Genomic DNA, 106,547 nt, shown 5'->3' with positions numbered 1-106,547 from the left:
CTGGCGCGCCAACGTGCATCTGCATTGCCAAGGGCTAAAATAGAAGTCAGTTCTATTTCTGTTACAGGCTGACTACACCACTCCATCGTGTGCGCAAGCGTTGCAAAATAAATTTAGAAATCTGTTATTCAATTATTGCACCCACACAGCTGGCTCGCACCAACGAGCGAATGCGTTGGGGCAAGTCAGAAGGACTAGAATAGAAGTCAGTTCTATTTGTGAAGCAGATCCCGCTGCAAGTCCTGCCTCTCCCAACTCATTGGTTTATAGAAGCATGTGCCATCATTGTTTATACCCACGTGGGTAACTGATAGACGATCAAGGTCAGTGGCACCTAATTTATGAAAGTTGCCAATCGCAATATAAAGTTAAGAGAAGAAAAAACCTGGAAATAGGAGAGATGACTAGAAACAATTCGGTTGACTGTTTTATGTGTGGATTCATTGGCGGAGTGTAGGACCTTGTGCATTTCAGGTAAAATAACAAATCAATGTTCGTATCCCAGGACAAATTAGCTAGCTAAAAATGACAAATTAGCTAGCAAGTGCAAGCTAGCTAACTTAATTGCCATACATGTTTAATGCTTTTCGACCTGTCCAAAAATGAATGTAATTGGTTCAGAGTTTGTTTTTTGATATTTTAACCTTCGTGTTGTGATCGCGTTTGGTGTGGGGGGACAAAATACATTTATGCACGATGGCGCACCCAGTTTGTGTTCCGTTAGAGAATAATGTCAAATTGATTCACCTGCTTACTGTTAAAAATGAGCGTTCCCCTTTGTGGTTGGAGTTTTAACTCGCATATGGGATCCATATCTCATGAGTCACTACACCTTTGATAAAACAGTATATGTGAGGAAAAAAAATGATTGCCCATTCCTAACAGTAGGTTACTTTCATTCAATGGGCTGTTGGATGCACTGGCCCATTCATACCAGCAGAGCACGCTTTGGTACTGTCACATTTTATTTTATTTAACGAGGCAAGTCAGTAGTTTACAATGACGGCCTAACCCGGTCAAATCCTCCCCTAACCCGGACGACGCTGGGCCAATTGTGCGCCGCTCTTTGGAACTCCCGATTACGGCCGGTTGTGATATAGCACGGCATCGAACCAGTGTTTGTAGCGACCCCTCTAGCACTGAGATTCAGTGCTTTTAGACCTCTGCGCCCCTCGGAGCCCTAAATACTAGAATAACGGCACCTGACGAGTGAAATTCAAATTATTGAACATTTTGGTCTTGTGTTTTCAGTATTTGTTTTACTCGGTCAGCTGTACCAGGACTAAGAAAGAAATGAATTTTAATATTGCAAATCCTAAATCCCCCATAATCTATTATTCAATCATTAGATATTTGTGGGGGCATTCTTGAAATGTCTGTCACAGATTTGGACAGTAACAGATGGTGGGTGACTCAAGAAACTGAGATGGTAAATTATTCATTAATATGAGCTCTTTATGGAGCTCAGTCTTGAAGATCACCAGACAATTATATTTGCCATTACAACTTAAATATATCATAGATATCAACCCCAGCACTTTAACGGGATATAGTAGCCTATAGGCTAAACCAAGAAACCACATTGGTTACAAATGAAACTGTAATTTGGAACAAATAACCTTTTTCCACAATGATTGAATTTCTTTAAAAAATAAATCCAGTGGCTGCCAAATTGAAACTGGTGCAGCAGCACTGCAACTGAGAACGGTGAGACTATGGACCACGAGAGGGCAAACTAGGGGTATCATCCATCATACTTGGCAGACAGACAGACAGGCGGATGGGAGAAGAATAGACCAACGCAGCGCTCACAAGCGATAGCACCACAACTGGGTGGAAACGAGGCAGGGGATGGATGGTATGGTTGAATATCGAATGCCAGCCTACTATATATTTAGCAGTTTAGAACACTGAAATATCTGGAGGAAAAGTTCCGCCGAAAACAACCGCCGTTGACTAGCTTATCCTTTGGAGATAAAGAAGAAACCATTCACAAGGTGTGTAGGCTACATATAATTTGTCTGGCTATCCGTTATTTTTAAACGCAAAACCGCAGATACTAGCTATTGGCTACTTCCAAAGTTACTTTGTTGCAGTACGTTTTTGCGAAACAACTGGCTACTTTTTTTAGTTTATTCGACCTCGAATTTCATAACGGATGAGAGTGCATTTAAACCTATGCTGCTGTTTATGGTGTAATTTAACTATTTCTATAAACGTGCGGAATTCTATTTGATATTTGGACTACAACGAACTCGTGGCATAGGATAGTGCTAATATTGTTTTGGTTGTCCATCCTTTGGTTTTCACGTGATAAGCCTATTGGCTTCATTTCTGTGCTTCACGATGCTTTCTTAGCATAGATCATTGTTATGAAAATGATTCCTAACAGGTAGCCTATAAATACTGTGATATTACATCTTCGTGGTTCGGGAATCTTTTATTTCACCTTTATTTAACCAGAAAGGCAAGTTGAGAACAAGTTATCATTTACAATTGCAACCCGGCCAAGATAAAGCCAAGCAGTGCTACACATACAACAACACAGAGTTACACATGGAGTAAAACAAACATACAGTCAATAATACAGTATAAAAATAAGTCTATATACATTGTGAGCAAATGAGCCTTTCTTGTCTCGTTGGGATCTTTTTATGAAACTGAATATGGATTCAACTCCATTGTTGCATTTCAAGAGTCTTAGAACTCCTTTGGCCTGAGGGACCCCCCCCCCCCCCACACACACACAGAACCCTAGGCAATCATGGTTTGGGTAATTAACTTAACAGGTTAGAATAATTACTTTAAGGTTAGGAAAATAGTTAGGTTAGCTACTCGTTAACAGTTGTGGCGACATCTGTTTCGAATAGAACCACACTGGGACAAAGGCATGTAGAATCTCACGGTATTTTAATGCTTGTGTGGCCAACAAAGCACAGATGATATAATAGTAATCCATCCTTCATCCCCGGACCATATGACAGGTCACCCAGTTTGTGTAATTAGTTATTTTTTATAATAATAATAATAAATATTGCTCTACATAGCAATCCATTTATTGTGTGTTTAGCTGTGGATGAAGAGTGCATCACAATAAGCAGATACTTTAGATCTTGTTGGTGCATAGTATATGGGTGAACTGAACATCAAGGTAAGCATGAAGAATTCCCTATTGTAGGCTGTATGAGAGAGGGCAATCAAAATAAATCACCAAATCAAATGTTATTAATCACATGCTTCATAAACAACAGGTGTGGACTAACAGTAAATGCTTACTTTTTGGTCCTTCCCAACAGTGCAGAGAGAAAGAAAATGGATAAATAATAGAAAAGTAAAACATGTAATGATGGGTAACTTGGTTATATACAAGGGGTACTAGTACAGAGTCGATGTGCAGGGGTATGAGGTCATTGAGGTAGAGTGGTACTGTAACTAGGAATAAAGTGACAGAGAGCAAACCGTAGCAGCAGTGTATGTGATGTGTCAATTCATATAGTCCAGGTAGCTCTTTGGTTAACTATTTAACTAACTATTTAGCAGTCATGGCTTGGGGGTAGAAGCTGTTCAGGGTCCTGTTGGTACCAGACTTGATGCATCGCTTGCCACGTGGTAGCAGAGAGAACAGTCTGTGACTTGGTTGGCTGAAGTCTTTGACCATTTTTAAGGACTTCATCTCACACCACCTGGTATATAGGTCCTGGATGGCAGGGATACCAAGCGGTGATGCTGCCAGTCAAGATGCTCTCATAAATCATAGCCATCACTCACAATTCTGTGGTATAGCCTAGTCTCTGTCACTCACACTCACTCTCAGATTTACTGTAACTACCATATATCTATTATTGATGGGAGTCTGTTGTTCACTATTCAGCAGTGGCTAAATCTGTGTGTTCATGAATCTGTAGATGAGAGGGACATCCTTCTTATAGATACAGGCATACAGTCATGCCTCGGAAAAGCACCTGCTTTCTCCTGCCTGTGTTTCAGGATGTCAGATTGCAGTCTGACAGGCTGTGTGTGTGGGTGGGGGTCAGGCTGTCCTCACCTGTGTTCCTGTGAGGTTGGATAATCGTGTTAACACTGGATTTCCTATCCAGTCATATACTGTTTCTGATCCTGTGGACTTAGTTGTTTTTGAAAATGAATTGTTCCTGGAAGATCCTCATTTACTGACATGTCTGGAAATAGCTTGTGACATCATGCTAGGGAAAGGGGGATACCTAGTCAGTTGTACAACTGAATGCATTCAACTGAAACGTGCCTTCCACATTTTACACAAACCCCTCTGAATCAGAGAGGTGCAGAGGGCTGCCTTAATCAATATTTTGGCGCCTGGGGAACAGTGGGTTAACTGCCTTGCTCAGGGGCAGAACGACAGATTTTTACCTTGGGGATTTGATCCTTAGGGATTTGATCCATCAACCTTTTGGTTACTGGTCCAACACTCCTACCCACCTGGCTACCTGCCAACCCTAGTATTGTCTGTTGAAAGAAACTTGTAATAAAGCAGAATTTAAAGGCAAGTGTTGGTGTGGTGAGTAGTAGTGTCTGTTTGTGTGTAATTGCCATTCAGACAGAGGGCTGTAAAGTACTGTCTTTTTGCAAGTTTCAGGTTTGTCTGAATGGGATGAAGGTAGAAATTAATGCCTTGGTCTGTGTTGAAAGAAGGTACCATCACGCTCAACCTTAAATAAAAATAACCTTTGGTGGTAGGCAAATATAACCAACAAATAATGCAGTCAAATGCTTAAAAACCTAACTGAAACCTTTCCCTATTCCCTCTCTTCCTGAAGTCTAGGGGAGCCCAGTGAGAGATGTCGATCCCCCCTAACCTTCTGATTCTGAACACCACCTAAAGGTCAGAGGTTGAAGGGTCAGCGGTCAGGGGTGGTCAACACCATCATGGCTGACAGTGAGGGGCTTGTCGGCGGTGGGGTTGATCTGCCCATCCTCGCACCGGGCCAGGTGTACGTGGAGGTGGAGTACGACTATGAGTACAAGGCCAAAGATAAGATGATCTCCATCAGGCAGGGGGAGTGCTACATGCTGGTCAGGAAGACCAACGAGGACTGGTGGCAGGTACGGAAGGAAGAGGGGATAAAAGCCTTCTATGTCCCAGCGCAGTACGTCAGGGAGGTGTGCCGGGCGCTCATGCCCCCACCAAAGACCCTCGTGTCGGACGGGATCGGTGGGACGGTCCGGGTAAAGCCTACAGTTCTGGATATCTGTAGCGCGTCCAACGAGAACCTCAACAACAGGCTACCTCAGGAGATGTCTAGTTTTGGGAGTCCGTCACCCACCTCCACGCCCTCGCCCTCTTGGGGGCACATCACACCACCTTCTCTGCCCAAGGATGCCAACCAGAACCCGGAAAGCCCACGGCACAGCAAGCCCCCTGGCGTAGCCGATCTGGTGCTCCTACACAACAACAAGAACCATCACCACAGCAACAGCTCCAAGTTACCGCATATGCGGGCGGACTCTCCGCCTCCCAGGGCCCCCAACAACCACCATATAAACCACAGCAAGAGCCATGACTCGGACCGGACTCTCTCCTCTCCTGGGGACTCACCGGGGGAGGGGTCAGAGAAGCTCCAGAACGACTCGGAGTCTGGAGATGACCTGAGCAGCAGCTCTACTGAACACATGCAGGTAAGAGACAGTATGATGCTGCTGTTCTTAAATGGGAAGTGATTATTACAACCCTTTCTCTATCATCATCCTTAAAAAATATATATATTTCCCTGGCTAGCAGGAAGACACTAGCGTGTGAGTGTCCTTTCCATCTCTCTCTCTCCCTCCTGTCAGAGTAGATGTTGAGTGATGGAACATCTCTCTTCCACGGTCCCCTGCAGAGCTGCCTTCATTCATCAGCCCCCGTGGAGAATGTGGCTTAATTCCACCCCATTGCGTTGAATACTTTTTGCCAGATTTGACAAGAGCAGCAACAGTTGCTGCAGGTGCTTATTATAAAATTTAAAAAACACCATTACCCTTGGATCTAGGGAATCGGTTTCTGTTCTGTTCAGCAAGCGTTGGTACAGATTTGTTTCTTGGGAGGGTGGATGTTTCTCCTCTGTATGTGTTGAGGGTGTTCATAGCACCGCTGGTAAAATGTAGGGTCTTCTAATTGAGTGTGATTTGTAGGACAGGGAGATATACTGGAGAGACATGTTGGTCCATCAGGCAGGTTTTGGATGTGGTTGCTGATAAGGTCAGTTTCGAGGGGCCAACTTCAACTGTGAAATAGAGCACGGATGACTTTGGAGCCTGAACCTTACTTTGAACTAACAGGTCGCTGTCAATGGCTCTTTGAGCCTCCAAGTCTAGAGCAGAGGACTACGTGAGTCAAGTGTCATCCTCAGCAACAGCATGTATGTTACTCAGTGGTGAAAAAAGTAAAAGATAGAAAATGACTCAAGTAAAAGTCACCCAGTAAAATACTACTTCAGTATGTCTAAAAGTATTTGGTTTTCAATATACTTAAGTATCAAAAGTGAATATAATTGCTAAAATATACTTAAGTATCAAAAGTACAAGTATAAATCATTTCAAATTCCTTATATTAAGCAAACCATATGGTAGAATGTTCTTTTTTTTTCTTCCAGATAGCCAGAGGCACACCCCAGCAGACATAATTTACAAACCAAGCATGTACACTACATTACCAAATGTATGTGGACACCTGCTCATCTAACATCTCATTCCAAAATCATGTGCATTAATATGGAGTTGGTCCCCCTTTTGCTGTTACAACAGCCTCCACTCTTCTGGGAAGGCTTTCCACTAGATGTTGGAACATTACTACAGGGACTTGCTTCCATTCAGCCACCAGAGCATTAGTGAGGTTGGTTCACTGATGTTGGGCAATTAGGCCTGGCTCGCAGTTGACATTCCAATTCATCCCAAAAGTGTTTTGATGGGGTTGAGGTCAGGGCTTTGTGAAGGCCAGTCAAGTTCTTCCACACCTATCTCGACAAACCAAACTCAGTTTCGTCCGTCGGACTGCCAGATGGTGAAGCGTGAATCATCACTCCAGAGAATGTGTTGCCACTGCTCCAGAGTCCAACACCACTCCAGCTGATGGTTGGGATTGCACATGGTGATCTTATGCTTGTCCGCAGCTGCTCAGCTATGGAAACTAATTTCATGAAGCTCCCAACAAACAGTTATTGTGCTGACATTGCTTCCAGTGGTAGTGAGTGTTGCAACCGAGGACAGGCAACACTCGGCGGTCCCGTTTTGTGAGCTGTGTGGCCTACCACTTTGCAGCTGAGTTGTTGTTGGTCCTAGACGTTACCACTTCACGATAACAGCACTTACAGTTGACCAGAGCAGAAATTTGATAACCCGTTGTTGGAAAGGTGGCATCCTATGACGATGCCATGTTGAAAGTCACTGAGCTCTTCAGTAAGGCCATTCTACTGCCAATGTTTGTTTATGGAGATTGCATGTCTGTGTGTTCGATTTTTATACACTTGTCAGTGGCTGAAATAGTCGAATCCACTAATTTGGCGGGGTGTCCACATACTTTTGTGTATTTATAGTGTATGTTTAGTGAGTCGGCCAGATCAGAGGCCGTAGGGATGACCTTAGATATTCTCTTTGTGTGTGAATTTTCCTGTCCTGCTAAGCATTCAAAATGTAACCAGTACTTTTGGGTGTCAGGGAAAATGTATGGAGTAAAAAGTACATTATTTTCTTTAGGAATGTAGTGAAGTGAAAGTTGTCAAAAATATAAAAGTAAAGTACAGATACCCAAAATAACTACTTAAGTAGTACTTTAAATAGTACTTTAAGTAGCATTTTTACTTACATATTTTACACCGCGTTGTAAAGACCTCACAGCACTGAAACCCTAATTTCCTTCCCCTCTTGAGATTTAATCATGTAGCACTCCTCCTCCTACCCTTATGACTCATCATCATCAGGAGTGGCCCATCCTCCCATCTGAGGTGAAAATTAATGGACCTGTGAGTAAAATGACAAGACGAGTCGCTCCTGTGAAGGAGGTAGTGTTCTACGCTCTACAGAAAGGAATGGCGATGCTCTGCCTTCTTAACAACACTATCAACAAGGCAGGTCCTACAGACCCTAGTTTTGTCGCACCTTGGTTACTGTTCAGGTGTGTGGTCAGGTGCCACAATAAAGGACTTAGGAAAATTGCAATTGGCTCAGAACAGGGCAGCACGGCTGGCCCTTGGATGTACACAAAGAGCTAGTATTAATAATATGCATGTCAATCTCTCCTGGTTGAAAGTGGAGGAGAGATTGACTTCACTTCGTCGAATGCACCGTGCTATCTGTCTAAACTACTGGCATACAGCTACGATGTTTCAACGCCGATACCGATTATTTTAGGACCAAAAAAGCCGAGACCAATTAATCTGCCGATTTAAAAAAATATATATATATTTTATTATTATTATATATTTTTTCAATATATATATAATACCTTAATACCTTTTATTTATTTGTAATAATGACAATTACAACAATACTGAATGAACACTTATTTTAACTTAATATAATACATCAATAAAATCAATATAGCCTCAAATAAATAATGAAACATGTTCAATTTGGTTTAAATAATGCAAAAACAAAGTGTTGGAGAAGAAAGTCAAAGTGCAATATGTGCCATGTAAGAAAGCTAACGTTTAAGTTCCTTGCTCTGGTCCTAGGGCTCAGGTCCAGAGAGAGAGAGAGAGAGAGAGAGAGAGAGAGAGAGAGAGAGAGAGAGAGAGAGAGAGAGAGAGAGAGAGAGAGAGAGAGAGAGAGAGAGAGAGAGAGAGAGAGAGAGAGAGAGAGAGAGAGAGAGAGAGAGAGAGAGAGAGAGAGAGAGAGAGAGAGAGAGAGAGAGAGAGAGAGAGAGAGAGAGAGAGAGAGAGAGAGAGAGAGAGAGAGAGAGAGAGAGAGAGAGAGAGAGAGAGAGAGAGAGAGAGAGAGAGAGAGAGAGAGAGAGAGAGAGAGAGAGAGAGAGAGAGAGAGAGAGAGAGAGAGAGAGAGAGAGAGAGAGAGAGAGAGAGAGAGAGAGAGAGAGAGAGAGAGAGAGAGAGAGAGAGAGAGAGAGAGAGAGAGAGAGAGAGAGAGAGAGAGAGAGAGAGAGAGAGAGAGAGAGAGAGAGAGAGAGAGAGAGAGAGAGAGAGAGAGAGAGAGAGAGAGAGAGAGAGAGAGAGAGAGAGAGAGAGAGAGAGAGAGAGAGAGAGAGAGAGAGAGAGAGAGAGAGAGAGAGAGAGAGAGAGAGAGAGAGAGAGAGAGAGAGAGAGAGAGAGAGAGAGAGAGAGAGAGAGAGAGAGAGAGAGAGAGAGAGAGAGAGAGAGAGAGAGAGAGAGAGAGAGAGAGAGAGAGAGAGAGAGAGAGAGAGAGAGAGAGAGAGAGAGAGAGAGAGAGAGAGAGAGAGAGAGAGAGAGAGAGAGAGAGAGAGAGAGAGAGAGAGAGAGAGAGAGAGAGAGAGAGAGAGAAAATGCTTAAATTCACACAGGACACTGGATAAGACAGGAGAAGTACTCCAGATATAACAAACTGACCCTAGCCCCCCGACACAAACTACTGCAGCATAAATACTGGAAGCTGCGACAGGAGGGGTCAGGAGACACTGTGGCCCCAATAACCATGTGTAGTTATAACTAGTGATTATGATTGATTGATTTTTATAAGATAAGTTTAATGCTAGCTAGCAATTTACCTTGGCTTCTTACTGCATTCACGTAACAGGCAGGCTCCTCGTGAGGCAGGTGGTTAGAGCGTTGGACTAGTTAACCGTAAGGTTGCAAGATTGAATCCCTGAGCTGACAAGGTAAAAATCTGTCGCTCTGCCCCTGAACAAGGCAGTTAACTCACCGTTCCTAGGCCGTCATTGAAAATAAGAATGTCTTCTTAACTGACTTACCTAGTTAAATAAAGGCCCCCAAAAATTCAGATTTCCGATTGTTATGAACCTTGAAATCGTCCCTAATTAATCGTCCATTCCGATTAATCGGTCGACCTCTAGTCTCTTCACAGTCCCCAAGTCCAGAACAGTCTATGGGAGGTACATAGTACTACATAGAGCCATGACTACATGGCATTCTATTCCACATCAAGTAACTGATGCAAGCAGTACAATTTAGATAAAAAAATATATATAAAAAGACACCTTATGGGACAGCGGGGACTGTGAAGCAACACAAACATTAGCACACACATACGCACTATACATACACATGGATGTAGTACTGTAGATATGTGGTATTGGTGGAGTAGGGCCTGAGGGCACACAGTGTGTTGTGAATGTATTGTAATGTTTTTAAAATGGTATAAACTCCCTTAATTTAGCTTAAATCGCTGCTACTTTAGCAGCAGCTAATCGGGATCCATAATAAATACAACTGGATATAGTTTTTTTTTTCTCAACTCAGGCATAGAGTAGATTGTGAAGGCTCTTTGTGGAGCAGGAGGCAGCTGAGGGACTGGGCTTGAATAGAAACTAGGTCATATCAGCTGAGGATCAGTCTGCTCTGCTCTGTCGCCCCACTGGCCGCGGGACCTGTGTTTGTGTGAGGACGAGTGTGAGAATGGTGTGTGTGAGAGAGAGTCATGTGTTTGGGCTGGAAAAGAGGGTGAATGGAACTTATGGTGGAACATGGTCGGTGACGTTGGACCATGGCGGCGCGGACCATGGTTAAAATTAGAATGTTATGATAATGCATCCTGTTGAACAAAAACATGCTAAATTATCTTCTGTGTGTCACTCACCAGAATTAACTTTATGCTTGTCAAATTGGCGACCATAATCGTACACATTCGCCCATGTCATTTTCATGTGCATCAAAGGGTTTTAGTTGAATGTTTCTGACAGACTGTAGCGCCAACGGAGCGTATGAATAGCCCACCGACGGTTGGCTCTTCCAGTGAACTGCAGAGATTGTTCACTGTCTGGTCAGATGAAACCTGCTCCTTTTCACTTTGTGGTCTTTAGTCTTTCCTATCTGGTCAGTTGCTATGCATGTGATTGGCCCTGCAGTGCAGCCAACCAACCAACACTTCGATTTCCTGTGTCATTGCAGGGTTACAGAAAAAAATCTGTGTATATGTGCTAAACAAAGCACTTTCAGTATGAGCCGAGACGAAGGCTCTCTTTCTCTGTTCTCCGCTTCTCCTTTTTCTACCAATCCCATCTAACCTCCCCTTGCCTGTATCCTTCTCGGTCCATAAGAGAGAGAATCAGGGTGTGTGTGTGTGTGTGTGTGTGTGTGTGTGGATTTGTCAGTGACAAGCCTGTAGTCTGGTGCCAGCTGGTCTCCCTAGCCTAGCTACATTGATTTGATCTGTACAGTGAATGATGGTAAACCTCTGTGTTACCATATTCTCCCTGCCTGTATAATTCCTTTCTCTGTAGGGCTCTGTCTGGCTAGTAGCTATAGGATGGAGTGGCCTACATTTCTCTGGCTGATACACAGCTTTGGTTCATTGGCAATGTGACCTCTGAATCCCACATAGACCCCCCCCCCCCTTCTAAAAGCACAGCCCCTATGCTCTTATTAAAAGATTGGCCAAATAAGCCCATTTCCTTACTTCTCAAGACCCTGGCCTGGCATCTGTATGGACTGGTATTTCAGTTTTTTGACACGATGTGGGCCACCCTCATGTTCTTGCTCGCTCGCCCTACTACGAGATATGAAGGAGATTTTGGAGCGGAGTGGCTTAAGACATTTACATTTTTCAATTCACATTATGGCCTTAACTTTCATTGTGGCTGGCAACACAACATTCTTGTTCCGCAGCTCAATTTGACCGCAAATATCACAGCAGTCACAGTAAGCACAAACATGTGAGTAACATGTGAGTTTTTTTATGTGAGTAAAGTGCATGTTGAATTAAACATGTCATGACAGGCCTGATGGAAACACATTTTTTTTCAGTAAATTTTCCAAATGTCAACACAAAATACACTAGAGAAGGTGAGAGATTTTTGTGTGGGTAAAATGAATTATGCGAATAATGTCGTTGGAAAGGCTTTAATGCGCAAATATTGATATAATGACCATCATATCGAAGTACACTAGGAATCACACAATGAAACGTTGTGTGGTCTTCCCACTACAACTCGTCGGGAAAGCATGCAGTTTGTTGACATATAAATGGTGATGAATTTCACAGGGTGGGTGAAAGTGCAAGGTGATGAGCTTTCCAATAAATATCTAGGGTCTTATTCTGGTGACATGATAATTGAAAAATATAAATAGTTTTGCTCTTTTGTTCATAAAATCTCATAAAGACATACTACGGTTTGCAACTGCACATGGGGACCAAGATCGTACTTTTTGGAGAATTGACCTCTGGTCTGATGAAACAAAAATAGAACTGTTTGGCCATAATGATGATGTTATGTTTGGAGGAAAAAGGGGGAGGCTTGCAAGCCGTTGAACACCATCCCAAACGTGAATCACGGGGGTGGCAGCATCATGCTGTGGGGGTGCTTTGCTGCAGGAGGGACTCGTGCACTTCATGAAGTATATGTCATCATGTGGAGTGAAAGTGATGTGGATATATTGAAGCAACATCTCAAGACATCAGTCAGAAAGTTAAAGCTTGGTCGCAAATGGGTCTTCCAAATGGTCGATGACACCAAGCATACTTCCAAAGTTGTGGCAAAATGGCCTATGGACAACAAAGTCAAGGCATTGGAGTGGCCATTACAAAGCCTTGTCCTCAATCCTATGGATTGAGACAGTTTTGCAGTTTGCGTGTGCTGTGTGAAGGCATCAACTCATGTACTGCTTGAGAAATTGTGGCTCATAGGAGCGTGGTGGTGCTTCAATGAATGGCCAATCATATGCTTAATATGATAGCGTGAATTTTCTGCATGTAGTCTTCTATGTTTTTCAATACTAGACTATGACCAGGAATCTAAATGTTGAACTGGATCGCAAGCATTTACTGAAGTTCCTGGGCTGGTTGGGCCAGTGACTGGAGAGATCTACTGGCCTGACAACTGATTTCCTGGCCCCGGACCAGCAGGCCATCGCACCTTGGCCAAAATTTAGTTTAATATTTTATTAGAAATATTCATAAAACTGAAATGTAAAAAAATGGTGTGTGTATATATAAAGTGGGAGGCCGCACAAGCTCACAGAATGGGACTGCTGCGTACTGTAGCGCGTCTGTCCTCACTTGCAACACTCACTAGCGAGTTCCAAACTTCCCCTGGAAGCAACCTCAGCACTATAACTGTTTGTTGGGAGCTTCATGATATGGATTTCCATGGCCGAGCAGCCGCACAAAAGCTTAAGATCACCATGCACAATGCCAAGCGTCGTCTGCAGTAGCGTAAAGCTCCCCGCCATTGGACTCTGGAGCAGTGGAAATACGTTCTCTGGAGTAATGAATCACGCTTCACCATCTGGCAGTCCGACAGACTAATCTGGGTTTTGCGAATGCCAGGAGAACACTACCTGCCAAATGCATAGTGCCAACTGTAAAGTTTGGTGGAGGAGGGATAATGGTCTGGGGCTGTTTTTCATGGTTAGGGCTAGTCCCCTAACGCTTAGCGCTACAGCATACAATGACATTCTAGATGATTCTGTGCATCCAACTTTGTGGCACCAGTTTGGGGAAGGCCCTTTCCTTTTTCAGCGTGACAGTGCACAAAGCGATGTCCATCCAGAAATGGTTTGTTGAGATCGGTGTGGAAGAACTTGACTGGTCTGCACAGAGCCCCGACCTCAACCCCAATCGAACACCTTTTAGGATCAATTGGAAAACCGAGCCAGGCCTAATCGCCCAACATCAGTGCCAGATCTCACTAATGCTCTTGTGGCTGAATGGAAGGACGTCCCAAGTCCTCTCACCAATGTTTCAACAGCTAGTGGAAAGCCTTCACAGAAGAGTGGAGGCTATTATAGCAGCAGAGGGGTGAAATATTAATGCCCATGATTTTTAAATGAGATGAGCAGGTGTCCACATACTTTTGGTCATGTAGTGTATATACACTGACGAAAAATATGAATGCAACATGCAAAGTGTTGGTCCCATGCTTCATGAGCTGAAATAAAAGATCCCAGAAATGTTCTATGTGCCCAAAAAGTGTATTTCTCTCATTGTGTGTGTAACAGATGTTAATCATACTCTCCTTGCGTTGTGTTTAGGTCAAATAAATCACCCCAGCCAGTGGTCCCAGTTGAGCGTTATTTATTATCTGTGATTAAATAGGAAACATCACGCTAGTTGTGCAGGGCTTAATGATGTTGATGGTAAAATCCCTTGCATCACATTTTCATACTGGGCATAAATAATATACAAAATATGTGTAAATACCTGTGATTAAATAGGAAACAGCACGTTAGTTGTGCAGGGCTTAATGATGTTGATGGCTGTCGACGGTGAAATCTGTATGCATGAAAACAATGTGTTAGCAGTGAGCTTATGTGACCATTTCATCGGTGCATGCTAGCTAAAACACTTATATACAGCAATCATATACCAAGCACATTCCAGAAAGCCCCTCATTCCCTAACAGGTACCATATACCCACACATGTATAAATCAGGTATGTTTAGCAAACTTGTACACATTGTAAAATATAAAAACAGAATACAGTATTCAGAACGTGACCTACCCCTTGCATTATATTTTCATACTGGGGAGACCTGACGTTCGCAATCTCTCCTTATCTGCAAGCGGGGCCAATAACACGCCTTATTGTCAACGGAATTGAACCAACCAATTAGAGTGCTTGAACATTTAAATACAAATTTCTTTAGAGGAAATTGGAAAGATAACCAACCCTGTTACATGTGCACAAATGTGTTTACATCCCTGTTAGTAAGCATTTCTCCTTTGCCAAGATAATCCATCCACCTGTCAGGTGTGGCTGATTTAAACAGCATGATCATTACACAAGTGCACCTTGTGCTGGGGACAATTAAAAGCCACTCTAAAATGTGCAGTTTTGTCACTCAACACAATGCCACAGATGTCTCAAGTTGTGATGTCCACCAGAGCTGTTGTCAGAGAATTTCTCTACCAAACGTCGTTTTAGAGAATTTGGCAGTACGTCCAACTGGCCTCTGCAGACCACTTATGGTATAGTGATGGAGGTGGGGATATGGTATGGGCAGGCATAAACTACGGGCAACAAACACAATTGTATGTTCTCTATTGCAATTTGAATACACAGAGATACCTTGAAGAGATCCTGAGGCCCATTGTCGTGCCATTCATCTGCCGCCATCACCTCATTGTTCAGTATGGCCCCATCTTGCAAGGATCTGTACACAATTCCTGAAAGCTGAAAATGTCCCTGTTCTTCCATAGCCTCCATAATCACCAGACACGTCACCCATTGAGCATGTTTGGGATGCGCTGCATTGACGTGTACGACAGCGTGTTCCAATATCCAGCAACTTCGCACAGCCATTGAAGAGGGGAGGGACAACATTCCACAGGCCACAATCAACAGACTGATTTCCTTATATGAACTGTAACTCAGTAAAATTGTTGAAATTGCTACATGTTGCATTATATCTTTGTTCTGGCCGCAGACCCCTGCAGTACCTCCGGACCCTGCCAGGTGCACCACCATGTTTATCTAATGTTGGGATAGTAAAGGGACCATATTTAGAAGCATGTATATCACCCCTGAAAATACCCCCATATTGCATGTCTTTATGACAGCATCTCCCAATAGAAAGAGGCAACACCACTTCTATCGTATAGCCTCGGCTTCACTCAGGACCACAAATAGTGTACATGACATAACTGGTATGAAACTGTATACAGGAGTAAATCCGTGGAAAAGGAACAGCTGGTCTGAGCTGACCCAAGGTCAGATCTATGAATTCTCATGTCTACCATTATGTATGCTCATGTTAATCTGGTAGCTGCGCTCTCATCTGATATCGAGCCCCAAATGGCACCCTATTCTCTTTTAAGTGCACTACTTTTGACCGGAGCCCTATGGGATGTAAGTGCTATGAAGAGTGAACTTTGGTTGCATCTCAAATGGCACCCTATTCTCTATATAGTGAACTTTTGACCAGGGTCTAGTGCTCTGGTCAAAAGTAGTGCACTGCATAGGGAATAGGGTGCCATTTTGTACATTGGGAATAGGCTGCCATTTGGGACGCATCCACAGAGGCCTAGGCATATGCAGTGAGAGGCTATGGTATAGATCTTTACCCTCCCAGTGGGATAAAAGGCTAGGGCGGCGTCCCAGATGGCACCCTATTCTGTATACTAGTGTACTACTTTTGACCTGAGCCTCATAGGGAATAGGGTACCATTTGGGATGCTACCCTAGTGAACCCAGGCAGAGACAGAAGGCCGGACGGATACAGACATGGTTGTTTTTTCCTGTTTTGGTGAATCTGATTAGTGGGTCTGTGAACTAGCTGTGAACCAATTACTTATTTACTGGCCATCTATGAATGACTGAAAAGAGAAACATTACAGCGACGTCATGTGAGGGCAAGGAAGACCGCTAGCTAGCGCTGTGCTGTCTGAGTCTTTCTCTTATCTCACTTTTGTGCGCAATGCCCTTTTGAGTTAGTTGGGCCTACACATTTACCTCAGTCAGTTAGGCATTTGTTTACAAGTTTGTGCAAGAAGAGAGCTGGAGCAAAGGTTGGGAATCTGTAACAGGGGCTGACAGACACAGCTCACGTTTGGGCTGGCTTTGCGTAAACACTAAGCAGACTGTGTTCGTGTTTCATATTCACAGTTGATCGTTTTCTACAGTCAGAAGAAGCAAAAAATATAGTAATTACTGTTGTGATGATCTGGCTGAAAGCAGGCTGCGTTTTCATGGTGTTTTATAGTGGAAGGCTCTTATACTTTGCTCTCTAGTCTGTTTGCTGAGTTGTGCTGAGAGTCTTAACTACTTCCCAGACGAAGTAGGCCATTGCTTGTTTTCCAGTGCATACTTGTCATTCCTGCCACAGTACACACACAAACGTACACATACAGTACAGGCCTGGTGATGGGTCGAGTGCATGGGTAATTCAATGAAGCCCTGCTCATCCCTCTGAAGTGAAGCAGCAGAGCTCACTCTAATCCAATATTTAACCTGAGCAAATAGTACATCAAAGTCTAGAGCTCTCTCTCTTGGCTTCTCTTTTTCTCTCTCTGCTTCTCTCTCCTTCTCTCCATCTCTACCCACCCCTCTCTTTCTCTCTCTGGTGAGGATGAGTGATATCGATAGAATGTTGTCAGAGTTACTCAATGCGAAGGACATGTTAATATTTTCAGAGTGGAGAACCATTTAACATCAAGTTGTAAAATAGTGAACTACTCCTTTAAGTATTTGATGGATCTTGGCCCAGGATAAATTTGAAAGGTAATTCAGATGCACAATATGTCACACACTCCGCCACTTATTTCTCTACCCTGAACATGGTGCCTCTATTTCAGGCAGATTAGTGTTGATCGCTCCTGTTCCTATGCAGTTGGTCAGTCCTGTTCTGTACCTATGCAGTGAGAGTGAGCTGGTGAACAGTTAAGAAGACCCTGTCTGCCACGTAGGAACCGTCAGTAATGCCATTAGAGTCCAACAGAAGGTTAATGCTATGATTCACCCATCACTCTCTCCCTCTCTCTCGCATTTTCTCTCTCTCTCGTGCTCACTTGCTCTCTCTCGCGCTGGCGCTGGGCTGACTAGTGTTGTTCAGATTCTCTGGGACATCATGTACCCAGAGGACAAGGCAAAAAAGAGTCATCCCTGCTTTTGTCTCTAATCGCTTTTCCTCTTCCCTCTTTCCCCCCTGCCTTCCTTCCCTTCCTCTACCTCCCACACACCTAATTAAACTAGCTGAGACTATTGTGTGTAAACTAGCTAGCGGTCAAAGTCAACCACTGCCTTGCCTTGGTATCGCTAGTGAAACCTTGCTTGCTGCTTCTGTTGTTGTGGCGTTAGGAAAGCATCCCGAAGTGAGACTAGAGTTTCACTTATCTGTGAAGATTTGACAGCCACCGTTCCATTTTTAGTGTGTGTTTTACTTTTTAGGGATGGTGTGAGAAACCGACCCGCTCTTTGGCAGTGGTCTGGAGCGGAGGGTAGTTGGTGTGTAACTGTGTATGAGTGGATGCTTCAGGCTCCCGTCTCTCAGGACCCAGTTGCATAACCTAGACTGTCTGGAACCATTTGAACAGCTGTTAGTATTTTTTCTCTTGGAGGCCCACTGTACTGGATCATTGGACATGCTACTGGTAGACTCGAGATGCTGCCTGGAGGAGGCTTTACGTTAAAGGGATATTGGTCCCAACAAATAGGCTACAAGTGGGTCGGGAATTAAAAAACAGACAGCAAAAATACACATTTCTGTTGCAATGGACAATCAAGTTGTTTATAAGTAAAAGCAATGTATCATTCTATTATATTGATGTCAGGATTTAGGAGAGTCATTCAGAGATTGGGTTCCTGTCCTGGCCGGCCGGGGATAAAATGTCTTGTCGGCTATTGTGTGGCAAGTGAGAGGTGCTGTGGTATTGTTGGCCATGTTTTCTGATTCCTCACATTACAGACACTTTTTCTTCCATGAGAATAAGCTCGCTCTCTGTCTCGCTCTGTCTGTCTGCGCATTTCTATCTAAAAGGACCAAGAAATGTAAGGCCATTGTTCAACCATTTTCCTGGTCAAACAGATTGAACATCTACCAGAAAATGTATTAAAAAATGTATTAGAAATGCATCAAAACATGTTAAGGTGAAGACCATTGCCAACTAATATCAACACTTATGTTGAGTTTTGGAGAAATGTTTTGCCTTCCATAAGTTTAAGAAACATTGCCTTGTGCCTTGTAATTCCCTTACCAAAAACGCACATATCTTTAAGATATTTCACGTAGTGTTTTTATTGATATCAAGTTTGTTTATGAATTATTAAGTGATTAAAACTCGTAATTCTGTTACCAAATCAGTAACGTAATTCCTGCAATTGAATTGGCTACAATGGGATATCATAGTAGTCATAAACCCCACAGTTGGGTCACCTGCTACTGTCCTCCCTTCCACTGGCATACTGTTATGTTCAGCTCATAGCTGTCCCCACCCCCCTTTCTGTAAAAACAGTCTGGACAATCTCTTTCTGTATTTCAAATCTGAACCTATCACAGACATCTTTGTTTCACAAGTTTGGACAGCACAGTATGGTAGAGTACAGGAGCTGAGTTCATTACAATAGAGCACACTAGAGTACAGTATAATGTATTGTACTGTACCCTAATGTACTGAACATATCTACTGAACTCTACTGTGCTGCGCTGTACTGCACAATACTGTGCTCTACTGTGCTGTCATGTCCAAACTTGTGAAACATAGACATGTATGATTGTTTCAGATTTGGTTTGGTCCGGACCAACCAAATCTGGTCTTGTTTGGGCCGTAGCTCATTACAATAATAGCCAGTGTGTAGAATAATACCCAAATATGCAAAATAAGGATATTAGATAGTTCTACATTTGTGTACCTATTCAGGATGCATCTCCAGGAAGAGACATGTATTCATATCCATAATTATGCATTTCTGTAAAGTACAGATCAGGGACCCATGAGGTAATTTCATTACCATAATTCCGTTACCGGGTGTAAATCCACTTCACATACTGTAATTAAATAACCAAATAGATTTTCTTTCTAACTCGAGGTGTCATGTCATAGCTGATACCCCATTCTTTCTGCAGGCATCTTTGAAGCTTAATATTTTTGGGAAGCGTGGTTGCATAAAAGAGGGAAATTTTACCGTAATTTACCAAACTTTGCATCACCCCAGGCCATGGATAATGTGAATTATATCTGGTGATTAACTAAGGATGTGTCCCAAATTGCACCCAATTCCCTATGGGCCCTAGTCAAAAGTATTGTACTACATAAAGACTAGTGTGCCATTTGTTACACAGATTATTAGTGTTGCACAATACACCGAAACTTTGCTACTTTTTCCGATACTAGATCATGAAAACGGTTCGGTATTAGAATGTTTTACTTTCGGTACTTCTGTCAAATGTCTCATAGTCAAATCAAATCAAATCAATTTTATTTATATAGCCCTTCGTACATCAGCTGATATCTCAATGTGCTGTACAGAAACCCAGCCTAAAACCCCAAACAGCAAGCAATGCAGGTGTAGAAGCACGGTGGCTAGGAAAAACTCCCTAGAAAGGCCAATACCTAGGAAGAAACCTAGAGAGGAACCAGGCTATGTGGGGTGGCCAGTCCTCTTCTGGCTGTGCCGGGTGGAGATTATAACAGAACATGGCCAAGATGTTCAAATGTTCATAAATGACCAGCATGGTCGAATAATAATAAGGCAGAACAGTTGAAACTGGAGCAGCAGCACAGTCAGGTGGAAGTTGAAACTGGAGCAGCAGCATGGCCAGGTGGACTGGGGACAGCAAGGAGTCATCATGTCAGGTAGTCCTGGGGCATGGTCCTAGGGCTCAGGTTAGTTGAAACTGGAACAGCAGCATGGCCAGGTGGACTGGGGACAGCAAGGAGTCATCATGTCAGGTAGTCCTGGGGCATGGTCCTAGGGCTCAGGTTCTCCGAGAGAGAGAAAGAAAGATAGAAGGAGAGAATTAGAGAACGCACACTTAGATTCACACAGGACACCGAATAGGACAGGAGAAGTACTCCAGATATAACAAACTGACCCCAGCCCCCCGACACATAAACTACTGCAGCATAAATACTGGAGGCTGAGACAGGAGGGGTCAGGAGACACTGTGGCCCCATCCGAGGACACCCCCGGACAGGGCCAAACAGGAAGGATATAACCCCACCCACTTTGCCAAAGCACAGCCCCCACACCACTAGAGGGATATCTTCAACCACCAACTTACCATCCTGAGACAAGGCTGAGTATAGCCCACAAAGATCTCCGCCACGGCACAACCCAAGGGGGGGGGCGCCAACCCAGACAGGATGACCACAACAGTGAATCAACCCACTCAGGTGACGCACCCCCTCCAGGGACGGCATGAGAGAGCACCTCATAGTCTGCTGATTGTCCCCTTATAGAACGAGTGCACCGTGCCTGCTTCTTGCCTGCCTCACTTACTCATTGCTAGCTATAGCCTGTCCTGAGGACTCACTGGGGGTCTGGGCTGTATCACCACTTATGCTGCACAGAGGTTAACACTTGAATAATGACACACGGCATGTAGAAATGTTGAAACTGTTAATTACTGTTCGCAAAACAATGTCCATTACTATAACACTTTACAATGCAAGAAGATACTGGTATCTTCCATCTTTTAGGCTAATTTTGCTTGCTAGTTTACAACTGAAGCTAACATAAATTCCCTACCCTAGTACCTTTTTTGTGATAATATGCTAAACATAACACAATATTGCTGATTTCATAGCTGATTGTTACCAAAAACTTTATTAATTCACTTGGTCTCCCCCATATCACTTCTCTCCCAGTAAAGATCATCTTTGCTCGAACCTCAAACTGAGTAACGTCACGAGTCTTAGAGACAGCAGGAAGTTTTATTAAAGAAAAGTGCTTCTTCTATGCAAATATTGTTGATCAGTACAATAAAATAAGTCCCAAATGGAAGTGAAACAGAAATCAGCCAAAACAATCTCAATAACTCAATGCATGCAAACATTCCTATTGAATATGCATGCAGCTGTATTGTGAATAAATCACATTTTATTTGTCACGTTTCATAAACTACAGGTGTAGACTAACAGTGAAATGCTTACTTCTTCCCAACAATGCAGAGAGAAAAATAAAATAATAGAAAGATAATATAAGGAATATATACACAATGAGTAACGATAACTTGGCTATATACACTGGGTACCAGTACTGAGTCAATGTGCAGGGGTACGAGATAATTGAGGTAGATATGTAAATAGGTAGGGGTAAAGCGACTAGGCAACAAGATGGATGATAAGCAGTAGCAGCAGTGTATGTGATGAGTCAAGCTCCTATTAGTTCCAGACTTGGTGAATCGGCACTACTTGCCGTGCAGTAGCAGAGAGAACAGTATATAGCTTGGGTGGCTGGAGTCTTTGACAATGTTTAAGGCCTTCTTCTGACACCTCCTGGTATAGAGGCACTGGATTGCAGGGAGCTTGGCCCCAGTGATGTACTGGGCAGTATGCACTACCCTCTGTAGCGCCTTGCGTTCGGATGTCAAGCAGTTGCCATACCAAGAGGTGATGCAGCCAGTCAAGATTCTCTCAATGGTGCAGCTGTGGAGCTTGTGGTCTGAGGGCCCATCCCAAATCTCTTCAACCTCTTTACAGGGACAGGCGTTGCTGTGCCTTCTTCACGAATATGTTGGTGTGTTCAGACCATGTTAATTCCTGAGTGATGTGGACACCCCTCTATAGGTCTACACTACAGAGTAGCCTATAAGCAGGCCTATATCTTGATTTACCCAGTTTATCAATAGAGATTTACCATTCAAATAAATCATTACCATTATGTTATGTAGTTAGATTAGTAAAAGCAAGTCAAATTGATTGTATGATTGTATAATTGATTCATTAATGAAAAAAAAAAAATAGATTGAAAGTAATGATGTTGAACTCAAAATATCTGGCTGGATCAAGTGCCATTCTACAATACACTGCTATGCAAAGGTGTGAAGGTACAAGGTGCGGGTGAACCATGGTCTCTGTTCGACCTATACTATTTGATTTTCTTTCATGTTTATGTTCTGTGGACCTGTCATGAAGCCTGTATGTGCTGTACCTGTCATGTGTTTAGACTGGGAGGTGTCTGTGGGTCTGCTGCTCAGCGGCTCTGTGGTCTCGTGACAGGCGATGGGCGCTCCGCTCTGCTGGTGATGTGAATTTCCAGAGACTCAGTCCTTTGTTCTTAGAACTTTCCACAACAAGCCACTGTACTGTTGCTGAAGAGAGAGATGTTGCATCGCATGAACAAAAGGCTCGTAGGGTCACAGTCAAATATTTCAGTACCTTCTTTTAGTTGCGCTGTGTACCAACAAGCTTTCAAACAGCACCGAGCTGGCTCAACAATCCAAATGTAGGCTAACAGAACAGTACCGCACCTAAATAACTGTTACCAAATGGGGCTGGTGCTCAGCATGGGAGGGGGGGGGGGACAAAAACTAACTTGTGCATGCTCACGCAGGCACTCAGATGCACGCACGCACACACACACACACACATTCCCTCACACACCTCTGTGCCCTTTGGGAATGCTCTGTCAATAAACCTTGGGGAACCTTGGAGGCTTCAGAGTAACAACTTGTCAATACAGGGGAAGAGGAAGGAGGGAGCTATGGTTTGTCTGTCCCTGAGTGCGTCCAAAATAGCACCCTATTCCCTATGTGGTGCACTTATTTTGACCATGAAATGCAAGGCCACAGGCTACCAGTGTCCTTGTCTTTGATTGGAGGAGAGTCACCCCCCTCCTGCCCTGGCTCCCTGCAAGTGGCCATTAATGAAATGGATATTCCCGTGGTAACGGATGTCAGACGGATTAAAGAGGTTTAATCATAACGGCCAGACTAACAGCTGTCTACTCATGCACTACTAGTAATGGTAGGTGGCTGCTTATGCACTACTAGTAATGGTAGGTGGCTGCTTATGCACTACTAGTAATGGTAGGTGGCTGCTTATGCACTACTAGTAATGGTAGGTGGCTGCTTATGCACTACTAGTAATGGTAGGAGCCTCATTATGCACTACTAGTAATGGTAGGTGGCTGCTTATGCACTACTAGCTTTGTATTGTATGTTGATGAAACATCCATAATGCTGTGTGATGTGTGTAGGTGGCTGCTTATGCACTACTAGTGATGGTAGGTGGCTGCTTATGCACTACTAGTGATGGTAGGTGGCTGCTTATGCACTACTAGTGATGGTAGGAGCCTCCTTTAGCACTACTAGTAATTGTAGGAGCCTCCTTGTGCACTACTAGTATTAGTAGGAGCCTTCATTATGCACTACTAGCTTTGTATTGTATGTTGATGAAACATCCATAATGCTGTGTGATGTGTGTTTGTACGCTACGCTGATGTTAGATGGGTTTAAGAATGTGCTATTGTTTGTGTGTGTGATGAAAGCTTCACAGAGTCTGTTATGAGTATTGAAATTGTAAACAATCCAAGGTCCTTCCTTTAGGCTGCTGTGTTGGTGCGATTCACACACTTACACACACACTCTCTCTTGCTGTGCATGGGCCTTGCACAAGGCCATTATTTAGCAGGTCAGTTTGGTCTGTGCTGAAGGACAGAGAAAACACACTCTGAGTGTCCTTCCTCTTTCTATTGGCTGACTGGCACTTTCATTATTACTTAGAGATTTAAGCCTGGGCTTGTCGAGAATTTAATTTAGTTTGTCAGTGATTTTCTACAGCACTAAAACGCTTATTAGAAAAGTCAACTTTATTTTCAACCATTGGATAAATAGGCTACTGTCCCTACTGTACAATCTAGACACTCAACCAACATTAGGGTTAGGATTTATGAAGAAAAGTGATTAGCTGCTGTGAATATGCTTGTGTCCCAAATTGCACCCAAATATTGTTCACCACTTTTGACTAGGGCCCATAGTTCACTATATAGGGAATAGGGTGCCATTTGGCGCCTATAATATGTGTGGTTTTCAAACCAACCCACCATAGTTAGTGCATGACTAATCACCAAACACTGCCACTATCGGTGGCTGTGCCACTATCACATACTTGATAGACTGGCCAGACGCAACCCAACAAGTGTGTGTGTGTATAGTTTGTCATATAACCAAATAAATAAATAAATATATATATATATTTATTCTGTTATTGTTACGGCTTTCTTCCGTTGAAGGAGAGTCGGACCAAAATGCAGCGTGGTTAGTTCGATACATGTTTAATGTAGAATAAAACACGATCAATACAAAACAACAACCGGAACGTGAAAACCTATGCAGCCTATCTGGTGAAATACAAAACACTGAGACAGGAACAATCACACAGTGAAACCTAGGCTACCTAAATATGGTTCCCAATCAGAGACAACGAGAATCACCTGACTGATTGAGAACTGCCTCAGGCAGCCATAGACTATGCTAGACACCCCTACTCAACCACAATCCCAATACCTACTAAAACCCCCAATACCACAACACAACACAAAATAACCCCATGTCACACCCTGGCCTGACCAAATAAATATATAAACACAAAATACTAAGACCAGGGCGTGACAGTTATGTTTTATTTATATATTTATTTATTTATTTGGTTATATTTTTTATTTATATATATATTTATTTGTGTGTGTGTGTGTGTGTGTGTGTGTGTGTGTGTGTGTGTGTGTGTGTATATGTATGTATGTATGTATATATATATATATATATATATATATACACACATAAATAAATATATTCCCTATATAGTGAACTATGGGCCCTGGTCAAAAGTGGTGAACAATATTTGGGTGCAATTTGGGACACAGGCATATTCACAGCAGCTAATACACTAAGTTGACTGTGCCTTTTAAACAGCTTGGACAATTCCAGAAAAGGATGTTCTGGCTTTAGAAGCTTCTGTTAGGCTAATTGACATCATTTGAGTCAATTGGAGGTGTAGCTGTGGATGTATTTCAAGGCCAACCTTCAAACTCAGTGCCTCTTCACCTGACATCATGGGAAAAATCAAAAGAAATCCGCCAAGACCTCAGAAAGACCTGGTTCATCCTTGGGAGCAATTTCCAAACGCCTGAAGGTACCACGTTCATCTGTACAAACAATAGTACGCAAGTATAAACACCATGGGGCCATGTAGCCGTGATACCGCTTAGGTAGGAGACGTGTTCTGTCTCCTAGAGATGAACGTACTTTGGTGCGAAAAGTGCAAATCAATCCCAGAACAACAGCAAAGGACCTTGTGAAGATGTTGGAGGAAACCGGTACAAAAGTGTCTATATCCACAATAAAACGAGTCCTATATTGACATAATCTGAAAGGCCGCTCAGCAAGGAAGAAGCCACTGCTCCAAAACCGACATGAAAAAGCCAGACTATGGTTTGAAACTGCACATGGGACAAAGATCGTACTTTTTGGAGAAATGTCCTCTGGTCTGATGAAACAAAAATAGAACTGTTTGGCCATAATGACCATTGTTATGTTTGGGGAAAAAGGGGGAGTTTTAATGACTCCAAACTAAGTGTATGTAAACTTCCGACTTAAACCGTTGTGTGTGTGTATGTATGTATGTATGTATATATATTTGTGTGTATTTATTTGTATGTGTATTTTTTTACGCACATTTTCTCGTCTCCTCCGCTAATGACTGCATGTGCTGCCGTAGAAATATAATTAATAGAACGGGCGTCCCCATTCAAGTCAATGATGTCGTAATCAGGGGACTTCCAGCCATTGCGAGGAGCAAAGCAGAAAGTAAAAGTTGGAAGTGTACCCATCAATATGTGCTGTGATTTGTTGATTCTACTGACATTAGCCACATCAGTTAATTATTAACCTAATTGTTAATTAATGGCATGATTAAAACATAATTGCCTCAGTCTCTCATTGTTCTTGTAGTGTAACGGCCGTTGTTGGTGGAAGAAGGTGAGGACCAAGGTGCAGCGTGGTATGTGTCCATATTTATTAAAATGAACTTGGAAATAACAAAAATAACAACGAGCAACGACCGAAAACAGTTCTGGCTGGTGCAGAGACACAACAGAAAACAATCACCCACGAAACACAATAGAAAACAGGCTCCCTAAATATGGTTCTCAATCAGGGACAACGATTGACAGCTGCCTCTGATTGAGAACCATACCAGGCCAAACACAGAAATAGCAAATCATTAAAAAAAGAACATAGACAACCCACCCAACTCACGCCCTGACCATACTAAAACAAAGACATAACAAAAGAACAAAGGTCAGAACGTGACACGTAGGCTGTTTCCGGTCTCTCTCTCTCTTTCGCTCTCGTTCTCACTCTTGTTCTCTTTCTCAGTCTCTCCATCTCTCCCTCTGCTCATCACAATAAATATTTGAAGGAATCTGTGGGTGTCTTGTCCTCATTATTGCAGTAGCCTAAATCTTTCAGAGATTACACTGTCCTCACTTATTTTCTCTGATTAGACTATTTGATTGATTCTTCATAAGAGCAGTTCTGTGTTTGTGTGTGTGTGTGTGTGTGTGTGTGTGTGTGTGTGACAGATTCCTCTGTGTGTATGTGTTACTGGTTGGGGACTCAGGTCTGGGGGCTTTGTTTGTGTGGATTAGGGCTGGTGAGACTAGGGAGGGAGTGTTGTAATCTACTAAAGAGTGTATTACTGGGTGGTGAGGTTCAGGCAACAGGGGCTTACACGTCTGCTGCACTGTGCTAGGACCTAGCCCAGACAGACACCCCAACCACCACACCCCTCCCTGTACCCTGGATCCAATATTCTTACATCTCTAACAGTGGGTACATAGATGCACCAGAGCTGGATTAATCGGTAGGGTTGTGTAGCTCCCTGCCTCCCCCAAGCCCCTCCTCTCTCCTCTCTTTTAGTCCCCTTCGGTAAATTCCCATGAGTTTATAGACACGTTTTAATATTCCTCATCTCATCAGACAATGCCTGTGTACCAAATGGCACCTTATCCCAAATGGAGCTAAATAGGGAAATGGTGCCTGACCCCCACCATCCACCTCTCTTTGTCTCCTCCAGTACATCTCCTTTGAGTTTTTGAATCATGTTTTAGTATTTCTCATCTCGACAATGTCTGTGATTTCAGATTTGTTTGCTCCATAATAATATAATATATAAATCTCTCCGCTGTTCTTTCTGTACGTTCACCTCTTCCCCCTCTTCTCCAAAGCCCCCAGTCTTTCGCATGCCAGCAACTTGCCCATCTGTAAATGTTTATTTTAGTCAGAGAGAAGGCATTAGAGGTCTCCTGGCTACATATCAGTCTTCCTGACTTCCATGTCGTCATTGAATTACTTCACTCACACGTACAGCACTATTTTATAAATGTTCTTCCTTCCTCTCCCTCTCTTGTCTCTTCACTCAAACCCCTGACTTTAATTGAAAGGCGGTTAATCACTCTTTTTCTTGGCTGGGGGGTGATGTGGAGGCCCTCCTGGTAGCCAATAGAGAAGCTCACTGGCCAGCCAGTGAATTCCTAGGGTATTAAGAGGGTATTGATGTGAATGCGTGGGAGCTGAAACCATGACTACATATTCAGATGAGACAGAGTGGGGACAGGAAATTGTTTGTTTGTGGCACGTTACAATATTTAGCATGTTCCTATAAAGGCATTTGACGCATTCCCTCAAAGAGTGTGAACCCTGAAATGGAACAACTGAAAAGAACGGGCTTGCTTCAGGTGGTTGACTTCAGGTGGTTATCATTCTGCCAAGCTACAAGTTGAGAACAGTGGAACTCCAATGGCTGGTGGCATTCCACCCAGCTAGCCCTTGTCCTTTGCCAACCCCTCCCTACAGTGGAGAAACAGTGGAACTATGCTGGCTGGCTGCTTCTCAGACCCTGGTCCTAGACAGGAAATATCTCAGATTTACTGTCACTACGTCTCTAAACTCATCTCTCTCTACACTTCCCTGGAGGTCTCTGGTCCAAGATGACAAGTAGGCAGGTGGCCTAGTACCTGCCCAAATGGTACCCTATTCCCTATACCAGGGATCATCAAATAGATTCAGCCATGGACTGAATTCCTTTCTTGAGCGGATGGTCACGGGGCCGGAACATAATTGCAAAGAATTTGTTGACTGCAAATTGACCGCAAGAAGCCCAAAAATATATAATATTTGACTAAAGCAATAATTTCAAACCTTGCTTACATTTGTGTACAGTCACATATACCTCTCTATTATGCGTCGGAAAACTTTGGAACCAAGTCAAAAATAAAATAATTTGAAGCTGATTTGCGGGTGTTTTTCGCTCAGCAAACTTGGGGTGCTAACTAAAATCAACCACAGGCAAAATTCGGCCCACGGACCGCCAGTTGGGGAACCCTGCCCTATATACTACTTTTGACCAGAGCCCTATGGGCCCTAAATAGGGGATATCTTGCCATTTGGAAAGCAGCCTGACTGACTGACTGGTTCCCAGTGTATTGTGGGATGGTACTTGGCCCAGAGATTTGGATCTGTCTGAACGTGCCGCGGTATTGGGCCGATTCGGACAAAAGGAGCCATTCTAGCTGATGTGGCAGGACATGCCCGCCTGGCCAGTGGACATTTAATTGGTCCATACAGAAAGGCTCTCTGTGTTAATCAGTTATCCACCCAGGACCACTCACACACAGGTCACTTAGAGGACGAGAGAGGGAGAGTGAGAGATGCTTGGAGGAGAAGTGTGAGGGAAAAGCGTCTTTGTGAGGTGGAAAATGTGTTTGTGTGGGTACGTGCTCACGTGTGTGTGTGTGTGTGTGTGTGTGTGTGTGTGTGTGTGCACTGTATGTCAGATAGTTGAAGAATGGTTGTGTGTTTGTCTATCAGTTTAGAAAGGTTACAGTAAATAAATAACCTCTTGTGTACCTTTTCTATAAACATCCTGGCTATGTCCATCTAGATCTAAATGTTTGAATGTCCAAAATATGATGAGTGTATTGATCTGTGCATGAGCTTTGTGTCACTGGATGTGTCCCAAATGGCACAAAACTTCCTTTATAGTGCGCACTATAACGGGAATGTGGTGCCATTGGAGATGCATCCACTAAGTACTTGAGAGGATTGAGGCTATGGATGGAGAGTACAGTGTGTGTGTGTGTGGTGTGTGCGCAGCACAGTACTATAGATAACAGGGCAACACTGCTCTGGCCTGGCCCGGGACTTCACACAGCAGAACAATGGCCTTACAGTGGTGGGCTTATACTGGAACTCTCTCCTCTCTCTCTCTCTCTCCTCTCGCTCTGCGTGGAGGGATGGATGGCTGGAAGGAGGGAGGAAACGATGGATAGAGGATTGGTGGCGGCTGGGCCGTGGGACAACTGTATGGCCCAGATGAGCAAGACAATGTGCCTCCCTCCATTACCACAATGCACATCCCTGTCTCACACACAGCCACCCTGAGTCATGTTAGGGACCGGTAACGTTGTAGCAGCCAGGGACAGACTGGAACAGATCAAAGACTGGCAATCAGGGACAGGGTAGGGAGTAGAGGTCGACCGATTATGATTTTTCAACGCCGATACCAATTATTGAAGGACCAAAAAAAGCCGATACCGATTAATTGGCAGATTTTTTTTACATTTCTTTATAATTTCTTTGTAATAATGACAATTACAACATTACTGAATGAACACTTATTTTAACTTAATATAATACATCAATAAAATCAATTTAGCCTCAAATAAATAATAAAACATGTTCAATTTGGTTTAAATAATGCAAAAACAAAGTGTTGGAGAAGAAAGTGAAAGTGCAATATGTGCCATGTAAGAAAGCTAACATTTAAAGTTCCTTGCTCAGAACATGAGAACATATGAAAGGTAGTGATTCCTTTTAACATGAGTCTTCAATATTCCCAGGTAAGAAGTTTTAGGTTGTAGTTATTATAGGAATTAAAGGACTATTTCTCTCTATACGATTTGTATTTCATATACCTTTTGATTATTGGATGTTCTTATAGGCACTTTAGTATTGCCAGTGCAACAGTATAGCTTCCATCCCTCTCCTCGCCCCTGCCTGGGCTCGAACCAGGAACACATCGACAACAGCCAACCTCGAAGCAGCGTTACCCATGCAGAGCAAGGGGAACAACTACTCCAAGTCTCAGAGCGAGTGACGTTTGAAACGCTATTAGCATGCACCCCGCTAACTAGCTAGCCATTTCACATCGGTTACACCAGCCTAATCTCGGGAGTTGATAGACTTGAAGTCATAAACAGCTCAATGCTTGAAGCACAGCGAAGAGCTGCTGGCAAAACGCACGAAAGTGCTGTTTGAATGAATGCTTACGAGCCTGCTTCTGCCTACCATCGCTCAGTCAGACTGCTCTATCAAATCATAGACTTAATTATAACATAATAACACACAGAAATACGAGCCTTTGGTCATTAAAATGGTTGACTCTGGAAACTATCATTTTGAAATCAAAACGTTTATTCTTTCAGTGAAATACGAAACTGTTCCGTATTTTATCTAACAGATGGCATCCCTAAGTCTAAATATTGCTGTTACATTGTACAACCTTCAATGTTACGTCATAATTATGTACAATTCTGGCAAATTAACTACGGCCTTTGTTAGGAATAAATGGACTTCACACAGTTCGCAATGAGCCAGGCGGCCTAAACTGCTGCATATACCCTGACCCCTTGCACGGAATGCAAGAGAAATTACACAATTTCCCTAGTTATAAGAAATTCATGTTAGCAGGCAATATTATAATATATACTAAATATGCAGGTTTAAAAATATATACTTGTGTATCGATTTTAGAGAAAGGCTTTGATGTTTATGATTAGGTACATTGGTGCAAGGACAGTGCTTTTTTTGCAAATGCGCTTGTTAAATCATCACCTGTTTGTCAAAGCAGGCTGTGATTCAATGAGAAATTAACACCACATTAGCACCACATCGATTATATGCAACGTAGGACACGCTAGATAACTACACATGGTTGATGATATTACTAGTTTAACTAGTGATTATGTTAAGATTGATTGTTTTTTACAAGATAAGTTTAATGCTAGCTAACAACTTACCTTGGCTTCTTGCTGCCCTCGCGTAACAGGTTGTCAGCCTGCCACGCAGGCTCCTCGTGGAGTGCAATGTAAGGCAGGTGGTTAGAGCGTTGGACTAGTAACCGGAAGGTTGCAAAAACGAATCCCCGAACTGACAAGGTAAAAATCTGTCGTTCTTCCCCTGAACAAGGCAGTTAACCCACCGTTCCTAGGCCGTCATTGAAAATAAGAATGTGTTCTTAACTGACTTGCCTAGTTAAATAAAGGTGTAAAAGAAAAATATATATATTTTTTTTTACAGCTTTATTTAACTATATATTTATATATTTATTTAGTTATTTATTTATATATGTTGTTTTTATCGGCAAATCGGTGTCCAAAAATACTGATTACTGATTGTTATGAAAACTTGAAATCGGCCCTAATTAATCGTCCATTCCGATTAATCGGTCGACCTCTAATAGGGAGTCCATTCTCCCTCAAGGCTTATTCCTATGCCTCTCACCATGACGTAGAATCCCTAGAACTATAGGCAAAGCTACAATGTTTCCTAAAGCATCATGTTTCAGTTGAGAAACCATTATCAAGGAACATCCATCAGTTTTCAGTTAGTACACCTCATGTACATCGTGTTGTGTCAGTAGACTATTTTCACATTCCCATTATATCAATTCCACCAAAGATGACAGGATGGAATTAGATTGGGTTCTGTTATCATACAGGGTTGTTTTTGTCCTTTTCGGTTTCCTGAAAATCTAATTTCTACAGCCTGAAGGGAGATATTACAAATGAGAGATCCTAAACCCTGCTGTGTCTTGGATTCACACTGGCACATCCTTCCATCACTCCCTATCCCTCTCACCCTCCATCCCTCCACCATGTTAATTCAATTATCAACTGCTCCAAAAGCAGATACTGGCTTTAGTTCTACTGTTACACTGTCTCTCTGTCGTCTCCCAATCCGCACTCTGTCTATCAATCCTCTCCCCTATCCTCATTCCCTTCTCGCTATGTCAGGCCTCCATCTCTCCATCCGAGCCGACAATGTAAAAATCTGTCGTTCTGCCCCTGAATAAGGCAGTTAACCCACTGTTCCAACCTTCATTGAAAATAAGAATTTGTTTCTTAACTGACTTGCCTAGTTAAATAAAGGTCAAATAAAAAATAGAAATCCTTCCCCATTCACAGACAAGTGATATCTAGTCTAAATGCCATTGCCCTGGCTTGTGAATGTTGTAAAATAACCTTTTCAAGGCCATTGTGTTATCCAATTTTCCTGCTCAGCTGTTTGATAGTTTGTTCATGTCAATGTTGAACTGGTAAAGTGGAAGGACAGTGCTTTTTTAACACCCTGTTGGTTGTGTAACATCACTTACAGTGGGGCAAAACAGTATTTAGTCAGCCACCAATTGTGCAAGTTCTCCCACTTAAAAAGATGAGCGAGGCCTGTCATCATAGGTACACTTCAACTAAAAAATCCAGAAAATCACATTGTAGGATTTTTTAATGAATTTATTTGCAAATTATGGTGGAAAATAAGTATTTGGTCAATAACAAAAGTTTATCACAATACTTTGTTATATACCCTTTGTTGGCAATGACAGAGGTCAAACGTTTTCTGTAAGTCTTCACAAGGTTTTCACACACTGTTGCTGGTATTTTGGCCCATTCCTCCATGCAGATCTCCTCTAGAGCAGTGATGTTTTGGGGCTGTTGCTGGGCAACACGGACTTTCAACTCCCTCCAAAGATTTTCAATGGGGTTGAGATCTGGAGCCTGGCTAGGCCACTCCAGGACCTTGAAATGCTTCTTACGAAGCCACTCCTTCGTTGCCCGGGCGGTGTGTTTGGGATCATTGTCATGCTGAAAGACCCAGCCACGTTTCATCTTCAATGCCCTTGCTGATGGAAGGAGGTTTTCACTCAAAATCTCACGATACATGGCCCCATTCATTCTTTCCTTTACACGGATCCGTCGTCCTGGTCCCTTTGCAGAAAAACAGCCCCAAAGCATGATGTTTCCACCCCCATGCTTCACAGTAGGTATGGTGTTCTTTGGATGCAACTCAGCATTCTTTGTCCTCCAAACACGACGAATTGAGTTTTTACCCAAAAGTTATATTTTGGTTTCATCTGACCATATGACATTCTCCCAATCTTCTTCTGGATCATCCAAATGCGCTCTAGAAAACTTCAGAGGGGCCTGGACATGTACTGGCTTAAGCAGGGTTTGACACTGCAGGATTTGAGTCCCTGGCGTCGTAGTGTGTTGCTGATGGTAGGCTTTGTTACTTTGGTCCCAGCTCTCTACAGGTCATTCACTAGGTCCCCCCCCCCCCGTGTGGTTCTGAGATTTTTGCTCACCGTTCTTGTGATCATTTTGACCCCACAAGGTGAGATCTTGCGTGGAGCCCCAGATCGAGGGAGATTATCAGTGGTCTTGTATGTCTTCCATTTCCTAATAATTGCTCCCACAGTTGATTTATTCAAACCAAGCTGCTTACCTATTGCAGATTCAGTCTTCCCAGCCTGGTGCAGGTCTACAATTTTGTTTCTGGTGTCCTTTGACAGCTCTTTGGTCTTGGCCATAGTGGAGTTTGGAGTGTGACTGTTTGAGGTTGTGGACAGGTGTCTTTTATACTGATAACAAGTTCAAACACGTGCCATTAATACACGTAACGAGTGGAGGACAGAGGAGCCTCTTAAAGAAGAAGTTACAGGTCTGTGAGAGCCAGAAATCTTGCTTGTTTGTAGGTGACCAAATACTTATTTTCCACCATAATTTGCAAATAAATTAATTTAAAATCCTACAATGTGATTTTCTGGATTTTTCCCCCTCATTTTGTCTGTCATAGTTGAAGCGTACCTATGATGAAAATTACAGGCCTCTCTCATCTTTTTAAGTGGGAGAACTTGCACAATTGGTGGCTGACTAAATACTTTTTTTACCCCACTGTATCAGAATAAGGTTCTCGCTGCCATTCCTCCTTTTTTGCTTTTTTAGAACTGCATATGCTAACTAACCCATGTTACAGAAAACAGCTTTAACCAGAGCGCCTCTACACAACTCTAGACATCACTTCTGTATCACTTCCTGAGTGTGTCTGGTTGAAAGAAGACTGTGCCCACACTGGCAGTTTGGGGTTTCGGATGTTGCTATGTCCCTTCGTGGCGTCTCTCTCATGTTAAAAATAACCCAGGCTTAGCCTAGTCCCAATACTGTCAACACAACAATGACAGGAGAGTTGCCTACAGCATATACAGTATGGAACCAGGCTAGCCCAGGTCTTACTGGGCGCCTATGTACCCTCCGTTGTCTCTCAAAGTATGAACCCCATAGGAAAGTCATTGGCTCAATCAATCATTGCATTTTTTCTTCAGATACTAAACCTCAGTGTGGCCAAGTCCCAACTCTAATGGGGATCCAGCCTGCACTGTGGGGATGTACTCGGAGAGGGTAACTACCAACCAGAGAGCTGTGAATTATTCAGTCAGTTTGGAGGAGCCGTTGCCATACATACCCTTCCTGAGGGATCCTATAGCACTATGAGGAGGGTGTGTGGGGGTGTTAGTAAATTTGCCACCTCAAACCTGAATGCATGTAGGTCTACTTACTTCTACTCCGACACTTTGCTTGATGTTGGCCAGTATTGACATATCCTCAGCCTAACACTGGGTCAACATAGAGGTGTGGCTGCTGGTATACTGACAGAGACGCACCCTGCCTGGCGGGTAAGGAGGAGGAGAGGAGTATAACCCTTTGTGAATTAAGCCTTGTCCTGCCCTGTTCAACAGAGGGTGTGGGGTGGGCATCGCCCTGGCCTGGTATTCAGACCAGGCCAGGGCGAGAGAAGATATGTGTTTTAATAGGACTTCCCCCCAACCTGAATCAGACATAATGACTATATTATTACCTTTTTAGCACTCTTATAATGGCTTTCGTTTTTGCTGTACAGTATTGATGTTTCAATAGCTTTGATGTGGGTGTCATGGAAGCCTGAAACACAATATGCTGTCTGTCAAACATGAACTCTAGCTGTCAAATCGCATGTTCTGGTTAAAAGGCTGACTGGTGGTTTGGTGTGTTCTTTTTTATAAATTAGGGGGTTTGAGTCCTGAATGCTGATTTGGCTGACAGCCGTGGTATGTCAGACTATACCACGGGTATGACAAAACATGTATTTTTACTGCTCTAATTACACTTTGAACCAGTTTATAATAGTAATAAGGCACCTTGGGGATTTGTGGTATATGGCCAATATATTACGGCTAAAGGCTGTATCCATTCACTCCGCGATGCGTAGTGCATAAGAACAGCCATTAGTCGTGGTATATTGGCTTAGGCTAGATGAAGTGTGTGTGTGTGTGTGTGTGTGTGTGTGTGTGTGTGTGTGTGTGTGTGTGTGTGTGTGTGTGTGTGTGTAAAGGCGGTCTCAATCTCTGCACCTCTCCGGAACGTGGAAATATCCGGTTTCCCACCTCTATGGAATGTGACCAACATTCCAGAGATGGACAGGGATAGGATTTGGGAATGGCAAGTGTTACAGTCGGGAAGTTGACTGACTGACTGTTGGTGTTTTTTCTGGACAGATAATCTATTTAAATGGGCGTCAAAGCTCAGCCACTTGCTTTTGTCTTCAAGGCTGGTGCACCAGCTGTCAGTGCACAGCTGTCAATTCCAATGCTGTTCGATAAGCTTCATCCACATAAAACCACTATGGATTTCCAGCCAAATTTGATAATTGCCGTTTCTGGATGTTATTTGTCAGAAAGGGATAGAAATGGAGTGCAATTAATAACTTATTTTTGTGATGGCTATTTTTTTTATGATTGTGGACATACCCAATGGTGCATTTTGAGAGAGCTGTAATGGTTTATCAAAGTTGTTCACCAAACGTTGAATTGACAAGATTATAAGAGACCAGCGTAACATTAGCAGCATGTACGACAACACCCTGAGATTAGGCCTTTTGGAGTTAGATTAGGAGGAGCATGTGGTTGTGTACAGGTGATAAAATGTCTGTCTGTGTAACTGGAGCGTGTGAACCAGTAACTTTGACCACTCAGGGGTCATAACCTCTGACCTTTTGTGGCCTCCTGGCTGACCGCACAGTATGGCCACCCGTTCAGTCTCTCGGTCTCTCTCTCTTTCTCTCTCTTTCTCAACTCCCTTCTCTGATTCTCTTTCTCTCTTTCTTACATAACACCCTGTGGTGACTGAGGTCATTCTGCTAATGAGAGCTCCTATTTAAAGAGAACACCGTGGCTCTAAATCGAAATCTTAAGATCCTTTAATCAGTGGCCGACAGAGGCCCCGTCATTCTCTGGAACAGTACAACACGCTGGTAGCATGCAGGACTGACCGGGACTGGACTACTGTTACTGGACTGTACGAAACAGAGCCGCTGCCTTGGACGTAGACCCGGTACAGGCCCGGTTACCTGTTCGGAACCATGTTCTCCTACCTGAGGACTCCACATTACATTGTGAGTACCTACTGTACGCATTCAGCTGTACCTCTGTATGCAATGTACACATTTCTCCTCCATTGGGGCTTAGTTGGTTGAGGTGAACAAGCGCTAATAACCTGATTGTTCTTGCCATGGTGGACTTTGGCCATGTTGAAGAATCTTTACCAGCCTATAGGGCTACAGGGCTAGCCATTGCACACCTATAGGGTTGTGTTGTTCAGTGACGGGTGATGGATTTTCTGACGATATGCTAGCTCTTTTTCTAGTGCGCTCACGAATAAGACTGAGTCATGCCATGGCTGTATTATTTAACAAGACCTAGGCTATCTGAGGTGGGACTGTGGGTGGGGTGGGGGGGTGGTGGGGGGGCTGTATAGTGGGATGTATTGTCGTGATCCTTCTCAACTTCTAAAGGAATCTGTGGATGATACAAAGAGAGTGGAAGAGAACAATGACCTTCACTTTACCTGGGGGTAAATGCACTTCCATTAGCTCACTGACATACATGTTGTTGCGTAATGTGAAATGACTATGGCTCGCGGTGGTACGTCTGTGCTCATTCATAAGACTCTTGTTTTGAATAGGTATTTATTCCCATTTTATCTATATTAATGGTGTAGTGTTTTTGAGTGTTTTTCCCTTTCCATTTCCTATCCTCCACACTGACACACCTGCTATGGGAATTCAATTAGATTAAATGATCTGTAGATGCGTCTCCATACAAAAGGCATGTTGGACCCCCTGGTCCTAGTAGCTGTCAATGAAAACTAGTAGATCACCTACTGTGGCTGAGTCATACTGACCTCACCCCTGCCCAGCCCCTCTATTTTCTCCAATTAGGAACAGAATGACTGAATGGATGTGTGACACTTTCTCCTGACACCTCTCCTGTAACAATACCCCTCCCCTCCCTCAGTATCTCCCCTCCATCTCTCTCCTCTCTCTTGTAATGGTCAGCTGTTCCTCTAGGCCTGGTGGTAAGGGCTGAATGGCCATAGTCTCCTCTGTACCTAGAGCCCTTGTTCTCCGGACCGTAGTTGATGTGCCACATGAATCAATAGACCTCTGCCCTATTGCCACACTGCCACCGTTCCCTCATCACTCCCTCAGTGTCTACTCTGACTGCACCCCTGGTGCCCTGCCATCCAGCTTCACAGTACCCCTTCTGATCAGGCCCAGCATTTTGGGAATAATACTCAGAGCAACTCTCATCAGATGTCTCCGTTGAATAAAGAATCGCCATTCTTTAGCAGCAACTAGTAGGGACAGTACTAGCAGAATCTCTGTGAAAGAATGGTCCATTTACCCAGCATTTACCACTTTGCCTCTTTTGAGTGTTTGTTTACATGGTAAGATATCTGGCTGGATGTAGACCTGTAATGAGTAGAGTGGAGGTTCGGTTGCCCTGGTTGGGTGATTGACCACGCTGGCGGTGGAAGCTGTTTTAGAAACCGGATCTGTGTTTTGTTTGGGAAACCACATCTGACACTGAAACAGTACAGGGAGAGTCATTGAGTTAGGCCTCAAGGGTATGCTACACATCCTCAGGGTACAGTTTGGCTACTGCCTCAACCAAGCCGACAACAATAAACATGGGGAGTCATGGGGGCAGTAATATCAGAACTCAATGTTGTGCTACACAGAGGCAAATCTCTTAATGCAGAGAGTTCACGGTATACAGCGTAATTGATACATACAACAAGAGACACCGGCACAACCAAATTCCTGCAATTTGTTGAGACATGCTTGATGTTTAACTGAAAATAATCTGAGCTTTATCTCATAGTACAATTTGTCCAAACAGATACACACAACGTAATGATCTTGGCTCGGGTGTAAAGGAAGTCATGATATCAGTGTGTGTTTACATTTAATCTCTTGGATCGCTGTTTGGCTCGGTCAAAGACAGGAATTCTGTTGTAGTGTAACAGATGTAAATCGTACTCTCCTTGCATTGTGTTTTGTCCAAATAAATCACATCAGCCAGTGGTCCCAGTTGAGCATCATTTATTTCTGTTGCTGTTGTTAAATAGGAAACAGCACGTTAGTTGTGCAGGGCTTAACGATATTGATGGCTGTCAATGACAAAATCTGTAGCATGAAGACAACTGTGTTAGCAGTGGGCTTATGTGACCATTACATCGGTGCATGCTAGCTAACACACTTATTTACAGCAATCATATGCTGAGCACATTCCAGAAAGCCCCTCTTCCCTAACAGGTACCATATACCCACACATGTATAAATCAGTAATGTACAGCAAACTTGTACACATTGTAAAATAGAAAACAGTATTCAGAACGTGACCTACCACTTGCATCACATTTTCATAATGGGAAGACCTGACGTTCGCGATCTCTCCCTATCTGCAAGTGGTGCCAATCACAACACGCCTTATTGTCATCAGAGTTGAACCAAGCAATAAGAATGCTTGAACATTAAATGCACCTTTCTTTAGAGGCAAGTGGAACCATAACCTACCCTGTTACAGTAGCATGTCATATGTTTGTATTTGTTTCATGGATAACACTTTAGTCAGAGGACTGAACGTTCAGACCATTCTGATGAGAAGCATTAGTTGCCATCTGAATCCCCCCCACTCATTCTTGGCCTTAAACCTGATGTATTATAGGGGCTAAGGGTTTCAGCATATTGGGAATCATCACACTTTTGACTGTCGTCAAGCATCTAAATGAAACATATTCACACTATGCATGGACGAGGTCGATGGATACCTTCACAGATAGACAATAATAAATTGATTGTGGCTCCTTGATGGCTGTGTTTTGTATATTACCGTGCACTGGGAATATGCGAGCACAAGTGTGTGGAAGATATGTGGACGCGCCTGGAGATATGTGGACGCGCCTGTATGTATGTGCTGAACTGACTAGGGCCACAGGACCGATTTTTAGGATGAACCGGATCGGTAGCACATTGTTACATTTAAAGACTTGTCTAACTGTGCCAGAAAATGGAAAGGATGCTTGAGTTAGGGGTCTGTGGTTAACGTCTGGATTAGCACCATGACCACCATCAAAACTGTTTGTCTTTTTTTTGGGGGGGGAGCTTGCTGGCCAGCTTAAGCAAATTCTATTGAAATATTTTTCAATTAACTTCAAAGATGGCAAGTTTTGTTCTATAATGAACCAGAATGTTTTATGTTCCATTAGCTGTTATTATGACTGAGAGAGATGCTGTCAGACATCATTAGGGTTTTGGTGGTGTGTTCTTGGGGAGGAGTTGGGGAAAATAGGCCTCTTCACCTGCCTCACTCTTCTCTCTCAAACCCCTTCGGAGTGTCTTTCCTCTCTGTGGGTCTCCATAAACAGGCTAGATTACCACAGAAGATTGTGTGTACTGTATGTGTGTGTCCATAAACAGGCTCGATTAAGAGAGAAGATGAGTGAGGATATTTATAACAGAGTAAACCGCGGTCAGATGCCAGCAGCAGATATTGTTAATAATAATACAGCCAGGCTGGAACTGTGGCTGTTCATATATTGTTCTGTCCTTTTACATGGGGAGGACGGCTCATAATAATGGCTGGAACGGAGTAAATGGAAACCATGTGTTTGATGTATTTGATACCGTTCCACTGATTCCGCTTCGGCCATTACCAAGAGCCCATCCTCCCCAATTAAGGTGCCACCAGCCTCCTGTGATGTGCATTGAATGTGTGTGGTGGATCCTTTCCTTTACCAAAGTGTTCTTTAGACTCCAGTCTACTAGGTCTGAAAAAATGTATTCACTCTGGGTGAAAGTTGGATGATGGCTAGCTGACCACCCCAACTTTTTGTCTCTTCAGGGCCGTGTACCATGGTTCAGCATGGGTGCCTAGGCCCTCAAAGCAACATTGAGGAGTGGGGTAGTAGAGAACACTGATTTAGCAGAAGTAGTAGTAGAAGAAGTAGGGGAAACTCTAGCCACCATGGAGAATTTTGATCAATGGGGGATCTGATACCTTTACATAAACCTGAACAAGCCATGTCACTCCAAACCCACCAGATTGGCCTGACTCAAACCGTGTCATTATCCTGAACCAATCACAGCAAAGGCATTAAGTCTAGATTACCCATTAGCTAGTGGCTTAGCTGTCAGCTGTCTGCCTGCCCTGACTGGGAGGAATGCTGGTAATTCCAGCTGAAGGCTTTCCTCCTCCATGTTGTTAAATAAAAAATAAAGAGCGACGGGAGAAATTTCAAGGCTTAAAGAATTCGGTGGCACTAGCTATATCTGGACTGAGTGGGTAGGATTACTGTGTTCTGTTGGCACACATAGGCTGTTCCCTACATAGTGCACTACTTTTGACCAGAGCTCTATGGGCCCTGGTCAAAATTAGTGCACTATATAGGGAATAGGCTGCCATTTGGGACAATGACCTAATAAAGTATTGTATGGGCCATCCAGAGTTCAGATACTCATTCTGAATGTTTACATGTGGCCTAGGTGTGAATTCCTCAGCGTTAGCTGAGGAAGTGTAATGTGCCGATTGAACCGCAGACCTACTCTGTACCAAGCTACTTGAGGTGCAGGGAAAGCGATCTTAAGAGGAGGAAAGCTTTGGCTACTAACTAACTCCATTAAAGAAATTGTATTATTTGTCCCTGTACCGTCAGTTCCCATTGTTCTCTCCTCTTATCAGAAACAAAGAAGCCAGTGTCACCGCTGCTGGAATTGCAAAATCAAAACAAATTGATCCTGTTATGGTTTTGGCAGGTCATCCAACTCTTTGAGCCAGCAGCTATTTATTAGCCTGTCCCTTCTTTCCCTTTCAGGAATTTAACCTTAATCTATCACATATTCCTGATAGCTTAGTTGGTGTCCGTGCCTGAGTAACAGATACTGGTGCGTGTATCTCTGTACTGTATGTACCTATCTGACCTTAGAGATCCTTTTTATGTCTCTATTTTGGTTTGGTCAGGGTGCGAGTTGGGGTGGGCATTCTATGTTTTGTGTTTCTATGATTTTCTATTTCTATGTTTTGGCCAGGTATGGTTCTCAATCAGGGACAGCTGTCTATCATTGTCTCTGATTGGGAACCATACTTAGGTACCCTTTTTCCCACCTGTGTTTGTGGGAGGTTAACTTTGTTTGATGGCACATAGCCTGAAGCTTTACGGTTTGTTTTGTATTGTTTATTGTTTTGTCGGCATCATTTCAAATAAAAGAGAAAATGTACGCTTACCACGCTGCACCGTGGTCCAGTTATTTTAATGGCCGTGACAGTTGGTCTGTCTGACGGGCCTTATTGAGGGTCTGTCTTCGATGATGCAGGGTAGATCACCATTTCCTAGGTCGTTTTCATTAGACACAAACAAATGAAAACAAACTGAACAGGAAGGGAGTATCTGAACTTGTCCATAAAAAATTAGTTTTCTGTTGCAAAAAGTTTTGCTACGTTGTTCCCAAATGAATTACAACCCTGGTTCAGAGAGTATTGAAGGAGGGGTGGGAGAGCAGATCCTGGAGAGAGTACAGGGTCCTGGGGGTCAGGGGTCAGGGTAGTAGTATGGCCCCAGCTGGGGATGGATACATACCCTTTGACACACTGATATCCCACTCTCACTTGGCTCCCCAATCTAACCAGACAGCTGCTCCTTCAGTCCTCCAGGCCTCCAAGGCCTTGTCCACTAACCTAGGAGACACTGAGACGCACCCAGACCCTCAAATGGCACCCTATTCCATTCTGTAGCGCAATGCTTTTGACCAGCACCCTTACGGAAAAACAACCACATGTTTTCACATGTGGAAAATCACATGATTTTGGAACAAAAATAAGTCGTTATAATAAACCGTGCTTTTAACATACTGTTTTTAATGTACATGACTAAATTGTTTTTATACAGTAATTATTATTCACCTGGGATTTGAACTCACAACCTCTTGGTTCATGGAATTCCGATCTTTCTGCTATGTCACCACGCCTGTGTTTAATAACCGATTTCACCTGTATTCTTACACTTTGGACTTCAAAGGGAATCTCAGCTTTGTGAAAAATAAACTCAAGAAAAACAATTCTGTATCAAAGTGATTCAGGAGTCACATTGAAACAGAATAATATTCACAACCAACATTAGACAACTATACAGAAAACCCTAAAATGGGGAAATAAGTAAATTAAATCAGTGGTGAAATAATTGTCAGAATAACTAAAATAGAAGTGCAGATGGCACTCTTTTTTTGCTAAGTGCAGAGATGCGTTATAGGTAATGAATGTGTATGGGAATGCCACAATGTGAAATGTCCCAAAAACATGTTTTCACAAGTGAAATGTCACATGTGAAGTGTTCCTTTTAAAACACGTGAAGAAATTAGATTTTTCACATGTGAAAACATGTTAAGTGAAGTCTTCCAAACCACATGTTTTCACATGTGAAGTGTTCCAAAAGAAAGTTTTCAAATCATGTGGTTTTTCCATAAGGGGGATGACAGCATCTGAATTTCCTGCGATGCCACCAGGTCTGTGGCCATGACCGAGATCGGCCACAGATTTATTGGCAAGAATACATTTCTGCACTGCTTAAAGTTACCCATGTCAATAATTATGCGATTTTTCTGACAACACCTTGCAGTGCTCAGGGACACTTGACATTAATACTCTCTGGATTTGAACTTGCAACCTTTTGGTCTGGAGTGCATTCATGTCTCAGCAGTGCCACCAGATACTTATTTGTTACCAACAACACACACTGAGTGTACAAAACATTAGGAACACCTGCTCTTTCCATGACCTAGATTGACCAGGTGAATCCAGGTGAAAGCTATGATCCCTTGTTGATGTCACCTGTTATAACCACTTCAATCAGTGTAGATGAAGGGGAGGAGATGGGTTAACGAACGTTTTTTAAGCCTTGAGACAATTGAGACATGGATTGTGTATGAGTGCCGTTCAAAGGGTGAATGGGCAAGACAAAAGATTTAAGTGCCTTTGAGGGGGGTATGGTAGTAGGTGCCAGTTGCATCGGTTTGAGTGTGTCAATTAAAGTCCCGAGTGTGGTCCCAGTACAAAATAGTACAAGATTTGTTTCAGATGAACTGAATACAGAATACAGCAGCACACAGTCATTTTATAACACCAAGTTGTTCTGTATACTTTAGGCAAAGTGCAAAAATGTATTCTTGGCAATATACAGAATGTATAGCCTCCATTAGGGCCACAGCCCTGGTGGTGCAGCAGGAACTTTACATACCTAGCAAACAAGATTTTGTGAATTTCAAATCTCAAGAGAGGTTTAGTCCCAAGTAATTCAGGGGACCATGACACAATGCTCAAAAGCATTCCTGGGGATGTTCCTGGAACAAACCAGGAACTAGATCAAACCTGCAGGATACCTGACTGTTTAAGTTGAAGTAATGTCAATTATGCTTTTTAAGGTCAAATATTCTCAATGACATTTGACACTTGGGTTTTCACATGTGCTCAAAGGTTGTCACGTGCAGTTTTATGGTATCACATGTTGAAATGTTGCATCCCATGTTACAGTTATTTCACATGAGATCATGTGAAATTCATGTGTTTTTTTCCTGTAGGGCAGACTCTGGCCTACAGTGAGTTGGGTCCCATACGTGTGTGTGTGTGTGTGTGTGTGTGTGTGTGTGTGTGTGTGTGTGTGTGTGTGTGTGTGTGTGTGTGTGTGTGTGTGAGAGAGAGAGACTCTCACACTTTGAGAGAGAGAGATTTTTATTTGTCAATTCTGTTCTCTCTGCTCATCCATCAAGTGTTTGCTTTCACAACTCATGCCAAATATAAACCGATCCATTTTGTGTGTATAAACTAGCATGGGCGGGTTGTCCCAGATACGAGTCTGACCAGTCTGATCCCCTGCTCTAGGTAAGTAAAAATTTCACTGTAAGGCCTGTTGTATTCGGCGCATGTGACAAATACAATTTTGATTTGAGTTAATCCTCTCGCTAGCAGCCCAATGTTCCCAATGAACATGAGCACAGATCAGCAAGGACAGAATGGGGGGGATACCACTCCAGGCGTTCCTCCAGCCTTCTTCCTCTCCTCCTTCCTCACCACATGTTGGTTCCCTTCATTCCTCCCTCCATCCTTCATTAATGTTGTACTGCATGATTTTTGAGAAGTGAAGTGAAACAATAATGATACAAATAAAAAAAACAATTGAAAGATAAACACAATGATCAGACAGACAGAGTGCGGTTTAGACCCCATGGTTAAATGGATCAGTAGGCTACAATCCCAAATCACAGCCTAATCCCTACACAGTGCACTACTTTTGATCAGGGGCATGCCCTGATGAATTGAAACTGTTCTGAGGGCAAAAGGGGGTGCAACTCAATATTAGGAAGGTGTTCCTAATGTTTTTTACACCAGTTATAGTCACACAGTCTCAAAAATAAGAGTGGTTACGGTACAGTGTTGTATTCTCGTTTACAAAAAGGTCAGAAGGTACACATAACGTACCTTCAGAGGTACACATAGGAGTTCACTGTTGCTATGGAAAAAGGGGGAAGTGTGTGTGTGTGTGTGTGTGTGTGTGTGTGTGTGTGTGTGTGTGGGAGATTCAAAGAGAGAGCGGGAGATTGAGGAGGAGGCGTTGGGGGTGTCATGCGAAATATCACAGATGTGATGATGGGGTTGATGAGTGAATGTCAAATCAAATCAAATCAAATTTTATTTGTCACATACACATGGTTAGCAGATGTTAATGCGAGTGTAGCGAAATGCTTGTGCTTCTAGTTCCGACAATGCAGTAATAACAAGTAATCTAACTAACAATTCCCAAAAAACTACTGTCTTATACACAGTGTAAGGGGATAAAGAATATGTACATAAGGATATATGAATGAGTGATGGTACAGAGCAGCATAGGCAAGATACAGTAGATGATATCGAGTACAGAATGTGGTCTGACTGATACCCAGTGAGGTGGAAATGTAGGTTAATCTGGTCATATGGCACCATACCGCCCTTCAGGCCTCCCTTTAGTCGTGTGTGTGTGTGTGTGTGTGTGTGTGTGTGTGTGTGTGTGTGTGTGTGTGTGTGTGTCCAGCAGCATGGGAAAAGGTGCAGAACAGAGGGGCGTTGGCTGATCCTTTTATGGATGGATGGAATGGGGGAAAAAAGAGCTGATGGAGGAGAAGGAAGCAACGAGAGAGGGAGTGGATGGATGTGCAATTAGCAGAGAGAAGATTGGATCAATGTGTAGAGAGGACGAGGTGCAGAAGGAGAGAGAGGGGTCGCACCCTCCTTCTCTGCATCATCCATCAAACCATGCTCTAATACTCTACTCATCCATGTGATTTACTACTAGTTGTGTGTGCGCATGCGTCTGACGTGTGTGTGTGTGTGTGTGTGCGTCGTCATGGCCACAAAGCAAGGAGCAAGTCAGCAGCCCCCTTCTCTCAACCCTCCATCCCTCAACCTCAGTGACTCAGGGATAGTTCACCTTACCCTGTAAGCAATCTGTAGACAAGGTATGACAGCAGTCCATGCTTTGGTTTAGTTTCCCTGGCACTGTTTCAAAATGTATTTATGGCACAAATCCCATTTAGCTTCTTGTGGCACAAATCCCATTAATGTCATGGGATCGATATTAGCATTTTTTGCACATCTTGCACAAATCATCTTTAAGTGACATCGTTGAGCGTCACAATACGTTTTAGATACTTTCGAAATACGTGCACAAAACTAAAGCATGTATTGCTGTCATACCTTGTCCATAGACTGCTTACAGGGTAAAAAAAAACAATGGGTCATTTTGTGGTTTGAGCGAACTATTCCTTTAACCCTACTACACTCTAATTGAATTAACCAGTGTTCCTCTTGTGTAACCTGGTCACAGTAAGACAACATGCTGAGCTGGCCCTGCATTACATTAGCTGTACCTGTGACTTCAGTACACACTGAACATCCAATGTGGCTTATGGGGTTGTACCATAAACACTAAAACAGTGATATTCATTGATACACTCCATCCCTAAGAGAAAGTATCTGGATAATCAAATGGAATGGACTCTTTGTTGATCGGTGTGTGTGTTTGTGTGTCCAGGTCACGTTTGTTTCTGTGAGTAGACATCTATATGGGGTGACTGGAGTGTTATGTTGAGGGATGGGAGCTTGGGGGGATGCAGCCCGGAAGCAGTGCAGTGGTGGTGTTGATGGATGATGTGCAACAGAGAGGAAGGAATGTGTTAGAGTGGGATGCCATGTGTTCAGCCTGCCAGTGATAGAACCCCCCCCGGTGGCCTGAGGGAGACACCTAGTGGTCACAGAGAAACTGCAAGATGGTCTCTTACTGCTCTCTGCCCTTCCACCCTCACAACATGCCAGTGAGATTTACAGCTTACATAGCACACCGTTTTTGCTGTAAAGGACGGGGAGAGAGATGGAGAGAGAAACAGAGAGGGAGAAAAAGAGATATGGCAAGAGAGGAAGGGAGAAAGGAAATGGATAGAGTAAGTAGACTGACATCATGCTCTACCTCATCAAAAATCACAGTTGTCTTCATTAGGCAGATATCACCCCTAACTACATATAGGCTACCATATACACTATATATACAAAAGTATGTGGACACGTACACAAAACGTAGGTTAGTGGATTCGGCCATTTCAGCTACACCCGTTGCTGACAGGTGTATAAAATCGAGCACACAGCCATGCAATCTCCAAGGTGGCATAGCAGTTCAGACGTCTTTTGTCCTCGTCTTGTCGTGTCCTGTATATATATATATTTACAACTTTTTCACATACATTTTATTTTTATTTTCCATCAACTCATCTTCAAAACACTCTCCTGCAACCCGCCTCACCAATGTATATTTATAAAAAAGTATTATTTACCTCAGATCTGTAATCCTCCAAGAAGCTAGCCAGAAACTCCAAGAAGCTAGCCTGAAACTAGCCAGAAGCTAATCCAGAAGCTAGTTCAGAAGCTAGTTAGCTCCTTTACTGGCAAATCGTTAGTATTCAGCTAACCACGGTTTGTGGTCATCAGCTATCCTTTAGCTCGAAAATCTATCGCCAGTTCTGTACGGCGCAGCGCGGCTCGGAACGGAACATACCGGACCAATTTTTCTCTCCATGTCCCTGGATTTCGACTGCTCTCTGGACATTCATACCCGGATCTCACAGCTAGCTAGCTGCTATCCGTGTGACTATCGGCCTTCGTCGATTCCGGAGCAAACATCAATTATTCCGGAGCTAGCAAGCTCCGTCAATCACTCCTGAGTTCCATCAATCACACCTGGGCTGCAGTCACCTATCCGGACCCGTTTTACTGCCTTCGCGGAGCCCCACCGGGCCTTCACAACTGGACTGCCGACGTTATCTACCCGAAGGAGTTATTTGGCTGGCTCCTCCGTCGCGACGTCACCTGAACGCCCATCTGCGGCCTGCTAACCGTTAGCTGTCTTACCGGCTGCTATCTGAATAGACAATCGGACAATTTTTAATATTTTTTTATATTTTTTTTAATTATTATTATTATTATTATGTTTTCTTCTTGGGCCTCTATAACTATATCTATTGTTTTTATTTTTGTTGTTGTTGTGTGATTTGGATTAATCCCCTCTACCACACGGAACCCCACTAATCTACTGACGGAACGCAAGAGGTGGCTAACAACAGACCTCCATCCTATGCTAGCTTGCTACCGATGCCCTGGCTAGCTGTCTAAATCACCAACCAACCTCTCCACTCACCGGACCCTTTTGATCACTCGACTAAGCATGCCTCTCCTTAATGTCAATATGTCTTGTCCATTTCTGTTCTGGTTAGTGTTTATTGGCTTATTTCACTGTAGAGCCTCTAGTCCTGCTCACTATACCTTATCCAACCTATTAGTTCCACCACCCACACATGCAATGACATCTCCTGGTTTCAACGATGTTTCTAGAGACAATATCTCTCTCTTCATCACTCAATACCTAGGTTTACCTCCACTGTATTCACATCCTACCATACATTTGTCTGTACATTATACCTTGATGCTATTTTATCGCCCCCAGAAACCTCCTTTTACTCTATGTTCCAGACGTTCTAGACGACCAATTCTCATAGCTTTTAGCCGTACCCTTATTCTACTCCTCCTATGTTCCTCTGGCGATGTAGAGGTGAATCCAGGCCCTGCAGTGCCTAGCTCCACTCCTATTCCCCAGGCGCTCTCTTTTGACGACTTCTGTAACCGTAATAGCCTTGGTTTCATGCATGTTAACATTAGAAGCCTCCTCCCTAAGTTTGTTCTATTCACTGCTTTAGCACACTCTGCCAACCCGGATGTTCTAGCTGTGTCTGAATCCTGGCTTAGGAAGACCACCAAAAACTCAGACATTTTAATTCCAAACTACAACATTTTCAGACAAGATATAACTGCCAAAGGGGGCGGTGTTGCAATCTACTGCAAAGATAGCCTGCAGAGTTCTGTCCTACTATCCAGGTCTGTACCCAAACAATTTGAACTTCTACTTTTAAAAATCCACCTCTCTAAAAACAAGTCTCTCACCGTTGCCGCCTGCTATAGACCACCCTCTGCCCCCAGCTGTGCTCTGGACACCATATGTGAACTGATTGCCCCCCATCTATCTTCAGAGTTCGTGCTGCTAGGCGACCTAAACTGGAACATGCTTAACACCCCAGCCATCCTACAATCTAAACTTGATGCCCTCAATCTCACACAAATTATCAATGAACCTACCAGGTACCTCCCCAAAACCTTAAACACGGGCACCCTCATAGATATCATCCTAACCAACTTCCCCTCTAAATACACCTCTGCTGTCTTCAACCAAGATCTCAGCGATCACTGCCTCATTGCCTGCATCCGTAATGGGTCAGCGGTCAAACGACCTCCACTCATCACTGTAAAACGCTCCCTGAAACACTTCTGCGAGCAGGCCTTTCTAATCGACCTGGCCGGGGTATCCTGGAAGGATATTGATCTCATCCCGTCAGTAGAGGATGCCTGGATATTTAAAAAAAATGCCTTCCTAACCATCTTAAATAAACATGCCCCATTCAAGAAATTTAGAACCAGGAACAGATATAGCCCTTGGTTTTCCCCAGACCTGACTGCCCTTAACCAACACAAAAACATCCTATGGCGTTCTGCATTAGCATCGAACAGCCCCCGTGATATGCAGCTGTTCAGGGAAGCTAGAAATCATTATACACAGGCAGTTAGAAAAGCCAAGGCTAGCTTTTTCAAGCAGAAATTTGCTTCCTGCAACACTAACTCAAAAAAGTTATGGGACACTGTAAAGTCCATGGAGAATAAGAACACCTCCTCCCAGCTGCCCACTGCACTGAAGATAGGAAACACTGTCACCACTGATAAATCCACCATAATTGAGAATTTCAATAAGCATTTTTCTACGGCTGGCCATGCTTTCCACCTGGCTACTCCTACCCCGGACAACAGCACTGCACCCCCAACAGCAACTCGCCCAAGCCTTCCCCATTTCTCCTTCTCCCAAATCCATTCAGCTGATGTTCTGAAAGAGCTGCAAAATCTGGACCCCTACAAATCAGCCGGGCTAGACAATCTGGACCCTTTCTTTCTAAAATTATCTGCCGAAATTGTTGCCACCCCTATTACTAGCCTGTTCAACCTCTCTTTCGTGTCGTCTGAGATTCCCAAAGATTGGAAAGCAGCTGCGGTCATCCCCCTCTTCAAAGGGGGGGACACTCTTGACCCAAACTGCTACAGACCTATATCTATCCTACCGTGCCTTTCTAAGGTCTTCGAAAGCCAAGTCAACAAATAGATTACCGACCATTTCGAATCTCACCATACCTTCTCTGCTATGCAATCTGGTTTCAGAGCTGGTCATGGGTGCACCTCAGCCACGCTCAAGGTCCTAAACGATATCTTAACCGCCATCGATAAGAAACATCAATGAGGTCGCTCTTGCTGCTGGTGAGTCCCTGATCCACCTCTACGCAGACGACACCATTCTGTATACTTCCGGCCCTTCTTTGGACACTGTGTTAACAACCCTCCAGGCAAGCTTCAATGCCATACAACTCTCCTTCCGTGGCCTCCAATTGCTCTTAAATACAAGTAAAACTAAATGCATGCTCTTCAACCGATCGCTACCTGCACCTACCCGCCTGTCCAACATCACTACTCTGGACGGCTCTGACTTAGAATACGTGGACAACTACAAATACTTAGGTGTCTGGTTAGACTGTAAACTCTCCTTCCAGACCCATATCAAACATCTCCAATCCAAAGTTAAATCTAGAATTGGCTTCCTATTTCGCAACAAAGCATCCTTCACTCATGCTGCCAAACATACCCTTGTAAAACTGACCATCCTACCAATCCTCGACTTTGGCGATGTCATTTACAAAATAGCCTCCAATACCCTACTCAACAAATTGGATGCAGTCTATCACAGTGCAATCCGTTTTATCACCAAAGCCCCATATACTACCCACCATTGCGACCTGTACGCTCTCGTTGGCTGGCCCTCGCTTCATACTCGTCGCCAAACCCACTGGCTCCATGTCATCTACAAGACCCTGCTAGGTAAAGTCCCCCCTTATCTCAGCTCGCTGGTCACCATAGCATCTCCCACCTGTAGCACACGCTCCAGCAGGTATATCTCTCTAGTCACCCCCAAAACCAATTCTTTCTTTGGCCGCCTCTCCTTCCAGTTCTCTGCTGCCAATGACTGGAACGAACTACAAAAATCTCTGAAACTGGAAACACTTATCTCCCTCACTAGCTTTAAGCACCAACTGTCAGAGCAGCTCACAGATTACTGCACCTGTACATAGCCCACCTATAATTTAGCCCAAACAACTACCTCTTTCCCAACTGTATTTAATTTTTATTTATTTATTTATTTTGCTCCTTTGCACCCCATTATTTTTTATTTCTACTTTGCACATTCTTCCATTGCAAAACTACCATTCCAGTATTTTACTTGCTATATTGTATTTACTTTGCCATCATGGCCTTTTTTGCCTTTACCTCCCTTCTCACCTCATTTGCTCACATTGTATATAGACTTGTTTATACTGCATTATTGACTGTATGTTTGTTTTTACTCCATGTGTAACTCTGTGTCGTTTTATCTGTCGAACTGCTTTGCTTTATCTTGGCCAGGTCGCAATTGTAAATGAGAACTTGTTCTCAACTTGCCTACCTGGTTAAATAAAGGTAAAATAAAATAAATAAAATAAATAGACAAACATTGACAGTAGAATGGCCTTACTGAATGGCTTAGTGACTTTCAATGTGGCGCTGTCATAGGATGCCACCTTTCCAACAAGTCAGTTCGTCATATTTCTGCCCTGCTAGAACTGCCCTGGTCAACTGTAAGTGCTGTTATTGTGAAGTAGAAACGTCTAGGAACAATAACGGCTCAGCCAGAAAGTGGTAGGCCACACAAGCTCACAGAACGGGACTGTCGAGTGCTAAAGCATGTAAAAATCATCTCTCCTCAGTTGCAACACTGCCTCTGGAAGCAATGTCAGAACAAGAACTGTTCGTCGGGAGCTTCATGAAATGGGTTTCCATGGCTGAGCAGCCACACACAAGCCTAAGATCACCATACATTGGCTGGAGTGGTGTAAAGCTCGCCGCTATTGGACTCTGGAGCAGTGGAAACGCCTTCTCTGGGATAATGGATCACGCTTCACAATCTGGCAGTCCGACGGACTAATCTGGGTTTGGCGGATGCCTGGAGAATGCTAACTGCCCGAATGCATAGTGGCAACTGTAATGTTTGGTGGAGGAGGAATAATGGTCTGGGGCTGTTTTTCATGTTTCGGGCTAGGCCCCTTAGTTCCAGTGAAGGGAAATCTTAACTCTACAGCATACAATGAGGTTCTAGACGATTCTGTGCTTCCAACTTCGTGGCAACAGTTTGGGGAAGGCCCTTTCCTGTTTCAGCATGACAATGCCCTCGTGCACAAAGTGCGGTCTATACAGAAATGGTTTGTCGAGATCGGTGTGGAAGAACTTGACTGGTCAAATCAAATCAAATTTATTTATATAGCCCTTCGTACATCAGCTGATATCTCAAAGTGCTGTACAGAAACCCAGCCTAAAACCCCAAACAGCAAGCAATGCAGGTGTAGAAGCACGGTGGCTAGGATAAACTCCCTAGAAAGGCCAATACCTAGGAAGAAACCTAGAGAGGAACCAGGCTATGTGGGGTGGCCAGTCCTCTTCTGGCTGTGCCGGGTGGAGATTATAACAGAACATGGCCAAGATGTTCAAATGTTCATAAATGACCAGCATGGTCGAATAATAATAAGGCAGAACAGTTGAAACTGGAGCAGCAGCACAGTCAGGTGGAAGTTGAAACTGGAGCAGCAGCATGGCCAGGTGGACTGGGGACAGCAAGGAGTCATCATGTCAGGTAGTCCTGGGGCATGGTCCTAGGGCTCAGGTCAGTTGAAACTGGAACAGCAGCATGGCCAGGTGGACTGGGGACAGCAAGGAGTCATCATGTCAGGTAGTCCTGGGGCATGGTCCTAGGGCTCAGGTCCTCCGAGAGAGAGAAAGAAAGAGATACTGGAGATACTGGAGGCTGAGACCGGAGGGGTCAGAAGACACTGTGGCCCCATCCGAGGACACCCCCGGACAGGGCCAAACAGGAAGGATATAACCCCACCCACTTTGCCAAAGCACAGCCCCCACACCACTAGAGGGATATCTTCAACCACCAACTTACCATCCTGAGACAAGGCTGAGTATAGCCCACAAAGATCTCCGCCACGGCACAACCCAAGGGGGGGGCGCCAACCCAGACAGGATGACCACAACAGTGAATCAACCCACTCAGGTGACGCACCCCCTCCAGGGACGGCATGAGAGAGCCCCAGCAAGCCAGTGACTCAGCCCCTGTAATAGGGTTAGAGGCAGAGAATCCCAGTGGAAAGAGGGGAACCGGCCAGGCAGAGACAGCAAGGGCGGTTCGTTGCTCCAGAGCCTTTCCATTCACCTTCCCACTCCTGGGCCAGACTACACTCAATCATATGACCCACTGAAGAGATGAGTCTTCAGTAAAGACTTAAAGGTTGAGACCGAGTTTGCGTCTCTGACATGGGTAGGCAGACCGTTCCATAAAAATGGAGCTCTATAGGAGAAAGCCCTGCCTCCAGCTGTTTGCTTAGAAATTCTAGGGACAATTAGGAGGCCTGCGTCTTGTGACCGTAGCGTACGTGTAGGTATGTACGGCAGGACCAAATCAGAGAGATAGGTAGGAGCAAGCCCATGTAATGCTTTGTAGGTTAGCAGTAAAACCTTGAAATCAGCCCTTGCTTTGACAGGAAGCCAGTGTAGAGAGGCTAGCACTGGAGTAATATGATCAAAGTTTTTGGTTCTAGTCAGGATTCTAGCAGCCGTATCTAACTGAAGTTTATTTAGTGCTTTATCCGGGTAGCCGGAAAATAGAGCATTGCAGTAGTCTAACCTAGAAGTGACAAAAGCATGGATTAATTTTTCTGCATCATTTTTGGACAGAAAGTTTCAGATTTTTGCAATGTTACGTAGATGGAAAAAAGCTGTCCTCGAAATGGTCTTGATATGTTCTTCAAAAGAGAGATCAGGGTCCAGAGTAACGCCGAGGTCCTTCACAGTTTTATTTGAGACGACTGTACAACCATTAAGATTAATTGTCAGATTCAACAGAAGATCTCTTTGTTTCTTGGGACCTAGAACAAGCATCTCTGTTTTGTCCGAGTTTAATAGTAGAAAGTTTGCAGCCATCCACTTCCTTATGTCTGAAACACATGCTTCTAGCGAGGGCAATTTTGGGGCTTCACCATGTTTCATTGAAATGTACAGCTGTGTGTCATCCGCATAGCAGTGAAAGTTTACATTATGTTTTCGAATAACATCCCAAAGAGGTAAAATATATAGTGAAAACAATAGTGGTCCTAAAGGAACACCGAAATTTACAGTTGATTTGTCAGAGGACAAACCATTCACAGAGACAAACTGATATCTTTCCGACAGATAAGATCTAAACCAGGCCAGAACATGTCCGTGTAGACCAATTTGGGTTTCCAATCTCTCCAAAAGAATGTGGTGATCGATGGTATCAAAAGCAGCACTAAGGTCTAGGAGCACGAGGACAGATGCAGAGCCTCGGTCCGATGCCATTAAAATGTCATTTACCACCTTCACAAGTGCCGTCTCAGTGCTATGATGGGGTCTAAAACCAGACTGAAGCATTTCGTATACATTGTTTGTCTTCAGGAAGGCAGTGAGTTGCTGCGCAACAGCCTTCTCCAAAATTTTTGAGAGGAATGGAAGATTCGATATAGGCCGATAGTTTTTTATATTTTCTGGGTCAAGGTTTGGCTTTTTCAAGAGAGGCTTTATTACTGCCACTTTTAGTGAGTTTGGTACACATCCAGTGGATAGAGAGCCGTTTATTATGTTCAACATAGGAGTGCCAAGCACAGGAAGCAGCTCTTTCAGTAGTTTAGTTGGAATAGGGTCCAGTATGCAGCTTGAAGGTTTAGAGGCCATGATTATTTTCATCATTGTGTCAAGAGATATAGTACTAAAACACTTGAGCGTCTCTCTTGATCCTAGGTCCTGGCAGAGTTGTGCAGACTCAGGACAACTGAGGTTTGGAGGAATACGCAGGTTTAAAGATGAGTCCGTAATTTGCTTTCTAATAATCATAATCTTTTCCTCAAAGAAGTTCATGAATTTATCACTGCTAAAGTGAAAGTCTGGTCTGTACAGAGCCCTTACGGCAACCCCATCGAACACCTTTTGGGATTAGGCCTAATCAGTGCCAACCTCAGTAATGCTCTTGTGGCTGAATAGAAGCAAGTCCTTGCAGCAATGTTCCAACATCTAGTGGAAAGCCTTCCCAGAAGAGTGGAGGCTGTTATAGCAGCAAAGGGGGGACCAACTCAATATTAATATCCATGATTTTGGAATGCGGTGTTTGACGAGCAGGTGTCCACATACTTTTAGTCGTGTAGTGTACCATAATGCAACATGCAAGGCAATTACCTATGTTTAACCTCTGCCAAATTCTCAATTAACCCCCTAACTCAGAATGATTTAATTATCCCCGTATCTCCTTGCAGGTGCACCTAGCTAAAGTCACAAATGGATATTCCCTACATAGTGCACTAAAGTCACAAATGGATATTCCCTACATAGTGCACTACTTTTGACCAGAGCACCAAAGGACCTGCTCAAAAGTTGTGCATTGTAAAAGGAATAGGGTACCATTTGGAATGCAACCACAGTCTGCTACAGGGATGCGTAATGCATTCTAATCTGCTTCTGGGCCATTACTGTTACTCACCCTGAGTGGAGAACTCATTTATCAGGGTCTGCCTGGCTGGTGGACAGACAAGGCAAGACCACTCTGCATTCAATAGCTCAACTCTCCAACAGTCAACCCACCATTCCAGTTTGTAGTATCCCCCCCAACCAGGTCCCCTGAGCAGTAATTACCTTACTGCCATGGACCCCATTCTATTTCCACACCTGCTGTCTGACACATCTCATACATTCTATATTAATCTAGCTTGGAGGGAGCCAGTTCTCAAACAAGCTGTTAGAGAAGCTAACTCTGAATATGTACACTACCAGCCAAAGGTTTTTCTTTATTTGTACTATTTTGTAGAACAATTGTGAAGACAAAAACTATGAAATAACACATATGGAAGTATGTAGTAACCAAAAAAGTATTCAACAAATCAAAATCGATTTTATCTTTTATATTCTTCAAATAGCCACCCATTTCCTTGATGACAGCTTCATATACTCCTGGCATTCTCTCAACCAGCTTCAACTGGAATGCTTTTATAACATTCTTGAAGGGGTTCCCACATATGATGAGCACTTGTTGGCTGCTTTTCCTTCTCTCTGCATTCCAACTCATCCCAAACCATCTCAATTGGGTTGAGGTCGGGGGATTGTGGAGGCCAGGTCATCTGACGCAGCACCATCACTCTCCTTAGTCAAATAGCCCTTACACAGCCTGGAGGTGTATTGGGTCATTGTCCTGTTGAAAAAAAAAATGATAGTCCCCAAGTCCAAACCAGATGGGATGGCGTGTCACTGCAGAATGCAGTGGTTGCCGTGCTGGTTAAGTGTGCCTTGTATTATAAATAAAACACAGACAGTGTCACCAGCAAAGCACCCCCACACCATAACACCTCCTCCTCCATGCTTTATGGTGGGAAATAACATGCAGAGATCATCCGTTCACCCACACTGCGTCTCACAAAGACACGGCGGTTGGAACCGAAAATCTCCGGTTTGGACTCCAATAACTTCTTGTTATTGGTGTCCTTCAGTAGTGGTTTCTTTGCAGCAAGTCGACCGTGAAGGCCTAGTTCATACAGTCTCTGAACAGTTGATGTTGAGATGTGTGACACTTGAACTCTGTAAAGCATTTATTTAGGCTGCAATTTCTGAGACTGGTAACTCTAATGAACTTATCCTCTGCAGCAGAGGCCATTCTGGGTCTTCCATTCCTGTGGCGGTCCTCATGAGGGCCAGTTTCATCATAGCGCTTGATGGTTTCTGCGACTGCGCTTGAAGAAACTTTCAAAGTTCTTGAAATTTTCCGCATTGGCTGACCTTCATTTCTTAAAGTGATGATGGACTTTCGTTTCTCCTTCCTTATTTGAGCTGTTCTTGCCATAATATGGACTTAGTCTTTTACCAAATAGGGCTATCTTCTGTATACTACCCCTACCCTGTCTCAACACAACTGATTGACTCAAATGCATTAACAAGGAAAGAAATTCCACAAATTAACTTTTAACAAGGCACACTTTAATTGAAGCTGGTTGAGAGAATTCCAAGAGTGTGCAAAGCTGTCATCAAGGCAAAGGGTGAGTATTTGAAGAATCTCACATATAAAATATATATTTTGATTAGTTTAACACTATTTTGTTTACTACCTGATTCAATATGTGTTATTTCAGAGTTTTGATGTCTTCACTATTATTCTACAATATAGAACATTGTAAAAAAAATAAAAAATAAGCAAAACCCTTGAATGAGTAGGTGTCCTAAAACTTTTGACTGGTAGTCCACATGCAGAACACAACAGTGACATTTGGCTTGGCTACCTTAAATGTGTTTCTTAAGGAAATTAGTGGATTGTCTTCCTCATAGATGATAGAGATTCTGATGTTTGGTGGTGTTCATCAATTATTGTAGTTGCCTTGATCCCATCACTAGGGGGCATAATCTTACTAAACACCAGGGACTGAACAGTTCGGCTACTTCAGGTTAACTGACTGAACTTTGTCAAGTTTCTCTCTTAATGGGCTGGACTACTAGTAGTAGCTCTATAGAGGAGATAATGCTGGGCTAACTGGGCAATAGCAGCTCTATGGATGGTGATCAGTGTCTTGATCTCACTGCTGCACATGTTGTTTCTATCACCGTTTTGTGAATGTATAGAGCAGTATAAATATAGGATCTATGCATGGCTCACACCCCCGTTTGTCCTTAGCACTCCCCTTACGGCTAGTTCATCTGTCAACACTCAACATTGTGACTGCTCTGGGCTCATTGTGACCCAACGTCAGGGTATAGAGACCCTGTTTGACTTTACACACAAACACCATGCACATGCGGTCAGGGTCACACGCAGACACACACACACACACAGGCGCACCCATACACAAAGACAGAGGAGCAAGCATGCATGCACACACACACACACGCACACACACACAGGCACACACACAGGCATACACATGCGTGTATGTCACAAACACAATCGCTGTCTGTGACAGAGAACCCTGGGGGAGGGAACTCTCACTGCCACTTCCTGTTGTGTGTGTGTGTGCGCGGGTACGTGCATGCGATCATGTATATTCGTATGGCAGGGGGAGTGATATCTTATTTCCTCTGGCTCTCTGACCCATAGCCAGTATCTCAAGTTTCTCTCTACCTTTCAGAATAGACTGATAGAGAGAGACTGAAATAGAGAAAGAGTGGGATAGAGACCGACAGATAAGAAGAGAGGAGTAGTCCAGAAAAAGAGAGGGATAGCCCAGGGGATCACTTTTTTTGGGATATCTAACGCTGCAATCCATCAACCATGAGCCGCTTCAGTACGTTTAAAGGCTACAACAGGACAGAGGAAGAGGAGGATGATGAGGTGTTTGTCTGCAGCCCGGGATATAAGGTGACGGACTGAAGCAGATATAGCTATCTGACAATGTGGGAGGTCTTTAGTTTGACTTAGTAGTGACATAGTAGGTGATAATTGATATATATATACTTTCAGCTCATTCTTTAAAATGTATGTTGAAAATGTTTGCCTGTTTATAAGTAAACTAAATAGGCTGTTGCTTCGTAAAGTGTCTTCTTGACTTTGTCTTAAATGGCATTTGTCAGCACTGTGTAGGGGACCTTCTATGAGCTAAAAACGTCAAAACAAAACTTTGTTTAACGCTTATTTCATACAGTCCATCCCATTTAGCAAATGAGGGCACCTCGTTTCTCTTGGCTCTCACTGTAGTCATTCTATTTCTGAGTTTACTGCTAAGCTTTAAGGCACTAGAAAGAAACCTCTTCTCAGTGTGTGTGTACTGTTAAGTACATTTCTGGAGTCATTCCCTGCTGATGTGGACTGGATCATATGAACTCAAAATGTTGAGGAGGAGAGCAATACACTGCTTATAGAAATCACAATGATATGATAGATGCCAGTGAGCACTAAAACAATTGCCTTCTCAGGAAACACTACAGTTTGTATTGCCATTCATTTTGACCGTCTAACCTTTCCTTTGAGCATATCACTTTTGTCAGATTTACATACGCTCTTCTTATCATTTATAACAGATCACGCCAATTCTCATTCTAATTCTCAGTTCCCCTGCTGAGTTTGGCCATTGACAGCTGAGCTTCCATGTAAAGGTTTCCTTACTATTATCTGAGCCTTAGGGCTCTGTGATTGACACCCAGCTGTAGAAAATATAGTAGGTCCCTACACAAAATATTCATTTTTCGATTTGTAAATGATTTTCACCGTACTTCACTAGAATCATACACAGACATTTTGCCTAAAGAGCCGCCTTCAGTGTATTCACTCCCAGCTGCCCATGTCTTTTACCAAAGCCACAGTCAGAACACTTGATAACAATAGATAAACAACAGGGCCTTTCCTGCTGCACACACACACGCAAACAGACACTCACACACACTGCAAACTTCACTCTATTCCAACACAGCTCTACAGGATATTAAATCATTATTTTGGAGTATATTACTGTTATTCCAGGCCCAGCAGGAATCCCCATCTGTTTCCACGCTAGAGAATGTCTGTCTGGCTGTACTGTCTGGTGTTTTACTCAAACTGCCCCCCCCCCCCCCCCCCCCCCCCCCCCCCCGTTCTGTTCCATTTCCTCTAGAATTCCTCACCTGTCCAGCTCCGCTTGTCTTGTCTTCCATACACAGAGAATACAGAACTAGGCAGACAGCCTATGGCACTGAGAGCTATATGGTGAATCAGCAATGGCCAGGTGCAGACCTGGGTCCAAATACATAGGCCTATTCAACCCAGTATCACAGATTATTGTGAAATAGACACAAATTGCTTATTGGAAACTTGTGACATGCACAAGAAAACATGCTTTTTTTTCATGACCAGTACATGATTTTTGTATACAGTGCATTTAAATTACAGATAAAGACAGTAGGTTACTTGAGACAGAAACGATTGGAGGGAGGGAGGGAGGGAGGTTGGTCAGGGAGGATAGGTGGGTGTATAATGTGAATGTGTTCGAATCTCATCATGGATAGCTTTATCATTTTTGCTAATTAGCTACTTTGCAACTACTTACTACTTTTGAGCTACTTTTCAACTACTTAGCATGTTAAGTAACTCTTACCCTAACCCCAATCTTAACCCTTTAACTACTTAGCTAGCATGTTAACTAGCCCTAATCTTAACCCCTAAACCTAACCTTAACCTCTAGCATAGCTAATGGTTAGCCATCTAGCTAGCATAGCTAACATTAGCCACGACAACTTGGAATTTAAATCAAATTGAAGTTTATTTGTCACGTTCGCCGAATACAACAGTGCTTACTTACCGGCCCTAACCAACAGTGCAATGTTTAAGTAAAAAATAGGTATTAGTTGAACAATAGTAAAGAAATAAAAAACAACAGTGAAAAATAACAGTTGCGAGGCTATATACATTAGCGAGGCTATAAACAGGCACCGGTTAGTCAGGCTAGTTGAGGTAGTATGTACATGTAGGTATGGTTAAAGTGACTGCATATATGATAAACAGAGAGTAGCAGTAGCGTAAAAGAGGGGTTGGCGGGTGGTGGGTGGCGGGAAACAATGCAGATAGTCCGGGAAGCCAATGTGCGGGGGCACCGGTTAGTCGGGCTAAATGAGGTAGTATGTACATGAATGTATAGTTAAAGTGACTATGCATATATGATAAACAGAGAGTAGCAGCAGCGTAAAAGAGGGGTTGTGGGGGGGGGACAATGAAAATAGTCTGGGTAGCAACTTGATTACCTGTTCAGGAGTCTTATGGCTTGGAGGTAAAAGCTGTTGAGAAGCCTTTTGGTCCTAGACTTCATGCTCCGGTACCTCGTGCCATGCGGTAGTAGAGAGAACAGTCTATGACTGGGGTCTTTGACAATTTTTAGGGACTTCCTCTATCACTGCCTGGTATAGAGGTCCTGGATGGCAGGCAGCTTAGCCCCAGTGATGTACTGGGTCGTACACACTACCATCTGTAGTGCCTTGCGGTTGGAGGCCGAGCAGTTGTCGTACCAGGATGCTCTCGATGTTGCAGCTGTAGAACCTTTTGAGCATCTGAGGACCCATGCCAAATCTTTTTGTTTCCTGAGGGGGAACAGGCTTTGTCGTGCCATCTTCGCGACTGTCTTGGTGTGTTTGGACCATTCAAGTTTGTTGGTGTTGTAGAGACCAAGGAACTTGAAGCTCTCAACCTGCTCCACTACAGCCCCGTCGATGAGAATGGGGGCGTGCTGGGTCCTCTTCCTGTAGTCCACAATCATCTTTCTTAGTCTTGGTTACGTTGAGGGATAGGTGTTAATCTGGCACCACCTGGCCAGGTCTCTGATCTCCTCCCTACAGGCTGTCTCTTCATTGTTGTGTCATCTGCAAACTTAATGATGGTGTTGTGGTTGTGCCTGGCCATGCAGTCATGGGGGAACAGGGAGTACAGTAGGGGACTGAGCATGCATCCCTGAGTGGCTCCAGTGTTGAGGATCAGCGTGGCAGATGTGTTGCTACCTAACCTCACCAGTTTTGGGATTATTCTATTGGTTCCATTGTACAGTACATACTAAATCAAATGCAGCTCAAGTTTTCAGGTGGTTTTCTGTCGAGGTCTAGCGACGACTTCTGTGAATACCACTTTACACAATGTTAGTTTGACCCTGGGCCCAAAACAGAGACAACAGTCTGGCTACCACTACTGTACCTCCACACCTCACGATCGAACTCCAAAATCAAAATATTATTCTGCAGTGGTACATTTGGATTCTCCATAGTCATGGAAACCAAAACTCGCTGACTGTATGGGCCAGACAGAGTGGCATCTTAAACTGTTTCCAAAACCAACTCTGTTTCCCACTCACACTAAATTACACAGGCATTTTGCTTTCTGCACGTTTTGGAGATTTTGCTTTCTGCATGTTTATTTCAAAATACATGGTCACCCGGCACTGTTATGCGACATGCTGTCTTTTTGTTTCTTGTCTTGACAATATAATCAACTATCATTTGTGTGTCCAATTTTTACAGTCTGATGTAGTTTTTAGAGTTTTGTAGCCTGGAATCCCCTTGTTTCATTATTGTTTAAACTTTCTAAATTCCAGGTTAGAACTTTTTGTAGAACTTGCTGGCTGAGAGGTTTGTTTGTCTCCACTCCGTTATCAGTGGGTACTTTGGTTTAGAGATTGACAGTTGATATCACTGCAGACTCTTGGCTACTTAAGTGATACGACCCAGAGCACTAGGAGGGTTTCCTATCTGTCTAAACACTTCCTCTTTTCAACACCCCTTCATTTCCAGTTCCTATGATCATTATCCTCTGCTTTCTCTTCTATAAATCATTCTCTCCTAATGTGAGCATTGTATTTAACCCAGTTATGGGCAATCAATGTCCAATAATGCTAAATATTGAATCTTATTCTAATGTTTTTATTTTGAATGTGATGAAAAAGTAATGTTGCTGCACAGTGTTTGTATGGATTTTGCCACAAAATAACGTATTTGACCGGCCTCAGAAAAAGGTTAGCTTGACAACAGTTGAAGTATATAGGATACCATGCAGCATATTTCGTTTTGACACTGGGCTAGAAACAGATGGATACAGCATGTTGCAACGTCCATCCTTACCACGTGTCTGATTGCCAAAGCTACCCATCCTCCTTCTCCTTCCTGCCTTGCCGTGCAGACTACATCACTGTGTCTGTGCTCTGAATCTACCCTCTCCCCTCCTTCCTCTTTCTGTACTCGGTAGTTATCTCAGGGTTAACCTCTCCTTCTCTCTATTTATTCTGTATCCCTCATCTAAAACTGCCCTCTTTCTCTGCTCTGTAATGTACCTCCATAGTTCCCCATAAATGTAACCTCTCTGGTCAGTGCATGCTGGCCATGCTACTCTGTTAGTTTTTCACAAGAGACTAACCTCTCCCCTCTCTCTCTCCCCCCTCTACAGACGACGTCTCCGATAGGGCAAGGCCGGCCCGAGTCCCCTATCTACACCAACCTCCAGGAGCTGAAGATCTCCCAGTCCAGCCTGCCCACCCTCCCCTCCAGCACCCCACTGCACATCCTTGGGGACTGGGAGACCCACAAGGACCTCACCGGTAGACACTTCTACTATAACAGAGCCACCGGGGAGCGCACGTGGAAACCGCCCCGTGCACGGGATGCTAGTGGCAGTACCAGTAGTAGTCGGGGAGACCCCCATGGCATGGGAGAGATGGAGGTAGGTAACACACTCCCTGTGCACCCCAACAAAACAGATCCGTATTCCATATACTGGCATGTTGTAGATGCAGTCAGAGCAGAAGCTGAGCTGTAAGTAAAGAGGGGGAAATAGTTTGGTTTGGATCCAACTGAGGAAGTTTAACCCAGCATGTTGACCCCTGCCACTGATTTACAGTCTACCTAATCTATCTGTATCCTATTGTGTCAACATCTGGGTCGTCCCACGCAATGGGTGCCTTTTGTACATGCAAACTTTTAAGATATGAACATTAAAATAACATTCAATTGCATGGAGGATATGTTTAGCCTACGGAAAAACACCTTTTCCCATCTCAGGCAATAAAGTATTTTGAACTAAGAGCATTTTATCTGCACTTGTACCACACTGTCTGTCAACCCTGTTACGGACACTTACTGTATGTAACCTAATTATTATTTAAAAGCATGAGAAATCCAAAATGTTCTCATTGATCAAGTATCCCATGTTCAGTAAACTCATACAGTTTAATATCAAACGGATAAAGTTACGAACAGGGTTGATGCTAACAGAGTTGAGGTTTTAGGTGACGATCGAACATTACTCCTCATGTGGTGAAGCGCATGTCATCACCTGGTGTTCATGAAATTAAGGAGTATACATATGTTCCACACATGATGAAAGTTGTGTCAAATAAAAATGTTCATAACATTAATTGAGCAAACAGGGTTGACATGTTGAGCTCGTCCACATCAGTCAAAGATGATTAAACAATTATAAATACAGTGCCTACAGTGCCAGAAAGTGACTTGTTCCACATTTTGTTGTTCCACGGTGGGATTAAAATGGATTTAATTGTAATTTTTTTGTCAATGTCAATGATCTTGTCACGTTCTGACCTTTTATTTCCTTTGTTTTGTCTTTATTTAGTATGGTCAGGGCATGAGTTGGGGTGGGCAGTCTATGTTTGTGTTTCTATGGTTTTTCTATTTCTGTGTTTGGCCTGATATGGTTCTCAATCAGAGGCAGCTGTTTATTGTTGTCCCTGATTGAGAACCATATTTAGGTAGCCTGGGTTTCACTGTTGGTTTGTGGGTGTTTGTTTCCGTGTGTGTGTTTGTCGCCACACGGTACTGTTTCGGTTTGGTTATTTTACGTATTAGTTTATTGTTTTTGTATTCTATAGTGTTTAGTGCTTTTCTTATTAAAATCGTCATGAACACTTACCACGCCGCATCTTGTTCCGATCCTTACTCCTCTTCAGACGAAGAGGAGTAAATCTGACGTTACAGATCAACACAATAAAAATCTAAACATTTGTTAAAAATAAAAAATGAAGAAGAAAAAAACATTTTCATTACATAAGTATTTAACCCGCTGAGTCAATACATGTTAGAATCACCTTTGGCATCGATTACAGCTGTGAGTCTTTCCGGGTATGTCTCTAAGAGCTTTGCACACCCGAATTGTACAATATTTGCACATTATTCTTTTTAAAGTTCTTTAAGCTCTTTCAAGTTGGTTGTTGATCATTCCCAGACAGCCATTTTCAGGTCTTGCTAACAGATTTTGTAGGCAGATTTAAGTCAAAACTGTAACTAAGCCACTCCGGAACATTCAATGTCATCTTGGTAAGCAACTCCAGTGTATGTTTGGCCTTGTCTTTTAGGTTATAGTCCTGCTGAAAGGTGAATTTGTCTCCTAGTGTCTGGTGGAAAGCAGACTGAACCAGATTTTCCTCTAGTATTTTGCCTGTGCTCAGCTCTATTGTTTCATTTTATCCTAAGAAAAACTCCCTGGTCGAGACAGCAGAGGGAACACCCCCCTATCCACATCGATGGAACAGTAGTGGAGAGGGTAGCAAGTTTTAAGTTCCTCGGCATACACATCACAGACAAACTGAATTGGTCCACTCACACAGACAGCATCGTGAAGAAGGCGCAGCAGCGCCTCTTCAACCTCAGGAGGCTGAAGAAATTCGGCTTGTCACCAAAAGCACTCACAAACTTCTACAGATGCACAATCGAGAGCATCCTGGCGGGCTGTATCACCGCCTGGTATGGCAACTGCACCGCCCTCAACCGTAAGGCTCTCCAGAGGGTAGTGAGGTCTGCACAACGCATCACCGGGGGCACTCCAGGACACCTACACCACCCGATGCTACAGGAAGGCCATAAAGATCATCAAGGACATCAACCACCCGAGCCACTGCCTGTTCACCCTGCTGTCATCCAGAAGGCGAGGTCAGTACAGGTGCATCAAAAGCTGGGACCGAGAGACTGAAAAACAGCTTCTATCTCAAGGCCATCAGACTGTTAAACAGCCACCACTAACATTGAGTGGCTGCTGCCAACACACTGTCAATGACACTGACTCAACTCCAGCCACTTTAATAATGGGAATTGATGGGAAATTATGTAAATATATCACTAGCCACTTTAAACAATGCTACCTTATATAATGTTACTTACCCTACATTATTCATCTCATATGCATACGTATATACTGTACTCTATATCATCGACTGCATCCTTATGTAATACATGTATCACTAGCCACTTTAACTATGCCACTTTGTTTACATACTCATCTCATATGTTATACTGTACTCGATATCATCTACTGTATCTTGCCTATGCTGCTCTGTACCATCACTCATTCATATATCCTTATGTACATATTCTATATCCCCTTACACTGTGTATAAGACAGTAGTTTTTTTGGAATTGTTAGTTAGATTACTTGTTCGTTATTACTGCATTGTCAGAACTAGAAGCACAAGCATTTCGCTACACTCGCATTAACATCTGCTAACCATGTGTATGTGACAAATAAAATTTGATTTGATTTATTTGGTCCTTGCCAATGACAAGCATACACATAACATGATGCAGCCACCACCATTATTGAAAATATGAAAAGTGGTTCTCAGTGATGTGTTTTGTTGGATTTCCCCCTAGCTATGTGTTCAAGACATAAAGTTAATATCTTTGCCACATTTTTTGCAGATTTACTTTTTTGCCGTTTTGGAATATTTATTCTGTAAAGGATTCCTTTTTTACACTTTAATTTAGGTAAGTATTGTAGAGTAACTACTATGTTGATCCATCATCAGTTTTCTCCTATCACAGTCATTAAACTCTGTAACTGTTTTAAAGTCGCCGTTGGTCTCATGGTGAAATCCCTGAGCGGTTTCCTTCCTCTCCAGCAACTGAGTTAGGAAGGACGCCTGTATCTTTGTAGTGAATGGGTGTATTGATACACCAAGTGTAATTAATAACTTCACCATGCTCAAAGTGATATTCAATGTCTGCTTCTTTTTTTTGTACCTTCTACCAATAGGTGCCCTTCTTTGCAAGGCATTGGAAAACCTCCCTGGTCTTTGTGTTTGTATCTGTGTTTGAAATTCACTGCTCAACTGAGGGACCTTACAGATAATTAGTCATTCAAAATGAAGTAGTCATTCAAAAATCATTTGAAACACTATAATTGCACATATAGTGAGTCCATGTAACTTATTATGTGACTGTTAAATCAAATCTTGACTCCTGAACTTATTTAAGTTTGCCATAAAAAAGGGGTTACATACAAATTGACTCAAGACATTTCAACTTTTCATTTTAAACTAATTTCAAAAAAACATTTCTAAAAACATGATTCCACTTTGACATTATGGGGTATTGTGTGTAGGCCAGTGTCACAAAATCTCAATCTTCATTTCAGGCTGTAACTCAACAAAATGTGGCAAAAGTCAAGGGGTGTAAATACTTTCTGAAGGCACTGTACTGTAGGCCAAAAAAAGAGAGAAGACTTACTTCCTTTTCCACCATGCTGTTCAGAAGACCCAAACGATGTCACCTGCTGTGAATAATTTAACTTGGTTTAATGGTCCATTATTTTAAAGGGGTAACTTGTTTGCAATAACAGGGTTGGCTTTAAAATGATGTACAGACATAAATGCATCACTAATCACATCAATATAAATAATAATCTTCAGTAATGACTTTGGCAAAGCAGCCTAATGAAAAGGCTTTTACAATAATGGTGAAACTTAAGTGGGTTGAAATCTCCCTAGAATTTACAAAAGGTTGACGGAGGGACATGTCAAAATGCTGAATTTTGGCACTTTAGCAAGCCTTTATTCATATAAAATTCTGATTTACTGAATTCTCCATATGGTCTATATTAGAGTGCACTTCATTTCATAACAGGCTTTTAAAATTCAATATTGAAATCAACCAACTGCTCTGAAAGGTGGCTGTGGGTCCCGGGTTCAGGTGTTGAGGGTCAAGGTAGTGGTCTGGTGACTGGTCTGGTCTGGCCCAGTGGTAGTCCTATTACATCTCTCTCCCTGTGTTTCTGTAACAGGTGAGAGTGTGACTGTGTTAAATGAAACCAGGCCAGGACTGAAGTAGGTTTCAGGCTGTAGCTGTACTATATTTAAGTACCAGTTAGACCAAATATTTATGATTCATCAGATGTAATGCCACGGCTGACTGAAGCAAAGAGGGTGTACGTCCAAAATGGCACCCTATTCCTTATTTAGAGCACGACTTTTGACCAGGGCCGTTTTAAAAGTAGTGCACTAAATAGGGAATAGGATGCCATATGAAACGCATCCTGTATCTACTCTGCATGGCAGTAGTTTACATCTATATTACCATGGGAAGCATTAAGTACTGTATTTCTAGAGGCATATAGAGGAATAGTCGATTACCACATAACTGTAAAAGTTGTGTTGTGGTAACTGAGGGCAGGGAAACAAGTTGGTGTTATTTTGATGAGTGGACATATTTCCTGGTAAGGTAGTAAAATGAGACCGAAGTCCGTAAGATTGTTCTTAGTTTGGATTTCATGTAGTGTTAGTGCTACAACACTGCCCCCATGAGGTGGTTATGTATTTAAACCAGGGAGGAACTATCAGATTGAGTACTTTGTTTCCAACTTGCCACATGAAATGCTGGGAAATAAACACAAATATCCATAGTTGACCAATGTCTCCTTTTCCTGGGAGCTGTTGCATTTTTTGTGGTGGTTGGGCATTTTCCTTTTTTAATTAAGCTTGTTGTTATAAATACTTGCCCACTCTACAGCTGCATCATTTATCTACTTACTATTCTAAAGGCAAAATGAGCAATTGAGCGTCGGGCCTGTAACCGGAAGGTTGCTGGATTGAATCCCAGAGCTGACAAGGTAAAAATATGTCATTCTGCCCCTGAGTAAGGCAGTTAACCCACTGTTCCCTGTGTGCCGAAGACGTGGATGTCAATTAAGGCAGCCCCCCAAACCTCTCAGAGGGGTTGGGGTTGATTCAGAGGGGTTGGGTTAAATGCGGAAGACACATGTCAGTTGAATACATCCAGTTGGACAACTGACTAGGTAAATCTAAAACTCCTTGCAAAAGTGTTTGATTGTTTCTCAAAAATAGTGCTATACAATCAACCTTTCAATCAGTCAATCGATCTACATATGACTCTGAAAAAACCTCTCTGTTCTCCCAAAATCACAATGGTCTCTCTTTCTCACCTCGCCCCCCCCCCCCCCCCAATGCAGCCCCTGTCTTCCGAGGAGAACTGTCACAGCAGCACATACTCCAGTCAGTCAGACAGTCAGTATGGATCTCCCCCTAGAGGCTGGTCAGAGGAACTGGATGTACACGGACACACCCTCTATGTCTGTGAACATACTCATGAGAAGGTACTGGGGCTCTCCTCTCCTCCATTGGTTTCACTCTCCATTTCTCTGTCACTCCTTCCAGGGCTAAGGTTGTTATCATGGGTTAATGGGGGAGGTGATTTGGTATTTATAAGGATCCCCATTAGCCGCTGCAAAAGCATCAGCTACTCTTCCTGAGGTCCACATGAAACATGACATAATACATAGGACATTATTAGTCAAGGACTGAAATGCATACATTTAAAACTTCACACAGTCCACATATCAGTACATACACACAAAATCTAAGTCTAATACATAGTACAGTGCAAATTACAATACAATATATACAGTATCAGTCAAATGTTTGGACACCTACTTTTTCTTTATTTTTATACATTGTAGAATAATAGTGAAGACATCAACTATGAAATAGCACAAATGGAATAATGTAGTAACCAAACAAGTGTTAAACAAATCAAAAGATACAGTTGAAGTCGGAAGTTTACATACACCTTAGCCAAATAAATTTAAACTCCGTTTTTCACCTTTCCTGACATTTAAAAATTCCCTGTTTTAGGTTAGTTATGATCACCACTTAATTTTAAGAATGTGAAATGTCAGAATAATAGTAGAGTGATTTCTCTCGTTCTGCCCCTTAACAAGGCAGTTAACCCACTGTTCCTAGGCCGTCATTGAAAATAAGAATTTGTTCTTAACTGACTTGACTAGTTAAATAAAGGTAAAATAAAAAATGTATTATTTCAGCTTTTATTTCTTTCATCACATTCCCAGTGGGTCAGAAGTTTACATACACTCAATTAGTATTTGGTAGCATTTCCTTTAAATTGTTTAACTTGGGTCAAACGTTTTGGTTAGCCTTCCACAAACTTCCCACAATAAGTTGGGTGAATTTTGGCCCATTTCTCCTGACAGAGCTGGTGTAACTGAGTCAGGTTTGTAGGCCTCTTTGCTCGCACACACTTTTTCAGTTCTGCCCACAAATGTTTCTATAGGATTGAGGTCAGGGCTTTGTGATGGCCACTCCAATACCTTGACTTTGTTGTCCTTATTAAGCCATTTTGCCACAACATTGGAAATATGCTTGGGGTCATTGTCCATTTGGAAGACCCATTTGCGACCAAGCTTTAACTTCCTGACTGATGTCTTGAGATGTTGCTTCAATATATCCACATCATTTTCATGCCTCATGATGCCATCTATTTTGTGAAGTGCAGCAGTCTGTCCTGCAAGAAGAACCCCCACAACATGATGCTGCCACCCCCGTGCTTCACGGTTGGGATGGTGTTCATCAGCTCGCAAACATAACAATGGTCATTATGTCCAAACAGTTCTATTTTTGTTTCATCAGACCAGAGGACATTTGTCCAAAAAGTACGATCTTTGTCCCCATGTACAGTTGCAAAACGGAGTCTGGCTTTTTTTACGGTTTTGGAGCAGTGGCTTCTTCCTTGCTGAGCGGCCTTTCAGGTTATGTCAATATTGGACTTGTTTTACTGTGGATATAGATACTTTTGTACCTGTTTCCTCCAGCATCTTCACAAGGTCCTTTGCTTTTGTTCTCGGATTGATTTGCTCTTTTCGCACCAAAGTACGTTTATCTCTAGGAGACAGAACGCGTCTCCTTCCTGAGCAGTATGATGGCTACGTGGTCCTATGGTGTTTATACTTGAGTACTATTTTTTGTACAGATGAACGTGGTGCCTTCAGGCGTTTGGAATTTGCTCCCAAGGATGAACCAGACTTGTGGAGGTCTACATATTGTTTTTTGAGGTCTTGGCTGATTTCTTTTGATTTTCCCATCATGTCAAGCAAAGAGGCACTGAGTTGGAAGGTAGGCCCTGAAATACATCTACAGGTACACCTCCAATTGACTCAAATTATATCAATTAGCCTATCAGAAGCTTCTAAAGCCATGCCATTATTTTCTGGAATTTTTCAAACTGTTTAAAGGCACAGTCAATTTAGTGTATGTAAACTTCTAACCCACTGGAATTCTGTTACATTCTGTTATTCTGTTATAAATTAAATAATCTGTCTGTAAACAATTGTTGGAAAAATGACTTGCACAAAGTAGATGTCCCAACCGCCTTGCCAAAACGATAGTTTGTTAACAAGAAATGTGTGGAGTGGTTGAAAAACGAGTTTTAAAGATTTCCAACCTAAGTGTATGTAAACTTCCGACTTCAACTGTATGTTATATTTGAGATTATTCAAAGTAGCCACCCTTTGCCTTAATGACAGCTTTGCACACTCTTGTCATTCTCTCAACCAGCTTCATGACGTAGTCACCTGTGTTAGCAGTTGATGTTTTTCAAGGACTGAAACTCCTACACAGATTCTAACCAGATGTTGAACTGAAAACCACAATTTCTATTGATTGTTAATTCCCTATTGACTTCTAGTACTCTGCATTGTGTATTATCTTAAAACATTCTTACACCTGGAATGCATTTCAATTTACAGATGTGCCTTGTTAATTTGTGGAATTTCTTTCCTTCTTAATACGTTTGAGCAAAATCAGTTGTGTTGTGACAAAGTAGGGGTGTATACAGAAGATAGCCCTAATTGGTAAAAGACCAATTCCATATTATGGCAAGAACAGCTCAAATAAGCAAAAAGGAATTACAGTCCATTATTACTTTAAGACATGAAGGTCAGTCAATCCAGAAAATTGAAAGAACTTTGAACATTTTCAAGTGCAGTCGCAAAATCCATCAAGGACTATGATTAAACTGGCTCTCGTGAGGACCTCCACAGGAAAGAAAGACCCAGAGATGCGTTCGTTAGAGTTAACTGCACCTCAGATTGCAGCTCAAATAAATGCTTCACACAGTTCAAGTAACATACATATCTCTACATCAACTGTTCAGAGGAGACTGCGTGAATCAGGTCTTCATAGTCAAATTGTATTTTTTTAAATTTAATCAGGCAAGTCAGTTCAGAACAAATTCTTATTTACAATGACGGCCTACCCCGGCCAAACCCGGATGACGCTAGGCCAATTGTGCGCCGCCCTATGGGACTCCCAATCACGGCAGGATATGATGCAGCTTGGATTCGAACCACGGACTGTAGTGACACCTCTTGCACTGAGAAGCAGTCTTAGAACGTTGCGCCACTCGGGGCCCGAATTTCTGCAAAGAAACCAATACTAAAGGACATCAATAATAAGAAGAGACTTGCTTAGGCCAAGAAACACGAGCAATGAACATTACACCGGTGGAAATCTGTCCTTTGGTCTAATGAGTCCAAATGTAAGATTTTTGATTCCAACCACTGTGTCTTTGTGAGACGCAGAGTAGGTTAACGGATGATCTCCGCATGTGTGGTTCCCACCGTGAAGCATGGAAGAGGAGATGGTATGGTGTGCGGGGGCTTTACTGGTGACATGGTCTGTGATTTATTTAGAATTCAAGGCACACTTAACCATCATGGCTACCACAGCATTCTGCAGCGAAACACCATCCCATCTGGTTTGGGCTTAGTGGGACTATCATTTGTTTTTCAGCAGGACAATGACCCATAACACAACTCCATGTCACGCCCTGGTCAAATTATTGTGTTTGTCTTTATTTATTTGGTCAGGCCGGGGTGTGACATGGGTTTATTGTGGTGTGTTTTGTCTTGGGTTTTTGTTAGGTATTGGGTGTGTGGCTTAGTGGGGGTATCTAGCAAAGTCTATGGCTGTCTGGAGTGGTTCTCAATCAGAGGCAGGTGTTTATCGTTGTCTCTGATTGGGAACCATATTTAGGCAGCCATATTCTTTGAGTGTTTTGTGGGTGATTGTTCCTGTCTTTGTGTTTGCACCAGATAGGGCTGTTTCGGTTTTCACATTTCATTATTTTGTAGTTTATTCATGTATAGTTTTTTCCTTTATTAAAATATCATGAATCATCATCACGCTGCATTTTGGTCCGATCCTTGTTCCACCTCTTTGTCAGAGGAGTAGATAGAAGAGAACCGTTACACTCCAGGCTGTTTAAGGGCTATTTGACAAAGGGGAGTGATGGAGTGCTGTGTCAAAAAATGTTTTTATTTTTATTTAATTTTACCTTTATTTAACCAGGCAAGTCAGTTAAGAACACATTCTTATTTTCAATGATGGCCTGGGAACAGTGGGTTAACTGCCTGTTCAGGGGCAGAACCACAGATTTGTACCTTGTCAGCTCGGGGGTTTGAACTCGCAACCTTCCGGTTACTAGTCCAACGCTCTAACCACTAGGCTACGCTGCCGCCCCCAACCTAATTGGTTTGGGATGAGTTGGACCGCAGAGTGAAGGAAAAGCAGCCAACAAGTCCTCAGCATATGTGGGAACTCCTTCAAGACTTCATTCCTCATGAAGCTGGTTAAGAGAATTCCAAGAGTGTGCAAAGCTGTCATCAAGGCAAAGGGTGGCTACTTTGAAAAATATATTTTGATTTGTTGAACACTTTTTTTTGGTTACTACATGATTCCATATGTGTTATTTCATAGTTTTGATTCCTTCACTATTATTCTACAATGTAGAAAATAGTAAAAAATAAAGAAAAACCCTTGAATGAGTAGGTGTGTCCAAACTTTTGACTGGTACTATATATAATGGCTGTGTCTCTTCACAGTCCCCTTTGTGTGGTGTTCTTTTATCATTTAAAAAAAACTGGTTTTATTGCTAGCTTGAGTTACAGAGAGCTCCATGTAGTCATGGCTCTATTTAATACTGTGCGTTATCCCACACATACCATTGGGAGGACTGACTGTGGGGATTTTGGGTTGTTGATTTCTCTTACTTGATCGAGAGAACATTTCTTTACTTCTTTATTTGAAACTTTCTACCATCTATAATCCGTTTTCCGGTCATCGTCGATAACCCATTGCTCTGTATTTTTACGGTGTATTATTGTCCATATGAATTATGAAACTGTGTTCAGTGCTCATTCGAGTTTGTTTGTAGTGGATAAAGCACGTGGACGAGCAGGGGAGGCCGTACTACTACAGCTCAGACGGCTCCAGGTCTGAATGGGAACTACCCCAAGTAAGTCAACAGATTTGAATGTCTTTAATTTATTTGTATGGGCAAATTCCTAACTTCCACATATATTGAATCATTGACATAAATGCACGACTAAGAAATGTGTAAATGAGGATTTGTCCCAGAATTACTTCTACTAGTGATCATCCAATTGGGGAGAATCTCAATTGCATACTCCTTTCTCCTCGCCTCCTCAAAACCCATTGGAGGAGAAAGCCAGAGGGGAGGGACCTCTGGCTTTCTCATTTTATGGGTTTTGAGAAAGAGGTGAGGAGAGCGGACGCTAGGAGTATGCAATTGAGATTCTTCCTTGATTTTGGTTTTGCCTTGTATGACACCACTACCTTGTAGCACACTTCTTGATGCGTCAGTCTATTTCCTCCTCTGTCTTTTCACCTTAACTGGTCTGGACACCTGTAGTCCATTGATGGAGCAGAGGTTGTGTCCTAATGTACCTGAAAGTGACTTAGTGGCTAGTTTCTCTCCTGTAATCTTGTTGGTTAAGCGGAGATCAGATGAGTAGAGAATGGGCATTAGCTTTCATTTCGCTGGCCAACTGACGGGCTGAGTGGACACACGCAGGGATGCAGGCAGACAGACAAGTAGATAGGCTGGGTGTGGTGGTATCCTTTAGCAACCCTGGAAGAAGACACCAGTGGGGGGCGCCTTCTGTCTGAAAGGGATCCTACTGATGGGTGACTGATGATACGCTGGGCCATCAGAGGAGAGGTATGAAGAAGAGATACTGGATACATCCCCAAGCCACGCCTCTTCTAGACCTTTACTCTGTTGGTTATCAGTGGATAACGAGTTAAACCTGGACCTCTTTCTGTCACCCTCGCCCACCCTCTTTCTCTCTCCCCTCCTCTGACTTTCTTCACTGCCCTCCCCTTCGCTCTCTTTTTCTCACTCCCTTTCTCTCACCCTCCCTCTCACTCCCTTGCTCCCTCCATCAAGTACGATGTGTCCCCTCAGCCAGGTGATCCCCCCAAGAGTCGTAGCCTGGAGAGGAAACTGTCAGACCCCATTGTCCTGACCAAGTGGAGACACAGCACCTACGTACTAGACCTCAACGACAAGGTACTGTAAGACCACATGCTCTGTCTGTGTGTATCCTACATTCCAGTTCTATCGGCAACTCTGTTTACATGCAGGCAGTGTTTACTCCTGTCACCACTAGGGTTTGGGTCAATTCCACTTTAATTTAGTCAATTACAGAAGTAAACTGAAATTCCAATGCTTTTCAATGAATTGACTGAATTGAATGGTTCTGACACCAACCCTGGTTGTCACCAGTTACCACTTGTTTTGATGCTGTAAATAAGTTTGACGCTGCTCTGTAAGAGTGTTCTTGAACCCTATCTTAGCCATCTGGTCAGTAGTTTGTCTGGTCAGCACAACAGGTGGTCAGTCTGGCCAGTATGTTGTCACTTTGCATGCTCTTGGCCTTGCTTGGGTCTCAGTGAGTTATACTAATTCTGTGTGGGTGTGAAGAGGATAAGAGCCATACGAGGTAATCCACTAGCTACTCCTCTCATTGACAAATCCAAGTCACATGCGATAGGCTAAACCATGCTTTCAAAGCATTCTCTTTGGGACTAGTCCATTGATTCAATTGTACCTGGATAAATGAATCAGATGCAGCCTTAGTATTTGAACTTATTTCCTTTACAGTTATTTTTTTTTAAAACTCAGGCACTTTGGCTCTGGCCATCACATGGGGAAAGTTTGTCACTCTCTTTTCCGCGGTAAAGTTAGTATCCCCCGCTCTCACGCCTCCCCCTTACCATGCCTCCACCAATCCAGAGCGGAAAGGATAAGATACCTACCTATTGCTGATTTAAACCAGAAATGCAGAGTATGAGGTTTTCACAAAATTCAATTTCCCTTACTCAATCAAACGTGCTCTGATGTTCTCTGTCTGTGTGTGTCAAACCAAATATTTTAGAGAATACCTTGGACTATTATCTGAATGTGTAACAAAGCCTTTAAACAAACAAACCTCTTTCCTTATTAGTTGACCACTTCACAATAACCGACAGTAGTTGTATTGGCATAACTAGTTAGAAATCCTTTGGCAATTTGAAGTCAGATACCCCGCCTTAAGTACCCAAGTACGATGAAGGATTTTTGCTCCAGATCCTTGATTAATTTTATCTTCCTGACTAACTAACCATAAATCTAAACATATCTTCTCTAGTTTACATCATCATCATGTTGACCTTGTTCTTTATCATTTTGTCTGTATCATTGTGTAGGAGTGTGGGCCTACAGTCCCCAAGCTGAGTTCTCCTGACTTTGACTCCTGCCCCTCATCTCCCAAGCACCCCTCAATCGTCAGTATTCCCTGGCTTTCACTCCACAACATGCAACATCCATCGACTCTTTCTCTATGCGTTGCTTTTACCCATCATCCTCTATCCTCTGCATCCATCTTTATTTCTCTCCTGCATGTGTCCTTTCTGTTTCTCCTATCTGCTACCATAGCCAAAGTCCATTCTACTGTCTTTCACCTTTTGGGACCACTGAATCAGTAGTTTGTGTCTGTGTCATACCACCCTCTACTGCTGGTACAAGGAATGATGTCTGTCACCCCTTTCCCTACCCCATTTCCTCTAGCACTTTTTGTGTGTGTGAGTACATACACTGAGTGTACAAAACATTAGGAACACTATTTCCATGACAGACTGACCAGGTGAATCCAGTGAAAGCTATGGTCCCTCTCACTTGTTAAATCCACTTCAATCAGTGTAGATGAAGGGTAGGATACAGGTTAAAGACAATTGAGACATGGATTGTGTATGTGTGCCATTCAGAGGGTGACTGGGCAAGAAAAAAGATTGAAGTGCCTTTGAATGGGGTATGGTAGGCACTTTGCCAGGTGCACCGGTTTGAATGTGCCAAGAACGGCAACGCTGCTGGGTTTTTCACGCTCAACAGTTTCCCTTGTGTAAGTGTATCAAGAATGGTCCACTACCTAAAGGACATCCAGCTAATTTGGCACAACTGTGGAACGCTATCGACACCTTGTAGAGTCCATGCCCCAACGAATTGAGGATGTTCTGATGACAAAAGGGGCTGCAACTCAATATGAGGAAGGTGTTCCTAATGTTTTGTACACTCAGTGTATGATTGTGTTAGTGTGTGCTTAAGGCACAAGCCTTATTATGTTGTTACTCTTTTTCTGTATCTCACCTGCTGCTGGCTGTTTTTCCTCTCCCCTGCTGTGTGTGTGTGTGTGTGTGTGTGTGTGTGTGTGTGTGTGTGTGTGTGTGTGTGTGTGTGTGTGTGTGTGTGTGTGTGTGTGTGCACTGCAAAAAGTGAAATCTAAGTAAGCCTAAATATAAGTGATAATTCACTTAAATTTTTTATAATTTGTGTGTGTATATACAGTATATGTATTTTTCTTTAACGTCATTGGCAGAATTGGGCTCCCAGGTGGCGCAGCGGTTCAACCTCTCTGGGATATGTGGGACTGTAGCGTCCCACCTCGCCAACAGCCAGTGAAAGTGCAGGGCGCCAAATTCAAAACAACAAAAATCTCATAATTAAAATTCCTCCAGTATTTTACACCATTTTTAAAAATGTTACCCCCTTTTTCTCCCCAATTTCGATGTATACAATTGTTGTTAGTAATTACTATCTTGTCTCATCGCTACAACTCCCGTACGGTCTCTGGAGAGACGAAGGTCGAAAGCCATGCGTCCTCCGAAACACAACCCAACCAAACCGCACTGCTTCTTAACACAGAACACCTCAAACCTGGCTACCTTGGTTAGCGCGCACTGCACCCCGCCCGCCACAGGAGTCGCTGGTCCGCGATGAGACAAGGATATCCCTACCGGCCAAACCCTCCCTAACCCAGGTGACATAGTGCGTCGCCCCACGGACCTCCCAGTCGCGGCCGGCTGCGAGCCTGGGCGCGAACCCAAAGTCTCTGGTGGCACAGCTAGCGCTGCGATGCAGTGCCGTAGACCACTGCGCCACCCGGGAGGCCATTTTACACAATTTTAAAGATAAAATTCTCGTTAATCTAGCCACAGTGTCTGATTTAAAAAATGCTTTACAGCGAAAGCACCACAAACGAAAAAAACTGACATTTTTCCAGCCAAAGAGAGGAGTCACAAAAAGCACAAATAGAGAGAAAAGTAATCACTAACCTTTGATGATCTTCATCAGATGACACTCAGGACTTCATGTTACACAATACATGTATGTTTTGTTCGTTAAAGTGCATATTTATATCGGAAAATCCTCATTTTACAGTGGCGCGTTACGTTCAGTAGTTCTAAAACATGCTGTGATTGTACAGAGAGCCACATCTATTTACAGAAATACTCATTATAAATGTTGATGAAAATACAATTGTTATACATGGAATTTGAGATATACTTCTCCTTAATGCAACCGCTGTGTCAGTTTTCAAAAACACTTTACGGAAAAAGCAAACCATGGAATAATCTTGAGTACAGCTTTCAGACAACAAAGCAGCCAAAAAGATATCCGCCATATTAAGTAGTCCACATTAGTCATAAATAGCATTATAAATATTCACTTACCTTTGATGATCTTCATCAGAATGCACTCCCAAGAATCTCAGTTCCACCATAAATGTTTGTTTTGTCCATCATTATGTCCAAATAGCTTCTTTTGTTAGGGCGTTTGGTAGCCGAACGTTGGACAAAAAGTTCCGTTACAGCCCGTAGAAACTTGTCAAACTAAGTATAGAATCAATCTTTAGGATGTTTTTAACATAAATCATCAATAAGGTTCCAACCGGAGAATTCCATTGTCTATAGAAAAGCAATGGAACGAGAGCTAACTCTCTCATGACCGCGCCTCAGAGCCTGTGGCATTCTGTAAAAAAAAACTACAAGCCTCAGATTTCCCACTTCCTGGTTGAATTTTTCTCAGGTTTTCGCCTGCCATATGAGTTCTGTTATACTCACAGACATCATTCAAACAGTTTTAGAAACTTCAGAGTGTTTTTTATCCAATACTACTAATAATATGCATACATTAGCATCTGGGACAGATTAGCAGGCAGTTTACTCAGTTTTCTCTGGGCACCTTATTCATCCAAGCTACTCAATACTGCCCCCCTGTCACCAAGAAGCTAAGGCACTGCATCTCAGTGCAAGAGTCCCTGGTTCGAATCCAGGCTGTATCACATCCGGCCATGATTGAGCGGATAGGGCCGGGGTAGGCCGTCATTGTAAATAAGAGTTTGTTCTTAAGTTCTAACTGACTTGCCTAGTTCAATAAAAACAATTGTCTATATATTTACCTACAAAAATGGTTTATTTATTCTTATTCTTATTTCAAGATATTTTACCTTAAGACAAAAAATATCTTGAAATAAGATAAATTACTTTTATTAAATATGTGTTATGTTAAAATAAGCAAAATGATCTGCCAATGACATTAGATAAATTAGCTTGGTACGAAAAAACATTTTCAGTGAATATTATAAAATACGATATTTAGGCTTGCTTAGATTTCATATTTTTTTGCAGTATGGTGTGTTTGTACTACCTGGGTCTGACTATGTTTGTCTCATGTTTATCTCCCTCCACAGCCCTCTGAGAAGTGTGGAGTCCTCAACGTCACCAAAATAACTGAGAATGGCAAAAAAGTCAGGTAGAGAACATACATTATAAAGATCTTGTAGATTAGAAAATGTTATCATTCTCTTATGAGGTAATTGGAGGATAATACAGAATCATACAAACAAAACAATAAATACATATTTTTTTATTGATTCTTTGTTGAAATAATGGACAGACTGATGGTTGATAAATGGTTGGGACGTGGTTGATAAATAGTTGTGTTCTGACTTGGTTGATGGTTAATAAAGGGTTGTGTGGTTGATGGTTGATAAATGGTTGTGTTGTGAAATGGTTCAAACAGAAAGAACTGGACATCGTCGTGGACGGTGCTACAGGGCTCCTCGCTGCTCTTCGCTAAAGGACAGGGGAGTGGCACCAGCTGGGTACGTATCCCATCAGCCGCCTTGTTAGGAACCATCTTGGGTGACAGAATGTGGCAGTTGAAGTACATTTTTTGGATTCAAAAATAAATACATTTGAGCTAATTGCCTCCCCTACTTTTCCAATAACCTGCAGGATTCTTTTTACCTCAAAAGGAGGGTGGTAGTTGTAGTGCCTAAGAACTACCTGGCTGGCTGTCTATCTCCATTTAGTAGTAGTACACCATACCTCTTCCTATTTGCTCTTTCATCAGTCTGTGACTCCTTATTTCTCATTTGCCATCCTTCCTTCCTTCCCTCCCTCTTACCTCTCCTTCCTCCTCTCCTCTTTCCTCTCCTCATCCAAAGTCCTACTACCATAGTGGCTCCATCCCTGAGCTGCTGCTCACTCTGCTGGCCAACTGGAAGCGTTCGGTCAAGCCTCGCCCAGCTGTCTCCTATGTCCACTCTGTCCATGAGCGTTCCAAGGCTGCCACTGTATGTCTCCTCTGTCCCTGTGCATGTCTCCCATTTGTCCCTCAGCCTGTCCATCATCCTCACATTGTCCTATCCCCTGCCTGCTGCTCATAACCTCATCTGATTGGGTGACCAAGGGGGTGGGAGGGAACTTTGAGTTTCAGGCATGCGCTCACTCTGGATTATTTTTCCTGCAATCATGATAACAATATTGAATCGTCTTGATTGGTTGCTCCAGTTTGCCTGAGAGGGGATGTTTGTAAAACTAAAAGAGTGTTCCAAAGGATGAAGAATACATGATTGAGTTTCTATTTTTAAAACAATATATGAAAAAGAAAATAGAGGAGCTGTTTCCTGAATAAAGGTGGTGTAAAAATGCATACAATAATACAGTGCTTCAAAAAATGTGATAATTATGATAACAATTTAACTTCACAATAATACAGCTTGTAACACAGTGGTGTGAATATGATCATCTGTGTTTATCTTCAAGTAAATATAGCACTTAATAACTAATGTATAACTAACTTGTAGCCCAACACTGCTTTTGTTGTTTTTAATGCAACTTGTAATAATAACGGTGAAAAAAGTACTCATGAAAGATTTACCACTATTACTATCCTTAAGCTGGAAAACCAGCTCTCATCTGATTTGATTGTTTGAATGTTGATTTCCTTGTAGAAGTTTGGGGGTAACCAGTCGAAGCCGGAATTCACTGTGGATCTCAGAGGGGGGTCAGTTGATTGGGCCTCGAAGGATAAGTCCAGCAAGAAGCACGTCATTGAGCTGAAGACCCGTCAGGGGACAGAGCTGCTGATCCAATCAGAGATCGACAGTGTCATCAACGACTGGTACCGAGTCCTGACAGACACCATCAGTACACATGTGAGTGGACCGCTCTTCTCAGCCTATCTATCTTCTCAGTTCTCAACATAGTAGTTACGGTACCACAGCTCTGTAAGGTACAAGTCAGGTTTGTCAACATCCACAATGAGAGGCTTCTGAAATGTATGCATTTATGTGTAATCTGTTCAGTACCACTCGCTTTCACGGCAGAGGTGATCCAGGCTGATTTGAATAACTTGTGGTGTTTGTGTGTGTGGACAGGCATGGGAGTCAGATGAAGCCTTAGAGGAGGACATGCCTGAGTCCCCCGGTGCAGAAAAACAAGACAAGGAGAAAGACCACAGAGACTCCAAGAAAAGCAGAGGTTCCTTGACTATGCATATAAATACACTATGTGTGTGTGTGTGTGTCGCGCTCACGCGTCAGTGTTAGTTTTGTCAACAAAAAGTGACTGAAATATTAATAATTTTTCAGTGGCAAAATAGACCCAGAAAGAACTGTAACCAAACAAAAATGTATTTTCATTTCAGTTGACTAAATCGAGATGAGACAAAATTGTGACTACTAAATGGACTGGACAATAGTTTAAGAGAGATTGCGCAGGCAACTCTCTTGCTTCCCTGTAGCTAACCAGTCACTACCAGCCTTCTAGTTAGCTACCCTGTGCCTGGTTAAGAAACACAAACTGCTTAACAAAATTAAAAACAATAGTAGCATTGAGTTTAATGGTAAAACAACAGTCTAGCTATGTTTTTCTCTCCCTTGAGTAGGCTCTGGAAATGTAGGCTGTCTTTGAATTTGTAGTCTCACTCAACCCTCTCACTTTTCCCACTTAATTTTCCATTTCCCCCTCTTTTCCTTGAGGCTTGATTATAGCCCTTAGGCTATTGTTGCAAAGACATGACCCATGGCGCAACAGTTTTTTCTTTCTATCATGCACTGGCGGATTTTACATTCATAAAGCATATCCCAGGCTGTTCTAAAACTAGGCTACTTGCGGACCTGACCGTTAACCATTGTTTAGGCTACAACACCTTGTTCAATCATATTACCTCATTAGCTACCAAGCACTAACAACCTGGGGCGCGTTCAGCAGGCTGCAACATTTTGGAATGCTCAGAAAGAAATAGGCTATGTAGAGCAAACATGTCTCTCTGATATGTTGAATAAGGAATAATTTTGGCTCTGTTCATGGAATTTCTATCTGCAGCGTTCAAGAATGTTTTTTAACTGAATGTGGTCATGGTAACATTACCAGTAGCCTATATGCAAACATTTGGTGGCACAGAAAGAAAGGAAAAGAGACAGCTAAAAATATATTGACTAAATTCCTCTTGCCACTATGCTACATATGGGTAAATAACTTTATTTTGAGTTAATGTGGACCTAGTGAATCAGACTTGAGCAGTTGGACCAGGACTCAAGCACTGGGACGCGGACTTTAGACATTGTGACTCAATTCCTGACTTGAGCATTGGTGATTCTGACTTGGACTCGCGCACAGGGGACTCAAGGTTTAGTGACTCAACTACATCACTGGCCGAAACAGTCATTAGCTCCTGTTCTACTTTTGGACATCAATGTGGCTGCGGCATCTGTGGAATGTTGACAACAATGACTTGACCAAGTGATGGAGGTGCAACACATACTACTTTGCCAATAGTTTGCGGCACCATCTAGTCTCTCTCTCTCTCTCTCTCTGATTGTGTGTGTCTGTTTGTTTTGTATGTAATGTGCAATATCTATGTAGGCTGAATTAGGAATTTGCATGGACAAATAATTCTTACATAATATTATTATTATATACAGTACCAGTCAAAGTTAGGACACACCTACTCATTCCAGGGTTTTTCTTTATCAAAACTATGAAATAACACATCTGGAATCATGTAGTAACCAAAAAGTGTTGAACAAATCAAAAGATATGTTTGAGATTCTTCAAAGTAGCCAGCCTTTGCCTTGATTACAGCTTTGCACACATTCTCCAACCAGCTTCATGAGGTAGTCACATGGAATGCATTTCAATTAACAAGTGTGCCTTGTTGAATGTTAATTTGTGTAATTTCTTTCCTTAATGTGTTTGAACCAATCAGTTGTGTTGTGACAAGGTAGGGGTGGTATACAGAATATAGCCCTATTTGGTAAAAGACCAAGTCCATATTATGGCAAGAACAGCTCAAATAAGCAAAGAGAAATGACAATCCATCATTTCTTCAAGACATGAAGATCAGTCAATATGGAACATTTCAAGAACTTTTAAAGTTTTTTCAAGTGCAGTGGCAAAAACCATCCAGCGCTATGATGAAACTGGCTCTCATGAGGACCGCCACAGGAAAGGAAGACCCAAAGTTACCTCTGCTGCAGAGGATAAGTTCATTAGAGTTTCCCAGCCTCAGAAATTGCAGCCCAAATAAATTCTTCAGAGTTCAAGTAACAGACACATCTCAACATCAACTGTTCAGAGGAGACTGTGTGAATGAAGGCCTTCATGGTCAAATTTCTGCAAAGAAACCACTACTAAAGGACTCCAATAAGAAGAGGAGACTTGGACGTTAGAGCAATGGACATTAGAATGGTAATCTGTCCTTCCGTCTGATGAGTCCAAATTTGAGATTTTGGGTTCCAACCGCCATGTCTTTGTGAGACACAGAGTAGGTGAACGGATTATCTCTGCATGTGAGGTTCCCACCATGAAGTATGGAGGAGGTGTGATGGTGTGGGGGTGCTTTGCTGGTGACATTGTCAGTGATTTATTTAGAATTCAAGGCACACTTACCCAGCACGGCTGCAGCGATACGCCATCCCATCTGGTTTGGGCTTAGTGGGACTATCATTTGTTTTTCAACAGGACAATGACCCAACACACCTCCAGGCTGTGTAATTTGACAAAGAAGAAGAGTGATGGACTGCTGCATCTGATAACCTGGCCTCCACAATCACCCGACCTCAACCCAGTTGAGATGGTTTGAGATGAGTTGGACTGCAGAGTGAAGGAAAAGCAGCCAACAAGTGCTCAGCATATGTGGGAACTCCTTCAAGACTGTTGGAAAAGCATTCCAGGTCAAGCTGGCTTAGAGAATGCAATGAGTGTGCAAAACTGTCATCAAGGCAAAGGGTGGCTACTTTGAAGAATCTAAAATATATTTTGATTTAACACTTTTTTTGTTTACTACATGATTCCATATGTGTTATTTCATAGTTTTGAAGTCTTCACCATAATTCCACAATGTAGAAAATTGTAAAAATAAAGAAAATCCCTTGAATGAACAGGTGTCCAAACTTTTGACTGATACTGTCATTATGTTTTACATTTTTCTGCTTTTGGGAAGAGACATATGCTGATAGGACCAGGCTATGTATGTTTGTGCACATGGAAGTCAGTGATTTATGTTTACTATAGGTTAATGAGGCAATACAAATGTGATGTGACTGAAATGTGGCTAAAATGAAAGGACATTTAGTTGACTGAAATGGCCCACTGTTTTTATAATTTTGAATATATCTAGACTAAATCATTATTGCAATGACAACAAAAATGTGACATAACATAAAAATACGACATAATGATATATAATGATATTTTAGTCAAAATGACAAAGACTAGACTAAATGTGAATTAACACTGGTGTGCTTGCGTGTGTGCAGGTGCGTGTGAGAATGTTTGCGTGTCAGTGATCTAAAAAGGTTTTGTCACCAAATGCCCTCTTAATACCTGTTTAGCCATTTCCCTCCGTATGTTTTCAGCGATGAAGACATCTGTGAGTATGGACTCCTCGGACCAGAAGAAGACCAGAGTAAAGCTGAAGAAGTTCCTAACCCGCCGACCCACCTACCAGGCCGTCAGAGATAAGGGCTACATTAAAGGTATGGCTGGCCTCACTGCAAGCCAGTTCTTATAAAGGTGACATTTGACATGCCTGTCTCTCTCTTTATTTGTTATTTAAAATATACTTCTCTTGCTTTGTGTTGCGCCACAGACCAGGTGTTTGGCTGCAGCCTGAGCAGCCTGTGTCAGAGGGAGAACACTTCGGTGCCCACTTTCGTCACCATGTGCATCGACCACGTGGAAAACACAGGTATGACCTCTCTGCCTTTTTAAAATTAGCCATTTTGTTTCCATTATGTGTACTGAATCAGTTATAATGCTGTCTCTGTATCTTTCTCTTTCCCCCTCCTCTATGTCTCTGACTCTGTCCTCTCTTTTGCAGGTCTGAGTATAGATGGGATATACAGAGTGAGTGGAAACCTAGCTGTGATACAGAAGCTGCGCTTTGCTGTCAATCACGGTATGGCAAAAATTGTTATTTTTTCTCTTTTGGAACCAGTGGAATTGTCCGTGGAGAACCAATGGAATAGTACTAAAAGAGAGAACCTTATTTGTGTGTGTTTCAGATGAGAAGGTAGAGCTGGATGACAGTAAGTGGGAAGACATCCACGTCACTACAGGAGCCCTGAAGATGTTATTCAGAGAGCTGCCTGAGCCCGTTTTCACCTACGACTCTTTCAACGACTTTATCAACGCCATCAGTGAGTAGTAACACACTTGACTACACTGTGCTGTATAACAAACACTGTACTGTACAACACATATACCATAGAGATCCTATTAAATTATGAATTCCTATTCTAATTGCTAATCTAATTCTATGAAGTATGCCTGTCTATATGCCTGTCTACTGAGCTACTATTTGTAAAGGTAAAATCAAGGTTAGATGGTTTGCTTAAAGACAATGCTTATTAAGACATAATTAACTTCATATGCTGTACCACTTGGTTTGGTGACTCCAAATGTGTGCTGTTTTAAATGTATCCACAAGATGGCACCCTTCTCATTTGAATTCACAAAAATGTATTAGAATTAAGGATTAGGGTTGCAAAGCTATGGTAAATTTACCAAAATTACCCGGAATCTTCTATAATTTTGGTAATTAACAGGTAATTTATGGCAATCTATGGTAACTTTTGGTCGCTTAATTTATTCATATACAGTATAATATTCATTTTTTAAATATCTTTGTATATATTGTCCATGAGGTTCTATTGGATAAACAATATGTTCAAGAGAAAATAGTCTAATTAATGAAAAAAAGCATATAATCAACAATGGAATTATTTTCAATTAAGTCTTCCAACTATTGATTTTTTCTTTTACAACTGCCACAGTTTGGCTCCGAAACATTTAAAACAAAGACATATTGACATTAAATAAATAAACGCTATTTCATGCTGAAACTCTAATATTAAGCACCGAAGGTATTCACTAAATTGATGGTTTATTTTATATATTTTACATGTGATAAGGCCACAAAGTGGGCCAGGGATAATTACAGACACTTGTGATAATCTGAAGTACCCAAAAGGACCACTAGATGTCTTGTGATACATTACATAAAATCCTTGAAAGTTACTGAAATTCTAATAGTTTACTGGTACACTTAGAAAGTTTCCAGTAATATACCCTTCATTTGCAACCCTAATCAGGATCATGTAAATGCTGTGTTTCTACATATGCAATGAAACTAATGGTTTTACATTTTTCCCTCTGTTCCAGAATGCTCAGACTACAAGCAGCGGGTGAATATGATAAAAGACTTAATCAAGCATTTGCCAAAACCGAATCACGACACAATGCAATGCCTCTTCAAGCATCTCAGAAGGTAAGCAAAAATAATCCTACATTTCTGCTAAGCTAAAGTCAATACTCGCTGATGGATGACAAGACCCAGCTCATAATTCATTGTGCTAGTCTGTTTAAGAGTAGCCTGGGAAGCCGCTAGCGGGCTTTATGGATCTCCACTATTGTCTGGGCTTGATGTGCACAGTCGGTAATACACTCATGTCCCCCTGTGACTGGTTCGTACATAAAGCATTTTCCATTCAGGCTGCAAAGGCTTTGAATTCCTCCTAAGAAGGAGGCGAGAAAGAAAACAGGGAAAATATTCATCGTTTTTTTAAATAGTTTTTTTGCCCATCCGCCTCTTTTCGGAGGACAAAAAAACCCGTTGTTTTGTACATTCTACACACATTTTACATACATGGCATTTTATTTTTTATTTTTTTACACTTGTTACATATCAAGAATCAAGTAATTTGATATTTTTTATACACATTACATCTAGATACAGTTGAAGTCGGCTAATTGACATCATTCGAGTCAATTGGAGGTGTACCTGTGGATGTATTTCAAGGCCTACCTTCAAACTCAGTGCCTCTTTGCTTGACATCATGGGAAAATTAAAATAAATAGGCCAAGACCTCAGAAAATAAATTGTAGAACTCCACAAGTCTGGTTCATCCTTTGGAGCAATTTCCAAACGCCTGAAGGTACCACTATCATCTGTACAAAGTATAAACCCCATGGGACCACGCAACCGTCATACCGCTCAGGAAGGAGATGCGTTCTGTCTCCTAGAGATGAACGTACTTTGGTGCAAAAAGTGCAAATCAATCCCAGAACAACAGCAAAGGACCTTGTGAAGATGCTGGAGGAAACAGGTACAAAAGTATTTATATCCACAGTAAAACGCAACGAAAAAGCCACTGCTCCAAAACCGCCATAAAAAAGCCAGACTACGGTTTGTAACTGCACATGGGGACAAAGATTGTACTTTTTGGAGAAGTGTCCTCTGGTCTGATGTAACAAGAATAGAACTATTTGGCAATAATGACCATTATGTTTGGAGGAAAAAGGGGGAGGCTTGCAAGCTGAAAAACACCATCCCAACCGTGAAGCACGGGGGTGGTAGCATCATGTTGTGGTGGTGCTTTGCTGCAGGACGAACTGGTGCACTTAACAAAATAGATGAACATCATTATGTTCCTATATTGAAGCAACATCTCAAGACATCAGTCAGGAATTTAAAGCTTGGTCCCATATGGGACAATGACCCCAAGATACTTCTGTGTTGTGGCAAAATGGTCTATGGACAACAAAGTCAAGGTATTGGAGTGGCCATCTCAAATCCCTGACCTCAATCCTATTGAAAGGATTGTGGGCAGAACTGAAAAAGCGTGTGCGAGCAAGGAGGCCTATAAATCTGACTCAGTTACACCAGCTATGTCAGGAGGAATGGGCCAAAATTCACCCAACTTATTGTGGGAAGGTTGTGGAAGGCTACCTGAAATGTTTGACCCAAGTTAAACAATTTAAAGGCAATGCTACCAAATACTGATTGTGTATGTAAACTTCTGACCCACTGGGAATGTGATGAAATAAATCAAATCTGAAATAAATCATTCTCTCTACTATTAATCTGACATTTCACATCCTTAAAATAAAGTGGTGATCCTAACTGACCTAAGACAGGATTAAATTTCAGTAATTGTGATAAACTGAGTTTAAATGTATTTGGCTAGGGTGTATGTGAACTTCCGACTTCAACTGTAGATATGACTGAAAACACAATGTATAAGTACTAACTATTATAGAACATGAGCTTTTAAACCCACCCCTCAACTACTCTCAGGGGCAATACCAAAATAAGTGAACAAGTGATTCTGTCTATTTGTAACAAAATCTGCAGAGCTGAGATGGTTATATGCCCCATATACATAACATTCTGTTTGTGGCAAGAATTTTGTATTATAATTTTTTTGAATCAAGAGTTGTTTGCGTATCCGTTCATAAACCATGTGCCACGGAATCGGCACATCAAAAATATCTTCTCAGCTATTTTGCAACCAGTATGGTGCCACGGGCAATATTTTGGTCCTCAAGTAAAACTGATATACAGTGGGTAGAACAAGTATTTGATACACTGACGATTTTGCAGGTTTTCCTACTTACAAAGCATGTAGAGGTCTGTCATTTTTATCATAGGTACACTTCAACTGTGAGAGACGGAATCTAAAACAAAAATGAAGAAAATCACATTTTTAAGTAATTAATTTGCCTTTTATTGCATGACATAAGTATTTGATCACCTACCAACCAGTAAGAATTCCGGCTCTCACAGACCTGTTAGTTTTACTTTAAGAAGCCCTCCTGTTCTCCACTCATTACCTGTATTAACTGCACCTGTTTGAACTCGTTACCTGTATAAAAGACACCTGTCCACACACTCAATCAAACAGACTCCAACCTCTCCACAATGGCCAAGACCAGAGAGCTGTGTAAGGACATCAGGGATAAAATTGTAGACCTGGGATGGGCTACAGGACAATAGGCAAGCAGCTTGGCGAGAAGGCAACAACTGTTGACGCAATTATTAGAAAATGGAAGAAGTTCAAGATGACGGTCAATCACCCTTGGTGTGGGGCTCCATGCACGATCTCACCTCGTGGGGCATCAATGATCATGAGGAAGGTGAGGGATCAGCCCAGAACTACACGGCAGGACCTGGTCAATGACCTGAAGAGAGCTGGGACCACAGTCTCAAAGAAAACCATTAGTAACACACTACGCCGTCATGGATTAAAATCCTGCAGCGCACGCAAGGTCCCCCTGCTCAAGCCAGCGCATGTCCAGGCCCGTCTGAAGTTTGCCAATGACCATCTGGATGATCCAGAGGAGGAATGGTAGAAGGTCATGTGGTCTGATGAGACAAAAATAGAGCTTTTTTGTCTAAACTCCACTCGCCGTGTTTGGAGGAAGAAGAAGGATGAGTACAATCCCAAGAACACCAACCCAACCGTGAAGCATGGAGGTGGAAACATCATTCTTTGGGGATGCTTTTCTGCAAAGGGGACAGGACGACTGCACCGTATTGAGGGGAGGATGGATGGGGCCATATATCGCGAGATCTTGCACAACAACGTCCTTCCCTCAGTAAGAGCATTGAAGATGGGTCGTGGCTAGGTCTTCCAGCATGACAATGACCCGAAACACACAGCCAGCAACTAAGGAGTGGCTCCGTAAGAAGCGTCTCAAGGTCCTGGAGTGGGCCTAGCCAGTCTCCAAACCTGAACCCAATAGAAAGTCTTTGGAGGGAGCTGAAAGTCCGTATTGCCCAGCGACAGCCCCGAAACCTGAAGGATCTGGAGAAGTTCTGTATGGAGGAGTGGGCCAAAATCCCTGCTGCAGTGTGTGCAAACCTGGTCAAGAACTACAGGAAACGTATGATCTCTGTAATTGCAAACAAAGGTTTCTGTACCAAATATTAAGTTCTACTTTTCTGATGTATCAAATACTTTTGTCATGCAATAAAATGCAAATGTATTACTTAAAAATTATACAATGTGATTTTCGGGATTTTTGTTTTAGATTCTGTCTCTCACAGTTGATTCCGTCTCTCACCCAATACCTATGATAAAAATTACAGACCTCTACATGCTTTGTAAGTAGGAAAACCTGCAAAATCAGCAGTGTATCAAATACTTGTTCTCCCCACTGTATATTTATTTTTTTATGACAATTTATTTTCTTTAAGTCTTGCATTTTGGACTTTTTTATGAAACACCATTTTTCACCACCATGCTAGAGTGGCTAACGCGTGTATTAATGGCTGATCACATCAAGCCCAGACAAAAGCGGAGATCAGGCTAGTTTAAGAGGATTTTTACTTATTTACCTATGAAAAAAATTTAAGAAGTTGCATATGCTCCCATGGATTTAATAGGTAAAAGCACCAACGTTTGAGCATACAGTGTCTTCTTCTGGGTAAAATAATATTTTATGTTTATTTACCACATATTGTCCCTTTTGCATGGGACTCTATATTGTTTGTCTGCTCTTTTTCTGTCAATAACCTACAGTAACCTGTCAGTCCTCACTACTATCTTAGTTTGTTGACTTATTCTCAGATTGATATGTCTGAGGTACACAGGACCAGGGGACCTATAAGTAGGGTTCGGGGTAGATTCTCAGCCCATTGGAGCTCGGGGCTATATCATACAGTATGTTCAGAATGACATTTGCCTAAACACTATTTGCATTTATATGGCCCTGTGTTTGCCATAATGCAATACCTTTAGATCTGGTGTTTGTTCTAGGGAATGTATTGTGTGACATTTTGTCTATATGGAAGTGTATCCCAAATGACACCCTATTCCCTACATAGTGCTCTACTTTTCACCAGGGCTCTGGTCAAAATTCATGCACTATATGGGGAATAGGGTGCCATTTGGGATGCTTCCTATGTATATGAGACAAGGGGATTTAATTGGGTTTTCCAATGAATAATGTTATTGTGTGGCGCTGCGTTTCTGTATGCAAGAATTTTGATTTCCATTTAAAAGCAGCGATATTACCTGCCGTTGTTTAATATTGTATTTTGCATCTTATGTTTTTCGAATACTAGCAGTAGCTTACTTAATACATGTTATATACATTTTGTCTCCAGCGTATACCTGATCCCTTTGTTGACCAACCAACATCTATAATGTGTTTTCTAAATGATATGCCTATTTCACCAAAACGGACTGACCATAGGGCAGTTCGGGAAAATGCCAGATGGTTCTGGTCCATCTTTAGCCCAGTGGGCCTGTGTAAATTGGGGGTTTTGCGCATAATGATCATTATTTGGCTAACAATGGGGGCCTCAAGGAAGAAATGTGCCTTTGTGTTGGAAATGCCTGGCAGATTTCTGCTTGCAGTCTGTCCCTGTATCCCACTCTTTCCCCCTCTCGCCTTCCTGTCTCTCTCCAGGGTGATTGATCATGGGGAGGCCAACCGTATGACGACCCAGAGCGTAGCGATCGTTTTCGGCCCCACCCTGCTCAGACCTGAGACAGAGACGGGAAACATCGCTGTTCACATGGTCTATCAGAACCAGATTGTTGAGCTCATCTTACTGGAGTATGAGAACATATTCGGCAGGTAGAAAATAAACACCTAAAGAACGACACCTGAGGTAAACTCCTGTGGAAGAGGATGGTAATGATGACTGGTCGGACTCACCCAATACCGCATATTTTTGTGACTGAAACATTGCTGCTGCGGACCCAGCAATTTAAAGAAAGAAAAACAAAAATTTAATTATTGTTCATTTGATAATAAGATTAATAAAGGAAACTAGTGAATGACTTTGCACTTAACATTTTGAGAGAGATGAGTATGATGTAAATAAATACAGATGTCATTCACTTTGGTTGCCATTCCTGCTGTGAGTAGCAGGGCGGTGCAGTTGCTTCAGGGGAGAGTGTTGGTTGGTTTGTTGGTTGGTGAGCTGGCTGGATCTAGGACCTGGCATAGCATTGACGACGGACGGAGTGCAGTGTGAATGGCGTGGATGGATCTTCCTCCGTGTGTGACGTGATCCAGTGGATTTGAGTATACAGGGTATAACTGTGTTCTACACTGGATTCCTATGGCCAGTATTAAGTACATACTACATACAACAAGAGCTTGGTGAATAAGACATTCATTGTTTTGGACTGGAGTGAAACAGAAGAAGAGGATTGTGGGATACATTGCTGTGGCGTTAAAGAAACCGCTGGAGTGACTTCCGGCTTTCTCTGATGACATCACAACACAGGAAGCACAACTCAATCCAGATCATTCAAAAAACTAACTACCCACTGAATAACTGGCTGGCTGGGTGGTCTGATCTCCCTCTGTCAAGTCAATGGAAGCCCACATCCTACTACCATGTGGTAGAATATAGACCATGCTTGGTCGTCTGTATAAAGACTACTCTCATTGCTTTGTGTTGGAATAATAATAAGATGAACCTATGAACTGGATATTCTCAGTGTTGTGGAACATTGACTGTTGACCTGACCTCTGAATTTTGTGAAGTACAATGTAAAGCCTCAGTGGTGTGGATACAGAATCAGTATTAAATATGGGGGCTCTCTGACGGGACACCAAAATTATGTATGGGGTCTCTCGGAGGGGACCCCTGGATCAACTGGATTGGACATAGTCATGTGTATTAGCTATATTTATAATGAAAACATTCACCACAATCAGATCTGGGAACTGCATTTTAGCACTCCTTTCCCTTTATAATGCACTACTTTTGACCAGAGTCTTTGACCAGTCAAAAGTAAGGCAATTTACAGGGAATTGGGTGCAATTTTGGACGCGAACAGGTCACCCTCCCTATCCTACCTCCCTTGCTAGAACTGGAGCCCTGCCCCTTCTTCCAGATCTACCCCTTGAGCCTAGTGCAATCATCAATAGTGGTCAGTCAGTATGTCACATGACTGGTTTTGGGAAGCATCAAAACAAACCTGTGTTTGGGGGATAATACAGTAAATGAACTTGCTATATCTGAAGACTGGTTGCATCCTAAATGGCTTCCTATTCCCTATGCATAGGCCCTGGTAAAAAATGTGTGCACTATATAGGGAATAGGGTGTTATTGAGGACATAAACAGTATTCATCTGAAATAGTCATGTTAAGACTGACTGCTATTCCCTGGCTTCTCCATCTCTTTTCCCAGTAACTTCAGAACACGAGGGAAGAAAGGATGAGAGCAGGAAAGGGAGGAAGGTGGGGAAAAGAGGACATCTCCTTTCACTGAAAAGCCAACACCTTTACACTTATAATGAAGGCCTTTCACTAGCAGAGGCCTACCATACCAAGCACGTTAGACTAGACAATAACACACATCTGTTCTTTATCTGTACACATTAGGGAAGATCTTATGTGCATCCCAAATGGCAGGCATCCTATTCCCTATTTAGGGTGCCATTTGGGATGTACATTCAAGCCTCTGTTCCAACTTCATAATCACTCTCCTTACCTAAGCTAATCTCAACGGGACTGGGACTGGAGAGAAAATGTTACTGGAAAATAGTAATAAATTTAAGTTTATGGTGATGGAAGGTACAATGCAAAAAAGCCTCTGTGCAGCCTACATTAAAAAAATATTTCCTTATTGAAGTATGTATGTTTTGATGGTGAGTGGTTGGTTCAACGAGTGAAATATCACAGATTTTGTCAATTGTTGACAAAATACATAGATTGTTACAAAAGAGGAAATGGCAAAAAAAAAGTGTATCTTGATTTTGACTCATGGTCAACTGCACACTTCGGATGTACTTTCCGACTAACTGCTGTTTGTGACATGTCTAATAAAAAACTACAACTAAATGGAATGGACTTCAACTTTTTCACTTTCAGTTGACACAAAGGGTAGCCCTTTCCACACAGATCCTGTCATCCCGTATACGGGTTGAAAATGGCAGATATTGTCATTGTTAAGCGCCTAAATTGGAATAAAGTGGCTGTACATTAAAATGCTATAAATGACGTCAGAGCTCAGGTTCTCCACTTCACAGCACTGTATGGGTTTTGACAGCTGAACTTGCGCTACAAGATGATGCGCCCATTCCTCCCGCTAATTGGGCAACTTTTGCACATTTGTTGTTGTCTGAGTGGGGGAAATGCTGTAAATCGAGTCTGTTCTGAAGGATGAGACATTAAGGATTATAATAAATACCGCTTTGATGTCATACAAGCAAACCACACACCCGGGAGTCCAAATGTGCACTTCACATTTCCATATTTTAAACTCCTCATTTACAGTATCAACGTTTATGATCACTGTTTGATCCACAGTTACAAGGATGACACGTGTTATACCCTGGGGCAGGGTTGTCCTGAACAAAATGAACCTGTTTGTCATATTGTGAAGGGGGGGGGGGGGGATGTCCCGGAACACCTCATTGACGAATGCCTGGAACACTGACGGAGCATTGGCTAAGTGGTCTTCCATTCACCCCCCAGAGGTCCAGTATGCACTTCCATTCACCCCCCAGTATGCACTCCAGAGGTCCAACTTGGTAAGAAAAACTGGCCCTGGGGAGCTGTTTGTTGGCTGCCGGCACCAACTGGAGAGGGTAACGGAACTTGGTGGTGATTTCATTGAGTCCTCTGTAATCAATACATGGGCGTAACCCTCCATTCTTCTTGGCCATGGAGATGCAACCTTGTTGGAGGATGTACTCCGCCATGGCCTGGGTTTCAGCCACCGTCAGAGGGTAGATGTGACCCGATTCCGGTATGTTGCGCGTCACTTCTTCACAGGGGAGCCTTAATATAATATGAACTTTCATGTGCCTGAATATTAAACCTTTATGTAATCTGTAAATACAAATAAAATTGTTAAATTGCGAGCCTAGTTGGTTTAGTCACAGAGAAAGACCGCAACCTTCCCGCTAGCCATGATTGGCTGAGTGGGCTGGACATCCCGAGAGATGAGTTTGGATTGGTCTACGGTGCATCTTGTGTCTATAAAATGAGCTGCTCATCATGCCTAGATAACTCTTTCTACTGCAGTTTTATATATATATATATATATATATATACACTGCTCAAAAAAATAAAGGGAACACTTAAACAACACAATGTAACTCCAAGTCAATGACACTTCTGTGAAATCAAACTGTCCACTTAGGAAGCAACACTGATTGACAATACATTTCACAAGCTATTGTGCAAATGGAATAGACAACAGGTGGAAATTATAGGCATTTAGCAAGACACCCCCAATAAAGGAGTGGTTCTGCAGGTGATAACCACAGACCACTTCTCAGGTCCTATGCTTCCTGGCTGATGTTTTGGTCACTTTTGAATGCTGGCGATGCTTTCACTCTAGTGGTAGCATGAGACGGAGTCTACAACCCACACAAGTGGCTCAGGTAGTGCAGCTCATCCAGGATGGCACATCAATGCGAGCTGTGGCAAGAAGGTTTGCTGTGTCTTGTCAGCGTAGTGTCCAGAGCATGGAGGCTCCAGCAGGCCACAAATGTGCATGTGTCTGCTCAAACGGTCAGAAACAGACTCCATAAGGGTGGTATGAGGGCCCAACGTCCACAGGTGGGGGTTGTGCTTTACAGCCCAACACCGTGCAGGACGTTTGGCATTTGCCAGAGAACACCAAGATTGGCAAATTCGCCACTGGCGCCCTGTGCTCTTCACAGATGAAAGCAGGTTCACACTGAGCACATGTGACAGACGTGACAGTCTGGAGACGCCGTGGAGAATGTTCTGCTGCCTGCAACATCCTCCAGCATGACCGGTTTGGCGGTGGGTCAGTCATGGTGTGGGGTGGCATTTCTTTGGGGGGTCGCACAGCCCTCCATGTGCTCGCCAGAGGTAGCCTGACTGCCATTAGGTACCGAGATGAGATCCTCAGGCCCCTTGTGAGACCATATGCTGGTGCGGTTGGCCCTGGGTTCCTCCTAATGCAAAACAATGCTAGACCTCATGTGGCTGGAGTGTGTCAGCAGTTCCTGCAAGAGGAAGGCATTGATGCTATGGACTGGCCCGCCCGTTCCCCAGACCTGAATCCAATTGAGCACATCTGGGACATCATTTCTCGCTCCATCCACAGACTGTCCAGGAGTTGGCGGATGCAGACCTCGATGGGTTGATAAATGTGATTTCCATTGATAATTTTTGTGTGATTTTGTTGTCAGCACATTCAACTATGTAAAGAAAAAAGTTGTTAATAAGAATATTTCATTCATTCAGATCTAGGATGTGTTATTTTAGTGTTCCCTTAATTTTTTTGAGCAGTGTATAATTTTTTTATTTTATCAAAGATATAACGTTAGCCTTGGAGAACTGCAAATGTGTTTCTATACTGCTCTCAATAACATTGCTGCCCTGAATTTATCAGGGCTATTGACAAGGTCAATGGGAAAAATTTGTGATGGGACTACTTTCTGGACGACCAATGCTGACCCTCACATAATACATTTTGAAATCAGTGGAACACAACGGGCCAAACACCCTGTGCAAACTAAATGGAAACAACGCGTATTATAAAAGGGGTTGCAGTCTGCCGTGAAGCTTTCATCCATGTATTCAGGTAAGAATCTAGCTACAGGTTCAGATATACGTTACTAATTTTGTCAAAGTTGTTTTCATTGCAAGCTAAATAAAGCATGCTGTTAACTAGCCAGCTGGAGTTCGATGGCTGACTTGCTAACTAACATTACACCTAACGTTATTTGAGAAACTTTAGCTTGCTATGACTATCAGTTTGTATTGCTAGTTCTATGGATTGGGATTATAGTAAAATTATTTGCTATGTCTAAACAAAATATCCCAAGTTAAACCTTGCTGTTAGTTAGCCAACGTTAGCTGAGGTTAACTGCCTGGCTTGCTATTAACAATAACTTGTGTATCAGGTGTGTGTAACGTTAGTGATGTTTTCTCAGAATGCCATTTCGCAATGCTAGTTATAGCCTAATTATAACTAGCTAACATTGAACCTATTGGTTAACTTTAGCTAGTTAAAGCTTGCTGTTAGCTAGCCAGTTGACGTTAGATGGCTGGCTAGCTACAGTAGCTAACATTACCTTTATGAACTGTGTAGGGATATCTCAGAATGCTATTTCGCATCTATTGTATAATAATACAAAATATTTTAGCATCTGGAATTTGTCTTTCAGCATCAATCAGTAGAACACGCCTGACTCTAGGTTAATTGATGTTGTGCAGGTGAGTTAATGTTGTGCAGGGTTGTATGTCTTCTGATTTTTGTTGTTGTTGTTCCCTGTTTTACAACTTCGATGCTCTGAAGCCTGGTGTCTCCAAGGAGCGTTTGGACTTTCGGGACCAGGTTTCAGCTGCTGCGGAGCGCTGATATCCTTCCTCCCATAGATGGTCTGCCTGTAAAAGCACCACCTTTACCTCTGATTGTATGCATATAACTGCCTCGTCTATCACTGATATCGTTCTTGTACAGACTATATATTTGATTTATATTGACACTATCTATTTCTGATATTGCTACTATGCAAGTAACCATTTGGCTGTACTGTTTTACACCTTCTGTAGAGACCATCCACTTTGCAAAATATTGATATGCCATGTGTCCACCACACAAATATGGTCCATGCATCTGTTAATGTATTAAACATGTGCAAAACAAATAGCCTCAGGTTTCAACTTGGGTTGTATGGCTTACTATGTGATAAGTGCACGTGTAACCGTATATAAAGTATCCCAATGTACTGGTGTGAAGGCATTTGGGCAGTGGTGTAAAGTAGTTTTGTGTTATCTGTACATTACTTTATATTTTTATATACTTTTTTAAATATATACTTTTACTTTTCTCCATACGTTTTCCCTGACACCCGAAAGTACTCATTACATTTTGACAGGAAAATTGTCCAATTCACACACTTATCAAGATGTCATCCCTACTGCCTCTGATCTGGCAGACTCACTAAACGCAAATGCCCATGGCTCTCCGTCAATAACAACAATCAAATTGTGCCATCTGGTTTGCTTAATACTTAATTAAGTACATTGTGCTCCTGGCTGTCTAATAAATAATTGTGCTCTCTGGTTTAATAAGGAAACTATTTATACTTTTTCACCACTGGATGTGGCTGGGGGTTAAAGCGTTTTTCACATGACCCATCCATTTAGACAAGTGTGTCTGAGTAAGCGTCATCAAATATTTTAATCTGGACTCTTTGTTTACCTGGAATTTCTCCTTATTGTAGGCTACTACCACTTTCAGTCTTAATCTTTACACGACTCACTGTTTAGCACATGATCTCACATGTGAATCCTTAGAGATGGGTGGGGCTGGGTTTAGAGCATGTGAACAATGCTGAATGGGTGTAGACAAAGGAGAGCTCTAGTAGGTACCAAGACATTTAAAGGCCCTTTTCTCAAAAGTGAGTTCACAAGTGTATCAACTTTCAAAGTAGAAGTACTTTCCCATTCTTCCTCATGCGTGTATGATATTCCATTTTGTAGCTTTGAGTCTACTTTTATCCCATGTAAAAACAGTTTCAAATGTTGCTACATAAGACCGAGTTCAGGGGGGGGGGTGACAGATGCATCTGCGTGGGGGCGCAGAGCCTGCAGGCAGGTCGATGGCATAGTCCCAGGGGCGATGAGGGAGACCGATGGAGCAGGTTTTGGAAAATACCTCCCGCAGGTTCGGGTATAACTCCGGGAAGATGGACAACCACAGGACTCTAAAACCGATGTGGGGGTAGGTCCTCCGGCATTCAGGTGTCCAGTCTGATTTTCATCATCGACCATGAGATGGTGGGGTTGAAGTCAAGGGAGGCCGACCTTGTGAGCTGGTGCACTGGCGATTTGGGGGATGTTCTGATGGATGAACTCCAGGGTGAGTAGTTTGGCTTTGATTTGGATCTCTTTTAGTTCCCATTTGGACTAATCTTCCAAGAGTCCTTAAACATTAAAATACAATTTATAATACGAACACATTTTCACATATAACACACTATTACATACATACATAATTTACTAGCCTAATGACCCAATAAATACTCAATCTAAAAAATATTGATTATTCATCTACTTTTGTCCCACAACATTTCTATGTATTATATTTAAATCGTTTTAAAATAATATTTAAATTCATATATTGAAAGTTCTCTGGTTTGCTCTTAATTTATTCAATTTCTTTATTGCTCTAAATCGAAATGTTATTTTGCCTATTTCCTGTCTGGATAACGCATAGATAGTGGACAATCTATGCGTTATCCAGACTATCTATTCCTAGTATTTACAGAATGTCTGTCTCTTACAATCTATTCCTAGTATTTACAGAATGTCTGTCTCTTACCAACTGAATACCGTTGTGAATAGAACTTGGCCGTTTTAAATGATGTATATTATGAAATAAAATAAGCATGTTTTTTTCAATTATCTTGTCGATTGATGACCAACCAAGAACATTGCGCATGACTGCAACAGAAGAACCATATCTCCACCTTAAAACAATCCTTGCTGCTTTGTTCTGTGCATTCTGCAATCTCCTAACTTCACTTGATGATGCATTTCCCCAGACCACAGAACAGTAGTTCACCTGTCTCTCAATTAAAGCTTGTGTTATTTGCTGAATAATTTTTCCTGGTAAATATTTAGCTATCCTTCTGATTATGCATGCTGTTTTAGTATATATATTTTTTGTTATTTGAGACGACCATGATAAGCAGTTGTCTAGCTGCACTCCCAATAGTTTGGTTCTGCCACTTCTTCAATTTGTACTCCTCCCATACTTCATTTTATCCCATGCTGTTTTGGCCTTTTCCTAGTGTAACAAACCAACATAACTTTGGTTTTCTTGGTGTTTGAAACCAGTTTGTTTTGGCAAACCCACTCCCTGATATTCTCCAAATCTTGTAAAGCTTGCTGTACCTGTTGAACCGATTGTCTTGCTGCATAAATTGTAGTATCATCTGCAAATATAGTAGCTTGAGTTTCAGCTAAGGCATAGGGAAGGTCGTTGGTATATATTAAATAAAGAAGTGGGCCAAGGCAGCTGCCCTGTGGTATTCCACAGTTTAACATATGAGGGGAAGAAAATGAACCATTGATATAGGTGGACTGTTTACTGTCAGTTAGATTTGACTGTACCCAATTCAATGCTACCTCCTTAAAACCATAATGCATTCATTTTGTGAAAATCATTTAATGATCCACTAAATCAAATGCTGCACTGAAATCTAAAAATAGTACACCCACAAACGTGCCATTATCCATAGCATTGAGCCACTGGTCAGTCATGTCAACCAATGCAGTGGTAGTGGAATGTTTTTTGCGTTAAGCATGCTGATTGGCTGTAATCAGATCATTCTTTTCCATGTACTCCCATATTTGTCTACTCACAATACCCTCCGATATCTTACTGAGTGTAAGGGAGTAGACTAATTGGTCGACTATTGGCAGAAGTAATGGGTTCTTTGCAGTCTTCCGGAATAGGACACAGTTTCGCATGCTTCCATACATTTGCAAACACCCCCTTTTCCAGTGACCAATTAAATATGTATCTCAGTGGAACTGCAATCTGGGGAGCAGCACAGCGAAGCAAAAAATTGTCCATAAGACCATAACCTGTAGATTTACCATCAAGAGGTTTAACACCTCCTCCACTGACACCGTTTTGGTGATGTGTATGATGGTCCCGGAGCCTAATGGCCGATAATCAAGGGCTTGAACTGGGAAAGGAGAGGAGAGCTGGTATGAGGTGATGTTGAGGGAGGCGGCAAGGGTCTTGTCAATAAAGTTCCTCAACTAGTGCGATCGACACCAAAAAGGGTTTGTCAGAAAGTGATGAAGAGGATACTCCACCTGCCCCAGGAGGTGGAAGATCACATGACCGTCTCTCTGCTCTCGTGGAACCCGAGTTGGGACATAACGGACACCGCTGGAGCTGGTGCCCTCATTGATCACAATAGAGACAAAGCTCCAGCTGTCTGCATCACTCTGCCTTACCTCCATAAGTTCAGGCTCTGATCGAAAGTGTTCAGAGGGAGAGAGAGAGAAGCGATGTGAATGCCAACGCTCCCAAAGAAGTTTATCCAGCAGGGGTGCTGTCATATTTATCAGGGAGGGACAAACGGCATCACTGACCTGGGTGGGTTGCTGAATGGGCTGGCTCGACTAGTAGTAGAGTATCCTCCGTCAGTTGAAGGCAACGCGCCTCAGGTATGTTTGAGACGTTGAACACTGCGAAAAACTTCTTCCATAGCCGTCCCCAGTTGCACCAGCTGGTCGTGGTCTTGACGAAATAGGTATCCCTGCTCATCAACCGTCTGGGAGATTCCCTGCTGCTTCCATTTTGTGAGGCAGAATTCTGTAATGTAGACTGGGAGTCGAGAAGCAGGTGGTAAGTTTAATATAACAAATTACATGGAACGATACAACATAGAAGTAGTGTCTAGACATGACCAACAGAAACAAAACTGCCTGGGGAAGGAACCTAAGGAAGTGCCAGATAAAGGGGAGGTATAAAAGTGTGGTAATGGAGTCCAGGTGTGCTTAATGATGAAGTGCAGGTGCGCACGTAATGATGAAAGCCAGGTGTGTGTAATGATGGCTCCCAGGAGCGGTGGTTAGTAAACCGGCGAAGTCGAACGCCAGAGGGGAGAAGTGGGAGTAGACGTGACAGCAGGGCTGTGTTCCAAATAAAAAACGGTAAGTGTGTTTGCATCAGGTCCTCAATGGCAAAGCTAGTAGAGCTAAAAAATAAAGTAATAAACGTGTAAGGAACTGCACAGTTTGGAGAGGTGTGTGGCCACTTGGAGACACCAGTTTACACCTCTCACTCAAACCCTTTCTCATCTTCTCATGTCATATGTTACCGAATATTTCCAGAGTATTTTCATATTTTGTTATTGACAAATGCTGTGAAAAGTACAGCAAATGTAAAATGCACATAAAATCAACAGTGTAAGTCATGTGTCAGGTGAACGAACTGGTGTGTCCTCAACTTTGGTCTGATCATTACCCCATAATCTCCAAAGTGTTCAATTGCAACCAAGGTCATGCATATGCTTTTACAGGTATTCTGTTAGATACATTCCCGTGTCCCAAATGGCACCCCATAACCTATGTAGTTCACTATCCTATTCCCTATGTAGTTCACTACATAGGGAATAGGGTGCCATTTCGCATGCAGACATGAGTAGCCTAGCAGTTAAGAGTGTTGGGCCAGTAACAGAAATATGCTGGTTTGAGCCAGCAAGGTGGTTAAAGCCCTGCCCCCCCCCCCCCCCCGCACTTCTTTGATTCAGAGGGGTTGGGTTGAATGCAGAAGACACATTTTGGTTTAATGCATTCCATTGTGCAACTGACTAGGTATCCCCTTTCCCTTCCCTGTCCCATGCAGGCTAAATATTACCCCAGGCCAACTAGTTCTGTTCATTCCACTGGAGTATGGAAAACATAACATAGATTATGAGTGTAGGACAATAACTTAAAGGTATTATCATTAAACAATGTGCGTTCTGGCATGTCAATGATTGTCTGTCAGGAAATTTAACAGTTCACAGAGGTGAGTATAGGATAGCAGTCTGCACTAAAATGGAAATAGTATATTTTCTTTAATCTGCTTTTCCCTCCCTCTTTCTTCCTCAACCTCTCTCTCTCCATCTCCTCCATTTTATTTGTCTGTCCCAGCCCCACAGTCTATCTTTATGTGCCCCATCAATGTGTCAGTGTGGCTGCCAGTTGCTGATCTTTTGAGAACATAATGTGAAACGTCGCTTGAAGTGTGAGATGAATGGGAGGCAGAGGGCTCGTGGAGAGGACGGTAAACTGGGTTGGGACTGTATTGGGCGTGTTCCTACCAGAGTATCCCAGGTCTGGATGATGATGCTGTTAGAATAAAGACCTACCAATGCTTTGTCATAGCATAGGCCTACCAGACACTGTCTTAGGCCTACGAGGAACTGCACTGCCTGCCTACTGGCAGTAAATAAATTGATATCAGGAGAGCTTCTATTATCTGTCAAGGGGTGCTGATACAGTCTGCCTTGTATTTATTGCCTACTTAATGGACTTGATTGTATTACTGAAGGGAGAGAGCGAACAAAATCTAACGCCACTAGCCCCACTATGGTACTTTCAGCATTCTGCAATTACCTTATGTAAATCTGTGCCTGGAATGGTTCTGCTGCCTGCTATTTAAAATGCATTGAATTTCCATGGAAAATGATCCACTACTGCCGCTTGAACCTCGTTAATAACGGTGACAAGCCGGATGACATTTGGAATACTTACATGCTTACTTAGCATTGCCATGCTTGCAAACACTTCCTACAATACCTCGCTTCCAACTTCTCTCTCCTGCTGCTGCAGTCTGTGACAGCACATTTACAAAAAGGATAGCTTTGAATGAGGTACTCCGGCAAATGAGTTATTTCTTCAAGTGAATGGGTTTTCCTGCAAAAGACATTAGACTAGTAAGTGCTCACTCAATCTTTGATCATGCGGAGAGCCTGAAGTGGAGTGCACTGGTTCTTGCAAAAATCACGGAAATAGGTTTAAATTCCACCTTCTATTAGCTCATAGACTATAAGCTCATTGCAGACTGCATAGTCAGATTGGAATGGCATTGAATTACTGTATGAACTAAATCACTGTGACTACTGTAGACAGACAAATGTTTGTGAGTTCCAAGTACCTTAAGTATTTAATGGATCTTGGCACAGAATTAATTTGAAAGGCAGTTCTGATTGCACACACAATGACTCACACCTAGTGGTTAGAGCATTCGGCCAGTAACTGAAAGGTTGCTGGATCGAATCCGTGAGCTGACAAGGTAAAAATCGGTCGTTCTACCCCTGAGCAAGGCAGCTAACCCACTGCTCCCCGGGCGCCTTGGATGTCTATTAAGGCAGCCCCCCTGATTCAGAGGGGTTGGGTTAAATGCGGAAGACACATTTCAGTTGAAGGCATTCAGTTGTACAACTGACAAGGTATCCCCCTTTCCCTCTTATTTCTCTACCCTGAACATGGTGCCTCTATGTCAGCCAGAATAGTGTAAGATGGCACTGGAGAGGATGGCTGCCGTTTCATGGGCTCTTAGCCAACCGCATTATTTGTAACTTATTTTGTACATTTCTGCTACCGTCTCTTATGGCTGGAAAGAGCTTCTGGAAATCAGAACAGCAATTACTCACGAACTGGACGAAGAATTTCTCTTTAATGAGTCGGACGAGAGGGATTTACTCCAGACACCTGAACAGGCCCTCAGCCCCGTCATTCGCAGGAGAAAATGACGCAAGAGGTATCGCGGAAAGAGATCGGCGGTGCCTTGTGAGGATCTGCCGACGAGTGGCTAATCTGCTCTTGCCATCCTACTGGCCAATGTACAGTACAATCGCTGGATAATAAATTGTACGAACTACGATCACATATATCCTACCAACGGGACATTAAAAACTGTAATATCTTATGTTTCAACGAGTAGTGGCTGAACGACCACGTGAATAACATGCAGCTGGTGGATTATACACTGTGTTGGCAGGATAGAACAGCAGCCTCTGGTAAGACAAGAGGTGGTGGTCTATGTACATTTGTAAACAACAGCTAGTGCATGATATCTAAGGACGTCTTGAGGTTTTGCCCGCCTGAGGTAGAGTATCTCATGATAACCTGTAGAGCACAATACCTACCGAGAGTTTTCATTTGTATTTTTTGTAGCTGTCTATATACAGCAGGGGCGGGGCGGCAGGGTAGCCTAGTGGTTAGAGCGTTGGACTTGTAACCAGAAGGTTGCAAGTTCAAACCCCCGAGCTGACAATGTCGTTCTGCCCCTGAACAGGCAGTTAACCCACTGTTCCTAGGCCGTCATTGAAAATGAGAATTTGTTCTTAACTGACTTGCCTAGTTAACTTCTTGGATATAGGGGGCGCTCTTTTAATTTATGGATAAAAAAACGTGCCCGTTTTAAGCGCAATATTTTGTCACGAAAAGATGCTCGACTATGCATATAATTGGCAGCTTTGGAAAGAAAACACTCTAAGCTTTCCAAAACTGCAAAGATATTATCTGTGAGTGCCACAGAACTCATGCTACAGGTGAAACCAAGATGAAACTTCAACCAGGAAATGGGCAGAATTTTTGAAGCTCTGTTTTCTATTGTCTCCTTATATGGCTGTGAATGCGCCGGGAATGAGCCTGCCCTTCCTATCGTTTCTCCAAAGTGTCTGCAGCATTGTGACGTATTTGTAGGCATATCATTGGAAGATTGGCCATAAGAGACTACATTTTCCAGGGGTCCGCCCGGTGTCCTTTGTCTAAATTGGTGCGTAATCTACAAGCTGCACGCAGTCATCCAGTGATTGAGAGGAGAGAGGAGACTTTCAACGGACGATATATCATGAAGAGATATGTGAAAATCACCTTGAGTATTGATTCTAAACAACGTTTACCATGTTTCAGTCGATATTATGGAGTTAATTTGGAAAAAAGTTCGGCATTTTGAAGAC

The 106,547-nt window shown here is 42.7% G+C and overlaps 1 protein-coding gene across 8 annotated transcripts; it reads left to right on the top strand.

Annotated features, from left to right (window-relative positions):
* Nucleotides 1-1,783: 1,783 nt before the first annotated feature.
* arhgap12b (Rho GTPase activating protein 12b) lies at nucleotides 1,784-94,925 on the top strand. Of its 8 annotated transcripts, none has more exons than XM_031835947.1 (18): nucleotides 1,785-1,997; nucleotides 4,794-5,652; nucleotides 63,710-63,982; nucleotides 69,515-69,658; nucleotides 74,572-74,652; nucleotides 75,625-75,729; nucleotides 76,908-76,985; nucleotides 80,228-80,289; nucleotides 80,560-80,641; nucleotides 80,987-81,115; nucleotides 81,776-81,979; nucleotides 82,202-82,304; nucleotides 85,685-85,804; nucleotides 85,918-86,016; nucleotides 86,149-86,226; nucleotides 86,333-86,467; nucleotides 87,492-87,597; nucleotides 92,526-94,925. In XM_031835947.1, exons 2-18 carry the CDS (start codon nucleotides 4,903-4,905, stop codon nucleotides 92,698-92,700), a joined length of 2,724 nt encoding a protein of 907 aa, XP_031691807.1. In that variant the 5' UTR covers nucleotides 1,785-1,997; nucleotides 4,794-4,902; the 3' UTR covers nucleotides 92,701-94,925. The 8 variants fall into 8 exon arrangements, with proteins under 8 accessions (XP_031691808.1, XP_031691807.1, XP_020350456.1 ...); XM_020494867.2 differs by having other exon boundaries at nucleotides 75,607-75,729; nucleotides 94,268-94,925; XM_020494864.2 differs by having other exon boundaries at nucleotides 1,787-1,997; nucleotides 75,607-75,729.
* The last annotated feature ends 11,622 nt before the right edge of the window (nucleotides 94,926-106,547 follow it).

Source organism: Oncorhynchus kisutch, linkage group LG11 (genome assembly GCF_002021735.2).
Source record: "Oncorhynchus kisutch isolate 150728-3 linkage group LG11, Okis_V2, whole genome shotgun sequence".
Lineage (NCBI taxonomy): Eukaryota > Metazoa > Chordata > Actinopteri > Salmoniformes > Salmonidae > Oncorhynchus > Oncorhynchus kisutch.
The sequence above is the reverse complement of the archived record's forward strand: the minus strand, read 5'-3'. Positions and strand labels throughout refer to the sequence as shown.

What these genes read in the sequence shown, in the direction of transcription:
- arhgap12b (XM_020494864.2), top strand. Translation starts at nt 4,903, where the DNA reads ATGGCTGACAGTGAGGGGCTTGTCGGCGGTGGGGTTGATCTGCCCATC. An exon ending in GTGAACATACTCATGAGAAG is followed by an intron (nt 69,659 to 74,571) that starts GTACTGGGGCTC and finishes GTTTGTTTGTAG; the next exon opens with TGGATAAAGCACGTGGACGA. An exon ending in CAGACACCATCAGTACACAT is followed by an intron (nt 81,980 to 82,201) that starts GTGAGTGGACCG and finishes GTGTGTGGACAG; the next exon opens with GCATGGGAGTCAGATGAAGC.